This window comes from Epinephelus moara, chromosome 9, assembly GCF_006386435.1.
Source record: "Epinephelus moara isolate mb chromosome 9, YSFRI_EMoa_1.0, whole genome shotgun sequence".
NCBI classification, from domain to species: domain Eukaryota; kingdom Metazoa; phylum Chordata; class Actinopteri; order Perciformes; family Serranidae; genus Epinephelus; species Epinephelus moara.
Window position 1 is genome coordinate 29,694,573 of NC_065514.1, and position 144,179 is coordinate 29,838,751.

The 144,179-nt window shown below is 40.1% G+C and overlaps 4 protein-coding genes across 8 annotated transcripts; 2 read left to right on the forward strand and 2 right to left on the reverse strand.

The window, feature by feature from the left end:
* Nucleotides 1-16,677: 16,677 nt before the first annotated feature.
* arhgef28a (Rho guanine nucleotide exchange factor (GEF) 28a) lies at nucleotides 16,678-70,734 on the reverse strand. 4 transcript variants are annotated; one of them, XM_050053279.1, is made up of 36 exons: nucleotides 70,548-70,734; nucleotides 67,019-67,073; nucleotides 59,322-59,466; nucleotides 58,844-59,224; nucleotides 51,255-51,444; nucleotides 50,926-51,115; nucleotides 48,928-48,997; nucleotides 47,014-47,060; nucleotides 46,748-46,820; nucleotides 42,388-42,503; nucleotides 41,990-42,261; nucleotides 41,724-41,907; nucleotides 41,496-41,607; nucleotides 40,142-40,228; nucleotides 38,228-38,270; nucleotides 36,113-36,214; nucleotides 35,227-35,350; nucleotides 33,982-34,117; nucleotides 33,838-33,893; nucleotides 33,655-33,715; nucleotides 33,411-33,531; nucleotides 33,201-33,316; nucleotides 32,324-32,464; nucleotides 31,881-32,131; nucleotides 31,662-31,787; nucleotides 30,970-31,087; nucleotides 30,587-30,841; nucleotides 30,384-30,460; nucleotides 30,083-30,261; nucleotides 29,846-29,937; nucleotides 29,538-29,723; nucleotides 27,967-28,187; nucleotides 27,161-27,208; nucleotides 25,934-26,452; nucleotides 23,387-23,672; nucleotides 16,678-17,063 (listed from the first exon to the last, which is right to left on the reverse strand). In XM_050053279.1, the coding sequence occupies exons 2-36, from the start codon at nucleotides 67,049-67,051 to the stop codon at nucleotides 16,888-16,890; spliced, it is 5,334 nt and encodes a 1,777-aa protein (XP_049909236.1). In that variant the 5' UTR covers nucleotides 67,052-67,073; nucleotides 70,548-70,734; the 3' UTR covers nucleotides 16,678-16,887. The 4 variants fall into 4 exon arrangements, with proteins under 4 accessions (XP_049909236.1, XP_049909237.1, XP_049909238.1 ...); XM_050053280.1 differs by lacking the exon at nucleotides 40,142-40,228; XM_050053281.1 differs by lacking the exon at nucleotides 36,113-36,214.
* A 10,477-nt stretch (nucleotides 70,735-81,211) lies between these two features.
* On the forward strand, nucleotides 81,212-85,897 carry ankra2 (ankyrin repeat, family A (RFXANK-like), 2). The gene is made up of 9 exons (XM_050052921.1): nucleotides 81,212-81,317; nucleotides 81,584-81,921; nucleotides 82,048-82,206; nucleotides 82,304-82,369; nucleotides 82,556-82,653; nucleotides 82,758-82,883; nucleotides 83,582-83,648; nucleotides 83,807-83,887; nucleotides 85,103-85,897. Exons 2-9 carry the CDS (start codon nucleotides 81,639-81,641, stop codon nucleotides 85,156-85,158), a joined length of 936 nt encoding a protein of 311 aa, XP_049908878.1. The 5' UTR covers nucleotides 81,212-81,317; nucleotides 81,584-81,638; the 3' UTR covers nucleotides 85,159-85,897.
* A 1,501-nt stretch (nucleotides 85,898-87,398) lies between these two features.
* btf3 (basic transcription factor 3) lies at nucleotides 87,399-94,692 on the reverse strand. 2 transcript variants are annotated; one of them, XM_050052922.1, is made up of 6 exons: nucleotides 94,605-94,692; nucleotides 91,949-92,017; nucleotides 91,482-91,595; nucleotides 91,170-91,371; nucleotides 89,286-89,342; nucleotides 87,399-87,932 (listed from the first exon to the last, which is right to left on the reverse strand). In XM_050052922.1, exons 2-6 carry the CDS (start codon nucleotides 92,015-92,017, stop codon nucleotides 87,886-87,888), a joined length of 489 nt encoding a protein of 162 aa, XP_049908879.1. In that variant the 5' UTR covers nucleotides 94,605-94,692; the 3' UTR covers nucleotides 87,399-87,885. The 2 variants fall into 2 exon arrangements, with proteins under 2 accessions (XP_049908879.1, XP_049908880.1); XM_050052923.1 differs by having other exon boundaries at nucleotides 94,542-94,671.
* Nucleotides 94,693-101,117: 6,425 nt separating this feature from the next.
* foxd1 (forkhead box D1) lies at nucleotides 101,118-103,030 on the forward strand. Its single transcript, XM_050053048.1, has one exon. The coding sequence runs from the start codon at nucleotides 101,384-101,386 to the stop codon at nucleotides 102,398-102,400; it is 1,017 nt and encodes a 338-aa protein (XP_049909005.1). The 5' UTR covers nucleotides 101,118-101,383; the 3' UTR covers nucleotides 102,401-103,030.
* The last annotated feature ends 41,149 nt before the right edge of the window (nucleotides 103,031-144,179 follow it).

The window sequence follows — 144,179 nt, forward strand, 5'->3', positions numbered from 1 at the left end:
GCACAATTAAATGAAAATAACTGACAAATAAAAAGAGCTCTGGACACCGCGGTGGGTGAAACAAGCCTTATTAAGCCACATAAATTAAATAACCTGCCACTTCATTAACAGCAAAATAAAACATCACCAACGCAAACACAACACAGAGGTGCAGAAACAGTATAAACTCCACAGTGGCTGTGGTCACAACCACACATAGACAAGCCAGTGGTGGAAGAAGTACTCAGATCTTTTATGTAAAGGTCCAGCGTGAAGGATTTAGGGGCATCTATTGGCAGAAATTGTGTACAATAATAATAACTATGTTTTCATTGTTTCATAAATATCTATCTGTAAGAATCACTGTGTTCATGTTACTTTAGAATGAGCTGTTTATATCTACATACAGAGCAGGTCATCTTCATGGATGTATAAAGAGACCTGGATACAGCATTAGCAGCTAGCTCCTGTTCATTCCTATGAAAGTTGCTCAGTAGCACATGATGTGAAAAATCTCTATTTCTGCGGAATGAAATTACCCAGATGATCGGCGCTGCTTCGCATTATCAGGCCTATAGAGCAGGCGCACTAGAGATTTATGGCCACTGACCACAGCTGAGTGAGACCAAGCGGCTGACTTCCAGTTTAGCCCTCTGCTAACTTGAATGGGGATAAAGTAATTTAATGTTGCAGCTCTTTTAGACTTTTCAATTGTTATCTGACCAAATGGATTAAATCTAGGGATGCACCGAAATGAAAATTTGTGGCCGAAGCCGAATAAAATTAAACGCTTGGCCGAATACAGAGTACCGAATACCGAATACCGAATATCGTTGTTTAGTTTTTGCAGATGAACCCCCTCCAGATTAGTGTTGTCACGGTACCAAAATTGGATCCCACCGTACGATACCAATGAAAATATCATGGTTCTGAGTAGTATCACGATACCACAGCGAAACTGAGGCAGATGTGCCTTTTGTCATTTATAAAAAGATAAATCACTTTTCTATAATACATCACTGATACTTCAATGGAATAAATTACTTATTGACTTATTCATACTTCAAAAACAGCATCAATGAGTGACGAACATAGGGGGGATCGAAATAAAATAAATAAATAAAATAAGAATCAACCAGCCACCCTCCTCCCCTGACAGTCCCTTCATAAGTAAAGAACAGTCCCTAAAGTGCGGTGAGGTTTGTGGACTGTGAACGGCTCGTTTCTCCTCTGACANTTAGTCGCAAATGCGAGTGCAGTGAGGGACGGATCGCCACACTGCCGACATTTTACTCCGCGCATAACGGCACGCTGTTTGATTGCGTTATCAAAACAAGCCGCTATTATTCGGCCTTGCTTTTAACTTATTCCACCGAATACCTAATGTGTGTGTTTTTGCAATATTCGGCCGAATATATTCAGTTACCGAATATTAGGTGCATCCCTAATTAAATCTCAATAATGGAACATTGCAGTGTCATTTTGCGGTGGTTGTGACATTCAAAAAATGTTTCCAATGAACTATACACATCTCTTTTCCAGTCTTTTTGGGTCCAATAGCATCATGTGACGGACCTCAGAAATTGCAGTACCACTATTTGGCCGCTACAAAAATTGGCTGCAAAGCCCTGCGTACTTCCTGGGTGTCTGGTCATCTTCCACAGAGTCCACCATGGTTTTCTATAGTAGGCCAGAATAGCCAATCCAAATGCTGGCTCTAGATAGGGCCATTCTCATTTTTGCGTCAGCCATCGTAGTTCTCCAACATGAAGGAGAAGATTCAGTTCTGCCACCTCACCACCAGAAGCCACAAAATCCTACACACTGGACATTTAAGTAGCAATACCACTGTATAAAATTACTCTGTTACAAGTAAAAGTCCTGAATCAAAATCTCTACTTGACAAAAGTAGACAGGTAATGGCAAAATGTAGCCTATTTAAAGTATCATCGTACAAATACTCACTATGCAAAAAGGCCTCTTTCAAAGCGTTAAATTATGGAGCCTTCCACAATGTTTTTTTTTTGTGTATTTTATGGATACAAAATAATAACGTATTATTGTGTGCAATTGGATAAAGCTCTTATTTACAGGGTTCTTCACACAACTCCAACCTGAGGAGGTCTAATCAGCAAAAAAACAATTGAAAACACCTGTGAGGGTATGTGGGGCCTCTGGTCTACAGCAATGCATTGGATATAATACACATATTTGTATGTAAAATTTATGTAAACAGTAACTATAGATTAGTAGTTGAGAGGTTAAATGTAGGCTAAAATATATTCCTCTGGCATGTAATAAAGTAGAAAGTATTATTAAATGGATCACATTAAGTACCTCAAAAATCATACTTCAGTAGTCCCACACTGCTTGAGTAATTGTACTTAGTTACATTCCACCACTTTTTAAAGTCAATTTTTTGCACAACTTGTAGAACAGAAACACAAACAGCTATGTTACCTAAGAAAGTTGAGGTGCTGTCGTTGTACTCACCTGTCTGAAGGTCAGTCTGTGAATCTGCCAGCACCGTGAAGTCCTCCTCAACCTGCTCCAGGTTCAACTTCTTTGCTAGGTCATTATCAAAGCGGCTAACCGGTGCTCTTAGCCTCTCTGTCCACACCGTTTTAAACGTTTTTAGCTGAGTTAGGTTCAGCAGTCTCACCTCTGACAGACATTAACAGGTCAAAACCAACAGAAAAGACTCGCTTTACTTAAGGTAAAAGGTCTTCACTTAACACAAAGGTCCCCTGGATGCTGCACGCGAGCCGTTAGCGTTAGGCTTTCAAGTTAGGTAGACCCGTGCACGCGCTGATCACGCAAAACGTGGGTGTGTTTGATTTGTGTCACTTAGCGTACTGAATAAACCAGTGATTAATAAAGGTGGATGCAAGCCGTATTCTTCTTCTTGTTTTACCTTTGCTGAGGTACAATAAGGCCTAATGCGTCCCTTAACCCACATAGCATAATACTTTATTATACTGCATTGTTGTACTGGCCACAAACTTAACAAAATACGGCTTTGTTACAGTGATTAGAGTAAATAATCTGTTACTTTCCCCACTGTTTCTAAGCTATGCACAGCATCATATATGTGAAATGCAACAGGATGATCAGCACATCAGACCAGTGGTGTAATGGAGGATATATCCTCCCCTGATCCTCCCTGATGATGGAAACAAAGGGCACTATCCACAAGTGTGCTGAAATAAACATTTTGATTGATGATTTGATACATTCTGTACGTGTATAATCCCATAGTATCATATTGAAGTATGCAAACAAAGTGCTTAGGGTGTTATATGTACTAAAGCACCACTATATTTGAGATGAGGATCATGTATTTAAAGTGAAAAAAAAAAATCCTAAAACTAACATAGAAAAGTACTCTTCGGGTAATTGTACTACAATACACTTTAATGAAATGAATATCATAAGTTGGCGACACTAAATAACGACTATAAAGATTTGCAATTTAATATACTTTTTCAAAGAACACTGAAGTACATCTAAAACTGAACCAACATTAAGTGCACTGTTTGTAACTATACTTAAATACACTTCTAATGAAGTGAAATTAAAGTAGGCCTACACTTTAATCAAGTATACTAATAGGGCATTACAAAGGATTTGAAAAGAAGTGTACTTTTTATGAATAAACTAAAATAACCACTATAACTATTTGCAATGTTGTATACATTTTAAAAGTATACTGACTTACAATTTACAGTACACTTACAAGAACGTACGTATTAGTTCACTGAAATGCCACTTCAAGTATTGCAAATGTAGTATATTTATTTTGGGTGCACTGAAGTTGAACTTAATAATGTCTATTCCAAAGACAAGTATACGTTAAATATACTTTAAATTAGGATCAAAAAAGTTAAAGTATACTAAAAATAAAATGTCTAATACACTGATGTAAGCTACTTTTTGACCTTGGTTTATGCAGGTACACGGGGGAATACCCACCTCTTTTCCTGGCGGTTTTACAGTATACTCACCCTTCAGCTAAAAGCCATTAGAATATATAAGAGTATACCCACTTCCTCCTTAGTAACCACACTATCTACCTGGTAGTTCACTCGCCTCATCAACCACCACTACACCACTGAATGCATGCCGATGACAGATGATCACTACATAAATGTCTAAAGCTCTGACAGCCATTATTTCCGTCTGTCTCTTCTCAGCAGTGTCAAACTGAGGACAAGTTTCTTCTTCTGCCTGATGGCTCAAAGGAAATGCATGATGACCCATTTCAGCCACAGATGTCTAACCTGTTTAATCTGCTCTGGCCTAAATAGCTGTTGTACAGAGCATCACTAACTCCAGCCTGTTCAGCTGATCACAAAGCAGAGGCCGGGCTGCTATGCTTGTGACTAACAGCAAATGATCCCTGAAAGCTATAAATGCCAGTTTCTCTTTGTGCACGGGTGGATGGAGGTGTGGACTGACCTTGTTTTCACCTATTTTAATGACCAAGTGTTCATCTTGGAGGGCCAGCTATCTGTTAACTGCTGCTTCCTCTGATGTTGGGAAGGACATTATCAAAGGGAAGCAGACTGACATTAAAGAGCTCACGGTCCAATGAACAGAAAGAGATACTCATTAAGAGAAAGGAGAAACTGCACGTACACTTATGCATTCAGGTCTGATGCAGATGGGCCGACAACAGGAAGAATAACTTCAGCTTATTTCAGCCTGGGTCTTATTTTTGTAGTTTTTGCATGTACCGAGTTAATTACCAAGATCTGGGAACAGAGACATATTTAAATCATTAGGCAGATGATCACGCAGGTTTTAAACAGACCCACACATCAGCCAGACTTATTCAGAAGACAAATGAAGGCAAACAGTATAATTGTCTGTCTGTTGTAACCATCCATCACACTTTACAGACCAACAATGTGGGATTATTCACATTTTCAGTGCGTTCACTTTCAGTTCTGCTCCCCCCAAAATGTGCAAAACTGTTGGCTTATCGTCTAACCAATAGTTGCTTGCACCGCTACGTCACCATGTCACCTGCTCTCAGCATGAGGAGTATGTTATCATCACCAGTAAAAATAAGTAAATGAGAATTCTCAGTCTACGAGTGTTAAAGAGGTGAATGTCTTCAAGACTCTAAAGCGAGCCCACCTGCCTGTTAGAAAATAAGACCCAAATTGAAATAAATCAGGAATATCTTTTAACATGTAGACCAGGAATTTTGAGGTAGAGCAATAGGAGGATGTCAGTATATGAATCTTCTAATGGGATCAATGTTTTTGTGTGTCTGTGAGTGAAGTCACAGCTCTTTCTAATCCAAAAATCAAAAATGTGGTCATAAGGGACTGTTCATTATTTATAAGGGCGTAGGGGGTAGTGCAAAATGGGGGAGGCACGTCAAATAATTTTTTAAACATTGGAGAGGGAATTATGTTTTTTTTGGGGTTTTTTTTTTAACTTAACTTTAAATTGTTGTATTTTGTATTTGTTTAAAAAAAAAAAAAAACCCTCTGAATCTCTAATGTAGGGATGCATGATAATCAGCACGCCATTGGTATCGGACAATACTGACTTTAAAATTAACTGTCAGAATCGGCCAACATGCTGTTTCTTATTTTGCACCACACTTTAAATACTTGCCAAAATGACACCATCTATCATAGTCAAAAACTGTAAAACCAGGAATTTTTTTTGTGATTTTCACATTTCAGACGGTGCCTGAACACATCATGTGGGTCAAATGCTTTTGTCAGGAAAAACAACTAAACCTAAGCTTAAAATATTGATATTGATATTTCAAAATCAATTTATATATCACAAAAAATGGTTGCACCAACCAGATCCCATAAGGCTTTTTCTATTAACTCCAGGATTTCGTTTTCAATTTTTAGCTGCCGTGCCAAGTTACTGATATTATTCTGGCCGCTGCTGCCACTGCAGCAGCTGCTACATTTAGTGAGTGGAAAAAAATCAAGGAGGCTCAAGGGGAAATATTTGTAGCTCCAGGGAGGGTCAAGATAACACAATAAATAAATAAAGTCACACCCCAGTTAACCCCCTCCTCTGATAAATAAGGAACAGTCTCTAACTCAACCCTAGTTTTTTTTAAATATTCCAACACAGAACTACATTAGCTGAGTAGTGAAATCTTGTAGGTCTTACTGCATGTAGGAAGCATAGTGAGATCATGTTTGCTAAACTATCCAGTGACCACAGGTTAAGTTACATCAACTTATCCTATAGCTGAAAACCCACGCAACACCTCACCTATCCATTATCTATTACCTAATACTTACACTGCCTTGGTCTCACACGCACGACACATGGACACCTGAAAGTCCTCTATAATTTAGAGGGACAAAGACGGAAAATTAGGGTCCTTTTGAGAAGCAGGTGGGTGGGTTGAGCTAATGAGCAAGCCTATTGTTGAGGATTACCAAGCCGTCACGGTGCAGGATCACAGTGAACTGCTCATCCCGAGGCTCTCACGAACAGCATCAGATGCACGTCACACACCCCTCAAGTGCTGACAGGTACGAGCCTCTGAAGGCCTAGAGAACCACTCCCTTCCCTCCCATTGCAAAAGCACTAAGCCGGCAATTAAAGGAGGCATTTAAAAATGGCCACACTCTCAGGACACTCTCAAAAAAACTTTTTTTTTTTTTTTTTTTTTGGCTGCCTGTCTTCCTTTGTGAATTTTTTAAAAGCCCTGTGAGCTGCAGACAGCTGATGCTCTAATGTTACCATGCTTTCATGTCCAAACCACACACACATGATTAAACACATTTTTCTCCTTCACATACAAGCTAACACACATACACATGCTCCTGTGATGCTGTTGTGCCAACATCATCACAGGAACAACTGATGACACTGATGACAGGAAGAATGGAGCAGTGCTGACAGGACAGCGGGCGGTGGACACAAGTCGTGAAAAATGATCCACTGTTCATGGCAGCAGTACCTCTAACAGGTGGTGTGACAGATGCTGCATGTGTTCATATACTATCTTCAAACTAATTTTTCCCCTTAATTTAAATCATCCACATTTCAAAAAAGCTGCTGTATGTTGCCTGATCATAGTTGGCAAGCTTAATGCAAATAGATAAAAACAAGCGTAGAAGAGAGGAGGGAGAGAAGGATAGATGCAGCATAAATGCAGTGTTGATCGGATGGATATGGATCATTTTTGTATTGATTTGTGCTCACCCTCTGGCAGTGTGAGGTGTTTGGAGGCTATTAGAAGTCCATGGATTATCAATTCTGACTGCTTTTTGACACATCCAGTAACATCAATATGAAATATTTCTTCACCTATAGGCGAAATGTTTTGCCGGTGATTGGGTTTCACAATATATATATGTTTGTGTTTTATCTCCTTCCTCTGTGTCTTATCATCTTCTTCCAACTTCATCTGTAGCGACGCCTCCAACCTCAGTTTGGGAAAGTAGATTCAGATGTGGCAGATATTGTGCCTTGTCAGTATTTCTGTCAATGTCTCTTAATTATTACCATTACCATTCAGGGTTAGATGATGAATTCATATGTGTGTAGTTGTTTACTTGGAGCTCAGTGTGGTTCAAATCACTCACCAAGGAAAATTAGCTAAGTATCTGCTATTACATAGCGGATATGTTGAAACTTTACATTTCAACAAATCTGTGGTTTGGTTTAGGCACAAAAAAACACTTGTTGTGGTTAGGAAAAGATCATTTTTTTTGTAAAAAAAAAAAAACAGCTGCATTGGTGCGACCTCTAGTTTACCCGGTAGAGTGCGCACTCCATATGGGCTGAGTCCTTTGCAGCAGCACAGGTTTGATTCTGACCTGCTGCCCTTAGCTGCATGTCATATTCCTTTTCTCTAAAAAGATGGAGATAATATAAGATAAAGTGAATACACTCAAAAACATATCCCAGGGAAAAAAAAAAAAAAAGTGAGAATATCCTGCCTTCTAACTTCTTGTGACTCTATCCCAGTAAGAATCACAGTAATGTCTCTGTATAAGACAATATATGCAGCAATGTCTTGGTTAAAAATATGTTTTTTGTGGCACTATCCTGGCAGGAAACGCAGCAATGTCTTGGTAAAAAACAATTGCTTTTTGTGGCACTATTCCTACTGGAAACACAATGATGTCTCTGTACAAAGTAAACTGTTTCCATGGCACTATCCTGAAAAGAAAAACAGCAACAGGTTGCTAGAAAAACACACATTTGGTAGCTAAAAAGTCACTGATAACATGACAATGACTCACCACAAACAGTTGGTTTTGTTGTTTATTGGTCTTAAACTGTGGAATGCAGTGGTCCGCAGCTTGGCAGGCGTCTCACTCAGGTGTCACCCCATCCTGATGACAAAGTCAGCTCATACACTATATCACTGTAGAAACATTGATATAATATATATGAAATTTATAAATGTAACATATTTGTGGTTTGCAAAAACATACAGTGCCAACATTTTCTTCTGGCGCCTAAGCTGGTTGGTTTTAATAAAATAGGGCTGTACAGTATCATAACGGGGCTATGACAACCAACAACCCCAGTGTTACTAACCTAATGCTTTAGGTTTGATATTTAATATTTCTTTAGCATGAGAAAATGTGAGAAATGTTTTTTTGTGATCATGTTTTACAGTGAGGGAAAACACTGTATGTGTATTTGTGTTTTGTCTGTCTCTGTAGTATTATATCATCTTCTTAGAACTCCATCGCCTCCAAACCTCAGTCTAGGAAAGCAGAATCAGATGTACCTCAGATGTGGCAGATAAGTGCTTTGTCAGTATTTCTGATAATGTTTGAGATATTCATTGCCATCATCCTTCAGCTCAGATGATGAATATACGATATATATGTATGAAGCTGTTTACTTGGGAGTTCAGTAGAGGTCCTGGTAAAATGTGAAAAAAAAAAAAAGTAACAATGATAGTTAACTTTTATGTCCTGGGAGACTTATCAAGGCTACTAGAAATTTGCAAAGCAATCTCATAATAACAATGTTGGCAAGCCTATTAATGCTGCGCTCACGTCATACGGAAGGAACAAATTTGCCATTTTCCAGCTTATAAAACCAACATCCAAGTCGTAACTCTGACTGGCTGATGGATGTGTTTTTCCTAAAGCTGTGATATATCCAGCTTGGCTTTATGTATTATGGAAATGTCTGAAAGGAAACAAACACGGATGGCTTGCAAGTTAACCATTGCAAGGTAAACAAACTCTAATTTGAATCTTTTTTTTGTGGCTCATTTGTGGATGACTATCTTTTTTTTAGTCTCTTCAGACTGTCATACATTTATCTGCCTCTTGATGTTCAGACAACAGGGAAATCCAGCCAAAGTTTGTTGGCATTTCATTGAAGGATCCAGTTCATAATAAAATCTTAGGGCCAACTGGAAATGCAAAAATGGATTTAACTAACTCATCAGTAAATAAATTACAGGTTTGTTCTCCCAGGCTTAATGAAGGATGTCTAGAAATGGTGTAAGCTTTGCCACTGTAGCCTTCAATGACGTTATAAAACACTGCCGTATCTGACCTGCATACCAATCATTGCTTTGAGGCTCAGACCCGTGGTTGAGACGCTGAAGCTGTCTGAGGTGTAAGTGCTGTAATTAGCATTTATTTGGGGATAAACAGCATTGCACTTGGCTCTGACACGCCGCAGGAGATGGCCGTGACTTGAAAGGGGACGCGATGAGTGAGACCAATTAAATCCAGGGTCAAAAGTAAAGATCAGGGGATGTGTCACTTAAAATGTCACTTCAAAAGCAACCCTGCATTCTTTGCCACGACAGCTTCACTGACATGTTAAGGATGTTAAATGTGCACTGAAATATTAAGTTCCACAAAAAAAGAAGAAAAGAAGAAAACCTGACAGAGTACTGAAAGCCAAACAAATTTACAGTAAGTCATTGGAGCAGTCGAAGGTTTTCTCCTCCTACTGCGGTTGTGAGCAGTCTGTATATATATTGAGTCTAGCCTGTCACTATATTTTACCCCAAGAGAAATCTAATAACCTGTATATACGCTGTATATTGTTCAGGTTTCTCATAAAAGCATTCCTCTCTGGGATAAGCTTTAATGGCTGTTATTTATATTTGGGCCGGGCAGGTTTATTCTGTGCGCCTACAGAAATCATTACATTTCCCCTTGGGAAAAGCTTTAGCAACGTGTGTTTCACCCTGGCAGATGACTCAGCAATAATATATTTCCCCTTTATCGGTTTTCCTTTGGCGTTATTGGTTACCCTCCACAGGGGTCATTAAAAAACAACTAGGGGAGACAGACAGAGGCCACATACTGTACAGTACTGTTTTTTTAATATATAATGAGGAAGGAACTACTTGTGATTATTGAATTCACACAGACTAAAGCTGAGGGAGTGAACACTAAAGAGCTATTAAGTATTTAACATTATTTCAGTAGTAATGTGGGCCGTGTGTGAGTTACTGAAAGAAGAATTCACTTAAGGATATTTACACTTTTGGCTCCACTGTTGACAGACTGGGGAGAGATTGTAACTTTGTGGAGTTATCAGAAAATGGAAAGCCTTTGTAATGTTATCGGGGTATGATATCAGAGACTGTCAGCTGAAGTGGAAATACCCAGATGGTTGATTGGCAGTGACATCATAGTAGCGCCTGTATGGGCAATAAAACCTGTCAAACACAAAACAGAGTGTATATACAGAGACACATCTCCATGACATGCATACAAAAAGCTTGTGTTACAGTAAAATGTGCTCCTCCCGTCTCTTTCCACACCTCTCTGCTATCTCTCTTTGTCGCACACAAACACAAACATTCCCTCCGCAAACAGCTGTTTGGTGCCTTCCACAGGTTTGGCTATAGGGTCCATAAAATAATGCTAAAAGCGCCAGCTCACTGAGGCATACACAGTGTGTCAAAACTGATAAGGTAGGGGCTCAGAAAAAGATAATGGAGGAGAGTGTAATCATAACTTTAACAGCAAAGATGATGAGCATAATGGATCCCTGAAGGGCTACCAGAAGTACAAAGAGGATCCAACACAGGTCTGACCACATCTTTGCATGCTCTTCAGTGTTGAGGCAACAAAAAGTGCTTATATAAGGAATGCTAATGCTTAAACTGTTGTTGTTGTTTTAATGTTTAAACTTAAAAAAAAAAAGACAATGAAAAGCCACATAAAATTGATTAAAGAGACAGTTCGCTCCTAATTCAAAAGTACTTATAGTATTTCCCTATAGGGCTCATTGATGCTCAATGTTACGTTACGGACACAGATGGAGCCTTCTGTTAGCATTCTGCAGTCCTCTCATTTGTATTTTTGCACGCTTTCTGAAAGCGAATACGGAAAAAACAGAGCAGTACCATCTGAAATCACAGGGGCAGTGCAGTGTAGTTCAAGCAAGATATGAACATGGGAGACGATGAAGACATTTAAAAAATGCTGCAATGAATCAGTAATATAGTGAAAATAATTATCTGTTCACATGTCATGATGTATTTAATGGCCTCACAGACCACCATCATCTACAACACTGTCTCTGTGAAAAGGTACAACATTACAACCTCCCCCACCATCACCACATTTGTTGTTGTGCGAACTTTTGACTTTGGCCTTTAATACCAGGTATTGACTGTATCTATGCCATCATAAAGGACAAATATGAGGGCACTGATGTTTACAACATTTGAAACAGACATATCTCTTTTTGTACATGGAGGGAGTATGAATGAGCCCTTACCTGTGGTGCTGTTTATCAGTTTAGATTGTTTTGGTGTGAGTCGCTGAGTGTTGAAGGTATCGGCCGCAGAGATGTCTGTCTTTTCTCAAATAGTTCTCTAAAACTAGCTGACACTTGGCATGTGGTGCTCAAAGCACACACACACAAAAAAAGCTGAGTGCTTCCCAGTTGCATTACATTGGAGAGAATGCAGACATCTCTACAGAGAATCCAGGGGACAATCTAGATTGATATAAAGCACTACAGGTAAGAGGAAAAATATGAATTATTTATTTTGGGATGAACTGTCGCTTTAAGACTTAATTAAATTAGGTATGTATAAAATATAAATAGAATATTAGCTAAAGGAATTAAAGTTATAGTGTGGTTACAGAGCAAAAACAGCCACAAACTTAGCGGTAAAAAGAAAAACACTGCCTTAGAAGAGGTTAGATTTAAAGCAGACCTCAGATCTCCCAGAGGTTTGTTCCAGATTTGTGGTGCAGAGAAACTAACAACTGCTTTACTATATTTTGTTTTAACCCTTGGAAGCAAAGCAGTCCCAGATGACCTGAGAGGCCTGGGGGGTTGGTAAAACCGAAGCAGATCAGAGAGGTATTTTGGGCCTTGAGCATTTTAAAATCAATACTTCAAGATACAAAGCAGGAGAAAAACTCATGAGCAAACAACCAAGAAAGTATGAATAGCATCCTAGAAGATCCACAATGTTTGTTTACATATTTCACATAATCAAATTAAACAGACTGTGGGTGTGAGGGCCCTGTTACTTGGTAAGTAATATATCAGCAGCAATCTGAATGAGCTGGAGATGTCAGATTACCATAAAGACCTGGTAAATCATTACAGTAGTATGTCACAGACTCAGTGTTTTACATAATTTGAGGTAAAAAAGGAGAACAAGAAGAAAATGTTGGCACTGTATTTTTCTGAGGGGATAGTGAATGGTGTGTCACCTAAGTAAGGTGCCTACCAAGCTTCAGACCACTGTTTAAGACCAACAAACGCCAACAGGTTGTGATTAAGTGAGTCATTGCTTTGTTTCCAACAGCTTTTGAGGCACCAAATGTGTTTTTTCAGAACCTGTGGCTGTTTTTTCTAGCAGCTTTTCAGTTCCCAAACCTACTTTTTTTTTTTACCTGTGACTGCAGCTTTTAGCCCCCAAATTTGGTGCTGCTTCTCTAGCAGGGCTTGTGGCCCTAAACTGGGTATTTTAAACCAAAACATGATCTTTTCCGAATCATAATCAAGTTGTTTTTGTGTCTAAACCTAACCACACATTTGCCACAGCATTGTTGAAATATAAAATTTCAGTGTATCTGCTACATAATAACATGCAAATGTAACATATTCATGGTTTGCAGAAACATATAAGCTACCTGTTTTCTGGCGATTTAGTTGAGGAGTGCAATGAACTGAAGATGCCCCAAAACAGACCCCTGGGGGACTCCATATTTTGTTAACTCATATACACACTACACAACATGGTCTCTGTCCTGTAAAAAGTATTTGAATAGATTCATGTTGAGCTGCTTCAAATACTACTGCATTTGGAGTTATCAATATTATAATCTTCAAGAAATATAAAGTCAAATATAAATCCCGATAATAAACAGTAGTTATTCAAAGTTATCAGAAACAGTTGGAGCAACATTTTGGTGGCCTGTGGATGATTCACAGGAAGATTTAAATCAAAGAGAAAGATATGCAAAAGATGCATACTATACAAATGACATCTGCATGTACTAGTTCATTAGAAGGGCTTATCCACCTCTGATCTCATCACTCGCTGTAGACTCATTCATTAGACTGAAGTTAGGAGGGGCTGATTAAATAAGAATAAGCTCTATTAAGTTTGAGTTTAATTATTAAAATCATACATGGTAATTAAAGCATGAATTACACTGGATTTTCCTGCAAATGACATTTCATAAAGCCACATTTAATAAGCCAGAAAAAGGATTGAAGATTGAGGCTGACAAGGAATGGAGTGGGCGTTTGTATGCAGCACCTCTGTGAAATAATAAGGCGCATACTGGGGGTACAGCAGGGACCCTGTTGATCTCAGGCATCTGCTCTTCTGTCTAAAAGGGAAAGAGGAAGAGACACAGGTGGAGCATATGAAATACATTACTGCTGTCAGGGAAAACCAGGAAGCTCAAATTGAGGCATCTCTGTTTTTATTTTTAGCCTTTACTTCAGAGACAGGCTGTGATTGGTGGGGATCTTTCTACCTTTAAAAGTCTGTTCAAAGAATTTAATGACCCAGAAGTTTCTTGACGAGGCTGTTTGCCGCAGCAAAACAATATCGCGTTCATCCGATACTGATGTGGTTTTTGTGATTGCAATTCAGAGGTGCAGTCAAACAGGAAATCATTGACATTCATGCACCTGGTCTGCCACCTGCCACTGCTGGCAACTGAACACATCTGCTGACACTGTTGGAGATGCCTCACATTCAAACCAGGGCCATAAAACTGAAATGATGCTTGTACCCAAGCTGAGCACTGAGTTTGTGTTTCAACCAGTTTGCTGTTATTGTACTGACACCTTTGCCGAGCCCCATTTCATAGCCTAAAGAACAACAAAGCACTGTTTCAAGTTCAATAGAAGTTGTTTTATCAATACGGCCATGTCTGAGCACACAACACGAACAAACGAACACATCTGTTCACACAGGTACACTTCTATGTACAACACAACCCTTCACAAAGCGCTGTAAAACTCCTTTGTACTGCAATAAATAAATAAAAGCACAAACATATATACATGGTGCTAAAATCACATCAAAATACTGCCTCTGCCTTATTGTCCCATTGAGAAACTACAACAGTAATCAAAGCAATTCAATTTTTATAGCGTCTGTAAAACAAAAACATCAAGAGACACCTAAAGCATTGGCACAGGGAGCTCTTTACACATAAAAATGCCCATGAGAGATAATATGTAAATATACTACATGAATATTCAAGTGTAATAGTTGAGCGTTCGGCATGACAGTATCAATAAGGCAACTTATTGTTCTGGGTGCTTGCAGTGATAACTTTAGGCCAACATCTTCCATTCTTTACAGCCTGTATAAAGTAAAGATGGGGTTTTTATAAAGTAATGACATAAATGAAATAAAAAATAACAACACACTAAGGGTTCAGGTGTGAGGCAGACTAAGGCACAGTGGTGCTTTGAGCTAAATGCTAAAGTCAGTATGCTAACATGCAATTGCAATGCAATCATGCTAATGTGTAGCAGGTATGATTTACCATGATCACCATGTTACTTTAGGGTTTTAGCATGCTGACACTTGCTCATTAGCACTTAACACAAAGTAGAGCTGAGGCTGATGGTAATTAGGACTAGGTATTGTTTAAAACATTTTGTGACCTTTGCCAATACCAGTACCCCCAAAGTGATACCGATAACAATAGAGTACTTCATTTAATTTCCATAATGTGTAGTACGGCCATACTTTTGAATGTTTTTTTTGGCATCTGGGCACGCTGAACTGCCAACTCCCCACACCACAGACTGTTAAAGCTTGTTGGTTGTAGCTGCCATGTCAGTCACCAGCTAAACATCTACAGTGACAGGGCTAACTGTTAGCATCACACGGCTAATGTTACCTCATGCCATTAACCGATTTAACAACAGTGTTGAGCCGTTTCAATGTCAGCGTGTGTTTGTTGGGACAGTTTAACGGCTCCCTGCTGGTTGTAAGCCACTGCTGCTGTGTTAGCATGTGCTAATGGGGTCAGATGTTAAACTGAATGTTTGCCGGGCATGAGAGCGGCTACGGAGATGGCAGCAACAGAATGTTTGCTGATCGGATGCAGGTATCGTTTGACTGGAGAAATTTCTGTAGTACTTTGTTCCTACCTTGATACCTTACAGACCTAATGTTATCTTTTTTTTTTTTTTTGGTATTTGATAATGAACCAACTTATTGAACAAGTTAAAAGTTTGTCCTAAAGATGGCGCTAAATGGAAGTTTTCAGATCAATAAAGTATTATAATTTATCCTGAGGGAGACATGACTGACCAGACGTCATGACAATCCATCCAGTAGGTGGTGAAACATTTCATTAAAACCCACAAATGTTAAACATATCCTGGCGCTATAGGAAAATTAATGGAATCACTAAAATCATTTGTCATCTGGGGACCATGAATGTCTGCACAAAATTTCATGGCTATGGACCAAAGTGGTGGATTGACCGAGCAGCATTACTGTCCCTAGAGCCATGCTACTAGCGTGGCTAAAAGTGACAAATGTCGTCAGAAATCTGTGATGAGAACTGTTGTACAATAATAACATCAGTGCTTAAAATGGTTTGACCCAACATGTTTTCCTTCTGTCCATCCTCCTGCACCACAAAAAAATCTTTCACTTTTACAGGAACGGTTCAAAACTTGCTTTCTCTGGCTTTTGCGGCTGAATGTCTACACTCTGATAAAACTGACATATTAGCACAGCTGCAGCATCTCTCTTAAAACCACACCTGCGGTTATTTCTCTAAACAAGAAAAACATGCTTCAGATAAAACGAAATAAATGATACAGGCAGCGTGGGTCTGGAAAACGTGGGACTGACGTTGTCGCACCTCATCTCTCAATCCTAATGTTCTGTGCCTAACGTTATGCACGACTTGAACATAAACAAAGCCTGTCTGATAAATGAAAGAGGGGCAGTTTGCTCCATGGCAAGACAATCACCCGCTAGAGAGATGCAGCCTGACGTTTTGCTTATATTGGGTATGTGTTTTTTCTCGTCTTTTGTGGTAAATTTAATAAATATGGTGCTTGAGGGACAAGATGTGAGAAAGACCTGAAAAAAGCAAGGCAGTGAGGGAGGGACAGTAAGAGGCAGAGAAGGGGGGAAAAAGTGTAGCTGCAGGGACCCAGTCAATAAAGACACACACACAAAAAAATAAAGAGACATTGAACACCCAGTGGTGCCCCGAGCTAAGGTGCATGACACATGTGAGATTGAAACAACCTTATTTATCTGTTTCTCTCTCTGTGTATCCAGTAACTTTGAAAAAGACCACAAAAATAATCTTTCAAATAAGAAAAAAAAAAGCATGAGAGAAATGTTTTTCTGAAGCCACCCTGGAGCCGATCCTGATGCTTCATGAATGTCTTTATCCTTTTCCAAGTGCTGGGTTGGCTGTTCAGTCTGAAATGTATCAATATTCAGAGATACACAATGGTTTCCTCGCTGCCCTCCTCCCCGCCGCTGTCAGTCTCCAAGGAAACAAGTGCACTGAGGTCCAACTGAGGGTCACCAGGATGTGGGAGCGCTGGATACGGGTCAGCTCCGCTTGCTGTTGACGACCAGGTCTCCCCGATATAGCTGTGACTGTTGAGATCTGAGTGAGCACAAGAAAAAACACTACTATCACACTCTGCGTAGAAGAAATGCAGTTACTGATACTGATAATACTCTGGTCAAATCAATCATTCACTAACCACTGATACATAATCACCAGGATGGGACATGTAGCCACTTGTTTAATGAGCTCAGTCTAATTGTTCAGCCCACTCATCTAATCACTAAATGCACATAGATCAACCACAGCTGCTGCAGCTCAGACTGCTGCTCCTTCCTGCACCGGTGCATGGCACAGGGAATGAAAACAAAAAGACTTTCAAGCTATCCATCATCCCCCCTTCTACTCAGAGGTGTCACTTGTATCATTATCTTCGTCAACATAATCCATCGTCATGGTCGGGATTCGATGACACCCGCCTCCTCACTCTTGACGGTTAACAAGAAGAGATGAGGAAACGGGGGCCGGAAACGAGGAAGGATGAGCAAATATGTTAGCGAGAGCAGCCTTAAACCGGATAACAAGGATTTAAACCCTTGAGTCGGCAGACATGTGGCCTGCTGAAGTGTTTTTGAGCAACATATTGCATCCCCAGCTTCAGGGCCGCTCCCTTCAAGGATCAATCGCATTATTATTCAATTAAAGGTGATCTGAAAGAGAATGTGTTTTTGCGGCTGACATCTAGTTGAGAATGTGTGTTCTCTTACATTTGTGTGCATAGTGGGTGCTGTCTAGCATTAGGGCAGGTGTGCTGTCATGGTAACAGATGGCGTGAACTATAAATTGCCTCATTGTGTCCCTGTAGGAAAGTGTCTATTTGATTAATTATATAAGAGTCTGTTAGAGTAGCTCTGTTAGCCACCATATAGGCCCGGCCCCTGATAGATGAGACATCAGTGTGCAGCCAGATGATAAAAACACTCAATCTTTATCCATGAAGTGATACCATTTTAGCATTATTAATATGTGACAACACAGACAGCAAATGCCTGCTATTTAAAGAAAGCAACAGAAAAAAATAAATGAATTTGTCAAGAGCAGCAGAGCATTTGGAGAAAATCTCAGTCCAGTATGGTAACCCAACTGTGGCAAACAGAGAACAGTTGGCAAGGGTCGTTAGAACAACATGCAAAATTGTGGTTTGCCAACATAATTAGATGCTATGTAAAATACTGCTGTATACAGGAAAACACCACCACTCTAAATCTGGGTTAAAGCTTTGTGGACAATGCTATAGAACAAATCTGGTAAATAAAAAGATAAACAAGGGTTAGGGCTGTGGATTCTTTGTGCCAATATAATTTACAAACAGCACTAACATATCCACATCCTTTAATTCACTGAAGGGCAGCTCAATTTTTTTTAATGTTTTTATATAATTTTGTAGCTTTCCAAATTTTTGTTTGAAGAATGTATCTTTTTAGCATCAAAATGCTTTTTTTCCCCAAGCCCTTCTAAAACCTTTTCCCCCATGTGACCTGACACAGGTTTCTGCATGATGATGTTGTTACATATGATCCCATATACTGCTCTGGACACACGTTAGTTCGATTCCGAAGTCACACAATAACACAAACAAACTAAACAATCAAGGCAGCAGATAGACCACCAACTCCTGTGCCCTGTAAGGTGAAATTAATGCATTCTGTCAATGGAGTCTTGTGGCTTTATAGAGAGGGATATATCAGCTTCAGTTCCCCACCACAAAGGGGTGTATGATGACAAATTGAAGCGTAAAAATAATCTAAATATAGTGTTCGGGTTAACTGATCTAATTTTTTTTAGGTGTTCCTTTTTTTAGGAGGCTGGAATATTTTTTTTCTGCTGCTCTTGTCCACAGCCACCAAACTCCTTTTAAAGAAACAGTAATTTTAACCTGCAGAACACAAGGGACCCTATCTTACACCGGGTGGAAAGCGGCGCACAGCGCAGTGCAACTGCTATTGCTAGTTTCAGAATGATGCAGTTGTCATTTTTATGGCCAGTGCTCATGCTGCCTAAGTGGAAAATGCACTTGTGCACATCTGTGCACCCAAGGGTGTGTAGGTCTTAAAATGAGGTGTGATCAGGTGCATTGTTGGTGTATTGCTATTCTGAGGAAGCAGAAAGCGACTGCTCCATTAACCAACAACAAAACGAGTCTAAAGTCAGAATGCCGCAGTATTTTCCTGCTTTTTAAAGAGCACATTATACAGATAGAAAGACGGGCCTACAAAGAGGTTGCGGGTGGGTGAAATTATACATTATAAATATAGAAAATATTAATTACATTCTCTAAAATGTGAACGTAGCAGAGAGCAGAGCAGAGCCGCAGAGCTGCTTTCCAACCTCCATTAAGAGAGACAATGTGCACATTAACATTGTGCATTGATTATTTCAGAAGCTTCAAGTTTAGTTGTGTTTCCTCTGTCACGTTTATAACTACAGTTCTTAGTTTTGATGCTTGAATGTCCCATGATATTTGCTGCAGTGACATTATTGCTCTGACTGTATTATTATAAAATCACTTGCTTCTCCAATTTGCTGAATCTGCCATGGCAATAGCAGTGTGCCATGTGCAGGTCCACCTGAATTTTACAAGGAATGGGAGATGACACTCTGATTAGTTGAATTTATATGTTACACCCAAAACACACTTAAGATTAATAATTAACTAAATACAACTTCTTTGCCTTTTGCGCTTTACTTTGCGACCAGCTTACGCACTATTTCACTAGCAAAAGTGGATTTGGACACGCCCTAAATGCACTTAGACCACACACTTTAGACCATGTGCTACAGAACGTTTGATAATTAAGTAAGTTTGTTTGTGTTATTGTGTGACTTTCAGAACCAAACTTATTTGGCGCCCACAGCAGTAGGCTACATCGCATAGCTTCTGTGCCCTGGTACTGCTGTGTGCCTCTCCAAACTGGGAGCAAGCTGCCAACTACTGCAGGTGGTACACTGACTATGGATCTATAACTGTGTTTGTACAGTACAAACAAATGTAGTATTTTATTATAGTGACTCTCAGTGTGTCTTCACCTTGTTAAATAAAGATTTAATCTTCACCTCCAAGCTCAGATCTTTCTTCACCCTCCATGCTTGCACTGTCAGTGAACAGCGTCTGTGGGGGTGGGGTGTGTGTGTATTGCTCATTATTTATTTCATTTTTATTGTTTTTACTCTGTTTATTGTCTATTAGTCAAGACAAAGAGAATTTTCTGCTCTGGTGGGACTATTTTATTTTATATCCTAGTTGTGATCTCAATATTAAGCTTAAGAATCATTAGTATCATTTATTTAACAATTACTGTGCAGCCCGATACTTGGTTAGAAAGTCACCAATCAGGTTTGTGCACTATGCTGCATATGATACAAGGTGTGAATTAATCTATTTACTGTAAAGAGGACCAGTTTCATCTCTCTTTTCATCCTTGTCCAACTCATGATGCTCTCATCTTTTGTATGAAAAGGTGAGCAACAAAAACCTGACTCGACTCATCAGATGAGGCGTCATTCCATCCAACTGGTTCCCCGAGATTACATTGTGTGGGAACAAATTATGGAAATCCACTGAGTGAAAAAGGGTGTGTATTTGTGTGTGTGCATGAGAAGAAATGCTCAGGTGAGGATGAGAAGTGAGATCATGTTTCTATGTGACTGATGACACAATGGGTAATTTGCATTTAAAAGAGATTCCTTTTCTTTTCACATGATGAAGAGATACCAGGTTCCTCCACAGACCAGGCAGCATGTGATCCACTATGAGGAGGTATTCAAATCTGAGATAGCGCATAAAAATACGAAAATGACTCCTTACAGAGATATAAATCTAATGGGGAATTATGTGATGATTGGGCAATATTATTCAGAGTCTACGAGTATTTCATGGCAGGCCCTCATGGGATCCACTGAGGAATGCATTGTGGGTAGGTGGAATGCACCCTGCGTTGCAGACTGCAGCCAAGTATACACCCCAGGCTTGTTAACAAGTGACTCAGGTTTCACCGGGGCTTGTGTGCGCTCAATAACGAGGAAAGGTTAATAAGCTGATCAATGAGGACGTGATTGTGCTGCCTGCTGCGGCTGGTAAACAATACCAGAAACTCTGCATCAGCTGCACTTAACGCTGACCCCATTTTTTACATGGCTGAGGAACAAGACACGTGTAACCTGTAATTTTCTCCCCGCCTGCTGCGAATATTAGAACGAGCTTGAATGGATTAGGAATGGGGACGGGCAAGCGTGAGAATGTAGCTGACACCTCGCGAGTGAAACCCAGATTAATACGTGTCTGCATTTCTCACTCCCCACCTCGCACCTCCCCCCTTCTCCTGATGCGATGACAAGTCATGCTGTAATGAGTTTTGTAAAGATTTTTTTAGATCGATGTCCCAATCAGTCCGCCATCGCCTGTGAACTGTGATTCACATGCTGTTGTCTGCCCTGCCAGTCGATGGATAGAGGAACCATTGATTTTTCTTTTCCTTTGGCAGGCAGGGGCCCCCGGCTCGCTACTGGTGCAGGTGGAGGTGGTAGTGGTGGAAAGGTGGGGGTGGTTTCTTTGTCAGGAGACACTGATTAACTGAGAGGAAGGACAGACAAGGCCTCACCAGGGATAGAGCCTTGAGAGCAGAGAGAGTGTGTGTGTGTGTGTGTGTGTGTGTGTGTGTGTACAGTACGCTCTCACGTACATGGGTGAAACCAGTGCAGGCGCAGGGATTGTTTACATTCTCACAGGAAGCAGATTTCTCATTTAAGCTAAGCAGCAGAGACACTGTGATAACCGTTCACTGCTGTCCAATACGAGAGGCACTTGAGCTGTGTAATGTCACACCATTAGCACTATGATACAGGATATTAAACATAACCACTAATGAAAATTAGTAATTGAGATACTTGATGCATTCATTAGTGCATTTTTCCACACTACATTATGTCCATTCACAGATGGTACCTGAGTGCAAAAAAAAAAAAAAAAAAAAAAAAAAAAAGCTTGGAGGAAAAAAATCAGTTTTTCCTCATTAATATGGAAATTATTATAGTTACATGCTCAAAAACCTAATCTGCTCATTTAGTTTTTTGTTGCTCTAAAAGTGATTGTGTCACTAGAGCTACAACAATTAGTTAAACAACTGATTAATAATTAATAATCTTGATTATCGTTTAAGTATTTTTTTCTAGTTCCAACCTCTTATGTGATGATTTGTATTTTTGTATTTATTTCAGTGTTTCCAAACCCAGGGTGGAGACCGCTTAAATGGCTCACAGGTTTCAGGGACAGTTCAAACCAAAATCAAAAATACATGTTTTTCCTTTTACCTGTAATGTTATTTATGAATCTAGATTGTTTTGGTATGAGTTTTCAAGTGTTGGAAATATTGGTTGTGTAGATGTCTGCCTTCTTTCCAATATAATGGAACTAGATGGCACTCTGCTTGTGGTGCTCAACGCGCCAAAATACATTTGAAAAACTCAACAGCAATGTCTTTTTCTAGAAATCATGACTAACTCAACAGCAATGTCTTTTTCTAGAAATCATGACTCGGTTACTCAAGATAATCCACAGACCTTGTTGTGAGCAGTTTCATGTAGGAACTATTTTCTTTATACCAAACTGTATCTGCACAAAGAGATTGCTGCTGATTTTTTCAAAGGTATTTTTGGCACTCTGAGTGCCATGTAGTTCCATTATATTGGAACATCTCTACGGCCAATATCTGCAACACTTGGCAACTCACACCAAAACAATATAGAGTGATTAATAGCACTACAGGTAAGAGGAGAAATATATATTTTTGAATCTTGGGATGAACTGCCCCTTTAAATTTAAGGAGTTCCCAAAATACTTACTGTAATAGAAAACTTCTGCTCCACAGATTTAAATTCTTACTTTCAATCTTTGCTCTTGTGTGAAATATCTTATAGTTTCATCTCTTGGTGCCTAAAAAATGTATTCAGATCAGATAAAAATTCAGAGGTCAAAGCTTAACGTTACACCTGTGTGTGCAGGGGGACGCTGCTTTATTTAAGGAGTCAAAAGCTGAAAAGTTTGGGAGACAGTATTGGTGGAACTGCCTTGCAAAAAACTAGGTATCTAAGGATGTCACCTTGGGCTTCAACAAATTGTAACAGAGCAACTTAGCGAGAAAATAATTAGCAAAAGTGATAATGAGAATAATTGTTAGATAGAGCCTGAGTCCACACACCAGACAGGCCAACACATAGATAAAATCATCCCACACAGCATGTATAACAGTGCCAGGCGACAACAAAAAAAAGAAAATATAGGTCCAATGCGCCCCTCGTCGCCATTCGATTAGTGTTTTGTTTTAAACTCCCCCTCTATCACAGATGATAAAACATTAACTTCTTACCATTAGGTGTATGCTGCAGCTCAAGCCTTCCTGCAGGGCTGTAGAGGTACTCTGTCCCCATCATCCACCCCTGGGAGTCTGAGTGTGGACCGTGAGGAGTCTTAGCGATGGGGGGCTGTCTGCTGTTGGATCTTGCCAGCAGGGTGTTCAGACAATTGTGCGCGCTGGGGTCATTTCTTTTGTGGTGGACGTGGCGGTTGTTGACGCTGGTGCTGGCGAACGCAGCCTCGTTTACAAACACAGAGCCATTGCCGGCGTGCTCTCTGGACTGACTAGACGTCGAGTCCTGGGGGAGGGAGAGAGCAAAGATCATGGTCATGTTCAGCTACAGAGCTGAGACAGACATAAAGACCACTGTGAGCAGACATTAAGATGAAGACCAGATGACAACTTTTAAAGCTAGAATGGACGTTGATGAATGATTGCATTTACATGATGGATCAGAAAATTCAAATCACCGTGCAGAATTTATGAAAGTGCTCTTTTAGTAGGGTTTTAGATCAGTTTTGTCTAAGACTGTACTTAAAAAGACCCCGAATCTATTTTCTCATTTACCTCTAGTGGTATCTAGTATAATAGATAGATAAAATATATATAGAAACTTCTGGTTTTATTTGTCCAGGTTTTGACATGTTGCTCTGTGAGATTTCAGCCTCCAAACCGATACAATAGAAGTGAATGGACAACTAGAGTTAAAGGAACAGTGTGTATAATCTAGTGATGAGGACTGCAGATTGCAACCAGCTGAAACTCTTCCTGCTTAGAATTCCTTTCGTGTTCATCGTTCAGGTGGTTTTGACTGGGAGCCAAATTATCCACAGAGGTCTCCTCCTCTTCAAAATGAACTGACCAGGTGACTTAAACCAGTAAAAACATTGATTAAAGCACTTTTACAATAAAAACTGTTTCACCGACGCTCTTCGGCTCTGATGTGTGCTCACTTTTTTTCTCTGATAATCTAAGATCCAGACGTAAGGAGCTTTTAATCGTAAGCCAAATGATCTGCAAGAGGTCTCTTCCTCTCCAAAACAAATGGTCCCCGTGATTTAAACCAGTTAAAACACTGAGTAAAGCAGTTTCACGTTAAAAACTCAATGTTTCTAATGCTACTTGTCGCAGAGGGGCTGCTAATCACTGTGGCCGGTACATAAACGCGAATGGCCCTATATAGAGTCAGTGTTTGTTTTGTCAGTTCTGGGCTACTGTAGAAACATGGGGGTGCAACATAGCAGACTTTATGGACAAGCACCAGCTCTCTATGTAAATATAGACGACTCATTCTGAGATAACAGAATGGGGTGATTATACACTAAAGAAAACATACTTATTCTATTATATTCCATTTCTGCCAAAATATCCTCTTAAATCTTATACACTAACCTTTAAGTGAAAAAAATGTTGAGTCATTTGGGTGAACTGACTCTTTAATGTATGGTTAAAAAGTGTCACTGCTGCAGCTCCCTCCCCCTGTCCTCTCCTAACGCCCCCCTCTCTCTTGTCCTATCTTCACATCAACATGGCCTTCTTTCCTCTGTGGAGCGCAGGCAGCACAGCTAATTAGAAACGACCTGAGAGTGGGTGTGCGTGTGTGCCTCTGTGTATGTGTGTGCGAGAGTCATTCGATCTGTCTCTGACCCTGTGAACTGCTGCCTCTGGGTAAAACATTAGCAGGGGAACATTAGGACCTCCACTGCCTCCGCACGCCTTTGTCAGACCATTGCTGTTAATGCAGCCTCCACACTGACAAAAATAGGTGAATGGAAATAAATAAGTCTGTAAAAAGCCCACGGTGGCGTGTAAATTAATGAGGGAGCGAGGGAATATTGTAACACGAGTCTGCTCATTTGTCTGTCCATTCGAGTGCTCTCTGTGTGCGCCTTTTCAACAGTCACACCTGCTGAACTGAGCAGCACAAAGCAGCAGAGGCTCGCATAGATGTATGTGCTATATTAGTTTCACCACTGCTGCTTGTCTGTGTGAGGTACATTGAGTCTTAAAGGGCACGGAGAACAGTGCACCCTTTATCCTCCATGCCTTCCAGCTGCGGGGGACATTTCACTGTAGTGCTTTTCCAAACAAAGTGTCGATAATTTAAGTCCTTTCGGACACGATTGATTGGTTTCTCGGGCTGCGTGCCTCTGGTTTTAATTATTTTGTCGGAGCTTTTATTTGCAGCGGTTTAATTATCATCAATCATTAAGATGTTTATTGGTGAGTGGAGCTGCCAGAGCACTAAGACAAATGATGCTGAAATTGCTCTCATTATCGCAGGTCGTATATCAAGAGGGGATTGAGCTGCTGTGCGTAAATGAGTGAACCAGCGTAACTCAGGCTGATAGCTGTCTGAGAAAAGCTTCTCATTAATGACTTCAGCCAAGAAATACTCCATAAACACTGCATATCTACCTCACACTTGTGTCAGGGTCAAGAGCTTTGGTCGGGAGCAGAACTGAGCCCTCAATAAATGCCTCAGATTAAACATCAGAGGTTATTTTAAAATCCATAGACTGAAGAAACAGTTGTCAGTTGTGTGTCGGCCCCCCCTACCTGCTGCCCATCTAGAGGGATGACCATGTGAGGAATCACAGTGGGCAGACTCCTCTGCCGGCTGTGTCTCCAGGTCTGGAGCATCTTTTGCTGGTTCTCCAGACGCTCACGCTCCCTCTCCACACTCCTCTGGCCCTCCCTGAGCCGCTCCAGGCTCTGCTGGTACTCCTCCAGCTGCTCATCCAGCTCTTCCCTCTCGTGCCTCAGCCTCTCCATCTCCAGGTGGCACTGCCTCTCCCTCTCCTCCAGCCTACTCTCCTGCTCCCCCTGCTGGCTCTCCCTGGCTTGGCACTCTCTCTCCCAGCGCTCCCTCTCTTGGCGCAGTTGCTCCTGGAGCCGCTGAGCCGCCGCAACCTCCTCCTTCCGCTTCTCCAGGTTACGCTGCTTCTCCTGTTCCTGAAGGGTGTTGCCCCGGATGCTTGGAAGGTGCGGACGTTGGGTGCGAGGGGAAGGGCGCCCAGTCTCCTGCAGGAGGAGCCTCTGGACCTCATAGCAGGTGTCCTGGATGGTCACGGCGGCCTGGCACACATGGAAAGACACAGAGATGGCCCAACCACCACTTTAACCAAATGTGCATCTTCACAACAGGTGATTGTTGAGGTGATTTGAATGGCAAAATGTGATGGACATGATGATCGGGCTCTACTGGGTGCCCTGACTTTTTATGTGCTCAGGCAACAGAATCTCTTAACATGGTGAAATGATCCCACCGCCACTGGTAGAGCTGCGGTTTTCAGGTTCATATGCAAGACAGGATACACAGGAACTTTGAATATGAAAATAGCATTGAAATCAAAACCTCAAGCTCACACAGATGGGCAAGAGTATGCACACACATCCTCTCATGCAAATACACACATGCTCTCTCTGCACAAATTTACATTTTATACCAAACAGCAGTGTGTGTGTGTGTGTGTGTGTGTGTGTATATAGGGAAACAAAAGACTAGTATGTCTTTCAGCAGAAAAACGATCAGTAGGATTCTCACTCCTGTAGATCGCTCCCTTTGGCTTCAAACAGCTCAGCACAGTGTTAGTTCTCTGTTTCCTGAAGCTGGAGTGTGCAGGCATTTTAAAGCTTTTATCTTGGCCGAGCATGACACTAGCATGTAGATGTTCTCAGTGTGAACAGAGGAGATACTAAGTTGTTGATTGGATAATAATATAGATGAGGGCTGTGTGCAGGAGAAAAAGTAGCTGGTGGTTGCACACTGAGAAATGCACTCACCTGCAGACTGTAGAGTAACTGAGTCAGGCTTTGGACACTTTGAGTGACCTGTTAAAGGACAAAACCACACACAACATGAAGATTAACATGCTGTGTTTTTCATGCATGAATTTGAGGATTTTAAATGCCACATTTTTCTGCTAAATACAGAGTTATACTTCTACAATCTACTCAGGAAGAAGTCCTCTCATGTCAAGCCAATGGATAGCCATAACACATAAATGCATTCGTGCAACATTTGCGCCCCCCTGAGGTTGCAACCACACAGTTCAGGTTTGAATTAACACACGGCAGTCTATAATGAAATTATTCCCTTTTATCAGAGTCATTTACCTCACAGGTCACAAAAAGCTGCAAACGATAGCATAACTGTGGCACGGTAATTGGAATAAGTCTCCATATCCATTTTTAATAGCGCAATACCTTTGGGAACTAAATGGACTTCTTCCTTTATTATGAGCTTATCAATGATTCATCACATTAAGACTGAAATGTAATTCTAATAGACTGTACTGAATTATTAAAACAACTGTTGGCAATTTTGAGCCACACATCTGTGAAGAAATGGAAAGCGGTGAGGTTCAGATGCAGGCTGTAAGAGGCTATAATGACCCATAATACCTCCGCAGTACCACCATGCCTCCACCATCACAAGCACAGTAATGGGAAACACATTACATCATATTGCTGCATCAATATTTAACTGAAAAACACCTATTAAATTCACAATCTTTATTTATATCATGAGGTCATACAAGAATCACTGGGTGCTCGATACATTTTATATAACAGAAACTGTGCTGTACCTTGAAGTCGATGTCATTCACGTCTGTTTTTAAGAGAGTTGGGAGGACCTCGGTCCAACTTCCCTCACTGGCTTCTGGGTTTTCAGGTGAGGCCTCAGAGTCTGAGGGGGGCTCTACAAGTGTAGCAGGGCTGACAGGAAACACAGAGTCTGTGTCAGAGTCTGGGCTGTGACTCGGTGGAGAACAGGCCTTGGATGACAGCGTGGTTTTCAGGTGTTCAACTGGAAAAACAAAAACAAGTGTGATACTAAGTGAGCTGCTCAGTCAATTAAAATATGAGACTGAGAATTATGTTGGATGAACATGACACAATATTTTGTGGCTCAAGGGGGTCTCAGGGACAAAACAAACTGGAGGCAGTTTAGTAATAAAAATGGATGACTATATTTTCTGGTCTTGTCCCTTTAATATTTTATGTTGTCAAGAGACTGCTGAAGAGATAATGAAAATATTTGAAATATAAAGTGACTCCTTTTTGTCACATTCTACCTGAGCAAAATCTGGGATAAATGTATATCACAGGATTAATATACTATGGATCCCATTTCTGCCAGTATAATAATAAAAAAAAGGTCCTGGAAGTCATTTTAATTAGAATCTTTCTCAAAATAGTTAATATCTACAAACTTTTTCATAATGATTTACTTATCACAAAAAAAATTCTAATATCTTAAAATAATGACTTATAGTAATATCTTTCAAAAATAATTACTTACTTATCTCAAAATTCTAAGAAACTTTCTCAAGGTATTGACTTAGTATTTTTATTATTTTGAGATATTAAGTCAACATTTTGAGATAAGTAAGTCATTATTATAAGTTTCTCATTAGGTTTTGAGATACTAACTCTTCCATAAATATCTCTTTAAAACACCCTCAAACCAAAAACGACTAGACTGCAATTGTCAATTAAATAAACTGTATTGAGAAACTGACTTTCATCTCAAGATAATTACTCAAACAATGCATAAAAAACTGGGGAAAGAATCTACTGTGCACACATACACATGCCTATAAGATGTTTCCTGTTACATGTGTAATTTCCTTGTTCCTGTTTCTGTAGTATAATGTTGCCAAAAAGTCTGCATTTCTTTATGAAACAGAAAAATGTTTGGTTTTGCCTACGTATTGATTAGGCGCTTAATACCCCCCTATTTAGCATTTATAAGCAGCACATAAACATTTAATAAATGGTTTATAACACATTATAATGTAGTTGTGCTGTATGCATGTGTTTGTCCACAACTATTACTCCTCCTGTGGACATCATCAGTTAACACTGTATAAACAGATAATAAATAGCAATATAGTAAAACACAGTTACAATAACTGTTCTGTGCATTAATAAACACTTAAAATGTCCTCATATCTGCCTACAATTACTCTACAGTTAAAGCATGTATTATATGTTTATATATTGTCTGTAGATGCAAAAGGGGGGTTAAAGTAAAGTGTATTTAATATTTTTCTCGCTTTTGTTCTGTGTTGTCAAAAACCAAAACACAAACAAAGCTGCACTGTATTTCTGTGTTTGTTCCTGCAGGGGTACAGTACATGTAAAAATATGTCACCCTCTTTCAAAGCTGCAGCCAGCAACACAGCAGCCTGGGGTAGCTCCTCAGAGTGCGGCTGGATGAGCAGTCGGGGTTCAACCAACGAGGCGTCCGTCCTCCCACTCAGAGCGGAGAGCTCTGCGTAGACCTGCAGCTTCTCCTCCAGGCTGGAGCAGATCCGCTGGTCCTGGCTCATCAGACTCTCTGATACACAAGGTCATGGGGTTCATGGATGAAGTATTGTAAAACTTTTACTCGGGGGTAAAGAACGTGCAAGACTGCGAAGCCAAAAATAACAAATAAATGATGCCACTGGTTTCATATACCTTGTAACTTGTGGATCTTCTGGATACGAGCCTCAGCAGCTCGCTTCTCCTCTTCAGATTCACTGGTGTATTCTTCCTCTTCCTCTGGACAGCTAAGCAGAGAAAACAACAACTGAGGGTTAGACTTTTTACAAATGGGGAAATCTGAATATGTAGTTCTCAATATCCTTCTCAGTTTACACACACAGACAGACAGACAGACACACACACACACACGTAAAACAGGCTTCTACACACCTCTCTACAGCCTCTCTAATGAGCCTCATCCAGGTGTTTCTTTCCTCTTTAGATGATGTGTGGACCTCGTACATTTCTGGCCCGGCGGCTGATGCGCTAATCAAAAACATCCCTCTCTCTTCGTTTGCTACTTCTCGCACTATTAACTTCTGCAGTGCGATGACTGGAGGCTTCTGATCCTGATGCACATTAAAAGTTGGGAAGGAATATTGTTTCATGAACACGATGTGATAATGGCCCAAGATAAAATAACAGCTGGGTATTTGTCTCTTTGAGATCAAAGTGATTAATGTGTGCGTACCACAGTGGCAAACGTATACTTCTGGTCTTTTTCTTGCAGGAAGATGAGTGTGTCTGTGAGAAGGAGTGCCAGGACATCTGTGAAAGTGATAAGCAGAAAAAACATGTCACAAGCCGAATCATTAATTTACATTATGTACATACTATATGCATGTAAAAAAGATGCACAATTAGGATTAATCCAACAACAAACATCAGTCTCACCTTTAAGCCGACCAGTGGCGGTCTTCCACAGAAGCACGCCCTGGTGTTTGAGCGTCTGTCCTGGCCCCATCATGTCCTGCTTGCGGAAGGTATGGCCGTTCTTCAGCTTGGCTGAGCTGCGGTTCTCCATGCGGCTCCACACTTCCTGTAACCTCTGATGCCGCTCGTACTCACTGACGCTCAGGTCCACGGCTGCTATCACCTCTCGAATCTGAGCCAGTGCTTTGGAAAGGTCGGCATGCTCCTCTGTTTCCTCTAAAGGATCAGCAAGGAGGAATACACAATGATTGAGATATCTTGTTTTACCTTAACTGATGCACTGTATATTGTGCTGTAGCGGACCATACGATGATGTAGCCAGCAGAGGGCAGTAGATGACTGACCTTGAGTGTATTTTAGGATCCTCTCCAGCAGCACTGGGTACTTTGTTATCCGTTGCGTAACCAGCAAGATGCACTCTGGGATCTCTCTCCGTCTCACCAAAGAATTATTACCTTGTTGCTTAAAAAAATAACATCAAGAGTTTTACTACATCTCCCTGAGCAGAGTAGTCGTGGTGCTTTTATTTTAAAATTATTTGAACATAAGTTACATATATTCTGGGATGGTTAAAGGGACAGTTCACCCCAAAATCAAAAATACATATTTTTCCTCTTGAAGTGCTGTTAATTAAACCATGTTGTGAGCAGTGTGATGCAGGTGCTATTTTCTGTCTACCGAACTACATCCCCCTACAGCAGGCTTCCCTCTGCGTGGTGATGCTGTTGCTTCTCTGCTGTTCTCCTGACCATTCCCACCTCACACCTCAGCACCATGGGTGCCAGGGCTTTCAGCTGCACTGCCCACAGGCTCTGAAACTCCCTATCACCACACATCCGACAATCCGACAGCATAACATCCTACACATCCCATCTCAAAACCCACCTGCTCAAGATGGCTTATTCACTTTAACACTAACTGTACCTCTGTATGGCCGATATCTCCAACACTCTAAGGATCTAGATCAATAAATAGCACTACAGGTAAAGGAAAAACATGTATTTTTGATTTTGGGGTGAACTATCACTTTAAGTACCTTAATAAAGTTCTGGAATCTCTTGTTATGCTGCTGGAGGTCTTTGAAAAAGCTGACTGCTTCGTTGTGCCGACTGCAGAAGTCTCCATACACCTGCTTCATTTTCTCGCTGTTCTCATCTGAAAACTGCAGAGAAATAAACAAACCCAGTGATTCAAACCTTCAACAGTTTCCATCTATTACACCAAAAAGAAAACGTAGCTCCAGAAGACCAGCTACCTGTTGGAGCAAGATGTCTCCTATTCGCTGGATGAGGTAGTTCCTGTGTCCCTTGGGTTGAGCTGAGCTGAGTCGCCGCTCCTTCATGGCAGCAAAGAAGGCGTGGTGAAAGACCAGCAGCTGGTCCAGACAGGGGAAGACCCGCTCCACCGCGTCTGTATCTAACTGCACTTCCTCCTTCATGCCTCGCCGGAAAACCTCGGCCATGATGTGTAGCGTCTGTAGGTGGTGAAGCTCGGTCTGCATCAGCTCTGTGGTTCACATGTAGACATTCAATGTGTTTGTCACATAAAAACATGTATTATATTGTGCCAGAAATGCCAGAATTACTCAATTATATTAAACAATTACGTATGATTACAGCAATTTTATATGAAATACTGACACTGGCAGAAAATTACACATTCCAGTGGTTTTCTTTCACAACTCTGACATCTGCTTACCGTAGATTACATCCTGCCTCTTGACAGCTCGTTTGTCCTGCTTCTTGCAGAACTTGTGCTCCACAGAAAGACTCCACGACTCAGCCTCGTAATCCACAGCATCAGCCGAGATGTCACTGTGGATACACCCATCCACGCAGTCTACAGACAGATGAGGTACAAAATCACTTTTAATCTGAACTGCCAGGATTCTGTTTTATTTACCACTGTTCACAATATTTACTGGAAAGAGGCAGGCATACAACAATCCAACTCTTATTATTATATATTATAAATACATTTACCTGCATTTATTTACCTGCTGTGAAATTATTATTACCATTTTTTCACAGTCTAAGTTTATTTTTAATGCATTAATGTGAGTTTCAAAGTTGGAAAGGCATTTTTCTTGACACATACAAACGTTTTTCCCCATTTGATTAGACAATAATTAGTTACATATTTTTATTTACATTTACAATATTTTGGTATCTAATGGCTCACATTCCTAACATTCTAAATTATTCAAAAATCATGATACATATTTGTCTTTGTTTTTGTTTGCGGATCAAGAAACACACATTTGTCACCAGTATGCCAGTATCTTTCTCAAAAAAAATGTGCTTGCTTTTAATTTAAAAAATAATTTTAGAATTAAAAAAAATGGATGAAAACCTGACTTTAAAAAACTGTAACACAATCTGCATGAAAATGGCATTTTTAAAATAACCATTTTAGACGCAGCCACTTTGTTTTTAAACTATTTCCAGCAGGAAACACAACAACATTTGTGTGCCAAGGACATACATTTCAAGTAAAAACTGGAACCTATCTGCTACTTTATAGGTATATGGAAATCTGTAAGAACTAAAAATAACAATTCTTTATTATCTCTCACCTTCTACGAAGGATGATTCAGTGGAGGTTGACGACACTGGAGTCGGCAGGAGCTCTTCTGATCGACTGGTAACCTTGCAGGCATCAGACTCTGCCTCTGGACTCTCACTGAGCCGACTGTTACACAGAGAACACAGACAACCATTATTACCTACATTTTTTTTTACCAACATCAGATCTTCATATGATGAAATTCATAAGGCTTTATGACCTCTCACTGTTTGGGAAAGTCCCAGAAAGGGGGCACGGCGGGGTCGCAGTGTCTTTCATAAGAGGTAGAGAGTTAGAGATGGGGATCACACACTGAGTAGGACTGTCTCTCACTGTGAAGTCTGTGGGAAAAGCAAAGAGAATTAACAACAATCATCCGCAGTGCAACCATGGCAAAACGCTACAAACAGGAAATGTGACAGCAAAATTGTTGGTGACAGTCGACCCTTGTGTTGTAAACTCACTCTGTGGGAGGGATGCTGTCCTATTCTTCACCATGGTAACAGCATACTTATCTTGAAGTTTCTAAGTAATACAAATGACAGAGGCTGGTTACAGCACATAAACAATTGACACAAGGACAGGATCCAGTGGAGAGGAGTAGTTTAAACAAATTTTTTATTCTATTATTTCAAGACAATGCACACCTTCAAACATGGGGGGACAGATTCCTTACAGCCCTTATGGACGATAGTAGTGCAACCTGGGAAAGAAAGATATTTTTAAGTTCATTTATGTCAATTTTTTGCAAAAAATATATGCACACTTCTTGGAATTACGCCATTACTTACTGGCGCAATGCAGCAGGTCCTTTCCAGATGCCGGTTTCTCACACACCACACATACGGTGGGGCCCAAACAGGACCCTGTGTTAAACCGATGTCCATTCAGCTGCCTATCCTTGGCCTCTCTGTCCTTCCCCTTCCCCTTGGAGAACCATGCCGGAGACATGAGAGTAAACAAAGACTCCATGCAGAGACAAAACGTGACAGCTACAGCTAAAACCTCTGAGCCAAGCAGGCCTCAATTGATATTTCTAAAAACCAGGGTGAGCGTCAATTTGCAGAGTAATCTCTTCCACATGTATGTAGATAAATGAGCCTGGCAGGAGTCTCCGCCTTGTTTCCAAACCGTAAGAAAGTCAACCGACAAGGAAATGGAGCTTAGCATAAACAACAGAAGCAGGTCGGGGAGGGCTTCCAGTCTCTGTGCTGACTCAACAACAGGGGATTAATCATTAAAAGGAAAGAGGCTGGACACCCTGTTTGGTCTGTCACTCTGACCTTGAGTTATTCCCAGAAACATTTCCTGGTTGTCTCCCACAGAGTCACATATTCCACACCTAGGTCTAGACCTGGGATACTGGCCTTCACTGAAGTTTTTTAATTCAATCATTCAATTCCACACATACCTCTGTCAGAGTAAATAATGTCATCAGACAGTACATACACCTGCAGCTATTGATCACACACTTCAGTGGAAACATCATTTGTATTTTTAAAGAGACAGTTCACCCCAAAATCAAAAATACATATTTTTTTTCTTTTACCTGTAGCGCTATTTATCAATCTAGATTGTTTTGGTGTGAGTTGTCGAGTGTTCAGTGGGTGTAGTTCAGTAGAAAGAAAATAGTTTCTAAATGAAATTGCTCACAACAAGGTCTGTAGATTATTTTGAGTCATGGTTTCTGGAAAGACACAATGTTGTGGAGTTTTTCAAATATATTTTTTGGGCGCTTTGAGCCCCATAGATCTATCTTGTTCTGTTACATTGGAGATAATGCAGACATCTCTACAGCTGATATTTCCAACACTTGACAACTAACACCAAAACAATCTAGACTGATAAACAGCAGTAAAGGTAAGAAAAAAACTTGTATTTTTGATTTTGGAACTTTCCCTTTAAGATATTAACGAGGATCAGAGTGGATTTTAGCATGTTTAGCTGGCTTATAGGTTTTGTTCAGTTATTATTCTAGTTATAATTTCTGATGTGTGTAACAGCAGAGGCGTGGAGTGTTTGTAGTCTCCATTTACCTTGGTCTTGTTGCGTGTACTGGACATCCTGCTCTTGAGAAAACTGAAGGTGCGGATGACTTTATACTTCTCTGACTCCACCTTTGTAGGGATGTTGTACTTATCCAACTCCTCCTCTTCAATTCTGAGGGAAAATGAAAATAATGTAATGCAATTTGTTATCTTGCATTTGTGTTCTTTAATTTACACCAGCCAAAAAACATCATCATCAAATCATTGTTGTTTGCAGACATGTTAGCTGGGAAAGTAACGCCATCCTGATTTTCTTCTTGCTGAGTCTACAGGACAACAAAAGCAAGTATGATGGGTTAGTGTAGGTGCAGGCGGAGAGTCCATATGAGTGTGAAATGTTCAGCTGTATATTTTCATATGCTTATGGTACACAAGTATATAACTGGCTCATGACGCGGGTTGTGGTTAGTTCACACTGCAATGTCCTGCCATGAAATGACAAACCCTTGTTAGTCGCTAAAATCTGGAAAAAAATTGTGTTAGTTCTCTGCAACTCTGTGCTGTGAAAGTAAATTTAAATTAGTACAATTGTTAGGACTGGATACATGCAACATGACAAGACTTTGGGTGTATATTGTTAAAAGACAACAACAACTTAACTATATTTCTAGGAGCACGGAGAGGAAGGAAATGAGGGACAAGGTGTTGATGTTAGGAAACAAGAAGAGCGGATGAGAAGACAAGAGACGTGAGGAAACAAGGAGACGAGATGAAACGGGAGGGAAGAAGAAACAAGGAGAGGGGAGGTGAGGAGGTTGTGGTTTGTTGTCAGTTGGTCCATACATGCTATACGTTTTGGTAAGGGTTAGTTTACTTGAAGTGGATGGTTAAAGGGTGCTAGAACAGTCAAACAGGGGTCGACCCGCCCACATACTCTTTGAGGAACTCAGACAGAGTGAGGTGTTGGAGGGACTCTGCCAGTTCCATGCTGCTCTCATCTTCAGCAGACTGGGCTCTCTTACGGAACTTAATCTCCCTGTAAGGAACAGCGCACACACACACGGACACACACTGATATCTTAATACTAATGAGAGGCCACAAAGGCCAAGGAGACATGCCACAATTACATATTAAAGAAAAATATGGTTGCTAAAGCCTTTGATACCATCTTTTAGCCCTGATTATGTCTAGTATCTTCCACTGGGGGGAGCTACTGAGATGTTGGCAGTTCAATTAGGGTATTTATCCATGAAGAGGAAGGGGAAATATCAGTTAGCACTGGCAGTGAAAATAGGATGAGTGGAACAGGAAGAGTAAAGGATGTCCTTTTTATAATCAGCGCCACCCCTCTTAGAGCAGGCACAGACCACATAAAGTAGCACTGTACACTTGTCATCATTTAGTACCGTTTATACTGTGCATTTTAAAACACAGTGCATTCCTCATGCATTGTAACTTATATCTATGATGCAGCTTGTTGTATCTGGGGCAAGAAGACACAGTTGGAAGAAGCTCAGGGTCACACTGATATATGTACGTCACTACCTCTGTTGTCACTAGAAAAAAAAACCCAGACAGGATCAAAACACCAGCTCTGCTTGACAAGGACAAAAGAGCTTCATAAAAGATGGCAGCAAACTTCACAGAGTGCCCGCTGTCACCAAGCAACCTGGTTGTCACGGTTACCCACATATGTTGCTCCTGGCGCTGAGGATTACGTATTTGATGAAACGTACTGTCATTTTAATGATGAGCAAAAGCCCCTATGAGTGAGGCCACTGTGAGAGGACAGAGGAACACTAAAATTTAACAGACAGAAAAGAGAGGTATCTGGAATACAATGTAATCCAAAAAAGACTTAAAGCTGAGGTAGGCGGTTTAATTTTAGCATCATTGGGCAAAATATTATAATAACCTTTTAGCATATTGTAATTAAAGTGGACTGAAAAAAACAACAACTTCTGTGCCTCCTCTTGGCTCTGTTTTTTAGGCTTTAGAAAATCTAGACTATAACTGGAGACTTTGGCCAATCACAGGTCATTTCAGAGAAGTAAGTTCCTATTGACTGTACTACAAATGCAGATGTACGTGCATGTCCCTTCAGTAAAAGCCTGATTCAATGGCAGAGAACGACTGCCTACACTGCAAAGCAACCCAAAAAAGCCAGATGGACTTATCAAAATGACTTTAAAATGGAGTCTGACAATAAACAAAATAAAACACGTCAACATCGGCAAAGCTTTTCAGAAATCGTGGAAAAATGTTGCTAATAGTTTAGCCTTTTGCTAGCTGGAGCCAAAGGCTCATGGCTTCAGCTTCAAGTTCACGTGTATGAAACTAACGTAAGCTAGAGCCTCAAATCAGTGAGTCCTCCACCTCACTCTCCGTCGCTACAAACCATCTCACTGGGAGGAGAGCGGGCAGCAGCTCTGGAGACAGAACCCTGCAGCAGCTGCAGCAACACGCATCCAGCCAGCTTAAACCCCAGCTCCAAGGGGACCAGACGGCTGCAACTCCCCACTGGATCATTAAACTTTCTGTTGCTGCCATTACAGAAATTAGATCTGGTGCTGCTCCTGGCCACCAGTCCACTTTGACACCTGGCGCTGTGGAGTTTGGGCTGGCCAAATTTGAGCCGTTACAGCCTCTGACCGAAGGCCTGTCTCCGAGCTGCTACCTGCTCTCCTCACAGCGAAGCAGTCCACAGCAGCAGGGAGTGAGGCGGGTGGCTAGCTAGCTAATTCTTGTCTCATTTGTGGTCAGATAAAAAAAGAGGGAGAGAGAGTGTGGGCGAGGATGAGCTGAGCGAATGCACTGCACGCAGCTCTACAATGAAATAAGATGTATAGGAAACACTGGGTTACTGTGTGAAGCGCATGCATATGCCTGTGGTTGTCTAGTGGGAAGCGCTTAAGACAATAAACAGAGCTGCGGGAGGAGGGTGTATTTTCAAATTCTGCTGTTCTTTTAATCTTAATACTTTATCAGACACCTGCCTACTCCAGCTTTAATATGACATTAAGTAAATTAAAAGTAAATCATAATTACCTTTTTTCATGTGACTGCTCGGATATACTGGAGGCTCTTTGCTCTGTGGAGATAAAGACATGAAAATGTTGTTAATCTAATCGTTTACAAACCTGACAACACATTTAAATAACAGAAAACTCACATGTTGCACCAAAAATCCATTAAAAGAATCAAGAGATGACCCCCCTCTGAGATAAAGTCAGGCAGCAGAATACACAACATTCAATATGACTGGAGGAACAGAATTAGTAAGCTTTCTTCTAACTTCCTACTGTTACAGAGTGAACATTTGATAAAGCCTGTCATGTTTCATTTACATGCCAGAGGAGCTGCTTGTATAAAAGCATCTCAGTAAAATCACAATTGTTATGCAAAGTAACAGATGATCCACAAGCACTTCACCAAGACAGAACAATACATATGAAAGCTGTAGCACGGACAGACACAAAGTGCTGACCCCTCAGAGACACCTCATATCTCTCACCAGGCTCCAAGGCAATCAGCTGTCTTTTCATTTCATCACTGCAAATGTGATTACTTCTTGCACTCCCACTGCCATTCTGATTACAACACGGCTGCGTTATGATTAGGAAAGCCACACGCATACACACACGCACGCAAACACACTCCAAGGTTATTACAGTTCTATGAATCTAATTTAGTTTTTACTTAAATTATTGTTTTAATTCCCCTCTCTAATCAACCTTGTTTTTACTTGTAGTTAATTTTCTACAGTTTTGTATTTCACTATAACCTCTATGACACATAAATAGTCACAGATTTTATATTTAAGATGATTACAGCAGTTGGAGTCAAATTTTCATTTCATGTTCACCAGGGAACACCATTTGTATTTTCAAATAATGTTGGATAATAGCCCTAAAATAAGATAACAACTGGCAGTCATGATAGAAAATCCTGCTCTGTACACGCAGGATAAAACCAAAACTTCCTAATCATGTTTCTAAGATGGAAATGATATTTAAACCAGTTTAAGTTCACATGTACTGTCATTTTTAAAAACGCAAAAATAACTTGTAGTCGCTTGGGAGCAGCTGAAACATGCTGTTAACACAACAGTGACATATTATCAAATTGAAATGGTGAGCCTGCTTATTACTTATTGCTTACTTACACATTAAGGCAGATAAAGAGCAACATTAGGAGACATATTTTTGGCCACTCGATGAATCAAAGTCCAATATTCACTCTCATTTTTACCTTTGCTTCTGTCTCCACTAACCCCAGAAGAGAATATAATAGAATAATAATAGAATAATAGAAAACTTTATTGTCTGGAACCAAAAGGCAACAGAAAATTTGTCTTTGACAGGGCTCAACACCAGGTGTACACACACACAGAAGACATTTAAAACACATCCAAGACATTTACAGGATCTAAAAAAACACGCAAAAAAGGTACATGTACAAAACATTGACACTTAAAAGAAAAGAAAAGGACCAGCAGCAAGTCATGATCAAAGCACTGTAATTCCTCTGCTGTTGAGGGCTGTTATTGCATTGCATTGATATTTGGCTGAATGAACCAAAGAAGTAAAAGTCTAGGGCACAAAACCAAAACAATGAGCTTAAATGTGCTTCAAAGCTCTGTAGAGCTGAGGGGAACTGCAGTGTCAGTGGAATTCTCTGTGGGTTAGTCATGTGATCCATTGTTGATATAAAAGTATTGATTATAGCTGCTTTAAAATCATTTTTGTATCTTTGAATCAAGTCAAATGTTTTAACCTTTTATTTTTCAGCAGATCACTGTAAAATAACCGTCAATAACCTTGACTCCCGCACTCACACACACACATGCACAGACACATTTACACTCACAGACCCACACACATAAGCACTGGCACTGACAGCGGCATGCTGGCTATGCTCGGCCTTAGCGCAGTGTGACGGCTGCAGGTGTCCAGTACTTACTACCAGGGTGGAGAAGAGACAGAGATTTAGACAGAGAGAGGGCCTGAAGGAGAGATCGGCTGTGGCTGACACTGTGGAGCACGGCATCTACAGGGCACAGTGGACAGAAGGCTGCTCACACATCAACTATAGAGGGTGCAAACTGTCACCAAGTACAGTCAACTCCAGACTGAGAGTTCTTAAAGCATTATTCATTGCAGTGTTGTCGGCTCATTGTGAATATAACTACAATCATTTTCTGAAAACTGTTCAAGGAATAGTTTGACATTTTGAAAAATATTCTTATTTGCTTTGTTACCAAGAGTCTCATGTCTGTCAGGTATTGTTTTTGTGGCTCCAAACTAGCCTTGGTGTTGTTGTTTTTTTGTATAATTTAACAAAATATAACATGTTAATTAGTGCGCTTCAGAGGTGCTCAAAGGTGGATTTTGTTATCTCTGAATACTGCCAGGTTAGCTGTTCCCCCGTTTCCACTCTTTATGCTAAGATGAGCATACAAATAGAATACAAATAGGCGTGTTTCCCAACATTGAAAACTTTGTTTTAAGGGACAGTTCACCCCAAAATCAAAAACACACAATTTTTCCTCTTACCTGTAGAGCTTCTTATCAGTCTAAACTGTTTTAGTGTGAGTTACCGAGTGTTAGAGATATGAGTCATGGAGATGTCTGCCTTCTTTCCAGTATAATGGAACTAGATGGCACTCAGCCTGTGGTGCTCAAAGTACCAAAAAAGTACATTAAAAAAATTCAACAGCAGTATCTCTTTCCAGAAATCATGACCCTGCTGCTCAAGATATTTCACAGACCTTGTTGTGAGCAGTTTCATGTTGGAACTATTTTCTTTCTACTGAACTTCACCTGCTTACCATATCACTGTGCAGAAGGAAGGGTGCATACTATTAGCTCACCTAGCACCACTGAGCTAGCTAACATTGCTCAGCCAAGGAGAACGCCAATAATGTTTACATCATGCGCTGTCACAGGCACAAGCAGATTGTATTTGAGACAAGGCAAACATCTCTATGGCCAGTATTTCCAACACATAGCAACTCATACCAAAACAATCTGGATTAATATATAGCACTACAGGTAAGATATGTATTTTTGATTTTGTGATGAGCAGTTCCTTTAAGCTCATTCATTTTGGGGAGTTGACTGCACTTTATATCAGTAGTGAGACCATCTACAGTTGACAGCTGGTTTAAAATGAACGGAACATAAAAAGTGAGCTCTTGCACCAACCATTAGTGACGCACCAAACAAGTGAGGTTAGTTAATGAAAACTTTGTTAGTTAAGTGTTAGACTACATCTCTAACTATGTGACAGAATAAACTGTCCTGGTGTTACTGACCAGGACTGATGTCTGACGTGTGGTTGTCCCGGGCAAAACGAGCAGGCCGCAAGCTGATTTTGGGGGAGGAGTAAGAATATGAACGCAGTCGAATCCCCTGGTCCCCCAGTTCCTAGAACAGGAAAATAATAATAACTGAAAACAAAGACATAAGACTTCAAACTCATGATATTAGGAGAAGCGGAAAAATCTGCTGAGAGTGTGCAAGAGCCTGAGATGTTGTTTTACTTTTATGGTGGGTTCACATGCTGAGGAGGCAGACTGGCTGCGAGTGCATGTGAGGTCAGGGGAAGGACGGAAGCTTTCCCTTTTGTCTTCACTTTTCTCAACATCTGACGAGAGTGGAGAGAGCGGAGACTTTGGCTCGATACTGTCCTCTTCACTGTCTACTTCCAGAGCCACTAGACTGGGACTGGAGCAATAAAAGGCCAGTTACACATAGAGTCACCTGAAAACACTGCCTACTGAAGAAATCTTTCTACGATGTTTAATACCTGAGGTCGCAGGTGTCCATTGTTGGACTTTCGCTCTGATTGGTCGGCTCGGAGGAGAGGGGACGGTTCAGCCTAGCGAGGGCCTGGCCAGGGGGGGAGAGTGGGGGAGAGCAGGGTAGAGAGGGAGGGTAGGAATCTTCTGAATAGGGTGGAGGAGTGTCAGTGGCCAGCAGGAGATCTTCTGAGTCCACTGTGTCCCATAACCCACTGTCTGTCCCCGTGCTGTCCGTGGTCACTCCACTGACACTACACTTGATATCTATATCTTCTTCCTATGGTAAAAAACACGGGAGAAAAAAGTGCAAAAAAAAAAAAAGAAGCAATGTATTAAAAAAGCAGCAAAACACAAAAGATAAAATGATGAATGTGGGCTTAAAGAAGGGGGGTTGATGTATGACCTGAGTCCACTGTGTGATGGTCTGATCACTGCTGTTGATCACAGAGGGCAGAGGGTCTGCAGCACGCTGGGTGAACCTGCTCTCCTCTCCACTGGACTGAATGGGATGCCCATTTACTGTAATAAACAAAGAACAATCTCAGGATAGCTTCAGTATAGTTTACAATACTTCAAACAGACTACTTGTCTCCCTCCCTTTTCCCAGTAAAGATAAACTGCTCTACAGGAGCGTATTGTACTGTACAAGATGTCTACTAGGAATTTGTTTTTATCCTGCTGAATGATTTAAATGTCCTGTTGAATACAGAGAGCAGCTCTAAGAGTAGCGTAAGTTAACCAGATAGCCTAACCACACAACCAAAACTCATCAACAACCATGTACATGTCAACAACAAGCAGATATGCCAGAGCAGAGAAAATAAATTACCAAACATAACATTGGACTGTTAAGTCTTATTTACTTCAGTAAGCCTTCTGTCCTGCCTCCTCCTACTGATTTGGGATCATTTTGCTATAATTTATTGATCTTTCATCATTTAAATGTCAAGGCTTAGAGGGAAGAAAGGAAAATGTGATGAGACACTGCATACCTACTCCCTGTTTGACCTTTAAAGGTTTGTTTTCACAGAAAAATCCACATATCAACCTTACCGGCAGGCTGTCTCCTTTCTCGGAACAAAACTGGATTATTGACTTGAGTCATGCTCTCTTTTATTTACCACATCTGCTCAGTAATATTCATGTACACCCTCTCTTTGTGATATTCATAAATAGAATAAAAAGACCACGATTTTAACACCTGGGTTAGTTTTTAACTCTTTACAGCCAGCATTTATTACTATTACGGAATGCTACTTGATCCAGAATCTTCTTTACTTTTAGCCACACACTGGAAGTGAAGCTCTATGGATGGCATGCATACAGTAGCTCCATCATCAAATCAAAGGTCATTAAAATATGACCAAATTGCTGCAAAACAATGACAATCCCATTAGCTTCAACTGTACTTTCTGTTGTAGCGCTAACTAATGTTCATCCATCCATCTATCCATCCATTTTCGTAACCGCTTATCCTCTTGAGGGTCGCAGGGGGGCTGCAGCCTATCCCAGCTGACATTGGGCGAGAGGCGGAGTACACCCTGGACAGGACGCCAGACTATCGCAGGGCTGACACATAGAGACAGACAACCATTCACACTCACATTCACACCTATGGCCGATTTAGAGTCACCAATTAACCTGCATGTCTTTGGACTGTGGGAGGAAGCCGCAGTACCTGGAGAAAACCCACGCAGACACGGGGAGAACATGCAAACTCCGCACAGAAGGGCTCCCTCCTGGGATTGAACCAGGAACCCTCTTGCTGTGAAGTGACAGTGCTAACCACTACACCACCGTGCCGCCATGCTAACTAATGTTAGCATGCTAATATGCTAAACTTAGGTGGTGAACATGATAAACAGCAGACATGCTAAACATTAGTATGTCAGCATTGTCATTGTGGGCATGTTAGCATGCTGATGTTAGCATCTAGCTCAGCTCAAATCACTGCTGTGCCCAAGTACAGCCTCACAGATCTACTAGCATCCTTTAAACTCTTTGTCTTGTTACTTCATTAATTATTGAGAAATCTGAAAAGTATTGATATAGAGTGACAGAAGTTTTCATTAAATGTATTATTTAATATATACTTTTTTTGACATGATTACTTATGCATTAACATTTCAACATTTTATGTAGTGTTGGGTATTTTAAAGGGACAGTTCACTCCAAAATCAAGAATACATGTTTTTTTCTCTTACCCTGTAGTGCTATATATCAGTCTAGATTGTTTTGGTGAGAGTTGCAGAGTGTTGGAGATATCGGCCATAGAGATGTCTGCTCTCTTTCTAATATAAAAGAACTAGATGGCACTTAAATCCACAGCTCATCTATTTCTGGATGACAGGCTTGCGTTTGTGCCAGTGAGATGTCAACATTAATGGTGCCCTCCTGGCTTAACATTAGCTAGTTCAGTGGTGCTTGGTGAGCTAGCAGCAAATGCATGCTTCCTTCTCTGCAGTGATACGGTTGGAAGGTGACTTGAAACTGACATACATGAAATTGCTCACAACAAGGTATGTGGATTATCTTGAGTAACTGGTCATGATTTCCGAAAAGAGACATTGCTATTGAGTTTTTCAAGTGTATTTTTTGGCACTTTGAGCATCACAAACCAAGTGCCATCTAGTTCCATTATACTAGAGAGAAGGGAGACATTTCTATGGCCAATATCGCCAACACTCAGCAACTCACACCAAAACAATCTAGATTAATAACTAGCACTACAGGGAGGGAGAAAAATATGTATTTTTGATTTTTTTTTGTGAACTGTCCCTTTAAATAATGCAACGTAGATGATTATATGTTTTGTATATAAATCTTAATCTGTAACTAAAGCTATCAAATGTATATATGAAGTAGAAAGTACATTATTTCTGTCTGTAAAGCAGTGAAGTAGATGTACAAAGTAGCATCAAGTAAAGTTAAAGCACCTCCATAATGTAAGAAGAATAAAGCAAATGTGTACTGTTATGTACCACTGCTGACATGAGTACAAAAGCGGTGAATGGTATTTCTACCACAACAATGTGGAAAATTACCTCTCTTGATGAGAAGCCATTTTCATAGCTCTCTGTGCACTTTCCACCCACACTTTGAAGTCTGGACCAGCCATGCCTGCACTAATGTGAGGGAAATCCTGGGCATCACAGAGCCATTTCCTCTCTGCTGCTCTCCCACAGTGAAGACAGCAGCATGGAGTTCAAACATACAAGGCAGACCTCTCATATACATTCACTGTATTCTCTATTTTCTTTATGTCTTTCTGCTTGAAATCAAACTATTAGTGTGTATGCAGATTTACACACAGACACTACAATCTACTCTTTTTTTTATTTTAAGGATGGTGACAGATTGACGGAACACCGGTCTCAGCTGGTAGACTAATTGTCACACCAGCTCGCTCCAACAACAACTGACAGGGGTGAGTTATGTCAGTGAAAGCAAAGAAACCCTTACGATCATTTCAACAGATCTGGAAAAAAACAATAATTCTGGATGACAACTTTGCACCACAGCGACCTCGAGGCGCTGTCATCAACAACAAAAATATTCAGCTCCACAGTAAATTTGATGACTTGAGCAACACACAAGAATCTGCAGTCCTGCTTCAGGGGGAAACATTGGGATCAATGCTCCCTGTCACCACTTCACATCATAAACACACACTCACACACACACACACTTCAGTTTATGGTCACAAAGTTTATGGGCTCTCTAGAGTTTACAACAAACTCTTCATTCTTCCACAACAACACACAGGAAATTAGCATTCACAGTAACCGTGGCAACACCTGAAATATCTAAGCATCCTCCTCAAAGTTTTCACTAGCCAGTGAGTGTTTGCACTAGCGCAGCTTATACAACCTTGTCTGCACGCTCGTGTTTAAAGAGAATCCAAGGTTAATGTATGCGGCTCACCTAAAATGTCAGCTTTTGTAAACCTACCATATTTGAGCTTGTTAACATTCCTGTCTCAATTCGATACAGAGCTCCACTGTCCCATCCAGGGGAGTCGGGGGAGGGGATGGCAGGGTGACAGGCCAGAGGGGGGGCATCTCCCAACTCAGACAGAGTTTGAGTGGGGCACGCACGCCTGACCCCATTCCTGCCTTTGTCCCAATGACAGGGCAGATTCCTGGACTCTCAGACTGAGTCATTGTGGAAGACCCAACCTGCACTGCCTGAAGCCAGACTCCAGCAGGATAATACATCAGTTTAATCAAAGAAAACTGCTCATCAGCGTCAGACAGAAGTAAATCCCTGTCTGTGTCTGTGCAGCAGTTAGTGTATTGATTTCCTATGATGTGATTCAAAACAGAGCTCTGCGTATTGTACCAGCGCCATGAGAGAAAGGCTTCCAGTCAGGGCTTCTCAGTCAGCTTATTATGCATCGTTCCCACACCCTGCTGTTCAATACAGCCACAAATATGTTGTTGTGTTTTTGTTATGAATTACCCATTCATTATTTAAGCCACATGGAGCTCCTTTCTAATGCTTGTGCAAAATAAAAATATTTAACCAGAGGTTGATTCATGACACACTCACACCCTCCTCTCAGGAAGAGTAGCAGTAGCACATCAGGTCCTCTGGATATAACTCTGCTACTGAGCAATTGAAACCAGATGCCAGAGTATTATAGCCATAACATTAAAATGGAAACTGTGTTTTGGTTTCTTTTGTGTTTGCCAAAGAAATCTCTCATTTATCTTAAATCCTCGAGGTGGATTAATCAACAAAGAACAGCAGAGAAGAATTACCAGATAATGAGGATGGGTACTCTCCTTCATCGTCGTCATCATCCAAAGAAAGAACAAGCTGTTCTTCAAAAACCTTTAAACAAACCAAAAATCACACAGAGACAGTGTAGCTCTTAGGAAAAATTCAAGTACTGTTTACCTGAAAATAAGACAGATACAATCACAGTTGCATGCAAGAACCAGTAACAAACTTAAGAGAGCAAATCTATAAACGTTTACAGCACACAGCGCACCTCTGTCCCATGTAAATCTGCCTGTATACTCACATTGTCCACCAGCACATGCTCTTCTACTCGCTGCTCCTTGCAAACGCCTGTGCAAAAAATTAAAATATTTAGCCAGAAGTTGACACATGACACACTAACACATCCCTTCCCAACAAGCGCTGTGCAGGCGGCACGACATCAGCCCCTCTGGATGTTACTCTGCTATCCAGGAATGGAAAACAAACCAAGGAGATGTTGTGCTCGTGTGAAGCAGCAGGTCCAGAGGAAGAGCACATGCTCCCTACTGTTGGGTTGTTATTTTGAGAGGATTAATGGACAGCTGCTGAAGTCAGGACAGGGTTAAGGTCAATACTGCGGAACACTTCCTGCTTCCCTTTATGAGTCGATAGTGCCATGTGCCATCTCTATGGTTACCAAAAACAGTGGCCAACGGTTGAGTGAGAGCAACAAAATGTGTGTGTGTGTGTGTGTGTGTGTGTGTGTGTGTGTGTGTGTGAGCGAGACGGACAGAAAACAAAACAGGTAGTCGCAGCACGGACAATCTGCAAGGGTCTCCTACTGTGTGTGCCTGCATGCCAGCCTGAGCACATCACCTCAGGGACAAAAACAATCTGCCCCCTAAGTTTTCTCTGTACCCTCTGAGGAAGAGCAAACACATGTGTAAAGGAGAGTGCCTTTCATGGTCTCTGCTGGAAGTGTTTTCTTAGTCTCTTTAGGTTGGAAGTGATGGATGTCTGACCATACAAATGTTTGCTCAACTGAATCTGTGGCGGTTTGTTTTGCACGGTTTGCAAGTTTCTGTACTTGCATGCCGCCAGTACACAGACAGACAGCAAATAAGTGCTGTCTGTGCAAGCAGAGACCACTGTGAAGACAAAACTAATGATTATTTTTTAATTAAATAATCATTCAATCTCCAAAATGTAAGAAAAGAGTAAAAATGGCCATCATAATTTCCCAGAGCCACAGGTTACATCTTCAACACTGCAAAAACAATCCAAACATATTTAATCAATAATGTCATAAAACAAAGAAATTAATTAATCGACTAAAACTTACAGCACTAGACACAACTACATCTGTGAGTCTCATGTAATTGTGTGTGTGCGTGTCTGGCTCTGTGTGTGACGTTTGTTTTTTAGAGCTCATGTTACACAGCTGATGCATCCATGTGACAGCTAGCGTGTGGCACATTTAGGAGAACGCAGAGAACAAAGGGGTTTGGATTGAGGTGTGTCTCATGTAGAATTGTCACGGGTAAACACACACTTGATTACAAGTGATTACAAGTCCTTACTTACAATTAGTGTAATCAGGTGCTGATTCAAGGACTTTTTATTCCAAAAATCAGTCATTCTACTCAGAAATTCATGTAGTGTTGCACTTTGACTACTTTTTCATGCAGGTGGATAATGGTGATACATCTCTTGAGTCCCTGATAACCAGATCTCATTGTGAGATGCAATTAAGTGTCCACTGTAAACAACAACTCAATAGTTGATACAGCACAGAGTTTAATAAACCCTAACCCTAACCCTAACCCTTTACCTTACTTACACATGGCTTTCTCAGCCCAAACAGCACTGGCACCTGGGTTTGTTGAAGGTGGCAGTGCTGTTTGGGCTGAGAAAGCCATGTGTAAGAAAGGTAAAGGAGGCTGAGGGTCGGTGCGGGGAACTGGCATTAGGGGAGTGTAGGGGAGTGTTTCTGGGAAGCCAGAGATCACTGTCTAGCCTCCTGGAGGCGTCGAGGGACCAACTAGACGAAACACTGTTGAAACGAGGTTCCCAAAGACGTGTTAGTTACGTGTTAGTTATCACTGCTCATTGGTCTGTATAGTTAAGCCTTGCCATAATAACTTATCATAGGGCTTAGGAGGTTATTCACTGAGCGCTGATCCTTTATCTAGAGCACAAACTTCTTGTGTTTATTTGAACGAATATTTCATCTTACCTTTATCACTAGGAAGGATTTCCTCTTTGCCTCTCTTGTCTTCCTCATTATCAGCTTTGAGCACACTGATCTGGAACACAAACGGATCTCATGTGAACACAGTCGTAATGCACCCTGATCTAACTTTTTCAGTCCCAATGGGCTTTGGGCATCTGCCGATACTAAGTACTGATCCAAGGCCAGTGTTAGTTAATAACCTGTACTGTATGCTTCACTGTGAGGAGCTGACTTTCTTATGTGCAAGTCAACATTAGGCTTAGCAATAGCAATAGCAAGTTTATTTCTACAGAGTGGTGAATAACTGAGTCCTAACACCAGGATATGAGTCAGCATTTCAGCACTCCCGGTTCTCTTGTCTCAAAGTCTGTGTTTTTTTTTTTAAATGGGTTTTTTGGTTAGATGCCTGAAATAATGTCTTAAAGCTTAGGAAAATGTCATGTTTTTTTCTACGACATAAAATACATCAGTAAACACCCCCCTTGTGAATTTTGAAGCTTTTACGCTAAATGAGTCTACAGAATGTCACTACACCGAACATGGTTTTACAGCCTTGTTGTTGAGGCGCCGCTAAGTCATGCAACTGTAGTATAGTTCATTATAGCCTATTGTTAGCTTGCTACTGCTGTTGATTGCATTAACGTAACGTTTTTGGCTTCATGCACCACTGAGCAACTTTCTTTGGAAAGAATGAGGTTCTGCCTCCAATGCTGTATCTAGTTCTCTTTATACATCCATGCAGAGAGCCAGTGAAAGATGAGCACTGAAAAAATGGAGGGAAGTTTTCCAATGTTCATTTTGATATACTACCCACATTGTTATGACACAAAGCAGGTTGAAAATCAGCCAAGTATTCCTTTAGGTATTTAAGTAAAAAAAAATAAAAGTTCCTGATAATACATGATACATTATCTCCAAAATCATAAAAGTGGTGTTCATTTGTGAAGATTATCTTGCTAAACAAAACGTGAAAGTATCAAAAATGTTTGTTTTTTATGAGCTTATTTTTCTGCAATAATCCAAAATCCAATGGAAAAATCCCACAGGTTTTTGATGAGGGAACCAGAGACATGCTAACGTCTGCATCTGCATGCATAAAAAAAAGTCATCACCGCAGAAATCTGTTTCAAATTGTGTACACAGGGTAAAGTCAGTGTGCATCACATAAATAAAAGCAAGCGTGTCAACATATAAATATAATAAAACTGACTTTAACATTGCTTCCTAACCTTGTAAAACAAAATATGAAAAAAAAAATACACAAACATCTGAATTGTTGATCATTAATTAAATAAGAAATCATGCACCAGAAACTTGATGCAAAATCTTCAAAATTACAATTAAAAACTTACAAAGGAATAAAATATACAGCATAAAACATCTGAATTGAATAGATCCATTATCACTGAATTGTGATCCAGCTACTTGAGACAGTATCAGCTAATATCCAATATCAGTATCGGATCTTTGCATCTGCAGTAAATTATACAAAGAAATCACCACATAACAGCTCAAAGATTAGGATATTATCAGGTAATATGGGCATATTGTCTAAGATTGACAAAGACAGCTGTAGAATTGTAAAAGCAAAACCCTGCAGATTAACTTATGTGATCAAATATTCCATAATAACATCAAGTAAGTTTATTTTGCACAATGTAAGATCACTGCATCCTGAACTGTCTGCCCTTTTCACATTACTGCCTCATGTCCTTTGATTTACTAGCTGCAATAGCTGTAGTGTTTTGTTCACTGTTACTTGCTCAACTCTTATCAAAATGTCTGATTGCATGTTAAAGTGTGTGGGAGTCGAGGGCTTTTTTGTTTACATTAGCTTGAACAAAACCTGAACAAATGGCCTTATCTCGACAGCAACGACACATTACATCATGCATGGAGACGCATGGGAATATTTATCAGCCATTCCTGTCTTATATTATGTGATAGATGGGTTTGCGATAAGGTTTTCAAATAAAGGTGTTCCCAGTGGTTTGCTCTCACCATTTTTAGGATGCTGTGGTCTCCTACTTTGTTTCTTAAGGTCGTGATGCCATCCTGAGGGGAGCTTCCCGGTGTTTGCCGCACAGTGAGTGTCAGGGAGTCCATCCCTGGACAAAACCTCAGCATGCAGGAGCTGTCGGACCACACACACCACACACCTGGAACAGGGCCGACTACAGGACCTGGAGGACTGATGAGGAAAAGGACAGATTATATGAAATGAGGTTAACAGAACAGAAAGGAGCCTCCCCTATGAATCAGCCTTTTCAGAAGTCTTCATTAGTCATCATGCGTCAAAAATAACACATCAGATAAAATCACAGCCTTACGCTGCCAGCACTCTGAACATGGCATGCTGTCCGTCCTTCTGAGCCAGCTGGAGAGGTGTGTCTCCCTCCTGATTGGGTAAGGTCAACACCCTTTGACCCCTTGGCTGGTGGATTAAGAAACGGGAGAGATGGACCAAACCCAAGCGCACTGCAAGATGAAGGAGGGTTTCTTTGGGTTGAAGCTCAGCAGCTTGAGAAAGAGACAAAGAATGAAGAGGGAATGATGTGCAGGCATAGACACAAACGTATACTACATTTTTACCTGACATGAATTGAGCGATCAAGTAGAATCACATTAGACTTTCGGCAGTTATATAAGGCTTTTGCACATCTTAAAATGAATGAACAGACAGGGGTTCAGCATCTTGGCATTCTGTCCGGCTGAGCTGTAAAGGTAGCTAGCTCAGTGTAACTAGGTGAGCTAGCAGTAGATGCATGCTTCCTTTTGCCAGTGATTTGGTTGGTGGGTGTAGTTTGGTAGAATGAAAATAGTTACTTTATGAAACTGCTAACAGCAAGGTCTGTGGATTATCTTGAGTAACTGGGTCATGATGTTTGGAAAGAGACACTGCAGTTGAGTTTTTCAAATGTATTTTTGGGGAGCTTTGAACACCACAAGCCTAGTGCCATCTGGTTCCGTTATATTCAAGAGAAGCCAGATATCTCTGGCCAAAATCTCCAACACTCAGCAACAAAACAATCTAGAATGATAAATAGCACTACAGGTAAGAGGAAGGCTATGTAGTTTTGATCTGGGGGTAAACTGTCCCTTTAATAAGCATACTTTAGTTAAAAATGTCCATACTAGGACCATACTAGTCTATACTGTAGGTCTTCAAAACTATACTATATACTATACTATACTTTACAGGCTGTTGTTCATCTTAAAGAAGGTTTTCAATGCTGGAAAGATGGTCCTTTTATAAAACTAGGCTGTCTATGCAGGAGAAATACAAATACTTACGAAACTGGTGCTACATGACTATAAAAAAAACTTTTGTTTAACAGGTGGAATACCTACAACTACCAGAATGCACTGCATAACAGTGGACCACTTAACGCTCCTGCTGGTGGAATGAAAGCTTGGATGCATTTCCACAGCAAACAATATGGCATCTAGTTGGTAACAAACAATCTCAAATTACAGTTAAACAGGAAGTTAAAATATGATTCTGAAAACATCTGAGGCGAGAAGTAGGCAAAGCAGTAACAGAATCTTGGTTCATATTTGGTCAGTACTGCTTAGTTTTAACATTGGATCGGAGTTAAGTCTAAATTTGAGAGAGGGAGAGGCAAATTTGTGTTTCCCAGGATAGCAAAGTCATGACCTGCCCTACTTTGCCTTTAAATGGTTTACCCTGACATTCTTACCCTAACCCTAATCAATCTCACTCTTCTTGCCTAAACCCAAACAGTTCAACCAATGACGGTAACCAGTAATAGGCACACAGAGGGAGAGTAGGGCTGGTCATGCCTTTGCTATCCTAGGAAACACAAATTTGTATGGTAGAGGCGGCAGGTCTCTCTCTTGATCTCCATCTATACTCCTTGTGTCCGTGGTGAGGAAGTATAATCTGTTGTTTGAGCAACATCCCAAGAGTCCCCAGGAAGTGTGCCTAGCTTTGAATCAAATTTTTGCAGTGGCTAAACAGTGGAATTACAACTTCCAAGCCAATCATTTAATACCATTGGGCTAGAACTTAGATTCTCTGCCTGAGCCCGAGCCCAACCCGGAATTTCCCACCACTATCCTCGAGTTCGGACAGGTTGGGCTCCTCATAATAGACCTAGGCTATGGAACCAACAACTTACCACACCTGGGGGGGAGGGGTCGCGCACATGTGAGTTGTCGACGGTGACAATGTGTGTGTCAGCTTCGTCGAGTGTATTAAGTACAGCACGATGCTGGTATATGACAGCAAAAAGACAGGGACCTCGAAACTTATGAGGCACATGACGAAGGCTTGCCATGGAAAGAAAGACAAGAGTCAGCCTTCACTGTCCACGTTCGTATCCTTAAATAAAAAATGTCGGGTTTAAACCGGGCTCGGGCTCGGGCTCGGGCTCGTAATTACAGTTTAAGGGATGGGACGGGCCGGGCTTGGACAGAACATGCACGGGCTGGGGTTGGGTTGGGCTGGATTTTTTGGGCCTGATCTAAGCTCTACATTGGGCCCAAAAATACTTTTCCCATAGACTTACATTTTGAAAGAGTTGTCTGTAAACCAGTGGATTTTTTTGAGCATCACAACTGCTGCAAAATGATTTGTTTCAATATCAGTATTTGATCTATTCTGTCCGATAACATTTAGAAAGTCTAGAAGAGCCGCATGATTAAATCATTTTATCCCCATTCAAGGTAGCAGAACGCTAAACTGGAAGTTGTTGGCTCGGCCAGCATCAGTCTCCAGTGCACTTGTTCCAAATGATGCAGAAGAAGCACTGATCATCTGGGTAATTTTATATGCTGCAATTGAACGTTTTTGGGTTCATGCACCACTGAGCAACTTTCATAGGAATGACAGGGCTCTGCCTCCGATGCTGTATCCAGTTCTCCTATCCATACCGAGAACCAGTGAAAGATGAGCACGGAGATCTGGGCATTGGAAAGATGGAGGAAAGCTGTAGGAGCTGTATTTAAGTTTATTTGGATTCACATAATGAAGGTGGTGAGGACACTGAGCTTTAATTTGGTGGAGAGAAGGCAGGTGACAGCAGATGCCGTCATTGACCTCCGCCTTAGCATCACTACAGCCATAAGCTCCGCAGGTAAATGGAAACTGCAAACACTACAGTTTAAATCTAAGGACACTGAAATCACTGCATCATGTTATGTGTTTTTTTGGCAGTAAGATATAAGCCACAGTGAATGCTAAACGCCCTCTGAAATATTATTGGAATGAAGGCTGCAAGTGTGACACAGTGCACCTGTACTCCCCATGTGGTAAGAACAAGAAATTGGAACAGGGGTCAAAGAAAACCCAATCCAATCTTATTTTGCCACTACAGAAGTTTTCCACTGTTCATTTTCATAAACTACGCACATTGTTATGATACAAAGCGGGTTGAATAAGGCAAAGTATCCCTTTAGGTGTTTAAGTTAAAAAAAAGGTTATCAGCTGATATATTGTTATCTCAAACTCACAAATATCAATTGTCAAAACAGCATCAATCAGGCTATACCATACATCTGTTAATTAGACCTTTTTAATCAACCTTCAAACTGATCAAAGTGTATTATTCTATACATGCTCTCTTAACTCTGCAGGTGTACCGATCATCTACTGCATATGTGTGGAATGTATGGCAGTCATAAACCGTTCAGGTACAGGAATGAACGGCTCTTGGTTACGAAAGGTCTGCAGTATATCAATAATACTATTACCTAGAAAAACTGGATGTGTTACCGAGCTGACACCTGCTCTAACAGTTGCTGCCTTTTGAAGTGTGTGCAGCGGAGCATAAAAGAGTATAAGGGTATATAAACAATTCTGAATCATTCTGAATGAAGCCCTCACATGCACTCTCTAGGCTAATATCATGCAGAAGCAGAGGGTGGCAACAGCTTTCTGCTGATCACTGCTCCGCACAAATCCTGCGTGTACACTCTTGTTGTTTTGTAAGCACAGGATGAAAGAGTGTTTGTAGAGAGGACCAGAGGTACTTTATCTTTGGGCCTTCCCTGTAAGTGTGTGTGAGAGCTGACGGTTGCCATGGTGCTATCTTACGAACCCAGAAACAATGTGCAGAAGAATTCAACTCTTATTTTCTCTTTTCCCTCCAATCTGTCGCCTGAGCCCTGAGATGAACTGAAACTCCCTGTCACCTCCACAATAGCGCCGTTAATTGTGACCCAGATTCGACCGACTGAGAGGAGTAAATGCTGAACATGCTCTTCATGCAAAGTTCAACAAACAAGAATGTCATTGTCAAACCGACCAGTCAATAGTGCACTGAGGAACTAGGGGCCGACAGTTGCTTTGCATTTGCACCTCACCCGTGTTTTGCATGGACACTTGCTTTGTCTAAGCAAGCAATGCACATACTGTATACTACACTGCTGAGGGCCAAACATGATATGGGCATTTGTTAAGGGATCCAATTTAGTTTCTTAATTTTTCTTCCCAACAATCTGGAAATTCAAGAAGGGAATAAACTATCTGTACCAATTCAATCACCTCTGCATATTTTTCCATACTAAGGCATGTAATCTCTTGAAATGCACCCATGTCCAATATATAGTAATACCTTGGGATGCTGTGAGTGTTTTGCCCTCATTTCCTAAAAAATGAGGTGAGACTTTGCTGCTTTGAAATAATGAAACATCATAAATAACAAAGTCTGAGGCCAGATGCCAGAAACAACTCTGACACGCCTGTGGTGTAAAGGAGAGGGAGTGCAACGCAGAGGAGGATTGTGGGAGTTGATTTAATAGACGCAGAGGTCTGCAAGACAACTCTAATCCGGCTGAAGAGGAATAATGGCAGTAATTGCTCCGTCTTTGGAGCACACTGGCCTCTACCCGGCTGGCTGGCTGGTCCTGCACATCATGTGATAAAAGACTTGGGCTGCACACAGTCAGATCTCATGTTGGGTTGCAAACCTACTAAACACTAGAACACCACTGCAATGATATTAACCTGAGTGACTAATAGTTTGTTCATTTAAGGGGCAGTTCCAAAAAAACCACAACTCCTTTGGTGGCATTAGACTATGATGACAGTTTTATTTTGCCAAGGATTTGAGATATCTGAGGTTGTGAGATTTTCAGTGTTTGACAGTAACACACTACAATAATGATAAGTAGTGTAAAGCTATAGCTTGGAAGATGGAAACGCTTACTTTTAACAGCTGGAAATATTCACATTATTTGATAGGAAATGTAAATTATATGCATTTATTAGGAGCTTACTTAAGATTCTTTCCACTATGAAAAACATGACCTCAACCCTCCTGAAATACCTACTACGGCAGCACAACAATGTAAAGCTGCAGAGGATGGCTGTAGCCCTACAATGGCTAAACAACCAAAACTGGATTTTAATTATGGACAGCTTCAGGGTACAAGCAACAAAGTACTAATGAAGCCTGTGGCTAGATATGTAGTGGATGAAATGTTGCCTATCTCCACAACTGAATCTTTGTTTTTCAGGCAGATCCTTGGGAAAATACCAGTCACAGGCAACAGATGACCCCAGGTAAGAAATCATTTGCAAGCTATCTAAGCAAAGAATAAGTTACCAATTTTGTGGGATGTAACGGAAAAGAAACATAACATGTATTGTTACAAATAACTTTCGGAAGGGAGTAGCAAGAAAGTAATAATATTACTTTTGAAAAGAGTAACAAGTAACAAGTATACATTTTGTGAGTAGCAAGTCACACAGTCAACACATTTCCTTATACATATTAGGGATGTTCCTGGCAACTAATTTCCCTGTTGACTAAACGGAAATTTTAATTAAGACTAGTTGACTTGTCTAAAAAAGGGAAAACACTCAGAAAACAATCCAAATTTAGCACAATTAATTGTTAAGTATTTGAAAGATTGTCCCCAAATAATATTGTGTGCATTAAAAGCCTTTTGAAGCCTTTAATTCCAATCTTCAACAACCATGTTGGATTCTAAATGTCTCTGAAGTACGAGACACTTTGCGCCATGCAGTATGAATGTGAACGTGATGGCAACTCAGTCTAAAGTTCACCACTAAGATAACTACTACTACTACTACTACTAACTTTAAAACTCCAGTCTAGTCGAGCATTAACGTTAGCAGGGGGACTGCTGTCTGATGGCTCTGTAGCACCCACTAGTGGCAGGCGGCTGCATGACAGTTAAGTAGCTTTGTACATGAATAAAACACTAATTGGTTTAACCGACTAATATTTCTGGCACCGACTAGTGAGGTGGCGGACGTTTAATCGTTAAGATGTCTAATCGGCCGCATCCCTAATATATATATATATATATATATATATATATATATATACACTATACATATATATTATTTATGTCTGTCTGGTGTGGTAGACCCCCATATGGCATAGTGTACAGGAACATCTGCACTAAGTATGGGCTGGAAGTCCCAAGGTCACAATGGAAGACACCTCCTAAGGTGGTTGAGAATGACTGAGCTAAGATCCTGTGGGACTTCAAGCTCCAGACTGACAAACTGTTGATAGCTAACCAATGGGAAGTCGTGTGGACAAACAACAGAAGAAGGCAGCGGTGATAGATGTGGCAAATTCCGAGCGACAGTAACATCAGGAAGAAGGAACACCAGAAGCTCATAAAATACCAAGGGCTGAGAGAGGAGCTAGAAAAGATGTGGGGAGTAAAGGCAACAGTGGTGCCAGTGGTAATCGAAACACTTGAGGCTGTGAGTGGCTCCAACTGATTCCAGGTACAACATCTGAGGTCACTGTCCAGATGAGTGCAGTCCTAGGAACAGGCTAAGAAGCGATTTTTATATATATATGATAAATTGATGATAAAAATAATTGTATGAAAATCAGGTAATTTGTTCAAACAAAAATATGAAAACTCATTCATTAATTATCTATAACCGCTTATCCTGTTCAGGGTCGCGGCGGGGCTTAAGCTTATCCCAACTGACATTGGGTGCAAAGTGGGGTACACCCTGGACAGGTCAGTTGACCATTGGAGGGCTGACACAAAGAGACAAACAACCATTTTCGCTCACAATCTCACCTACGGGCAATTTAAGGTCCCCAATTAACCTAACCTGCATGTCTTTGGACTGTGGAAGGAAGCCAGAGAGCCTGGGGAAAACCCACGCTGACGTGGGAAGAACATAGCACCCCATACAAAAGAGCCCCAGCCAGCCGGTGGGTTCGAACCCAGAACCCGCTGGCTATGAGGTCACAGTGCTAACCACTGCAGCACCATGCCGCCAAAATATGAAGATGTGTTTTTATTATTAACAAAACTACTGATTTATTTTTGACCCACTTGTGGAAGAGTATAGTGTACGTTTAAAAAAAATCAATAATGTCTTTCCAGAGTGAGTGTCCCCTTTATTCGGGATAATCCTCTACCTGATCAGTTAGCTCCTTTCTACTGCAGAAATAGTGTCTATGAATATAAGATGGATACCTAAAAACCTGTGCAAATGAGACAACACATAGAGTTAAGTCATAAAATATGTCTCTGACCTTGAGTGAACCAGCCCTTAGGAAGATCTCCAGGATGTGCATAACAGCAACAACAGCAAAAAATGTACAAAACAAAACAGAACAAAAAAATCCTTTGGAAGTTTAACCATTGAGAGCCTTTATATCTGCTGAACAGAGGGGAATCCCTGATATTTGACCTCTGTAAATGACCCAGGAAGTAGCAGAGCACAAACTAGGACATGAGTGGACAAGATCTCTAGGCTTTGCGGCGAAACTTTTTTAAGTTTAAATAATTAATACAGCACAATATGCAGACCCATCTGTGCTTTAGAGCTGTCAGAAAACACCAATAACATGCAATGAGGCTGAAGTGGCAGCAAAATTACCTCTGGCAAATAAAAACCTACAAGATCACAGCTCATCACTTACACTCCTACTTCCTATGTCATTACCTTCTCTTGGCTGACTGTCAGTATTCTTCCACTGCTGAGGGTAATCCATGTTGGCTATAGCCTGTGTGATCTTCTCATCCAGCTGCCTGATACATCCAGCTTCATCACCTAAACTTTCTCTGAGCTGCACATCCTCCTCTTTGCAGTCTATTCCCACAGCTAAGAGCTCTTCATCAGCTGCCTGCGCCAATGTGGAAAACCTCTTCAGGACTTCTAGGTAGCTCTGGGGGCCAAGCTGGTCCCTGTTTGCACTCAGGTAGTCTGCTGCCTCCTGAGCAACGTCCCTGAGGTATTCAAGAGACGCTTCACCTGCGTACGATTTGACTTGGTCCTCTGCATGAAAGTAGGATGTGACAGAGGCAATTTCCACAAGGTCATGGCCTGTGGGAGATAAAGGAAGATCATGACAGGAGGTGGTGAGACAATGGCAGGCAGAGAGAGAACTCTTTGTGTTGTTAGAGGCTGAATAAGGACATACCGGGAACTGTGAAGCGAAGAGTAAGTCCATCATCTCCTCTCTTTGCTGCAGTCACATGTGTAAGTCTAGAGCCTTGTACAACAACGTAAAACTCTGCATCCTCAGGAGTGCTATCTTGCAACTGTATGTGGGCCTCCACCTGTCCCTGAGATGAAAAAAAAAAGAAAATTCAATTAATTGTATTTACAACAATCATCATGTATTTACAACAATTATCACCCTGCTGACACTTTCTGATAACCTTAGGCCAGTTTTACAAAGTTCACAGACCTTTTTAAACTGGAAGAAAGGAGCAAAAATGGGGCAGCAAAGAAAAAAGAAAAGAAAGTAGAGACACCACTCATTCTCTCACAATGGGAGTGAGCTGCACCCCACTGAGTGTCTACTTCATGATCCACCTTCACAATGAGATTCATTATTTCTGTTACATCATTGACCTTGTTTATTGACCTAATCTGAACTCTGCTTTTTTCCTGCATCACCATAAAGACACTAACCAACCCTCCTAAAATTGTACCATCTACAAGACATGAAGGGCAAGAGACGCAGATAGATTTCACTGAGTAGAAGCTCATATTGTGTGCCCACATCTACAAATCCAAACACAGACAAAGACTTCCTCTATTGCTCATTATTCATTGCAGCTGATATGTTTCCACAGCATATGAGCGGCAGTAGCTCAGTCCATAGGGACTTGGGTTGGGAACCGGAGGGTCGCCTGTTCAAGTCCCCGTCCGGACCATAAATGTGGAGCGTGGACTGGTAGCTGGAGAGGTGCCAGTTCACCTCCTGGGCACTGCCGAGGTGCCCCTGAGCAAGGCATCAAACCCCCCAACTGCTCTGAGCGCCTGTGATGGGCAGCCCACTCTGACATCTCTCCATTTAGTGCATGTATAGGTCCAGTTTGTGCATGTGTGTTTGGACCTGTGTGTGGTTGACAACAGAGTGTAAAATTGAATTTCCCCTCGGGGATTAATAAAGTATATAAAATTAAAAATTAAATTAAAAAATATAACCACTGATGCAGTGATGCCAAGCATTAGGTTACCAAAACAAGGCGAACGTGAAATGTTTTTGTCCTCATAATCAATTTAGATTACCAAACATGGAAACCACAAGATTTACTTTACCATTTCTGTATAAATTTTCCCCCAGGGAAAGAGGGTTAGCTCAGAGTGTATCGTTCAAGTTCAAGAGGGATTGCATACTTGGAGTTCCATGTTTGTGCAATATCCTTATCTTTTGTTTTCTTGTGCTCAGCTCAGGGTTTTATCTTGTGATTAATGGTGTCATCCTTAGTTTATCATTATTGTTAATACATTAGGCTAACGCATCCATTATGTTAAATATATTTTTAGGGTCTGCACCAGCTAAACTTTATGTAAAGAGTCATTTTTTCTCAGGCTACCCAATACTGCATTTTGCTTCCTGATGCAGTCCTGCATCTTAACTCTTGTAACATTTTAGGGGGAGAGCAGCTTAATAGATAAACCAAAGTAGAACGCCCCCCTTAGGAACAGCCCTAGGGGACATCTTGCCTCCCAAGGAATTTTTATCTATATAAACATTTTGCATTGCTATTGCTTTAACTACAACATTATACATAACACATACAGAAATGATTTTTGATCGATTTAAACGATTTGATTACGGAATTGATGAGCTTCAGACAAATTACAATTGGTGAGATTTGTTTAAGAAACGCACACACACACACACACACACACAGGCTATAATTTCTTACATTATTAGGAATGGCTGGCCTACAATAGTGAAAAAGTTGAGGTATGGTCACAGCAACAACGGTTAACATTGCTATTGCTAGCTGAAAATAGCCCCCCAGCAGTATTTGCTTGCAATATTACCTTGCTTTAGCACTACTAGGGCTGTCTTCCCTCAAAAATCCTATTCGTACACTTAAATGGATCACCCTTCATATAATTCTCATATTAACAATAAAAAAGTCTGTATATCCTTTATTTAAAAAAAGCCGCAGTGGCTTATTTTGTGCTGTCAAAGTATTACATTAAATTCCATTAGCCTAAAAGTCTTATCTCAAAACCACTTTTGATTTCCTCTTACCGGTAAAACGAGATAAGCAAGGCCACTACCATTCCACAAAAATGCTGAAATGTAAACTGCCTCCATTTAGTGGTCAGTCACTACAAGGAACTGAAGCTTACACAGTTGGCAATTATAGTTCAGACTGTGTTCCATTGATTAATCTGCATCAATATCTTTAAACAAAACTAAGAGTCTTGAGCAGCTGTGGGCAGTGTTTTGCATCTTACAAATTTAAGGTGAAATACTTCTCTGCACAACCTCATAAGGAAAGACCATCATGCCCCTGGCTAACCAGTCAATGTTTCACTGAGCTTCAAACTTACATCAGTGTCCCTTTTATTTGCTTTGCCCTGAGACTCTTGGAGCTTTCCAGACTTGAATCCAGTTCATATTGTTTCAGAGGTATAAATGACACTGACCTCGTGTTAGCAGGCTGGTGGTTTGGACTGATAACAGAGGTCTGACATAGGCTGCAGTTTCTCAGCTTGCTGTATGCACTAAGTGGTTGGCTGCAGTACCACTTAGCGCACACTTACCGCTGTTAATGTTATCGCTGATTGTTTTTCCACCTAACAGATAAGATGTCAGCCCTTGGTTTGTGCAGCCTTCCTGATTTCTTACAAGGCTAGTGAGTCACGGGGCATCACTGATTATTTTACATTTTGTTCATTATGAAAGTAGAATTTTATTAATCTTATGAAAATGTGACAGACTATCTTTGTGTTTTTAAAGTAACCATTAAATTTTACTAAACTTTTGCACTGGCGGGACTTCCCTCTGCTGAATTTTGGACAAAGATCATAATCTCACAATAATTCTACCTTAACCTAACAAGTCATACTCTGATATATCATAATAACATCAAGGAGATCTATTTATTCTCTGTCTGTGCTGTTTTATCTTTACGCAATTGTCCTCCAGCTAAATAGATTTAAATGTCTATGAAAGACAAAAAAAACCTACATGCTTTTTTTTCCAATAACCTTTGATTTTGTTTTCACTCCTTCAAGGAAGCTGTAGGTCCCACTTCATTGTCCCAACAATCAGCAGCAGCCTCACATAATATTGGTTTAGACAGGTAGAATTTGATCAGACAAAATTTGCTTGATCCTAACTGTATCTCCTTTGCCTTGGGGAAAGAGGAAGGAGGAAGGCTGGCTGGTGATAAGACGTCAGACTGGTGTGATCTATGGCCTTCTCTCCTGGGCTTTATCATGACACAACCTGATCCAGTAACAATGAAATATTCAACACCTTGTGCTTTTACCTCATGCCTTCTATATGGGCAGCTCTCAGGTCAGCCCAAATGTGTTAATTATGGAACATGAGGAGGTCTATCACATATGCAATAGCAGCTTGGTACAAATCTAAAAGCGAATAATGTGTCTGATTGCCTTAATATGACATAATAACTGGTGCATATAAATATTTGTTTTCAATAGAACAAGCACACACCAGTGACATGCTTTTATAATCTCATGTTGTTGTCCATTCAGTGGGGAAAAATAACGTCAGATCTGCTGCCTGTGGTCACCAGGAAACCAGCAGTCATCAGCTTTAGAGCTCTTTGCTATGATCTCTTGAGTGCAACACGTAGGTGACGTCAGGGGAGCAAGATCACTGCCACTGCAACAACAAAAACAGCTCCAATAACAGTCAGTTCCCTTGGTGAGAAGACAGCCTGACGTCAGTGGGGACAGACAATATTTTGTTTTAAATATTAACAGTTTTTCACAGTATACTGTTTCAGTTTGGCAACCAACACAGATGACATTTTGTCTCGTTAAGACAAGTTCGACTAAAAAATGAAGTGTGCTGAAATCCTCACACAGTCACTATAAATCATTATTACTTAATGGTTGGCTTTGATCAAAAACCAACAGAGGGCAGAGAAAAGGGACATGCTACCCACGTCCATATGCTCAATTTTATAAACATTAAAGCAAGCTAACAAAGTCTTTTCAAACTCCTATGAATGTTTGAAAGTGAAAGTATTTTAAATATTTCCAAGTCACTCATTACCAACAGTGACGCGTACTGTAGAGTGCGTACATCTGAGCTAAAAGAAACTCAATAGAACAGAATCTCATTTAAGTCTTGAGTGTGACAGCTAGAACTGTGCTGTCTGCCTTTTCTCATCCTCTGCTGAGACACATACCTCTGATTTAATCTGCTGTGCAAATGAGATACTAATGAGATACTCTACATGTCAGAAAATGCTGTCAGTAAGCCTGGCATGGTGCCGCAAACATATCATTTCAAAGAAGAGGGTTCCCAGGTCTAGACTCCTTGTTACATAAGAATACCAAGAAGCAAAGTGTTAACTGACATTAATAATTATTAAAACTATTATAGTTCTAACTGCAATAGTTGGGAAAACAGCTGTAATAACACCACATGTCTATTTATTCTAGTAAAAGCATTTTTTTTTCTCCTTTTATGACTGGCTTATCAAACGTCAATTAACCACTGGCAGGGTGAGGTTTTGTTTGTTTGGCATGTGAAAAGCATGGCAAACACAATCACCACAGCACTTAAAGGGAAAACAAAATCATAATCCATAACGCAGCACACCCACTAGCTCAAAGAGCAATGTGATAACTATCACTATCACACCATACAGGCAACTGAACAAACGTGGTACTCTACAACAAGGATGTAGCTAATCCATCTCCATCTGTGAACATGCAGTTGTGTTGTGTGAGATGATAGCTGTTATAAAGAAACGAATTCAGAGGTAGTACCCCTGTAGCCTGTTTTTCAACCTGGACGCTCCAATGTTTTTGTGTCTCTGTGACTAATGGAGACAACTATTTTTGAAATTAGTCCAGTATTGACTGAGACTGCTGCAGCCAGCAGCTGCAAAAAAGGGTTCAACGTAATCCAACTTCTCAGGGCATTTCTGAATTTACATCCACTAAAAGTGCTTGTTTTTGCCATTGACATGCTCACAGTGTTAGTCTAAGTGTCTGACATTATGGAAAGGATTACTACAGAGATAGACTCCTTTGTTTAAGAGAAAGATCCTTCTTGTCTAACCAGAAACAGCCCCAAAATCACCATTGCCGAACCCACAAGATTCCATTTAAATTAATAGTAATTTAAGCATGTATAGAACCAGCATATTTTCACATCTAACTGGGTGAATTAAATGTTTATTTCAATCAAACCAGAGTTGGTGATTGTTGGAACAGTGGAAAAATGAACCAAAATGGTTTTTGTGAGTTATATTTTGTTTCTGTTGACTTAAAATGAAGTGTGTTTTATAGTGATAAAATGAATAAAGTCTGGTGGGTTTAGCGACAGTTATTTTAGGGCTGTTTCTTGTTAAACAAAAAGGATCTCGCTATTAACAAAAAAGTCTGTCTCTGTAGGGATCCTTTTCATAATGTTGTCAGACATTAAAAATAAAAATCCGAGAATGTCAGTGGCAAAAACAAACACTTTCAAAGGATATAACTGATGGTGTTTAATTGCCATTTAACGTTAGGCTACATTGTAGCCTGTTTTGCCGCTGCAGGCTGCAGCAGTTTCACTCAATACTGGACCACTTTCAAAAACCGTTGTCTCCATTAGTCACATAGACATAAAAAGATAAGAAAAAGAGTCCAGGTTGAAAAATACCAAAATAACCCTTAAGGGTTGACAGCCATGCTAGAAGCTAGCAGGTCTGTGAGACTGTATTTAGGCACAGCAGTGGTTTGGCGTGATGCTAACATCAACATGCTAACAATCACAGTGCCAACATGTTGATGTGTCTTAGTTTAGTATGCTAACGTGCTACATTTGGTCACCGACATGGGTCATCCCTATGTTCCCAGGGTTCTATGTTTCCCAGGTTCTATGTTCCCCACTTAACTCTTCAAAAAAGGTTCTATGTTCCCTGCTTGGTTGAGCGGGAAACATAGAACCCGAGAAACATAGAACCTTTTTTGTGTAAGCGGGGAACATAGAACCTTTTTTGCAGGGTTAAGTGGGGAACATAGAACCCGGGAAACATAGATACGCTCCCACTGACACACAGTGCGACTGATTGAATGTCAATAGTTTTGCAGGTATTTGGTTATAAACCAAAGTATTGGACAAAGAAACATTTTAAAAATTTAGGGGATCACCAAAGTAATTACTGCTCATCCTTTGGGTAACATAAATTAATGGACAAAAAAATTGTATCTATTCATCCAGGTATTGCAGTGGTATCTTCCTCATAACTGGAATTGTCAACCTTGTGGTGGCACTTAAGGAAAAGTCAGGAGAGTGGTGGAACGACCCCAACAGGTTAGACAGACTGTCATTGCCATCCCTAGAGCTACGCTGCTAGAGATGGATAAGTAATTGAGAAACTTTTGTTTTGTTTTGTTTTGTATTTTTCTCTCACACACCAGATGTGTACTTATCACATTACAGCTCACCAGCATTAGTTCAGTTTTTTTGCAGGGAGATTGCTTTTACTCTCACACACACACACATGTGGACGAACAAAATCACTTTGTCCTGCACTGCAGCTCAATAAAACCTCCTCAAACACAGGAACTCCCACACTTTCTGCCTGCAATTCAATGCAACCATTTATCCATTGATCTAGCTGGACAGTATCTGCTATGGGCCTGACACTATGTTGTATGTGTGGAAGGCGCACCATAACACTTTACTAAGGGTGTTACAATAACAGCCTTTATAGCACAGCAGTGTGCCGTGGCTCGCCTGCACAAAGCCTGGCATTGAAATCTGGATCTCATTCAGCGGTGAGAGTTGCTCCTGTTGAGCTGTGACCTTAGAGGGTGGAGACGCCACTTCCTCTTAATGGAGAGGTGTATGTGTGAGTGGTAGAGCCCGTAATGATTCACATGCTTGGATTTCAGACTGGTCCTCAATCAGCCTCTATGAGTGAGTGGAGGAGAAGGATTTGGAGCGAGCCCCCCCCTCCCCACTCTGAAACTGGTGACACAGCAAAACAAGCAGACACTCTGCTTACCAGAAATCTGGCAACGCTTCAGTAACTGGCCCACCCAGGCTTCCACACACACACACAGGAGAATAAGGGCGAGAGAGAGATGGCGGATATGGGGGATTGAAGGGGAAAAGGAAGACAGATGGAAGAAATGAAAGTAGCAGAGAGAAAGTGAGTTCTACTATGTCAAAAAAACATAATTCAAACACACCTGCACACCCTGTACACCATGCTTCCATATGGAAAATTTGTATTTATTCACTTAATACACTGGTGTATTCCTTACAGCAAAAAAACAAGAAACAAATAGGTATATTCTCTCATTCTGGCTCCTATGTTCACCATGCTTTCAGAGGGCCTTGTCATTTGGTGAGCAGGCTGTGTAAGGCCTGGCTTCCCCAGGGACTGAAACCCTCCTGGCTTGAGTTTCACCTGCGACACAAGGCTTGCCAGTCAACCACTGCACAGAGGGAGAGTCAGGCCTGAGAGACGGCTGGAGGGAAAGACTAGAGCGCTCTAATTCTAGTAGGAAAACACAGAATTGCTTCTAAATATGGGAGACTGCTCCTCAGAGTTCATGTTTTTACCCAACCACACCCAAAAAATACACAATCAGACCCCTCTGCGAGACCACCGCTACATCAGACACTTACAAACTGGAGCAAAACATGTAGGCACTTACATATAGAGGCACCTCTCTTGTGTTCAGCTCCATTTTCTCTCCATCCACCAGATGCCTAGGGAGCAAATACTCATGTTACAACAATGGCAAGATAAAAACAACTGAAATTCTTTGACCTTTAGCTTTTTTTGTCCAAAGCTGTCTTTTGTTTTGTAGTCAATACAGTATCGAGTGCTTTATCATTTAATCATGCATTGAATTGACCTCATTGAAACTCAAACAAGAGGAAAAACGTATGGTGCAGTCAGTAAACTGAGATGCTCACGTGAGAACTGATCGCGATTTTAAAACAGTGAATAGAACAACACCTGAGGCCATTTTCTGAAGAAAGATGTTTACACTTTATATGAGGCTCTGCTATATATCAGCCTTCAGGTGACCGAGAGAACCACCTGTATGGAAGACGTTACACTACAGTGCAGTGTCCGACTCTTCAGGCGGGATGCAGCAGCAGAGGAAAGGATAACTGTATCATCAGCACACACTGGATCCGCTCATTCTCGGCTGTGAATAGTGCATGACTTCAAAGCTGCACAGTGGTGTCAGCTCTGCAGGCTGCATTTGTCTAGACACTCGGTTGCATGAGCTTTTGCCCCTCAGACAAGCCGTGACAGTTTTAATTCTTCGGCTAAGAGGAAGATTATATTTGTTTGGTCTGTGGGGAGTTTCTGACAAATAGTTGTCTCTTCTCTTTCAGGTCCCCATTAGACGTGTAAATAATTGTTCTTTTCATTGTCGATTAATGTAACAATGGTTTTCTCGATTAATCATTTGGTTCCCATCAAATGTTCCCATAGCCCAGAGTGACAGTCTTTAAAGCTACAGTTGGTGACTTTCATTGAAAAAAACTTTGGCATATTTTCTGAAGTAATCACTATATCCCGACAGTAGAGTGTGAGACAGATAGTCTATGAAAAAAATTATGTTCCTCCTATTGCAACTGAAGAAAAACAACCATTCAGAGCCAAGGAGTCATGTCAATCACTGCTGGTGAACTGCGTTAAAACTGTTAAACTAGTCAGCACTGTCAAATATAAATAAAGATTCTGTTAATGCATTGCCTATCCTCACCTCAAACGTTTCCAGAAACATATTTTAGTGTACTGTTTAGCCGTAAAATGAGAAAGTTTAGGGTGCCCACTTGCTTGCCTAGTACAGCGGACGCCCCATGTACAAAGGCTTTGCCCTTGCCGCAGCAGCCGCAGGTCGAACTCCAACCTATGGCCCTTTGCTGCATGTCTTCCTTCCTAACACTCCCCACTCCACACTTTGAATCTGTCCCGTCATAATAAAGGCAAAAAAAAAGAGAGAAAGTTTGTGAACCAGCCTGGACGCAGTGCTTCATTTTGGCTCGACTGTTTCCAACATGGCGGCTGGGTCACAAACTTTTTCATCTTACAGCTAAACAGTACACTAAAATATGTTTCTGAAAACATTTGAGGCGAGAAATATGCCATGCAGAAACAAAACCTTAATTAATATTTGATCAGCTCCGCCTAGTTTGACAGTTCGAGCACAGTTCACAAGCAGTTATTGAATGACACGGTGGTCAATTGGTTGCTTTTGTGTGTTTTTTTAAAAATATTTCTTATAAAAGTTACCAACTACAGCCTTAAATTGGTTGTTCTGGCAGACTAGCAATGTGTCTATATCATAATACATTATATTTACCTTTATCTTCTACAGAAAAAAAGCAAAAATTCTCACATTGGAGTAGCTGTCTGATAGGCTATTTCTGTGAGAAAAGTTGCTTAAATGGATAATCAATTATCAGAACGGTTTCTGATTAATTTTAAGTCAATCAACTGATCATTTCGGCTCTAATCTCAATATTCTTATTCAACAAATACAATAAAATAATACATTTAACAAGTTTTCATGTTGACACTTTCTACATGTAGTAAGTAGAGTAGCCCAATTAACTCTAGCAGCAGGTTGCTTTATCCTCTGTATGTGGGTTAAACTTAATGTTATTTTATGAAAACGAAACTGTAAACTGACACAGAACAGTATGCAGTGTCTTAACAACAGGTCAAGTCACATTATACTGTAATACACTGACTGCTGTCCTTAGGGATTATCTAACAATAATATCACTATCACTATAATACTGTGTCCAAATGACATCTTATCAATAGAAGTGTAATGCCACAGGCCTGGGCGTCTATCACTTGTTCTTAATCCTACTCATATCAACAGAGCTACACTATTGTAATGTGGAACTAGAGAAGGTTTACGTGTCATATTGTAGAATAACATTGTCCTAGGTTGGAAGGCTGCGCCCCATAACGTCAACAAAACGTGAATATTCTGGTATGCTTGTGTTTATGCAAGGTTTAAAGACATATGAACCCACATGTAGAAAAGGATTAACATCCATCTTGATTTGAGCTTCTTCTTAAGTTCAATAAAAGCTCTTGAGCAAAAGCGAGACACAGCACTTGTGGGAGTGAATCTTAAATCAAGACGTCCAGTATTTCAAACCTGCACAGAATTTGTGTCAGTCATTGTCCTCAGCCTGACTTCAGCCTCTGACATGTTCAGTGTGAATAAGAAACCTGACCTGGCTGGTGGCCATGCACTCCAGAGCAGAGCGTGAGAAAAGAGATTACACATAACAAGAGAGTGCACACTGTCACAAAGCATCGAGGAAACTCATTTTGACATCTTTATATGAAGTGCAAATATTTTCAGACGTGAGCAAGTTGATCCTGTTGTCCTTAACATTTTTGCAGAGGATGCATGATTGAATAATTCCTCTCACATGACAAGCTGCAATTAGTTATAGGCTGTATGAAAAGGTGAGCTTTTCTGCTCTCAGCTCTTTGGTAACTGCACTTTAATGTGCTGTGTGTTATCATTTGGTGCATGTGGATAAATTTGGTTCTAGTGTCGGACATTACTTCTTAGAAAAGGATGCTCGATGCAATGATGAAACCACCACAGATGCCACAATAAGCATCATACCCACTCAACGTAGTCATTGTAACCATGTGTGAAAAAAAGGTGTCAAAACTTTCTTTATCAGTTGTCACGTATGAAGCTACCTTGGAAAAAAGGTTTGTGACTAAGCCATGGTGTCAACAATAAACTTCAGCCACCTCTTTATAGCCCTATAATAAGAAACTAAGGTGAAGAACCTCCCTGCTTAGCCACTGAATGGACTGGTCGATGAACTCTCACACAAAGACGTGAAAACATACTTTAGATAATTACTATACATATAGGAACAATAAATAACATATACAGTACTGCTTTCACCGGGAAGTGAAACTCCTGCAGTTATATACAGCCAGTAAACGCATCACAGTAAGACCACAACAGGGACACATAAGGAACAGTGAGTGCAGGCATGGAAGTCACCACGCTTTTTTGTTTCACCGTTGCATTTGATCGTCTGTAAATGGATAAAACGACACATGCCCCAAAAGTACAACCATCCCGGTAATCTCACTGCGCAGTCTTTGTTTCATCAAACACGATTTGAAGCAGAAGTTTTTCAGCTGCAGATGAATGAGCTTGCCATTACCTGCTGTCGTCTCTCTCAGCTTTCGGTCCGATCTCGACTCAAAACGCACGACTTGTTATCTTAGAATAAAGTTTCTCTCTTGCTCTTTTCTCCGCTTAATAAACACGTTTTATTCCCTTATTCCGCATTTGTGTTGCTCTCTGCTTCATCCGCCTCTTCGCTCCGGGAGAGAGTCGGTTGGGAGTTTGTTTGCAGGTGTTGCCAGAGTTGTGCCTCCTCTCTGCAGGCGTGTCCTCTAGTCCAGCCCCCTCACACACACACACACACACACACACACACACACACACACACACACACACACACACACACACACACTGGGCTGCAGGAGTGAAGCCTGTCATCAAGGACACACAAACATTCCCATCAATATATTATGTCATACTTCATATCTGGTATTTCGATTTGGGCTACTGCATTGCACTTTAGAGTTTAGACTTTAAAGTCAGCTATAGTTTCAATTTCCTCCAATCAGAGACAAGCTGGAGTGATGATGTCACTTTCACCTATGCTCAGTTGTAGTTTATTGGCTGTGATTGTACACAAAGAAGCAACACATTTTTGTAGTGGTGGAAAGTAACCAAGTAAAGTACTGTGCTTAGGTACAAATTTGAGCTACTTTACTTGAATCTTTTCCATTTTGTAACTTAATATATTTTAGCGGTAAATACTGAACTCCCCTAAATTTATTTTAAGCCCCCACAGCTTTAGGTAGGCCTACTATTTCACTCACACAGCATCTGATTAAGAAAGAAAGTGTAATGCATGGCATGAAAAGCAACATCAAAACACTGCTTGCACATAAATTTATCAATAACAACAATGTAATTATACAGTTTGTGTTCTTTTTGTCTACTTTAAATTCATTTTGCTCATATTTCTGCACTTTTACGTAAGCAGAATTTTTATTTCAGGATTTATACATACTTGTAAGTATTGTTACAGCATGATATGAACACTTATACTTGAGCAACATATCCGAGTACCTCTTCCATCACTGCATTTTTGGTGTATCTGACTCAGGGAATGTCAGACTCTGAGATAATGTCATACATGAGGAATGTATTGGGTATTCTTAAATGCAGTTGTGATTACTTTCTCCTGTGATTTTGTGCTGTCTCAGTATTTGTCACAGTAAACAGATGGATTTAGTGTTTACTTACTGGGCTACAGCATTTGCTTGTGTCAAAGATGTTGTGTTTATTAAAAAGGATATATATCAGAAATTTAGTATTGATCAGTATGAGAGACATTTTATTATGATTATTATTTTAGCAGAGGTTGTGATCCTGACTTTTACTCTTTAGAATGGGTCAAGCTCCAGAAGTGCTGGATCCTAGATTTCCCACAATGCAGCTCAAGTATTACTTTTGTAAGACCTACTGTCTTCTAATGACTTTAGTTGTTCTTTTATCTCAGACATGTTAGGATGTTACGTCAGATCAGCTGATAAAGACGCGTCACAACCACCACCAAGTGACACTTCTGAGGAAGGTGGAAGTTTCCGCCGAAACACGTCAAGGTATGTAACATCCTAACATGTCTGAGATAAAAGAACAACTAAAGTCATTATCAGAAACTAAAGACATAATGAACACCATTGAACCTACTGTCTTCTGAATACCCATTTCTTTAAAGTCCTACATCTCCAGTTTGTAACAGTCTTTCTGTTAAAAAAATCTCAAGTCTAACTAAGCCGACATAACCCTGATGACAAAACACTGGAGAACTCCTCGTGACTAATTAACTGAACGTCATGTGAAATCAGCAGTGTCCCTTTAAAGGAGCTATATGATGATCAGAGCATCAATGTGTTGTAATTGAGCTTCTCTGTTCGTTGTTGTGGTAGACGGTCTGGCCACATGTGCATGTTAGTGCATGTGAGTCTCATCTGTGTATCCCACTGGCTACTCATCACCTCTGCTCTGCACCTTACTCATATGGCGCTTATCGCTAATATCAAGATGGCAGCATTGCTGAAGGTAAGTGTCCCTCGAGGTTCACACTTTTAGCTCTGTTAGCACTGTTGCTGTTGTTGCCACAGTAAAAATGGAACGCACCAGCAAATACTCTCTTAATATGTTAGATAGCTCTTTTAAGGTTTGGGACTAGTGGTCAGTGGCTGTGCAAAATAACCCAACACTGAAGGAACACCGAGTGCATACAGTAATATTGCCTAATTTTGATATCAAACAATGTTGATTTCACAGCAGTTCTGTCTTTACAAGTATGAGCTTCCAACTGACTTTTTCTACGAGAAATTGTAAAACATGAAACACAATACCCAAGACTATGTATCCAACTATTTTAACGTGAGAATATGTCACTATGAATGAAGACACAACACATTCTTTCCTTTACAATGGAGCAGTTAAAGTCATTAGTAATAAAATGTACTTTGATCAGTTCAGTGCACTCAAAGGTTTTGCTGCAACAGACTTACTTGGTCTGGTATGACCAGTTTATGAATGTGTTTTAGCATTTACCATTATCCTATTGGCTCACTTTAACTGTGTTACTACATAACTATTACTGACTGTATACCTGTGATGTATATGTGACTAGTAAGCAATGAAATTCAGCAGCAGTCAATAGTGACCTTATAGTATTAGGAATTTTCATAAGTATATGATATCACTGCATCAGTAAGCTTGAGATTTGTGTAACCCATAATATATACAAATTATTTCAGGATTACAGATGTTTTGTTTTACTAAACTGAAAGTTTTTAATTCAGTCAACTATACATAACTTGTGCATTGAGGAGAGAAGACAGCGCTGTTCCATATCAGTGTATAAATTTGCATGAAACACTTCACTTCCTAATGCTCTTCTGTTGGATAGAGATCTTCCAGGTCCCAGTTGGATTGTAACCATAATCACACACAGACGTCCACACAGACAAATGACAGTAACAGGAAGCCAGAGGAAGACTTTCCCACCCTTCCTGCTCCTGGACTTATCCCACTGACTGATAATGAGCAACAGATTAAATGTGTGTAATGAGGTCACAGCTGACAGTCTACAACAATATGGTCTTTTTAACACAGTCGGCAGAGTAAATCTGACAGTTTCTCCTGTACAGTGTTGTCTTGCTTAACTGGAGAGATGGATTATAGGCCATGTGGGAGAGGAACAAAGCCCATCATACTTGTAGCACTGAAAGTGAGACTGTGGTGCCATCTGTTGGCAAAAGTTTATCAGTGGTTTAAAAACTAAATGGAGTTACAATACTGCCATCATGTGGAAGTTTTCCAGATAACATTCCACATGCAACATTTGTAATCTCAGAATTGTTTTTCTACATGAATTGTTAAAGGTAAGCTAAAATGATGTCCACAGGACTATCTGATGTATTTTCTGCTCATCTTGTTTTCAGTGCATGTGACCCAGGTGTCCTGTAGATGGCGAGAGCAGCACACTGAGGAATTCATCACATGCTGTTAAAAGAAAGCAGCTGAAATCAGAGTTGTGTGTGATCTTGGATATCCACAGAATGAGGCAGCTTCTTCAGTGCAACTGATGCTTTTAATTCCAAAGACCCCCTGGTGTCATCGCAGCGACATGCATGGACCATGACCCCTGACCCTCCTCACCAGAGGCTTAACAAACACACAAATAATCAGCAATAACTGCCTCTTTTTGTGCATGATGATGGGATTCAATCCAAAATATTGCAAAAGACTTTACCTTCAGCTGCAGTGGGGCAGTTGGTAAATGGCAAAGGCCTTGTTGGAACAAAATACTTTTCCCATGTTGACATTGTGGTACCTGCTTCTTCTACTGCAGATGAAGCCACTCAGCCATGTTTCATGCCTCCACTCTCCCAGAAACCCTTAAAATAAAGACTACAGTCAGGTGGAGGCATGGTTAGATGAACCTGCAGGGACACTGTGGAGCAAATAAAAGCATCACAGGTTAAGAGAAGACACATTCACTCAGTGAAAACACTAAAATGCTCCTTAGATAGAAAGCAGCAATGAAATGCCATGATGTATAAATTGAGGCTGAATTAATGATTCAGTCTTGTCATGATGAAAGAATATACTGAGTCACATTTAGTGTCTGTGGATATTGCTGTTCATTATTCTGTATTTAAAAATAAAACAACAATAAAAACAAATGATGTTAACATGGTTCATTCTTAGTTTGACCTCTGGGTCAAGATGGTGTGACCTGCAGTGACCTGGCTGTGTGTGTTCATCATTACAGTGATACATCAGGTGTTTCTGAAGCTCTGTGTTCATCATTACAGTGATACATCAGGTGTTTCTGAAGCTCATACACATCACCTAATTATGGAAACACCTACAGTAGCCTATATAATTTCTCATTCACTCACGCACACGCATGCACGTGCGTCAGTAAAAGTGATGGAAAGAGAACGGTGGCATTCTACCGAGGTCATATAAAAGCTGCACGCATCTCCGAAATCTCCCCTTTGCACTGAGACTTGACACAAGTTGACCTGCGAGCCTTACAAAACCCTCAAGAAAACACTGAGAGATAACTCCAGCTGTACCTACCTGCTGAAAGATGGCGTCCGGACCCCCCGCGATGGAGCACCTGCTGGCCCGAGTCAGGCGGTGGATCACTTCCTTTGCCGGAAAGACATCTTTTAATGTCCTGTCAAATTTAGCCTTTTTATTAATGTTGCTTAAATCATTGAAAGAGAATTTTAGTACAAAATTTGCATTTAATTATTGTAAATTGTTATTATTACTCTTATTATTACTATTGTTGTTGTTAGCCTGATATTATTATATCATTGTGTGTGTAACGGTCAATGTAATATTAGTCGGCCTTAGTCAGTAATATTAGTCCGGTGTGGAAGGTGTTAATAATTGTGTAGTGATTTGAAAACACTGTTAATATTGTTTGAGGAGATTGAATTGTCCATATTTTGTCGGAGGTAAAGATGGCGACCGGGCCAATTTTTGAACGATGCCAAAAATGAGTTTATCTTGTGCGCCATGGAGACGATGGAACGTTTAGGAGCAAACGTTTGCACGTCAGCACGTGCAGGTGTAAACAAACCAGGGCCCGCTCCTCTGTGTGGATACTTGAGGTTGCTGCTTGAAATGTATCCGGAGATGTTGTCGGGTCCTCTTAAATAAAAAAAATTGATCACATTAGTGAACTAATTTTCACAAATTCCTCAAAATGCGTGCGTCATTGCGCACACAGGTCTGTGCGCTCAAACATTTTGGCGATGTATGATGCAACACGAAAAAACTGTGGCCTGTTCTGACTCCTGTTATACTAGTTTTATTGTGGTTTATAGAAACAACATGTGTTTCAGAGGCAAAGCTAGGAACACTTTATTTGGACAGTTTGTCTACAGATAGTTTATAGAGTATTTGTAACATTTCTTATTAGTTAAAGTTCAACGATTCATCTGTTTTGCTTATCTAAAGAATAAATGTGACAATTTACTACATACTGTCAGAGTAATTTAGTTGAACTTGAACTATTCAATCAACCCATGCTGCACAGGTTGAGTGAAAACAAAGTTATTCTGACAGTATGTGGGTATGTTCATGAATTGTCACATATATGTCACAGATGTCACACAATACAGGGTCACATGTAAACTATGAAGGAGTGTCTATACTGATTATATTCCAGTGCTTGTGAATGTTTCAGTCTGTTTTATGAAGTGGAGAATGTAACGTTTTTTAAAATATTTTTTTCTTTCTTCAGTTGGCTCCCTGTGGCCTCTGAGCAGCGTGCGCCCTGTTGCTGAGAGCCCCCCCGATGACCCAGTCCCTGTCGGGGTGGATGTCGTGGACAGGCTTCAGGAGGCTGAGCCTCAGAGAGGTAACGTAGAGGGTGAGCAGCACCTCCCACCTTTCCCTGCATACTACCCTGCTCCCTACCCTGTTCCCTATTCTGTTTATTATGCTTATCCCTATGCTCCTTACCCCTACCTCTATGCTCCTCCTGCTTTCCCTGGTGCTGCTCCCCATCCTTTTGCTGCTCCTTATGCTTTGCCTCCTGCTTTCCCTGGTGCTACTCCCCATCCTTTTGCTGCTCCCCATGCTTTTCCTCCTGCTTTCCCTCACGCTGACCCTCCTGCTGATCCTCATCCTTTGGCTGCTTCTGCTGATGCTGCTCCTGCTGTCCCTCCTGCTGAGCCTCATCTTAATCGCTATGGTGAACCCATTGATGATGTTGTTGAGGCTATTCTTGCTAGGAACAGGTACGTGGAACCTGAAGAGGACGAGGAGTCTGACATTGACGTCGTTGGACTCGAGGACGAGGTCGAGGTTCCTGGCATCGGCTCCTCCAGGAAGAGGACCAGAGAAGACAGCGACGGGGAGGAGTCTGATGCGAAGAGGCGGAGGTGAGCTGAAGAGAGCGACTCAGATTGACTCCACAATGAATGAGCTGAATATCATTCTTGACCCATCGGAGCAATCACACATCTGCCCTTCATATCTTCCACATCACCCCCCCTGGCAGCCTTTCCATGGCAGCCTTTGCATCTGGCAGGGCGGCCAACACCCCAGGTAGTGTCTTGCACCGGGGTTTTTTTAGAGTATCTCCTCGTTCTTTGCACGGTGGATTGGTCGACTTTTCTTACATCCTGAGGGCCGGCCTTTGCGTCTGGCAAGGCCGGTGATGCCCCAGGTAGCCCTCGCGTCTGGCAGGACTGTCGACAACACTGCGCATAGTAGCCTTTGCGTCTGGCAGGGCTGAGGAAGACAAAGCTGCCTCTGCGTCTGGCAGGGCGGTCAACATCCCAGGTAGCGTCTTGCACCGGGGCTTTTTTAGAGTATCTCTTTGTTCTTTGCACAGTAGATCGGTCGACTTTTCTTTCACCGGCCTTTGTGTCTGGCAAGGCCGGTGAGGTGAGGGCTGTCAACAACACTGTGCATAGTAGCCTTTGTGTCTGGCAGGGCTGAGGAAGACCAGGTAGCCTTTGCATCTGGCAGGGCTGAGGAAGACCAGGTAGCCTTTGCATCTGGCAGGGCTGAGGAAGACAACGCTGCCTCTGCGTCTGGCAGGGCAGTCAACACCCCAGGTAGCGTCTTGCACTGGGAATATTTGGAGAATCTCCTCATTTATTGCATGGTAGATTGATCAACGTTTCTTCCATCCTGAGGGCGGGCCTTTGCGTCTGGCGAGGTCGGCGACGCCCCAGAAAGCTCTCGCATCTGGCAGCCTTTGAGTCTGGCAGGGCGAAGAACCTTCAGCTTTGTCAGCATTCTAATGAAAACTACACTCCTTCTCACAGCAGCAGTGGGTCGTACTGATCAGTCTCCACCTAAAGAAACCCCAAAACAGAACATCCGACATTAGCAAACCTCATGGAAACATGGAAACACCAAAGCCCTCCAAAACAGTTTAGTTAAAGACTGACTAAAATTAAACATTCCTAACATTATACTTCCTAAGCATCTTCTCCCAGGAACCAAAATTGCCTCAATATGGCCACAAAAGGTAAAGTATAAAATACATTACATTCATAATATTCAATAATTCAAAGACTTATTGTCTCACTAACCTTTTTTTTGTCTTCCTAAAGTCTGATCTCACTCCACCACCTGAGCACATAGATAGCAATGAATTTTATTGTGAACCTATTTATCAGTTGATTACTTATTCATCAAAGATTGTTTTTCTGCCCTACTAACCATTTTTTTATATTCTCTCTCATTCCTCATGCCAAAAAAAGTGAGTATGAGCTTTTGACTTATTTTGTAAAGCTGGTTTTCCATGTTAACATAATTTATTTAATAAAAAAAAATTGAATTTGTCTCACAAACCATTATTTCTCTTTCTCCACCACCTGAGCTGCTGCTGTTCACTGTGGACTAAAAGGTGAGTTTGAGCTTCTGACTTATAGAAACATAAATAAAGTGATGTATGTTATTGTGTAAACTGGCCACATATGAAGCTGTTTATCTTTATATTATCACTTATTTTATCTGTTTTACTGTCAGTCTGCAGGATTATGCGCAGCTCCAACGTTCACACAGGAAGCAGCAAAGAAGGAAGACCCAGACTCAGTGTTCCTGCAGCACATTCAGTGTTACCTCAACGTGACTGCTGGAGAGAAGTGGTCGTCTGTGTTTCAGTCCACTAAGTAAGTATCTTAACATTACACAAATACCAATACAACCACAGATGCTGATGATATTTCTTATAGCTAATTTGTTGACATATATTGTATTATAGTCAGTGTGACAGATGAAGCCTGTGAATGTTTACTACACTAAAATAACCTGTTACAGATTAATAATGTTACATTAGAGATGATTCAGTCTGCAGGCCCACACTTAACAGTCCATCAGTACAACAGGATGTTAAATAACCTTGATGCTGACAGCAGACATTGTATTATATTTCCTTCATATATAACACAAAGATGTGTTTCTTGTTTCAGGGCAGACTCCTCTTGTGTCCAGGGGCTCCTGAGAGTGGATGTGAACCAAACCACACAAAGCCGCCATGCCAGCCGTCCACTGAGCACTCTGTCACACTCATTTCTAAACTTCACTGGTTTACTGTTGAATTGAATAAAATCAACTCTCAGACATATAAAGTGACACTATGTATTGTGAGGTTTATTTTAACTTCAGTGATGCTGAGTTCATGTGAAGCTTTTTAAATAGTGAATCAGTTGCAGGTGTCATTAAATGTATTAGTGGCTAAAATGCTGCTAAAACAGCTTCACCACCAGGAGTCTCTTTAAACAAGCAGCTACACTGAGTCATCTGGATTACTTTGTCATTTTAAAGCATTGACACATTCAAAAGTTCTGAGAAACTGTCAAAGATCAGGAAGAAGGAAGATGAACATATTGGACATTCAGAAAGGGGAGCAGAAGCAAATGGAGGCATTCAGCCACTGCAGAAAATCACACACACACACACACACACACACACACACACACCTTTATAACAACACAATTCTGCTGCCATGTTTATAATATAAATAACAGTTGACAGTTTTGAGTAATGTAAGTATCTAAGCGTTACTTTGAGTGTGTAAGACAAACATAAATGATTCTTCCTCCACATGAGACTAAAAGTCTGTATCCATGCTGTGAGGATGTAGTGATCATTCCACACAAAAATACCAGAAGGATGAAAAGAAGAGGAAAAAAACCCAACATGGGTTTATTAAACCTGAGGGTGGCATCAGAGGTACGGCTGCCGCATGGTTTATCCCCTGTAGGTGGCAATTCAGCTCCTGCTTAACTCCTAACAGGATGCTCCCAACATTCACCAGTCTAGTCCAGTCTCAGTTTGCCACAGTTTCAAATAATATTTAACATTTGTACAACAGTACTTCCTCCTGCAGTTCTGAGTGTGTGGGCCCTAAGCAGTCTTAAACTGACAAAGAACAACACACCAGGTTATAGAAACGGCAGGAAGTAATTGCACCTTCCTACACACACTTATCTGTTCCAAAAAGCTCTGGAGCCTTTGCATTTTTACAACTATACTCATGTCTGCACTACCTCACCAAATTCCACGCATCAGTGGTCTGCACATCTAATAGAGGATGCACTTCTTCCCCCAGCTGCTGATCCAGCTTTACATTGCAACAGTCCAGTCTGTTCTCTGCAAGTCCACCACTGTATGGTTTGGATCAGCCACCAAACAGGACAGGAACAGACTACAACGGATATTCAAAAACAAAAACACACAGAGTTAAACTTAAGGTTGTTTTTTCTTTTTAAATAAATTTAAACATTAATTGACCACCACATTTTTTGCTAAAAGTCTATAGACTGAGTATTAAACCTGCTTTTCTGTGGGGCATTAATATATTAGCCTATTAGGCATTAATACAACTATAACTTCTAAATACTTAATAATTCAATTTTCAGTTCAAATGTATTTTTTTTTAAAACGTTATGGGTTTTGTGTGTAAGTAAATAAAGACTAATACTCATCAATAATTATACTGTGTTTTGTGATATACTGTTAATTAATGTTGGATTAACGTGAAATTTCTTGAAAAGTGTAAAATGTAGGCTGTTCATTTGCGCATTGTTACATTTTTGACACAGCTGATATAATCAGCACACTATATTAGAGGGGTGTTTTTGTTTTTATAAACTTTGATAAAGTATCATGATAAATCAAATGTAATAAGACGACCTAAAGACAACAATGCACACAGTTTGGGACGGTATTATCTAATGTTATGGTACATGATAAAAGGAAAAATACACCAGCAGCAATGGAAACAATAAGCAGAGGCAGATCAAAAATTGCATCTGTTCTGTTTGAAATACATTTTCGACTGTAAGCCACATCCGTATTAGCTGAGGTGACTGTTAAAAGCTCAGAGCAGAATATTAACTACCATACTATCAAGTATTTTATCAGTCAATGAATCAATGTATCAATCAATTTATTTGTCTCATGAAATCATAAGAATATAGTAAATGAAATGCAACCCGTTCGCTCCATCAATTTGTGCATCAATCCCGTTGGTGCGACTAACGGAAGGTTACGCTAACAATAGCTAGCATGCTAACTGATAGCTAACAGACACTTTATTAGGTATTTATTTTGTGTTCACTTCGGATCATGTCTAAAACCTTAGTAAATGTGAAGACGTTCCTCCTTTCCCAGCAAAAGCACACTATCCGAGGGTAAAACCGACACCGGAACGAAAAAGAGGGAGGGTAATATTGGATGCACACTCTTGTTGACGCGATCCTCTTGCGCATGCGTACACACATCAAAACATCGAGTGAAGAGGGGTGACCGCGATTGGGGATAATTTAATAAAACAATGCCTTATCGGGTGAGAAATGTCTTTATTTTTTCGAAACCCGTGCTTTATGTGTTTCTTTGTACAAATTAGTTCCCCACGTTTCGTTTGTGCGACTAACGGGAGGTATAGGATAACAATAGCTAGCATGCTAACTGATAGCTAACATGCTGTTTACTGGGCATTTAATATTAGAACCTGCTGCATTTAGATTACATCATCAGCCAAAGTTAGGTAATGTTATTGTAAACTGTAAGAAAATACTGGTTTGTGTCTTTAATTTGTTCCCTTGGTTTCAGGCGTGCGGTGTATTCAGTTTAATCTCAGTGTGACAGCTCGGTGAGTGATCAGAGGATGGACAACGTTACCGTGTCAGCCTCAGGTGGGACAGCAGAGGATATGGAGGGGATCTGTGTAATGCCAGATTTGAGTGCCATCAAGACTGAGCAGTCGATGGGTGCAAGCCCAGATGACACAGGCACCCAGAATGTTGCCATGGGCATCAAGTTCATCCTCCCCAACCGCTTTGACATGAATGTTTGCTCAAGGTTTGTCAAATCGCTAAACGAGGAGGACAGCAAGAACATCCAGGACCAGGTCAACTCTGATCTGGAGGTGGCTTCTGTTTTATTTAAAGGTAAGAGCCCCGTTCATGTGTCTCTAAAGTGAACTTATAGTGTTTACATATTGTCACAATGTCCAATATAAGAGGCTGTAACTTACATGAGCTCACTTATCTGACCATATTTTCCTTCTCTTTCAGCTGAGTGCAACATCCAGACCTCACCTTCCCCAGGTATACAAGTGCGCCATGTTTACACGCCCTCCACCACCAAACATTTCTCCCCCATCAAACAGTCCACAACCCTCACCAATAAACACCGTGGCAACGAGGTTTCTTCCACACCTCTTTTGGTGCATTGTAAGTATCACAGTTTTTTTTAACTCCATTTATTTTAACGTTTCTATCAGAAATCAAATCAAAATGTTAATCTGTACATGCCTGTTTTTCCTCTCAGCTTTGTCCATTCATCAGCTTGCAGCCCAGGGTGAAATGGTGTTCCTGGCCAGCAGGATTGAACAAGGTAGGCAGCATATCTGGGGTGGCTGGTTGTGTTTTTTTAACACACACATACAATATTTTGAAGACAGTGATAACCAAATAAATAACTGTGAGTCTCCATCTTTGTGATCCTGCAAAGCATAAGCAGGTATGGTGATAAACTGTGTGTATTGATGGTGTTATTTGTCCTTTTATATCATTTTAATAGAAACTGTAATCAACCTCCAAGATGAGGAAGGCTTTACCCCCCTGATGTGGGCAGCTGCACACGGACAAATTGCTGTTGTTGAGTTTCTCCTCCAAAATGTATGGAAAACTGAACTTGAAGTATCATTCAGATCTTGTGGGTTTTTTATATCAGAGCATCCTGTCTCCGTTTATTTACTGGTCTGTATCATTCTTTGCTGTAGGGTGCTGACCCCAACCTCCTGGCCAAAGGGAGAGAAAGTGCATTGTCTTTGGCCTGCAGCAAGGGATACACAGATATTGTGAAGATGCTTATTGACTGTGGTGTAGATGTCAATGAATATGACTGGGTAAGAATGCAAAGCTTTTATCAGATCTTCACTAGAACTGGTTTTGTAGAAATTGATGTATGAATATAAGTGAGATCCTTTTCTCACTTTGTGCTGGGCATTCTAAGGGACAGTTCACCCCCACATCAAAAATAGATATTTTTCCTCTTACCTGTAGTCCTGTTTATCAGTCCAGATTGTCTTGTTGTGAGTTGTCGATATCAGCCGTAGTGATGTCTGCCTTCTCTCCAGTATAATGGAACTACATGGCACTCAGCTTGTGATGCTCAAAGCGCCAAAAAATACTTTAGAAAAACTCAACAGCAATGTCTTTCTTTCCAGAAATCATGACACGGTTACTCAAGATAATCCACAGACCTTGTAATGAACATGGCTGGTGAGTGTAGTTCAGTAGAAAGAAAATAGTCCCTACATGAAACTACTCACATCAAGGTCTGTGGATTCTCTTCAGTAATCAGGTCATTATGTCTGCAAAGAGACATCGCTTTGAGCATCACAAGCCGAGTGCCACCTTGTTCCATTTTATTAGAAGGCAGACATCTCTACAGCCGACACTCTGCAGCTCACATCAAAACAAATAGTAAAGAGCATTACAGGTAAGAGGAAAATTAGGTGTTTTTGACTTTGGGGGTGAACTGTCTTTAATGTTGGTCTTACTATCAAATATAATTCTGTGTGGCGTGTTTGTTGGGTTTCAGAATGGAGGAGCCCCTCTGCTATATGCTGTCCATGGGAACCATGTGCGCTGTGTTGAAATTTTGTTAGGTGAGGACACATCTTTCACTGAAAGAAGCACCTGTGGTCAGACATCCATCTGTGTTCATAGTTCTTAAAGGATAAGCATAGAAATTCTTATGTGTTCAGGAAATGTTAAGTGTCTAAGATATATCTGTACAATAACAAAGTTTTTGTATGTCCTCTAGAGAGTGGTGCTGACCCCACTATTGAGTCAGATTCTGGATTCAATGCAATGGACATGGCTGTGGCTATGGGCCACCGGAATGGTATGTGTAAATTAAACACACAGAGTAAACCTACATCTACGTTTTTTTTTTAAACAAATGCCTCCATATTGATACTGTGACGATATTGTTGGGCTAACTATTGATGCTTTTACACAAATATTTACACAATGAGATTTTTGATGATAAACATTTCTATTTTCTGGATATAAAGGCTAAAAGTGAGTAAAGGCAAATAAAAGAACAGCTAGAACAGTCTGATAAGTTCAGAAAATTACATGACCTTCCGTAATACAGCCTTTAAAACCAGGAAAAGACAACACTTATGATATTATGATATCCAAAATCTGAGATGGCATCTAGTCTCATATCATGATTTTGATAAAATGTCAATATGTCTCCCATAATTTCTGACATTGTTTAAATAAATTGTACAATTTAAAAAAAAAAAAAAATTAAAAATCACTAAAATATTTCTCGTTTCCTACTCATTACTTTCACAATCCTGTCAAAGATTACCCTTCATCCTCCTCATGAACCCCAAAGTGAGAAGCACTGATTAAAAGGAGGCAAATTGGATTTCCTCCATATGTACAAATATTTAAGGTTCACACGGTCATGGAAAACCTGGAAACGTCATGGAATTTCACAATTACATTTTCCAGGCCTGAGAAAATCATGAAAGTTTTGGAAAACTCATGGAAATTTTGTAGTGTGTAATAAAATGATTACAGTAATCTTTCGTGGAGAACCTTCCACGTAATGTAACATAATGGCACATTTATTTTCTGTGGCTGTCAACATATTGTAGCTCCAATGTGTCAATTTGTGACGTATTGTTTACCATCACGTACGTTTCTCCATTTTCCTGCCATGCTCTGTCTCTCCCTTCATGTTTGCCAGCTACCTGAAATTGTGTTTGAATAGTTTGAATCTGATATGTTTAAAAAACAACAGCAAGCAGGACAAGAAAAAAATGTTACTTTGTGTCCTTGAAAAGTCATTGAAATGTTTTGAAATTTTGTCCATGAGAATGTATCTGCTGATTGTACTTCGATCTGAACAGGAAACAAGTTGTTGACAATGTGGCTGCTTCCAAGAATGTAAATGCCTTTTCAGAAAAACAATCACTTTTCCTGCCAAATCCTGTCTCCTATCTAGGAGTGACAGGTGGCCATCTCCTAAAGTTTGATTAGTGTTAACTTTGAAATGACACACAGCTCTGTTCAGTAAAATACTGTTTGTTCCTCTGCTCAGTTCAACAGGTGATGGAGGCACATCTACTGAAGTTACTGATGGGAATCAGAGAGTGAACTGTGACACTTGAGGAAAACAAATACGGAAGGGACGACGCTGGGCTCTGGACAATCATGTAGCACGCCCAGGCTGCCTGCCAACAGTAATATATTAGTTCATTAAGTGACATTGCAACATCATGTCAACAGCGTCTTGTTGGCACGATGCACGTGACATTTATATGCTACGAATTTACAATTTTAACCATCTTTCAAAAACTGTTTTACATTACGTTTCATATTGAATGCGGAGTTGCAAATCTGATCCGGAGACACTGAAAGATTTTCATGCTGCCAAATGGAGTGCAGTGTAAGATTGATTTTGGTTTAACCGAGCATGGAGGTTTTGAGTCTTTTAATATTGTATATTACATTACATGCCATCAGTGGCCATTCCATACTTTTCCCATCATGGCAAGTGTTTTTTAAATATAACTTATTAACCTTGATGAAAAAACTGATTTTAAAAGTAAAGGAATATTCGTGTAATACAAATTGCCTCATGTTCATACTGTCAGGTCTTCACAGTGAGGACATTTCTGAGTCTCATTTTGCTCTCATGAGGACCACTGCACAGTGGGTGGACTGAAAATAGGCTTGTATAGACTGGAATGCACACGGTTACAGACTGTGTTTTTATAACGCTGCCATATTGTTTGTTGATCCTGAAGATCTTTGTGTTGGTTGTTCCGAGTTTATTTATTTGAATACTTTAGACGTTGTGTTGTAATGTGATAAAACTCTCATATTGATGTAAGTCTGTTTTGTTTCTGTGTATTTATGATACTGATGTTCACTGATGTGTTGTGAATTTTAAAAGACCTCACACCTCATTTTAATGTCCCGCGAGGTTACTGTGGTGCTGTTTGCCACTGTGTAAGGGTGCTTGTGTTTTATATCAGACATAAGTGGTGTTTCAAGAAATAACTTGTCCTGACCTCAGTATCACTCATTATGCTGTACAGATATTTATCTGATCACAAGTCAAAAAGGTAAAACCACTGTTTATAGTTGCAGAAATTAAGCTGTTATTTAATTAAAAGATCTTTTTAAACTGCAAACAGAGTCACAGTCATGGGGAGAGTACACTTTAGTTGCTGTTGAGTGCTGCACATAGAAGCAGGGGAGGGGTCTGTCAGTGAATGTAAAACTAAAGGACTATTATAAGCCAAGAATCTAATAACATGCTACTAGCGCTAGACATGTTTATTTCACAGTTGTGTGCTTATAGATTTTGTCTGCCTATTCACGATTATGTCACGTCGTCTTTATGTGTATCAACATCAATATACTGTACTGGAAAATACTTTTACAGGTTAGCTCTGTACATTATAGGGATAGCTCAGATCTTTTGAAGTGGGGCTGTATGAGGTACTTATCCATAGTCAGTGTATTATATCCAGTATATGTTAAGTCTGCATGCCCCCAGTTTGGAGGAGCAGGCAGGAGTACCACCATGAAAGGTAAGTGATGTACTGTTGTGGATGGGGGGCAGCAGCAAAACATATTAGCCACTTAAAAAAAAAGAATCTAACAGTTTAAAGCAGGGGTCTTCAATGGTTTTCAGGCCGAGGACCACTTAGCAGGGACTCGCTGCTACATACATTGTATTAAACTGTGGGCTCACTGGTTAACCCCGCTGTTACAGACAGGTGCTGCACAGTGATTTAACGCTAGCTAGCTCACATGACTGCACTGCCGAGTATTTTCACTGACTTTACCTTGCTGTCAGACAGTGATTTCCTACAGGGAACTGAAGCAGTCACATCGCTCTCCTCAAAGCCAGACTCCATTGAGAAAAACATTAATTTAATGTAGCTGTGCACAGGAGCTGCTGGTCTACGGCTGCCTCCATCAGTTAGTTTGTTTTTGTTATTGTGTGACTTTGGCATTATTCTGGATTCACCAAAGTCACACAATAACACTAACTGATGGAAACAGCTGTAGACCAGCAGCTCTCATATTCAGTGAGCTAGTTCTATAAACTGGGGGTCGTGCCGACTGACATCTTCTGTATACAATACACTGACTATGGATAAGTACCTCATACAACCCCACTTCAAAAGATCAAAACTATTACTATAAGCAAAATCCATGATTCCAAATATATATATATTTTTTTTAATTTCACATCTACTTAATTTTTTTGGTGAGGTGCTCCTTTAACAATAATGCTGACCAATTTACATATGGCATAATAGTATTTCAGCTCTGGAAATCATACTTGAGGGATTAAAAAAAAACATAAACGTCGGCTATTTATTGACAGTAGCAAAGGTTTATTCCAGATATGGTGGTTTGAGAGAGGCCACAAAGAATTATGGTTCAGTAACATGGAGGAAAAAGATGTACACTACAGCAGGAGCATTAAACATCACATTTTACACACAGTCTCTCACTCTAACTGGACATACAGAGCACAACAAGCATTTGGAGAGTCTGGTAGAGAAGAAATGGAATGAGTACTAAAATACCTTACGCTTAAATACTGCTACCCCCCTTGGTATTTAATACTTTAGAGTACTATTCTAGAAAATTACTCCAAAATAATTCACTTAAATGTATTCAAGCACTTTGTTCAGGTGTTGCACATTTTACAGAATGCTCACAGCCAGAAGTTGACAGATTATCCATCTTCTCAGGTACTTTAACTATCAGCTTTCCACCCCTCGAAATAGACAGAAAAACATCTTGTGCCTCACATGGTCCTGTCAAGTATTGACACTTAAGGGAGTCCCATTTCCTCTAGTTAGCCTCATCCTTGGATGCTTCATCAAAGTTCTCCACCAGATCTGAAACAACAAAAGATTTGATGGTAAATTGATGGGAGTCGGGGAGAATGGCATGTCCATCTGCACAAATGACTCTCAGAGGTGCCGCAGCATAATTCAGGAAAAGCATGTTTATCTGAAACGTGATATGAGGTGGAACTCAATCCAAATTATTTGCTCATCTTTCCCCACTACTGCATAGACTGCAATGTGCTCAACATATGAGGCCCTCACAACTACTGAAAGCAGCTGTAAAAATTATGGCGTAAAAGCATCAAAAGGTTGGCTTCAATTACTCCATGAAATGTGAGAAATCTGCTTTTCAGAGTTTTGGCTCAAAGGGTCGCGGGTTAAAATGGAAACAATTCAAAAGGTCTAAGTAAACATGTTCCTTCAGTGAGAGAACAAAAAAGAAACTTAACTCCAATAACAGCGTGATGGCGATGGCTGTTAACCCCTGCGCCATCAGGCTCTGACTGCTCCCATTGCTGAGTACATGTGTAATCGTTTGTTACATTAGTGAGAACTAGAGCTACAGGGAGAGAAGTCCTGGGAAAAGCTGAGATTATTGTAATGGCAACCTCATGTGTTTGGCCTATTTTCCTCACAAAGAAAAGCAAACTGGATCTTAAGATCGTCTAAACAATGAACACGAGATTCAAACATTGCACCATCATTCTAAAGTCATTGATGAATCCCCTTCATATGACCCCTTTCACAAGCCAAAGGAAAACAAACCTGCCATGGTTATTTAACTGAGAGAAAGAGAAGAAAAAACCTTGTCCCATAATGGACAAGTGTGAAGGAGTATTTCCAAATAAGACTGCAAAGGAGTTTGACGCAGGACGAAATTTTATGTGAGACATTTTTGAAGAAATGTTTCATCTTGAATGTTTGTACAGACGGCTGTACATGGACAGTTGAGTGTAATGCAAAATCAGACATTTAAAAATATTATGTGTAATCTTTCCGCATTAAAATGTCTAAAAATGACTAGGCCAATGTTATGTAATTTGTTGAGCTGTGTAATTACATTATCCTCAATATTTCCAACAACGTTCAAACCCAGAGGGAACATGTATCAGGGTTGTGGTTGTCTGCCAGACACTGTCACAAATTGACTTTTGCAATACTTTTTTTGATCTTGGTAGTTTTTAACTATATGTTTTAACCAGAGGAAGGACTTGTATCATCAGATGTTTGGATCTTAAGATATCAGATAAACAAGTTAGTGGCAACTGTGCCAACGAACGCTGAAGGAATCCTGACCGAGAGAAACTGACTCTGTGACGGCGCTGCTTCGTCTTTTGTCATTGTTTTGAGTGAAGGGCCCCTAGTGGCATAAAATTACATACTGTACATTTAAGCACTCACCTGGAACATCATCATCTTCTTCTTCTACTGTTGCAATCGGCGCTTTTCCATCTGCAGCTGCAAGAAAAGTAAAGATATGTGAGAAGCTTGAAGAGCAGCTTAAAGGGTCAAGTTGCCACAAAACAATCAATGTTAAATTCTGAGGCCGCACGACATCTCTTTTACAAGTTTGACTAAACAGAAAATACTAGGGGTGTAACGATACAGAAAATCACGCTTTGGTTCATACCCCGGTTTAAAAGTCACAGTTTGACAAATAACAGATGCATGAGGGGACTGCTGGGGCATTTTACTCACTGGCAACTTTGGGAAACTACTTACATTATAAAAATAATGACAATTTCAATTTTGTATAACACTGAACAATGAACACTTTCCCCACAGGCAACAGGTCACAACAGGGTATAAAAGGAAAAGCATCTCTTATGCTATGAAACTGAAAATACCAAAATATACAGAGCAGAATACAACATAAAACGTGTGCATTAGGAGAAGTGTTGCAGTTAGTTCTACCTCGGCTACATTTGAATATTCAAAGCACCTAAACATTTATCATCCCAATTATCAGCACATCTGAGTGATGCCATCGAATGCGCTTTAGCATGTAGGGTGTGTCTCTATTCACAGACACTACACAGTGGTGGATCAATGCGCACACACACGTCCCTCATCTTATACAAAACTCTTCCTCCGTTGCTGTTGTAGCCAACTGAGAACCTGCAGGAGAGTCTTCCAGCTCCACTGTTTCACTAGCACCAAAGTGTGACTGACTCACACACCTATCAGCTCACAGCCTTTTGCTTATGTCATTCAGATAAAAGTTTCTGGTGCAGGTTCGAATACACCAACTGTTACAGCCCCAGAAAACACAGTTCTGAATCTTTAGTGTCATTTATGTTCTACTATGATTTTATTCAACATGTTAGTATAAGCTGTAGTATGATGGGTTACTAGTCTGGCTCACAGGATGTACACTGTGGGTATAAAGCCTGTCATTGGCTGCCTATCTCAGATAGTTCCTACATGTTCCTGTTGTCAAAATCCTTGTCACTACGCCAAACCAGTCTTCAAACTTCTGTTTTCACACAACAACCTCCGAGATAGCAACCTACATGGTAAAATGTCTTTTGATGTTTTATGAGGCATTTTCCTTTGTGGAGATTTAGCTATTTCGATGCCAGCACTTGCCTCTCCAAAAAAACAAGTTCTATATCAGCACTATTTTGCAAGGACACTGTCTTACATCCTGGACGACCAACAGAAGAACTAGTGGTTCGTTTTTGCACTACTTTTTACAAATAAATCACTTAGACAAAAAAATAAATATTGATAAATTCATTTAGAAGGCATGAACGTGGAGTGTACATGTTACAGCGTGAGCTGGAGGTGAGTAAATTCTGCATTAAATCCCATATGACAATGCATTATAATCCTCTGAGCCCTGCAGGACTGCCGGTGATCCTCAGGGTTCCTCTCTCACAACTGGGTATCAGATCATAAATATTAAACCTTTTGAGTATTTGCAATTTGAAATCAGTGCTGCCAGGATGGTCTTCCCAGCAGATCTGGGAATGTAGAAAACATTCTTAACATTCCTCACACCACAGGAAAATCTGGCCAGATAACCTTTAGAATCATCACAAATCTGGGGCTTAGCTGACAAATGTCAGGAGGGGAGAATTAGGCCCAAAATCAACTTGATTCTCATGTAGTGTGAACCCTGCACTGGTGCAAACCAAGATGACTGGATTAGTTTAAAGAAATACAAACAACCCAGAACACTTATTCCCTTAGTGCAAAATTATGGTGGATTCAGCCAGATCTTTCTGCAGCACTGGTACAGCACGAGACGACCTGGCTTTGCGGGACTAACAGGTTACTGACCCTGTTTGGGCAGAGCCTCAGCGAGTCTCCTGAGGCTTGTCAGGCTGTCGGCTCCCAGCTGGTTCAGGATGCCTGGCAGCATCTCGGTCAGCTGCTTGGTCTCAGCGTGGCCAGTGATGGTGAAGGTGTTGGCTGCGAGGGAGGCCTGCACTTTGGGATTGTTAAAGTGGATGACTGTTCCTTGATTTGTAAACATGTTAACCTGTAACAGACCAAAGTTTCATACTGTTAACAACAAAACACCAGGTGATACTGAAACAGAGTCGCCTAAAATCCCACTGGAACCAGACAGAGATGAAATTTTATGCCTACCTCTTCAATACCAGAGATGTTGTTGACGCCAAGTTTCTTTAAAGAGAACTGCAGCTTCTTGTCATCTGCAGTTGCTGTTCTGTGTACAACCTTCTTCTTTCTGCGTGCACTCCCCTGTGGGGACATTCATACAAACAGATTAATGATCTATTAATGAATCCTCTACTGTATTCATTATAACCTGTACGCTGGATTACAGCCGTTTTTAGTCTTTTTATTTCAGGTCACTCTCTGGCCCACAGTACACTGTTGCCTAATATTAATGCTGCTACATGACACAAACTATAAATATAATTGTTGGGTATCATGAAAACTACCTTCAAAAACTTGATCAGACCTAAAGATGTATTTACCGACACTGCCTGACACATCTTAAAGCATTAGGAATCAGCAAAAAAGGTCAAGTGCTTTGCACAAAACTGAGCAATTCATGAAACCTCTAATAATATGTTTATTTTGTCACTCACCTTCCCGCCGATGCGGACTTGTTCCTGCAATTTGGCAAGTTTTTCTTGATTCATAGTTGCTTCTTTCATCTGAAAAATTAAGTACATTACATGCAATTATGTTTGTGTATATTTACACTGACAGCATCCATGTTTAACACAATTCACATACATTTTAGACATTTAACATTTAACTCATGTAACACTGAAATATTATATAGCTCACAAACTTAAACTTATGATAAAATAAATTGAAATATGACACTGTCAGGACATAAAAAGACATGTTAGAGGGAATACACTAAATTTAATATGGTTGCTGAAGATACAGCACAAAGCAGGCAACAAGACTTGAAGCACACCATGCAGATAAGGAGATATTCAGTCAGCAACACTTCTTGGTATCTTGGTAATCTGACATCAAGTAACAACTCAAGGTTGTACATTTAGTGACTAGCGCTTGGGGTGATCTAGTTCAGTTGTGTTGACTTAAGGTTCTGATTTCACTGAGCACTGAAAACACAATATATGCTGTTGAAAAATCTAACCCATAAACAAACATTATGGTTTAAACGTATGGGGTGTAAAGGATAATGGAAAGAGAAAATGGATGGTGAATGATCTATGGCATTTTCTTGAGGGCTATATCATGATTACATCGCAGTGTATCTGATCCCACCCTTCTGACAACATGAATGTTAGGAGCAGAAACACACTAGGTGTAATTGAAATGTGACATGCTGACTCTGTGTTATTATTAACGAAGAACTGATTTTGTTGTCTTCATTATTCATTGCACTGCCTCGCTGGTAAATCACAAACTTCAGCAATTATCAGTAATATGGATATAATGACTAAGTGGGTAAAAACAAATAATAGAACAGCTAGAACCCTCTGGTAAGTGCAGAAAATTACATAACTTTACTGTAACACAGCATTTAAAGTCAAAGTCAACTTAAATGTCAATAATGCCACATGTATAGGACATAGACAGAATTGAAATGCTGTTTCTCCCCAACCCTTGGTTTAAACATACAAGCACACAAACAAAAGAATAGAAAAAAAGTATAAAAATTTTAGTAAGTACTAAATGTACTGTAAATGTAAGTAATAAAATTACAGCTAAAGAAAGACATGAAAAACACAAAAGCAGCAAGTAGGGATGGGAATCACCAAAGGCTCCATGATATATTATCACAATATTTAGGTCACTATACAATATTATTGAGACTTTAAATGTGTTGCAATATGCTGAGTATTGCAATAAAATATGTGCCATATCTTGCAATTTATTACCCTTTTTCAACTTTAAATTATGTCTTTGAGGGAAAACTCTGTCAACATCCATTTTATTTAATAAGATAAAGTTTTCAGTCTGCTCATCTTACTTCGGCCATTTTTTTTGCGGCAGAAAAATGAGTGTGGGGGACTAAAAAAATAACTGATTACATTATTCAAGTAGGCTACCTAAAGTTTAATTTGTATTTGTGATATTAATAATTTACATAAATAAAAAAAAAAAAAAAAAATTGATACTTGGCACTGTGTGACAATACAATATTGATACACAAATATTGTGATATTATGCTGTCTCAATTTTGTCCACCACCCCTATTAGCAAGGAACCAAGAAACTATAAAATATATGGATTTTTTAAAAATATATATGTACCTTTTTAAGATGATATTTTGTCCCATATCACAAAATAGATATAATATCAATATATTACGCAGCCCTACTTCTGCTACTGAAGTCATGCACATGTGGGTAGAGTATGTACATACAAACAGGTTTTACTGGCAGAACTCTGACCTAGGGCATGATTATATTAATTCAATTCAAATAAGGTATACATACTATAACACCATTTTATTATATTATATACTGGTATGAACAGCCATGATAAACATATCGTTGCAGCTTTTTCATAAAAAGTAATAAAGAAGAAAGAAAATCTGTCATTGTGAGCTCTCAAATATCTACATAAAGACATGCACACGATCTGGACACACATTGTCAGAGTGTAACTTAGTTAATACCTCGCATTCCTAATGGTAATCAAGGTGTAAGCATGTGATAAGATGTTAGAGACCCTACTACAACGACACTCATGTTAACACACTCCAGCAGGGAGCTAAGGATTTGGTGTGGGTGTGGTACCGTTAACATTAGTCGGCGGTGAAACCGTTTTCAACTCCATGCTAAAACCCACTAAGAGCGGTCAGTGTCACAGTCAAATGCACTATTTGGTTAATTAGCCGCCGGAAGCTAACGGTTCCCCTTTTATTTAGACTGTATTGTAGACAACAAGCGAGGACAGCCACAAAACAAAATGCTGTGCTGGGCCAAACAGAATAAGTCAAAGCACCGCAGGTAGCGTCAGGTAGATTTAAGCTAACGTTTGCTGACTAATTCAGCCAACCCTTGTACCGAAACAAGGTGTGGTTTAGCTTTTGTGCCAGAACTTGTCGGCTAACTTTAACTAGCTTCTTAGCTAGCTGGGAGCTTGTGGAGTGGACGGCCTGTCACTTACAGCCAACACAACACCGTCAGTAACGTTAGCTTCAAACCCCGGCAGATTTCAGCCATCTAGTCAGAAAAGGCTTTCGTTTACCTCTTTCCGTCGGATCGGGGGGAAACAGTGCAGAGAAGAAGGTATTTAAAGCTCCTCACTGACCTGTAAACTAACAGCAGACACATGCGGGGAGCAAGATGGAAGCGAGAGAGGAAGGAGGAAGTGACGTACGGCCAAAAGCGCAGAGCTGTGGTGGGTTTTTCGTGCCCCGAGTTTGGCTTTGCAGGCAACACTGTCACCACCGGTCACCACGCCAAGCTTGTGTCAATAAGTTCTGACTGGGGAGTTAAAATAGTTTAGCTTCAGAGCTGGCCCAGTTATGCAATATTTATTTAAGATATATAAATATATTGTTATATTATATATCTTAAATAGATTTTAAATTTACATGCATATTAAAAAAAAGATAATGCTTAATAGAGGCTACAACTTCATTGGATGCTACACAGACTCCCAGCTGGAATAAACTGTGTAGCATGATGAAATCATTTTTTGCCTTTATTTCACTTTATAAATACAACAATAGGCTAATATGATACACAGCCATTATGTATCAATATGCATAATTTTTAATGACAAGTGAAATTTTAATTAAAAGTGCTGACCTGATTAGACTAACATTTAACAAGCATACCAGGCTCCCTCAAGTACATCTGTATACTGTTAATGGCATCTTCTTCAAACTGATTTACTATAAAAGCCCTCCATTGGTGTTTCCTTACTTTATTCATAGCTTTTGTCATTTTCAAGAATGGAAGGATTTTACTTTGGAGCACGTGCAGGTGCACACAGTGTCTGGGGATGTTTTAGAGAGTTTGAAAAGTGAATTGATTGCTCACTGAAGTAAATCTTGTATTCCTGCATTTCCAGTGTTTTTTTGTCAGGGCATTGAATTGGACAGGAAAAAGATGAGGGATTATGATCCAATGCCAACTCATGGCAACAAGATCCCCTGTTCTCCTCAGGATTATTTGCAACCTGCAGAATTCTAAATGGGAGGGGTCCTTGGAGGAGATATACCTCAGAGTGAGAGGTGCCAATAGGACACCTCCATGCAGGATTGCCAGACAGCCTCTGAGGGGTGCACCCAGTAAAAAACAAAGTGGAAAAATATGACACCTTGGTTTATTCAGAAATACAATCACACATATAAGATATAAATAATTCTGCAGCTGGGATGGTTATCACTGGATCAGCACTCCACCCTTTGTTAAATGCATTTTATGGCCATTATTTTGTTTAACTCTCCTCAAGTCTGTAAGCATGCCTCAAAGGTGGATCAATTCAAAATCAAACCACTAAGAAACCTTACCACTCTTTCTACCTTTTCAACATCTGATGTAACACACCAAAAGAGGCTCAGGTTGCAGCTGCAGTGCTTCCTTCAGATGGATCTAGGTTACAGAGTCACTAGCTGGGTGGCCATAAGACATGGACATATTCGGCACCTGTGGAAAGAGTACAAGGAATGTTAATGACCATTACCCTATTAAGTGTGCTGATAATAAATTTGCATATCACAGTGCACTGTTGGCATGTTGTTTGTTTTTGCATGATAATGACAGTGAGACAATTGTTTTATGATTAACACCAGTTACATTGGTGTGATTAGATTACATTTAATGTAATTGTTGTCATTTATCAGGAATATTTGGCACGTTATTAGAATCTTATTCTACATCAAATTTGAAAATACAAAAACACCATGCATGGTGGTAATGTGATGTGGTTTATGTATCTTCTTTCCCCAAATTGCTCTTTGATTTGGTCATTGGAGTATTTCATGTCAGCTTCACTCGTGTTTCATGATGACAAATAACTCAAGACCATAAATGATCCTTTTGTTCTATTCTCTGTAAACCTCATAAGCACATAAAGGCAAATTATGTCCATCATATCCAACATGTGCACATGGCCACTGGAAAATCTGACAAGTGGATCTTACAAATCAACTGATTGCCTGGAGGAAATATGTATTAGTCTTTATGAGTAAACACCACTATTAGTAAGTAACCATATCTTAAGACTAATGGTTATGTTTACTTACAGGTCATCGCGTTCCTGGATTTTTTTTTAAACAAGATCAACATGTCAGATTTTACAGTCACTGGTCCTCCCATCGAGGAACTTTCCCCTGTAACCATTTCTACTCTCATCATTCAGTCTAAGCTGCTGTTTGCTGCAGTGAAAGAGAAAAAAAAAGTAGGGAAAAAAAAGCCAAATGGGGATATGATATCAATTTGTGGACTTTCTATGAATTCAAAGGATATTTCACCTCAGATCAGATCAGCTTTACTCCGGTAGACCCAGTAGTGTGTGTGTGGTGTGGTTGTCTTGTGAGTGAGTGTATTGCATTCTGGTCTACTGAGGGTGCTGTATAAGTTAAAAAAAACTAGTGTATCTCTGAACATTTCTTTCTGTGTGATGTTGAATATTGAAGCATAAAACAGTAAATTTGTAAAGAAGCATTTTCACTGTGATTCTGATGGACTGTCACTAAAACTTATCAGTGATGTTACTGCCTGTATATGGTATCACCCTCAGAGGGATTTTACATAGAAGTGTTTAATTAATTAAAATGATACACATTTGGGTTGTGCATAGATTATATCCCAAATCAAACTACATAAAAAACAAGCAAAATGAATAATTAATAAATTATCACAACACTTCGCTTACATGCCATATCCATAACAACAGTGATGATGGTTTTCCTTTTTCATCTGGTATTTAATTTAAATATTTTTCTTTTGTGTGTTAACACAAACTTGCATATGAAGCAAATATATGCAGCACCTACACTCCACCTTTCACCCTATGACACTGATGCACAGCCAAAAAAATAAATAAACATAAAAGCATGTTCTCTTGAAGACAGGAAAAAACCTTTAGGGACAGCCCCAGGTACAATGTCCTATATGTAAGCCAATAAAAACAACATATACAATAGCACTTATATTTATTCCTAAATAGAATATATATATATTATAGCCTTATAACATGCATAACGTGCATCCCCATGATAATGTCTTCTCCCAGCTGACTGATCGGGGACCTGACCTGAGGCTGCATCAAGGACCTTCGGTGCAGTTTAAGGAACTTTTGGGGGGCTTTAGAAAATGTTTCTTGTCTTTGGCTCTAATTAGTGTGTGATAATTACCCCCATGTAAAAGTAAAGCGTGTAAATTTAAGCTGAATTCATTAATGCATGTAAAATAGGTGCGATGAGAAGTTCACAGGGATTACAAAAAATAATGTAGGTTATAAATTTGGGGAAAATCTGGAGACAGTCAGAATCAGCTAAGTTTGGTTCAGTAATGTGACAGGGGACATTTGAAAAGAGGCGTCAATGATCGACAGCACAAAATTTAAGATCATAGTGGTGCTATGAGAAACGGCAACAGGTATAAAGCCCTTTCAGAGCCATATTTTGGAGACATTGGGATACCCGAAGAAAATGGGTGTTTGATCCCTTCAGGTGCAATACAACAAAGTGCAACCCATTTTAATGTATATTCTAAATATTTCAATTGACATTTAATGCAGTTGAAATATTTCAAATGTAACAGAGACTTTTTTTGGATGCGGTGTTCTTCATGTATATAGGCCCACAGGCTAATTTCCTTTGCTCCAGTCCACCTCACGCACAGTATCTCTGTTGGTATGGCGCTTTGTCTCGCCTCTCCTACATGTGATACACATTAATCACATGCCCCACAGACCCCTCTCAGACGGCCCGTTTTTTGGTGACACTCAGGGGTTTTGTCAGAGCAGGAGGCAGGCAGGCAGGGATTGCGTTTAACCAGCTAAGTGCTTTCTTGGTACCCCGTGGCACGGAAACACCCTCGGATCGCAGAGGGGGAATTTAGAAACACTTTAGAGGCGGTTTACCACACATGCGAGAGCTGCTGTTCGAAGTGTCGGCTCAAGAAGAGGAAAAAAAATCACCTGGTCTTCATTCATTTAATGCGGACTTGTTGCCCCCTGACAGTGTTAGTCAGTGCATTCACATACGTCTTGTGTTTAAATGGGATCATTTTGGCTCTGCAGTCCCCGCCTTATTAAACTGAAATGTAATGTTGAACATATGCATTTAAAACAAACCAATCAACAATTAATTAACTTGCTGCATGAAAACTAATCTTTGATGTTGCATTCTGGTTTCGTGCATGCTGGTCTCAATGACGATCTGAGGAATAAGATAAAGAGAGTTAATGTAGGCTTGCATGTAACTGTTTAATGCGCACGAGTCCGTAGCGTGCTGACTAGAAACAGGCACATCACCTTCTTTTCACTGGAGACTGAAGGTGAATTTGATAAATCCACGATAGAGTGTTTTAGCCTGCTATCATTCCTGATGGAGGACAACACATCTGAAATCATCGCACAATCCATATGCATTGGTTATTGATTATTAGGATAACATCAATGCCAATAGCTTATGGAAACTGATCGGCCAGAACTGTTCGATTAAAACAGCATCATGTCTTGTTGCAACATTGCTGCAATAATTCATTCAGTTTATTTGCAATAGTAACTCATGAAACACTTTTATTTTATTAATCAATTCATATAAAGTGTGGGTAGAGAGTGTGTGACTAACTTTTCCTGTTGAGGTTTCTCATCAGATTATATTTTGTCCATAAGTTAAATTACAATAATCAATATAAGGTATATGAGTTTATTATAAGGTGATGGTGCAGAATACTCTGTCATGGTGAGACATAGTCTAATAAATTAAATACAGCCTTCAATCAGTTTTAATCGAGGCAAATCACAATCACTTTTTATTTATTTATTTATTTATTTATCTATTTATTTTTTATTATAGGCTAATGATTCTATTCTATTTTAGAAATTACAGAAAATAAGTGTAATTTTCCCTTAAAACTAAACCTTAAATAAGTGACACTTATTGTGCATGAAAATAAGTTATGAGTGCAGTATTATATAGTGTGGAACTTTATTTCAAGGGTGACAAGTTAGAAAAAGTCAATACTTATACTTTTATATACACCTAAATCAATACTAAAAACGATTAGTTCAAGAGAAGTTAATCAGTCGCTGGTTGTGACACAGCTGCAACAGTTTTTTAACTTTTATAGGCCTCCAGTGTTTTAACTGTGAAACAAGTTCGTCGCTAGATGGCGCTGCTCAAATGGGAACCTCTGAAAAAGTTTCTGAAGGGCCACAAACCATCTATCATTTAAAAATAAAGTAATGAGAAACCACTTTATATAGAGATTTTTGTTAGAAGTATAGATGTGTTTTTATGCCAACTGCGTTTAGGAAAACTGGCTTCTCTTTTTTAGAACAGATAAGGTGAGAAATAAAGTTTGGGAAAGTTGTTTTTTCTTTAATAATTTAATTAAACTGCATTATTTTTTGGTACATGTGCTTGCTTTGTTTGAATTGCTTTTGCTCGAAAGAAAAAAAGAGCATGTCTGCTGTTTTCTCTGACAAAAAAAAAATAAAGAAAAGAAAAAAACAAACAAAGAACTTAAAAAATAATGTTCAGGCAACCATATCAGTAACAGTCCCATATGAACGGCAGCGAGGTGGTCCGTCAAAATTAAATCACAATAAAACATAATTCATACTGTATTACTTCACTCTCACGCATCTATATTCTAATAACAAGTGTAGGAAGTGAACCGCGACGAATAATAATAAATTCAACAAACTTGGGCACGTGTTTTATTTAGGTTCCATGTGAATATACAGTCTAGACAATTAGGCTATATATATTATTTATTATCATACTTTTTAAAGGGCCTTCACACAATGTACAATGTTCACTAACTGACACTCTGTTGCTTCTATATGAATTACCTACAACTTAAAAAAAATATTTTAGACACCTATTCATAATATTTATTCCATCATCGTAACTCCATAAAATAAAATAAGATTAATAAAAATGTCCATGCACCACACACACTAGCACCATGCTCCAGACGCACGGCAGAGGCCTTATATCTGGGGCTTGCATGCTCTGCGTGACCCGTGACTGATTCGAGTTAACAGCTGACTCTTTTCCATTACAAATGGCTCGCGGATAATCTAGATAACTACCGGATCACGCAAACTGAGCTGCCTGGATATGATGCACCACTCTCCGGCACTGTTTCACAACGCATTCATATTAAATATCTTCTTCCATATTAAAATTTTATATCATAGCAGCAACCTATATTTTAATCCCAAGTATTTGGAGGTATTAATTCTGCACATTAAAAAATGAACATGTGTGCACTTCTTGTTAATGAAAGCCTGAATAAATAATCAAGATATCCTCGTCGATCTTAGCAATGGCTGTACCAGTGATTAGACTTTCCTTAAGATTTTTTTTTCATTCTAACATCTATTTTTGCGCAAAACATTGTGGTGGAATAAAAGCTTCAGATTGATGCGCGCTATAGGCCACCGTGCATGACCACTAAAAGGATGTAGGCCACACCAAACTTTAAAAAAACCCACTCACAGTTAATTTTCAAAGACCTTTTGTGTTATTTAATTTTTTCTCTCTCTTTTCATTTGTCTCGGTGACGTTTCCTCCCCATGTGATCAGGGCGCTGGTATAAATAACGGGAGAAGATCCGCCCCCTCTGTGATTCAGGTTTGACCCGTTTGCAGGTTTCCCTGCACATTTTCCCCGCTTGGCATCGACGGGACTGCTCGTTAGTCGGCTATTTAAAAAGAAAACCCTGAAAACATATGGAAATAGCGAGAAAACAGGGGGACATCTCTCAGCGACGGCGACACGTGCTCCTCTCCTCTCCCCCTCCTCATATGAGTTTTTGAAGAGGGAGGGCAGGGCAGCTTGTGCATCTCATCGTCTTCCTCATCTGGCGTCGGAGGGGCACAGCCGTGTGTGAGCCATGACTCTGAGCTCAGAGATGTCGGATGCCTCCATCCTTTCGGAAGAGACCGACATAGACGTGGTCGGCGAAGGGGAGGATGGAGACAACCAGACGCGCTCCTACGTGGACGAGGTGGCACAGATGCACGACGGCATCCTCCTGGCTGGCTCTCCTCCTCCGTGCCTGGACAGCTCCACCTCCTCAAGGGATACCTACAAGCCGGCGGGCAAGAACACCCTGGTGAAGCCCCCTTACTCCTACATCGCCTTAATCACCATGGCCATCCTGCAGAGTCCCAAAAAGAGGCTGACTCTCAGCGAGATCTGCGACTTCATCAGCAACCGCTTCCCGTACTACAGGGAGAAGTTCCCGGCCTGGCAGAACTCCATCAGACACAACTTGTCCCTAAATGACTGCTTCGTGAAGATACCGAGGGAGCCCGGGAACCCTGGGAAGGGCAACTACTGGACCTTGGACCCGGAGTCGGCTGATATGTTTGACAACGGGAGCTTTCTGAGGCGGAGGAAGCGCTTCAAGCGGCAGCAGGCGCAGGACCTGCTGCGGGAACACAACAGTTTTATCCCCGCCGCTGCTGCGTATGGGTACGGACCGTACGGCTGCGGAGGATACGGCATCCAGCTCCAGTCCTACCACACACACTCTGCACTTTTTGCGTTCCAACAGCAGCAGCAGCAGCAACAACAGCAGCACTCCAGGCATTCACACGCACACACGGGAACCATTATCCCTGCACCGTCTTTGATGCCCACCACCACGGACTTAGCCAGGAGTAGGTTTTACCCTCAGCTCAGCTCCAGTCTGGGATCAGCCAGCGTGCAGGCTGCAGCCCCGGTGCAGAAGTCCAGCTCTCCGGTGCAGCGGTCTCCCTTCTCCATAGAGAGTATCATCGGGGGGTCCCTGAGCCCCTCCAGGACTTCTCCGGCAGTTATCCCGGTCTTACCGTCCTCTCTGGGGCCCTCAGCGGCCGGTCAGCCGCAGACCGTCCATCCCGGAGCTGTTTTACACCCGGTATAAAACTTTCCAAACAGAGCTGTCAGCGGCATAGCGACTGTTAAATGTCTTAACAACAAACTTTTCAAGAAACTAAAAAAAGAAAGCAACAAAAACAAAAAACGCCCCTCTTTGAAGGTAGGATTATTTTTGTATGTTTGTTTGATAGCACGCAGCTGAATGATGGACATAAAGAAACACTATTTGTGCCTATATTCATGCTGTTTAAAAAGATATATTTATGTTCATTTTTCTCGGTGTGAATCAGACTGTTGACCACGAACTTTTCCTTGTATTTTCCATGAAGTAATTCATTTCAGTCACTGTTTTAGGGCGTCTCAGGACTTAATGGACAGGTTATAAATGATCACATGTTTTTAAAATAGGCTAATAATGTATTTGTGTCAAACACATCCATGTTTTCTTTTTATTAGTTTGGCAAATCAAAACTTTTTTTAATGGTTTTGATTTGAAGTTTGTATTAAAAAAAACACAGAGAGCCAAGTCATACATTTATAATAATAATAATATGCAGTGTGTGTTTATTTCAGTAATAAAACATTGTACATTTTTTGGGCAAGTATTGTGTAATTGAAGTGTGATATTTTTACACAGTTTGTTTTTCAACAAGAATAAATTTCGTTTTGCAAAAAAGTAATTTGTTTGGAAATAAATTTATTAAATAACGTCCAGCATCCTGGGCCTGTAGTGCCACTATAAACCCGGGGTTTATACTTAATTAGGCTAACTAATGTTGCCATAAAACTAAAGTTGGAAGTGTTATTGATTTAAAAGGGTCTCTACATTGGGATTATGGTAATCAATCAGAGGATACAGTAACAACAACCCAAATACAGTAGAATAACAGCTGTATGGCTTTGGGTGGAGAGTGTTTCAATTTCAGAAAGCGTGTGTAAGCCACACACACACACACACACACACACACACACACACACACACACACACACACACACACACACCACACACACACACACACACACACACACACACACACACAAACATTTCTGTATGTTGTTTATGAGATCAAACAGTTTGTTCAGATGTTGCACACTCTCTAATGTCAGTGCTTTGGAACATGCGCACACGAGGCCCTGCGTGTCCATCTGACCTCTCTCACACTCATCCTCGTAATTACGGTGAGCGGACAGGAAGGTGTCAGCGGGGTGAGACAGGGGCTGTATTTTGCCTGCTTCAGGTCGGTGATTATACCGGTGCTGATGTCGACAGCTGGTCAGCTCTTGAGAAAACACTCCTGGTGTAATATTTCATTATCTGCTCTTATTTGACACAGTTTGTTCCCAGAGAAAATGAAATGTTTGCTCCTGGAGTCTCGCTCTGGCGCGCCACGGGGCCAACAGGGCTCATGGACGGATGTGTAGTGGAGGTTAAAACCATCTTAATCCACTCACCATTATTTTGTGTTAGCTCACCTTCACTTTGCCCCAATATAGGAAAGAGCATGTGGTTTGACACAAAAAGCCAAAGTGTGCCATTTTTACGCAGAAGCGCAGAAATTTGGAGATAATTACGCACCATAAGGAGATATTATAAAGAAAGACCTGGAAGTGGATTACTTAATATTTATTATATTTTAATCATCAAAAAAACACTTCTAAGTCTGAAGCAGGTGCTGAAGCTGCAGGGCTGCAACTCCTGTGTGATGCTGCTTGTGTCAGACCTCTGCTTTGTGAATATTTCACGAGCTCTGCTGTATGCAGCCTTTACTGTACAGCAGCGCTGCTTCCGTGACTGGATGTGTGCGCCCGTCGACTGCGTGTGTCTGCATCCCCTGATTCAAAGCAACGTGTGTGTAGTAGATAGCTAAATTGGTGCAGCGCTTAGAGCCAGTTCACTAGGCCACGGGAGGACAGCTATTGCGTGATGATGTAACACGCAACGAGAGACAGACAGGCACATACACACACACGTTGAAGGGAGAGGGAGAGCAGGAGCAGGGAAGCAGGTCAGTTGTACTGTATGGACTTGTTTACAAAAACAGAAGGTTAAACAGGGAAGAGGCCAGATTAATTAATAAGACGAGACACATTATAATAACGTCAATACCCGCGCGGGATTTTTCCAGTTGCTGTACTTTCACAATAAAAGTATGTGGGCATTGTATATGTGGTTAATTGAAATTTATGGGATTTTTTATGGGAATTTTCAATATATAATGTAAGTATATTCCAGATACACTAATAGTGTGTGTTACCTATTAGAGGTATTCTATAGTGAAAACTATGACCCTCTCACGGTGTTTTATCGCATGTGGTATATCTCAAATATTTAAATAATATTTCTGTTCGGTTTGTTATGGCTAAAATGTAGCCTATGCAGACTCATCCTGGGCTTGGAATAATTTATACACTTCCTCTGGAAACACTGCTTTCCCCAAGCATCCAAACGCCATATTGAAAACACGTTTCATGAAGAGTGAATGAAGTCAAACTCTCCTTTACGCCTCTCAGGGCCTGTGTTATTGTGATATATTGAACTATGGCAACACTGTAAATTATATTTTTATGTGATTCTGGCGCTTCCATGACGCAGCTCAAGAGACTTCAGGGTGAAATGAAAAAAAAAAGGCTCAGTGAAAAAATAAAGTCATAAATAACAATAACATAACGTGCGCGTGGCTGACGGTCGATCACGGCGATATCTATCTATCCATCTGTCTATCTAAGCCAGTGGGCTACATACACTAGTGAGGTTGATTAAAATGGTGTAGTTGTATATCACATCACCAAAAATGGTTCCACATTTTTGTTCCACAATTTTTGTACTGAGAAAAATATGGGACTCCAGGAAAAAATCACTCCAGGAGCAAACATTTCATTATAAATGAGTGGGCCCATACATAGGCCCACTCATTTATAATAATAATAATTATTATTATTGTTATTATTAGGAGTAGCAGTAGTAGCACTCTGTAATAGAACTTATAGATAATTAAACAGACTGATTAAACAGTGTAGCGCCTAATATTTAAATAAAAATGAAAGGAAGTCAGTAGGAGTGTTTAAAATGGAGCAGGCTATGTTTAAGGTTAATGAGTTCACTCACCAATAAGCAAAAGTAAAATATTAAACCTCATATTAAAACCAGAATCAGCTTCTTTTTCCAAGTATGTAAACATATAGGGAATCTGACGGCGGAATTTCGTTTCTCTTGGACTTACACACAGTTCCAAATGCGGTTTCCAGAAAGATAGATAGATATAAATAGACAGATCGTTGAGGACAAGGACAGCAAAGCTGAACACAGATCGGTAAAGATATACTATCTGTGCATACAGGTGACAAAATGTCTGCAATGATCTACTAAGAATTTGGGTCGTTATTCACTAACAACAGCAACAAATAGGTAGGTAAAGTCCTGCAGTTAAAAAAGGCTCTTTTCATGAAATGTCATGGATCATGTGGGCATCAGCCGTCTTGAGCATGACTGAAGCTCAGTTAGCAGTTTATCCTGCTGGGTCACAGGTCATGAGGAGAGGGGATAAAGCACCACACTCAGCCCATAAAAGACTTTGGGCTTTGGGTAAATGTGTTGGGACATTCAAGGCTGTGAGAATAATCTATATTTCAAAGGAAGCAGTAAAGACTTTTAGCTACTTTAGTTAAAAACTTGCAGGGCCGGTAAACAGGTCATTTTGGGCTGCCTTTGGACACCTTTATGGTCCTGCTGAATAAGTAAGTCTCACACTGACCTCATCAGCTTTTGTCCTCACTTCACAAATGTGTTGTAAAGACAGAAAACTGGCAGCAAATGAGAATACACTACTTGGATTCAAACTGTAAAATAAGTTTTATAAATGTCTCCTGGCTTTAAATGTGTTGAGCTATGAAATAAAAAAACAGTACTGTACAGTATAACCGTACAGTTATATTAATATTCATTGGTGTGTTGCTTTAATGAGCTATCATTTTTGTACATCTTAGCCTATTAATGACTCCACGCTGTAAAATTTTGTACTAATATTTGTTTTTCCTCCAATTAGAAATATTTGAAGGTTAATAAAATAAGCCTACAAGCACTATGATATAAAAACGCCAACAACTACACTTTTATAACCCTTCACTAATAAATAAGAAATGCAAGTTGACCTGTACATTCATTTAATTTATCTCACTAAAAACAGTTGGCAAAAGAGTTAAATAGTGAACATGTCATGTTTCTGGCCTCATTATGCCTCTATAAAATGTTTAATTATTTACAGCCCCAGGTGCACTGCATTAGGTGTAACCGGAAGTCCTCAGTGAGGATTATTTATGTGATTTTTAAAAATTTGTTTGATATTATACTTTCTAAAAAAATCACCATTATCATAATAATCTTAATTTATAGCACAAATAGTGGAAATTAATTCAAAACAGCATTTTTTGTCTGAGAACATAAATGCAATGTAAATGTTTATTTATTCATTTTTTTTTTTTAATTTCAAAGGATTTTAAATTCAAAGTAAGACATTTTAAAGGAAGGATGCAGCTAAAAGATCCTACATAATGCATATTAGAAATTATGTGTTTCCACGTTTTTGTATATCTTGGCACAAGTTTAAAATATATTTAGTATTTTAAAGTTTCCTTTTCATAGTGAGGTCAGGAATTAATTTTGTATTAATTCCTGTTTGATCCATAAAAAATAAATTTGTAAAAAAAAGTAGTTTTGAGGCAAACCTATGCATATGTTAATGCACATTGCACTGTTAATGTGCCAGAGTTGACTGAAGGACTACATTTCAATTGTTTTCCCTCGGATCAGTTAATTTAAATTAGAAGCAAGAATAATGTGTGTAAACTCTGAGAACATCTGTTGATGTGAAATGTGTCGAGAAATATGAAGAAAAAGAGAGCAATAGGAAAAGAGGGTGAGTACAGGGAATGAAATGTAAAAAAAAAAAATAAAAAGAGTAAAAAGAGTGAATACCTCCCAGGGAGGTGCAGAATCTCTCCATCTGCTATTCAGTGTATGGAACAGTCGCTACACTTATCCCCTCTCTCTAAAAGGAGCTCCGCTTTCCACCCCATTAAAAAGTTTGGGAACTAATGCCACCCCTGAATACTACCCTAATTAGAGGCTGCTCAGAATTGCAAGGACCTGCTACACAAGAGTGGCTTTGGGATACATTCTGCTTTTCCCCTTTTGTAATGCCATCGTTTTTGCTCTTTCTTTTTCTGACCCATTACATCTTTCTTTCTTTCTTTCTTTCTTTCTTTCTTTCTTTCTTTCTTTTTGTGTCCTCACATCAGAGCTTGCTAACAAAAAGGAGAACAAAGCTTTCATCATGTTTTTAGCACTTTTGCTCCCCTACAGAGACAGAGTGATGGTGGAAGTACAGTGCCTGAGCGTGCAGCAGTGATGAGTACACATGATGAGACTCCCAGTTACAGTAACAGCTGTAGAGATGCATGAAGTGCTGTTTGACAGAGGAATTAAAGACTCTGGCTCCAGGCCACCTCGCTCCAGACAGGCCGGGGAGAAACACCGAGCTTTCACCACTTCATGAAGTGCAAGCTTACGCGTCCTTGCACATAATTTATTTAGCTGAAGACTTTCAGAGGTGTTTTTATTTGTTCTACATCTTGCCTGTCTCACCCCGGTGTGAACTCGCAGATCCGGGATCTGCTGCAGAATTATGTTGCTGCCTCTCACTGCATTTTTCACTTTTTTAGCCCTGCACGTGTTTGCTTTGGCATGCTATCCGCTCATACAAACAACTGGGGGCCCGTAGCTTATCCATCACGCTTGTGCAGAATGTGATGATAAAATAACAGGCGGCTTGAAACAAACCATTTGTTACAGCAGAATTTATTATTCTGTCCACTTGAAACAAAGTACAGAGGTTACCTAGACATCTCCTACTTAGGTTACAACAATAAATAGAACAAAAAGAAATCGACTGCACATACAGCCACAGTTGGAAAGTCCCAAATTGTGGTCACTCCAAAGGCTTCTGACTCCAGCAGCTGTGTGATGTCACCGCAGCATCCGCTGACCGTTTGCATCCTACACATCATTAAGCATCATCGCCTTACCGTTCAGTAGGGCTCTGCCAAAGAAGCTCTACCAGCTTCAGGCCTGATTAGTTACATGCAACAACGCCTTTCGGTCGTAAACACTTCATCGAGCTCCTGCAGCCCGTTCATCATCGTGACACCCACAGGTAATCCACACCAATGGCTGCAGCTGACACAAGGCAGAACCCAAACATTTCCTCTGAGCTTCTAAACACAGACTGCCAGCAATCTAACACACAACGGTACACTCAGTAAATATAGGATATATTCAAAACCAGTAAACCAGACAGGCGAAAAACGCTTGCCTTTGTGTATACATATGTGGTGCATTTATGCTTGTGTAGATGCATGGGTGTAGATTTTGGGGGGGTGCAGGGGACACATACCCCTTAATATTTAGAACATATATATGTGCATTTGTCCAAAAAAGTGTCAGAATTAATTATAATTAATGACATCACCATGAATTGATGCAGAATATGCACAAATTTTCACAAAAGTGTCCAAAGTGTCAGCATCCCCTCCCTAGCTTTCACCTGCAAAATGTCAGTCAAATTAACAGGTATTGATCAGGCAGGGACTCAAAATTACAACAAAGAGACACAAAATGACTGCAAACAGATACAAATGACCAAGAAATACACAAAATTACTTCAAAGAGACTCAAAGTGATCTCAAAGAAACAAAATGACAAGAACAGGACACAAAATGACTACAAAGAGACATAAATGACCAACATTTTTTTACCAAAAGATACACAAAATGACCTCATCAAAACAAAACAACAACAACAGACACAAAACAACCACAAGGAGACACAAAATGACTGCACATAAAATTATCAAAGAGATACAAAACTGTAAAAAATTCATATTAACTACGAAGAGATGCTGAACACACACACAACAAAAAAAAAGAAATAAAAAGTTGACTGTATGTCTTGCAGGTCTGTAGGAGAGTTGGTGTGGCCCTTTGCATATGCATGTCCAGGGGCCGACTGTCTCATAATTTGCCCATGCGTATGTGTCCCCCCCAATGTTGAAACAAAAACTATGCCCTTGTGTAGATGGGTGGAGGGGTGGTGTGGGGGGGTAGTTCAAACTCTGGCTTCCTCAAACAGCTTCCAAGTTTAAATTTCAGTCTGCATCCTCTGCGTTATGTCATCGACTCCTCAATGACGATGGCCTTGTCACTCAAAAGGGAAAAACGTCAACACTGGAAGCCACCCATGTAGGCCCATTCACTCCTCACTTTTCCTTTCCTAAATATCCTTCCCCTCTCCTCCCCCGAACATTCCCTCCTGTTTGTATATGTCTTCCCCCCCCATCCTCCTCTTTCTCCAGCTCTCCGCCTCATTGACTCGACCACAAAGTGTCTATGGCAGATGACTCCGATCTCTGAAAGGAGCAGGGAGACGCTGGAGCTGAGCATTTAAGTGGTGGGGATTGAGCCGCCCCACCTCTTTCTGTGTCGCTTGTGTCTTCTCAGGCTTTTGGAAGTTTGCCCGAATCTGTCTCAATATTTGACATACGTGCTCTTCACACAGCAACAGATCGACCCACAATTAGATCCAGAGATTTTAGGACACACTCACAAGCACCCCGACTCTTGGATGTAGCCAGAATGTGAGCCACATAAAAGACAAAACCATGACCCTCTGCAACATATTAGGGATCTGAGCTTTGATTTTGTGATCACACACTGCATGGTTATGTATGACATTGTCGAGGTGAGGAAAATGCCTCAGAAAGACACGTTCTTAAATTGTCAACTGCCCTCTGAGTCATGACTGGGTAATGCCTGGAAAAAGAACACTTACTGGGGGGGAAGGAATGAGAGGAAATACAGTATATGTGAGTATTTAAGTGTTCATTTCCCAACATTTACTGCATGTGTGCATGTACAGCTCACAGTGGCCTGCAGTCACTAATGTCTTACGCCCTCTAACATCTAAAAGCAATGTGAGTTTTTAGTCACAGACAGTAATATTTTGCAAAGATTAAGGGGATCTTGCAGAGTCAATAGCTCCCTTTACACTGCCTGTTCAAAGTGGAAATTTTTCACCATTATTTGGCCTCACTGCCTCACATACAATCGCAGAATGGGGGACAGAGTTGTCTCACCTTTGAGGTGGCAGCGGAACTAGTAACAGTGCCAAATGGAACGGGATGGGCATAATGTTTTGATGATTTGTTATGTGTGTGACCCACCACTAGGAGATTTAAAAGCAGCTAGAAGCAGTTAGCAGCTAACTCAAAAAAGTAGAACAGAACCTGAAACTGCCTGAAAATTGGGTAAACAATGAGGTTTGGGAGCTTGTTACCCTCCAAGCAGAGGACGAGATCAGCTGCCATGTGACAGGGACAGTAAATAACTCTTATTGCCATGTTATGCCATTGTTATTGTTTATAAAGAATCGCCGATGCATATGTTAAATGTCACACTAGAAGCCAAAACCGTTGTGTTACATGTCACGCTTGTCATGTCTCTTTTACTTCTGGTATACCAGCATGCTGGCAGTCACATGTCAACAGTATTCTTGTCAATTTGGCATCAGTATAATCCATAAACTGTATTTGTGTACAAACTTTACATTTTGGATTTTGTCACCTTAAATCACTAAAAGGCTCTGTTGGTTAGCTGTGCTATTTTCGTGGGAGGAGACTGGGAGGATGAGAGGCAAACTGTTCAGAAAATTAAGATTTCTCACTAAAATACATTCTAGTACGCCCGAGTTCACTCCACAACTCCACCAGTTTCTAGCAAAGAGAATGAGAAAGACTTGTTCATGTTCTTGCGCCACACTGAGGTCCCCTCCATGTTTGCTGTCTACTCCTCTTGCTGTTTCTTGTTTGGTGCTGGAGAGAGAGCACCAGTTGGCAGAGGCTGAACCAAGTCATTGTTTTGTAAGTAACAAATAAGTCCAAAGTCTTTGCACTCAAATCCCAAGTCAAGACTGACAAGTCCCAAGACAAGTCTTTAATTATAAACTTTGAGTTTTGAGTCCTAAACGAGTCCTTATGGGTCTTCGTCAAATGTGATTCTGTTTTAACAACAGCATAAAATATTAAATTTGAATTTCTGTTGAGACAGGTTTCTTGGAAGTTGCTGCATCTCCCTTTGTAATTTTCAACCTGCATGTTTTGCGTATTGCAATTTATTTTTTGGTGACCACCATAGTTTTTGTAAGTGAACAAAATGATCTTGGTATTCTTGGATCTCTGCTACAACTTGATTGGATGCTGTAAGATTGGTTCAGACAAAATAGATCTGGGGAATTACATATCAACTTTCTGGGAATGAATAGTGTTAATGTCAGTTGATTCAGGAAATGAAATGATTGATGGCACATTTTTAAATAACATACTTTTTAATATTTGTGCTTGGGAGAAGACAAAAGGCTCATGAAGTCCAGAGTCATTGGCGTTTAAGTCCAAGTTAAGTTGCAAATCATCTTTGAATTTGTCAAGTCGAGTCTAAAGCAATCAAATTTATGACTTCAGTCTAGACTGAGTCCAAGTCATTTGACTCGAACCTATATGTGGTGACAATGTTCATGTCAAGTGTATTTGCATGAGCCAAAACAAAAAAAGTAATATCAAACAGGTTTGGTTAAATGAAACGTCAAGACAAGAAAAAGACAGCTTGGACTGACCTTTATGACCAACTAGCACCAAAAAATCGAGATCACGGGCGCGTGCACCAGCTTAGGTAAAACTTCTGTTTTTCACTCCAACATTGAAAATTTGTCTGCGACAGTGAAATCACTTTAAAGTTGATTGGTTTAAGGCCAGTAGAGAAACTTTCTGGAGATTGATGCTGGCTTTTTTTTTTACCAAACCCTTCTCCATTCCCTTCTGTCCCCCCCACAGGTTTGGTAAAATAATGACAGAAAACATACACCTAGTGTGCAACAACAATGTTGACTCTCTCAAAGGGAGGAAAAAAACTGTAAAAACACTGTATATTCTAGCGAGGTCCTGCTAAAAGTCCCCTTTTGTGTGGCGCGCCAGTGCTAAAACTTGCTATAGAAAATATCTAACTGGCAAGATCTCACCGAAGTGGAAAAAAAGATGCTGTTCTATTTGATATTTCCTCCCAAGGCAGTAAGCACTTCCTGTTCCCCGTCACAACATTTTCAGGGGCCTCTATCAAAGTATAACTTCACCAAGGGGGGTGTCCAGCAGCCCCTGTGCTTCAGGGTGGCCAGGCCCGCCAATTCTGAACGGAACTCTGTTGGATATGTGAAGTGGCTCCACTGGCAGGTAACTGGATACATATTCAGGACGTAGCAGGGTGCAGCAGACCTGCTGAAATGTAGCCTAACTCTAGTGTTAGCACAGGCTAAATTTACAGGCTGAATTTTAATGTATCTCCTCTGCTTTTACAAGCTAAATATACCTGATCAGGACCCAAAAAGCTGCTCTCCTACTCAATTCACACAAATTGCAACAGTTCACGGAGCAGTAAAGAGGTCCATCTTGTGTGTTTACTGAAGTTCCATAATGTGAACTCGCTTCATGTATCCCAGTTGAATCTACAATCACTCTGCTTAGGGTTTTTTCCACATGTTTTATCTCCAATGTTCAGAGTGCCTCACTTATGCTTCCATTTTGCCCTCTCGTACACGGCAAAGCTGCAAAAGTGGCTTTTACACACCCACATACCATCAGTGCACACACACTCTTAAATGTGAACACCAAGACTAATTACCGCCATCCAATAGTGGTAATTCAGTGTGATCATTATGCAAGCAGCCTTCTCCAAACAGCAACATATCTGTTTTACTATGAAACTGTGCTGTTACTCTGACTCTATGATACTGATGATGTGGCCACTGAGGAGCTGCCAGCTATCAAAGTGCTTATTTCATTTCATATTTACAGTGTTGAGGTTAATAATTCAATGAGCAATTTAGGAGTTTTAACAAACTGACTGAGTTTACACATTACACCTCAAAATAGACACAGTGAGTTGTGAAGGATGATTATGATAATTGTTAGACTAAATACATTTTCTGATTTTATTTTTTAATATATTACACATGAGGTCACAACTAATTAAAATTCTAATCAAATACGATTTTTACCAGAAAAATGTATAGCATAAATTCACCTTTTCACATATGGATCATTTTCTCACATATTTGTGGTATGTGACTATATATAACTCATGGGTGGATTACCGAATGGGCATACGAGGCACAGGCCCAGGGCCCCAAAGTACCATGGGCCCCCTTGGCTTTCACCTGCAAAATGTCACTCAAATGAACAAGTACCAACCATGAAGAAACTCAAAATGACCACAAAGAGATGCAAAGGAACTGCAAAGACACACAAAATTACTACAGAAAGGGGTTGTGAAACCAAATCACTGTGGTGACACATGGGTTGTGTGTCTTGCTCTTAATTAGGAGAGGTGGTGGGGCTTTTTGCATATCTGTGCCCAGTGGCCCACCGTTGCATAATTTGCTTGAAGGCTGTGAAGGCTAAGCAGTTATTAAAAAAAAAAAAAAAAAGAATTCAAATGTGGTAGATCCCTATGTTAAAACGCCCAACTTTACAGCAGAGATGAAGATGTTTACAGCCTGGTACAAAAAACGGTTTTCGTCTGTATTAATAATTTTACCTTTTTATGACAACTGTACAGGGAGTGAATTTTTATATAACTCACCTGTTGACAGTTTAGGCCTAAAGTTACACATAATTGAGGAAAGCTGCTTTCAGTGACAAGCAAGGCATCTGCAAGGCATCAGTCTATGAGTTAGATACACCCCTCGCTCATCCATAGCTCCACCCTCTCATCCAAATATGGTCACTTGTGCTCCGAACATCCAAGATGGTGATGACTGATATGCTCTATGCAGGTGTCCACAAACCAGTGGGTGATGTCGCAGTGGCTACATCCAATATTTCATACAGTCTGTAGTTGGCACTGGGGAAATTTGTTTTTTTACTTTAGTATTCATACGGCCATGATTTAGTCTCTTATAATTAGTTTGGTATCGTTATAGAGACTAAGCACCTGAGATACATAAGTAAAATGAAAGATAATGACAGTAAGTCCAGAGGTCAGCTCTGGCCTTTTGCGTGCAGTGTTTGATCAGGTATTTCCCATGGGCTCTTGCGCATGCAGCTCTCTACTGTATCTGTATCTTCACTATTTACTTTCCAATTAAGCAACCAAACAAAAAAATGCCAAATGAATGACAACAACTTGAACTCTGACGATAAAACATTGTGACATGTTTTCATGTTCCTCTGCAGGATTATCGTGGGTTATGCTGACCATATGCAGTGCTTTACTAATTGAGATCTGCTGTATGTGAGGCCTAAGATAACAATATCAAAATTTGTTTAAAGACTGTATTTGTTTCTTTAGCCGTGGACGTTTCTCAAACGATGCCCTGGATGGTCTTCAGTGGCTGTTTATTCTTTACTGATTCATGTACAGGGCTGCAGGCCGATGCAGCCAACTCAAACATGATGGAATAATACATTTGGAAACTTTCAACAAAGCTGGATTACAGAGTGAGTTCTTGTTTTAAAACCAAAGCTATTAGGTGCCAGAAAAACATAGTTGAGAATTTTGACAATATTAATAATTTGCTTAAAAAAGAGCCTGGTATGTTTCCTGAAAGCCATCTGAATGAACCCACCATGTGTTTGTTAATGAGAGATAAGTTGAAGGGAATTTTATGTATTCCTGAAACCCATTCCTGAATTCCAGCTAGAGAATGACTTGTTTAACTACTAAAACTTACAAAACAAACTTAACAACAAATCCAAGAAGAGGTTGTCTGAAGCCGCATGCAGACAGGATGCAGACAGCAGCAACAACTCTGACAGCTGGGACTTCTCCACCCGCCTGTGCAGCTTGTTGTTTTTACAGTAGCTTAATTGATTCACTGGCCGCACTGGTCTCCTCTTCTTGATCTCTCCATCCTCTCCCGTCACTCTGCACTCAGGTGGAACGAAGCGGTAGGGGGTCCAGGACATGGTCTCAGTCCAGTCTGAGCACATATGCTACACAGATCAGCGTGTTTCCATTTCTCTGCCCGACACCAGAGGGGATAGGGTTACCATGTGCCGGTGAGGGAAGAGGGGTGAAATGCAGTGCTGGTTGGATGGTGCTAGGATATCACAGAGCGAGCACATAAATCTGTGCATCTGAATGCTGATCATTTGTTAGCTGTGGAACTTTTCCTCCCACATGTACCTCATTCTACTCTAACCCTCCTCCTACTGTTGCAACTAGAGCGTATGTGAGTTTTAGATGGAAACTTTTACACTCTTTTACTTAGAGTAAAACAAATTTGTCGCCTCCCTTTCTATGGCTCTAAAACTACAGTACAATAAAGATTAGTTTATAGATGTCTATGAAATCAAGAGGCAGCTCTCATGAATAAATAAGGACATGCACCAGTAAACCTCTCAAAAATGTAATAGCTGCTATAACTTAACGTCAGAGAAGAAATAAAAAGCAGGTCCAATTAGCACACACAGCCACGATGAACAGCTAAAGTATTTGAAAGTAATATAGGTTGGAAGTGAAGTTTGAAAATGAAATCTGTCTGGAAAAGGAAGTTTCCTACCAACATATTACAAATCTGTCTACTAATTTCCAAATGGAAACACTGTTTTATTGGACATCATGGTGGTGCAAAGTTGTAGTACAGCAAGGTACTTGAATCCATCTGCTCTTAAACTAGTAGTATGAAACTTCAGGAAATACGGCCATTTTTCTTGGTTGCCTGGAGTTATATGAGAAGATTGATATCACTTTCATGTTTGTTTGGTAAGTATGCAGCCAGAGCCAGTAGGTAGTTAGCTTACCTTACCCAAAGTTTGCAGGTCTTGCAAATCAGCCCAGTCCCCAGAGGAAAATGTTGGCATTGTACATTTCTGCGAACCACAAATACAGTACGTTTGTACGATTCATACTTATCATATCAATGTTTCTAAAGTGACAAAGTATATGAGTTGAACTCATCTGGGGTTGGAGGGGGTGGTGGATGATGCGACACCTGAGATGACGCCTGAGATGTGAGATGTCTGTGAAGCTGCAGACCATTGCAGACCATTGTTGGAGACCAACAAACAACAAAACCGGTTGTGTTTTAGCGACCTGTTGTAGTTTTTCTAAGCCAAATCTTTTCTGAACTAAGTGGCTTTTGTGCCTAAATATAACCACACAGTCACCACAGCATTATTGGATGTTAAGTTTTCATGTATTTGCTACATAATTACGTACAAACATATCTGTGGTCTGCAGAAATGTACAATGCCAACACTCTTCTGGTGATTAAGTTGTGTGTATTACTGTTACATTTGAGTTACAGTGCTAACCATGGGCTGCAATCTCTGAAAACCCCAAAAAGATTGTTACGTACTTACCCTATTCTGAAAGTATCTCCAGAATCCCTAATGACTCTTCAGGCCATCTGGATGAAAAAATATTCAATATTAATCAGTTTTACCCCCCTCCAAAACATTTAACTTGTTTCTCAAGTTGTGACTGTATTTCCTAACCCTGGTAGCCAATATGACATAGGCCTTGTATAGACTGCCAGCCCAAATATGCTTTCTGACATATCCAGATTGGTTTTAGAAAGTCTTGACAGCAAAAAACCCACATGAAATGTGATTTTGCAAATCAGCTCCAAACCACATTTGGAGGTGGTTTGAAGTGCGATTCCAATCAGATTTCTAGTGATGTGTTGCAGTTCAGACGCTCTGGCCACTAAAATGGATTTCAAAGTGTCTGTGTCTGTACAACAACAGCATTAAATCCAAGTGACGGAAGAACTGAGCAGAATCCATGCTGCTACTAGCAGAGCACTATGGAGGACAACGTGGAAAACAATAGTCCATGGACAGACAGCAAAATAGGTTTAATTAAATGACCATGACCAGATTGTTTGGAGGGTGAAATTATGGACCCATGGATGTATAAAGAGAAGGTTACGAAATTTGAGGCAAGGCCCAGTTTATTCCTATGAAAGTTGCTCAGTGCATGATGGCAAAAAAACTTCGGTTTCCATATAAAATTACCAACATCATCTGCATTTTTGGGCCCATAGAGCAAGTGCACGAGACACTTACGGCAGCAGAGTGGCTATCTTCCATCAGCCGAGCGACTAACTTCCGGTTTAGCCCTTTGCTAACTGAATTGGAATAAAATGATTTAATCAGGTGACTTTGCTAAACTTTCGAAAAGTTTCTCATGCTTTTGCGTTGGAAGGCAGCATTACCAGTGAAGATAAGTAGTGACTGATGCCTATGTCATTATCACAGCAACCCACACAGATTGCTTGGTGATGTCTGGACACACAAATCTGATCTGATCACTTGCAAATAATAGTGCAGACAGTGTTTCCTAAAGATCTGTTTTGCTTGCAGTCTGATTATTGCCATTATGTCCTTGGTCTTTCTGATAAACTTAGGAAACGGGTCAAAAAGATTTTTAATCATGCATTGGATAAAAGAATTTTCATCCAGATGAAGTCTTTAATACTTTCGGAACATCTTGAGGCACAAACTGGAGCTAAGTTTAGCTTAGCATAAGAACCAGAGGCAGGGGAAACCAGCTTGACTATGCCCAAAGGTTCAAACAAATCCCTTATCAGCACCTTTTAAAAGCTCATGACTGAATCACAATGTTTATTACAATAACTTCCAGGTAGAAAACCCCTGCGTCATGCACATAAAATGAATTGGCACTGAGCAAATGCTACCATTGGCTAGTTTTTAGCCACCTAAAAAGGCACAACTAAAAGAAAAATCTGAATTATTTTAAGAGTACACTATATTTAGAATATTTTCACTGCTTTACCTTTCTGTCAGACGGCCCTCTCTGACAGTGAACTTAAGCTGCTATCTCAAAGCCACCAGACTCCACTGAAAAAAAACAGTCATTTTACTTTGCAGAACTCTGGAGCTGCTGGTCTACTGCTGCCTTGATTGGTTAGTTTGTAAGGTTAAGTATAAAAAAATATTCCAAATATAGTGTACACTTGAACTGATACTGATTATTCTTTGGTGGAACTTTTTAGGTAGCTAAAAAGCAGTACCTTGCTTAGCTCCCACACCTTTAGATTTGGCTTGACAACACCAGCAAAGCAACACAGTATATAAAATAAACATCAGATAAATTGGGCCACTCTCTTTAACCATCTCTGCATTGAAAGATGTCTATTTAAGGTGTTTACCAGGTGTCTGCCCAGCAGTGATTCTTGTTAGCATGACGCCATGTTGATTTGGTCTGATCTGTCCTCTCAGTGTCACTTTTCTTTTAGGCACCATGTAGCACACAAACCTGACTTTGTGGTTCCATTCAAGATGAACCAGGAAGGAAGAAAGCATCATCTTTGGTAAAGTAGACCAAATAAGTCTACAAGCTTAGCTGTAATACACATTCATCATCAGCCACATTTTGATCATGTCTTGTGTTGACATTACCAGTTTATTACTGTACGTGTCCTTTAGCTCAGGATACACCTATAAAAGTTCTTTCCACTGTTGTTACCTGATTTCCAGTTCAGAGTAGTTTAAGCTGACAGTTAAACAGCCTGACAGATTGATACTCTCTCGTTAATGCTTAATGACTTTCCCAGTCTAAACAAATAATCAGTCTCTCAGTAGCAGAGCAGAGGGATTCATGGGGCTATCAATTCACTCTTTAGGGATGTAGAAGAATGAGGGATGGAGGGAACACGGGCTGATGGCAGTGGAGGAGTGGAGAAGGGGTTTACCAAAGAATTTATCCTCCTTGTCTTTGGCTGTTATGAGGGCGGTCAGTGTGGCGACCTCTCCACGGCAGGAGGGGGTCCACCGGTGACCCCTGTATTCCCCTGCATCCCCTTCGAGCCCCGGCTCAATGCAGGCCATTCATGAGTGTGTGTTTATCCTAGTGATGCTCCGCAGGGACGGCCTGCTATCCACTGCCATTTTATGGAGCCTGAGGGGCAGAAGGAGAGAGAAAGGGAGAGCAATGGAAGCGTTTAACTCCTTTACTCACACTTACTCACAATAACATTTCTATTCACCCCTGTACTACCTGTTTGTTTTTCTTCTCCTTGCTCTAAAATGGCGCTACACTTGATTCCTGATATTCTTTCTTTCAACCGGACACCTTTTGGCTGCATAAATGTAGAAGGATTGATATGCACTGAAGAATAACACAAACTTTCACTCTCTCACACTGCCTTAGACAAACATACAGTGGAGGCGCACCCACCTAGAGTGAGAGGGAGAGAGTGAAGGAAGTGTTGAAATATGTCTTACGGCGCTTAACCAAGTGAACCTTGAAGTTATTTAGCTTCCTTCAAACCAAGCATCTGGGTTCCCCCAAAAACCTGACTCCCGCGAACTCCCCCTCGCCAACGCCGGCCTCCAGGGACCTGCCGTAGGACAGGGCGCGGAGGAGGAGATGAGTACGCTCTCTGTTTTTACAGCTGAGGTCATTAAAGTTGTACGTGCAGGATTAGACAAAGAGCAGGACGAGGTTGGTGATGTCTTGAAGACAGATTCTAATTCATAGGAAAGAATTTGCCGACTCATGACACATGGGAACAAGCGACCTGCATCATGTTGTGAGTAATCTACAGCATGTGTGTGATTGCTTACATGCTTTGCGCAGCATGTTTTGTCCCATCACTTTTCAAAGGAAGTGCAGTGAATGTTAGTCTGGCTGAGGTGTGGTGTACAGATCGACCACCCACACTCCCAACACTCCCATCAGATGAATGTCTCTCAGAACATCTATCATGTACACCAGTGCAGGTGATTTAATGTTTAATTAATCCTCGACATGTGCTCCAGCTCATCATGTTTCACATCTCTGACCATACTGATTTAGCCTGTGTGTGTGCATGTGTTCAGAATTTAAGCTTGAGCAATTCACCTTTACAAATACCACACCATCAGCAGTGAGATATGGGTCAGAATTTATTATTTGAGGATATATATTTCCTGTGATGAATGAGGTCGTCATGGGGGTACCATAAGTACACTACAAGATTTATAGTATTGGATTTTTTAAGTTCCCGATAAGTTGGTGTTGTATCATATTAAAGAGGAAATGCGCCAGTTTTACTCATTGTAGTCTGTTCTATGTTAAACGAGAATTATTGCCTCATGGTTGTATGCCTCTGCCAACCTGTCATGTTTCAGTTAACATCCATGTCTGTCCAGACTTACAGAGTTTATGTAATAAAGACTTCGAGGGAATTTAATAGAACTGATTAAGTGTATATTTTGGTGACATTTTCAACCGGACAGCTCAGAAGATCTATACAATCAGCACAGTTTCGAGGTGGACACCCAAGATTAGTGTCACTACTTCAGCATCTGACCCATTGCCTTCCCTTTTGTTTCTGATGGCCTTGAGTAATGATAAAAAAAAAGAAAAAAAAAAAAAGAAGTGATTTTGCAGAACACTATGATGTCACAGTGAAGTTGAACTTTGACCTTTTGGATTTAGAATGTCGTCACTTAATCATTTTAGACATTTGTGTCAAATTTGATCAAAATTAGCATATGAATTCTTGAGTTATGGCCAAAAACATGTTTTGTGAGGTCACAAGGCCTTTAACCACCAAAATATGATGAGTTTATTGTTGAGTCCAAGCGGACGTTTCTGCCAAATCTGAAAAAATTCCCTAAAAACATCACTCTCGGGTTCACAAGAATAGTGCATATCTACTGTATGTACATACGAACAACCCGAAAACGTTATGCCCTAGCTACAACTGTTGCCAGCACAGAGGCATAAAAAAGCTGTATAAAATTATAACGCTGTGTCCACACTACGAAGAACACAGCAGAAGGCTACAATTGATTTTCAATAAATGGTGATTGTCTAAAGAATTCATAGTGAGTGATTCGACGTGTTATGTACTTGTACGTGTAATGAGTTTTTATTGCAGTTTGTATAATATCCTATTTTTTCCTCTAAAAGCTAACGTCTAGCTCTCACCTGACAGATCGTACACCCCACTTAGATTTGATTCCAACCCAAGATGTACTCACTTATAACTACATCGTCACATGCACATGATGGCTGCCTCGTGTATCTTGTATCCATTTAGAGCGTTAGCTGTGCATGCACTTAGAAATGAATGCTACATGTCTGCAAGATACCATATGTACATGTACATGGCAGTGTGGTATAGTGCACTGGCAGAATGAGAGAAACATACTTACCATTGTCATAACGTGTTTGATAGATACCATCTATGATGGCGCCACTGTCATTTTTTTTGCTGTGATCTCAGAATTAATAATATCATAACCTTCTCGTGTGTCGCCATGTTTATTGTTAACCTAATGCAAATCCATAAGTTCTATTCAGTCTGAGTTCTCTGGTGTGCCCTTTAGTGGAATCCTCCAGTAATATGCAAAGTACATTGGCAAGCATGTAAACAATTCCATTCACAATGCAGCTGGTTGTCCATGTGAATGTGTGGTTAAAAAGCAAGCATATCACCATCATGTTATAGCCTTGTTTTATTTTTCTTTTAATAAAGTATTTTAATTGTATGCCCTCATGTCAATTTTCTCCGATGTATCAAAAATGGTATCTAGTGTCAATATTTTTCAAGGTACTGTACCGAAGTGAAAAATTCCAGTATCATCACAATGCTACTGTAGACACAAAAAGATTTAGGATGAGAACATTTCCTGATACACTCATTAAACTGTCACATTTACAGTAGACTGCAAAGTATTGTAATAGTGGTTGTCACTATTTTAAAAGTCTGAGGTCATCTCTCACGTGTTGCAATTTAATCATGCTTCATTTGAAGGCTACAATACTGACCATAAATTTTGTCCTTGTGCAATAATAAATTCTGCTCTCTAGTGTGTCAAAATAGATTTTACAGCTGTATATATCAGTATAAACAAATAGTATCACTAAACAAGTTTTCACATACCACTGACTTATTGGCAGGTGTGTAGGACCTTATATCTGATGCACTGATTTTTTTCCCTGATGGTCTGAGGACTAAAATGTCAAAAACACTGATTATTTCTTTAGTTTTGTCATGTCCTATTGTCCCATGATATTGTTAAACTACATTTTGTTCAACTTATGGTTGTAGGTATTCATTTCTTAACGCATCTCTGAAGCAAATGAATAGTTCTCAACAATTACAGAACAGGGAGACAGCTGTATTTAGCTTTCTCTGTGTATTTCAACTGTTGCGATTACTTATCACTACCGCAGAGCTTGAGTTGATATCCATAATGACAGCTGGTAACTGCAGACTTTACTACAGAGTGGAACATAATGCAAACACTGTAGGTAAAAACAGGAAAGCCAGTCATAAAAAACACCTTTGTTTACTAATGACAATGCCATCATTATGATTACATTTCCTCCGTGGCCCCCACTGTGCTGCACTGCTTGATGTAACTTCAGTTTGACAGGAACACTGCCGTCCAACACACACACCCACACAGAGTAAACACAAACTAATTAAAACATATCTACTTCAGCTGTAATCGCTGAAAAACTCTAAATAGCTTGAATTGATCAAGTGCTGTTTTTTCCATTCCCAGTCAAGCTCATGCCAGTAACTGGCTGTAGACAGGTCCATTACAGTGTGAGTGTTATTGTGCTGAAAGGACATGCTGTAATTGCTTTTTTGGGCTCATCTCTGTTGGAGGTTGTTTGTCCTGTGTGTGTGCTGGAGAGCAGCGCTTACAATGAACAGAAGACTTCTAACAAACACCAAAACAGCCTGCTCACATTACTCAGTCTCATTATACTGGCTCCCACTTCGCATTAAAATCCATTTTTGAATTATTTTAATTACCATTTCTCAGCAAGGCCCCAGAGTACATTTTGTCTGTGGTCACCTGACTAAAGTCTCCAAACTGTCTCACCAGCTCAGCCTCTGCAGTTTCGACCCACGAACTCGGAAACAGCTTTTCTTGTTAAAATTCTGTTGATTTTCAATCTAATTTCAGATGTCATTTATAGTATAGAGTGGCCATTTTGCTGCATTTTGCCACCTACTTCATTACATCACATATTATGTCTTTTCTTTTTTTCAATTCAGCTTGTGTTTTATTGTTCTGTACCTTTGATCTTTCAAGCTTTCTGTATTCTTTCTATCTGTATTCTCTTTTTTACACCTTCTATTAACACCTTTGTTCTGAAACACTTTGATATAAATAGTTATAAAGATCTTGTATTAAAAGTTTGATATTATCATTCTGATTAAGATTCTTTTTCCCCATTAGTAGTATTTGTTGTTGTTGTTGTAGGCGTGTTGCCATGTCGTTACTGCTGCATAAAAAACCTTGTTCCAAATTTACCACCCAGCGGTAGGTCAGCTCTGTGGGAGTCATCGTGTCACACAACTGATGAGTCACAGTCTTCCTCACAGCTGAGGAGAAACATGTGTATTTCTATTGTTGTTAAGATACAGTATGAGGTGAACTCAAAATATATAGTTGTTTTTTACTGTCATCCAAAACTGGCAGTAAAGGACTACATCCAGGGGCGTAATTTAAGGGGGCGGGGGGACCCTTTTACTTTTTACAGCCTGGAAACTAATCTTATATATATATATATATATATAATATATACAGCATCAGTTTATAACGCCATTGGATGACGTCACCTTGAAATGCTGTGGGACAATAACATGACTTTCACCCAGAAGACCAGTGTTCGCTTTCCATATGAATTTTGAGCCACACCAAAATGTCTTTTTTTTAATAAACTTAACATGTGTTTGTTGCACAATACAATAAATATGAGGTTTTAAGTTTATTTTGAAAAAGACTGTATGCAACTAATGAGCAGAAACTGTTCATTTCCTGTGAAAATGGAGGTGTGTTTTTAAAAAGACACGATGTAAGTAAAAGGTATAAATTGACAGAACGTCATCAACAGACACAATAGGATACTACGTAGCGCATCATATGTGGATGTCAAAGTCCACCGACCAAGTGGCAATATCTGATGATTTGGGAGTAAGAATATTTTGGTTTGTATCTTTTAAGTTATAGAAAATTATGTTTTTAATGTAATTTTTTAACGCTGGGTTTTAACCTATCCTAATACAACGGTTCATATGATATCCTACGAATTGGCACCCCACGAATGCTGTTACATCCTTAATGTAAAGTTACTGTGGTTAGGTTTAGGAAAACAAACATTGCGAGGACGTACCTTAAAATGACTTAGTGTTCAGTCTAAGTTCACATGGATCTGAACACCAGCCTCCTGGGGAAAGTCCTTTGCCCTAATGTGCCTCCTAAGTGCACTGATCGGACCACTTCCCTCTCTACTCTCGACAGTTCATTGGTTACATGATGGTAGCCTTCCAAAATATGTGGGTTATGCATGAATTACAGGTTCATCATTATGTGGGATATGTACGAAATTTGGTACATTACTTTTACGCATTATGCAGGAAAAAATATGGATGGTGCATGGGAGCAAGAGTTGTAAGAGATACATTTTGAAATCTTGAGCTTCATAGATTTTAATAGAGTTTTTAACAAGCAAGTTATTTTTTATTCTTACATAACATGAAAAAAAATGCATTTTACACTTTTTGCTTAATTGCACCACCTGTAAGTTTCATAGTCAATATGCAGCCTGAACTGTGCTGACAAACTGTCTTTAACAACTTTGTATGTAAAAGTCTCTATAGGCTCTAGTTTTTATAATGAATACGTATTTTGTATGTTTATTGCTGTGAGTTGTAGGACACATTTAGGGCAGATATTAATTATATTAATGCAAATTTGAACAGATGAGATCAAGTAGGTGTGCCCCATCTCCAGAGTGGGTTTATTATGCACCTTTTTGGGTGAGTCATTATACTGATCAGTTTCAACACTTTTTGCTGTTTTGCTGTTTAAAATATTTTTGTCACAACCATCCATTGCATGAAGGAGACATGTCAAAATTATATTTAAAAAAATACATGGATGTGTTTTGTCCTATCTCCAGTAGGGGTATCTGAAAAACTGAAGCCCTGTTGAGGATTTCTGCCTGTAAATCCCACCCCTGACTGCATCCCATGTGTTGAGAGGGTCTGCTCCATATGAAGGTACTGTGGTTAAAATGATGCCCCAGGACGTTTGTTTTAGGAGCCCCATAAGTGAAGCTATTGGACAAAGAACCACAAGCAAAGCAAAGGAAGCTGCACTTTGAGGATGTTAAAAACCAGATGCAAACACAACTTCCCAACATCATACGCAGCTATCATAACTAAACCGAGTGTAAAGTTTGGAATTTTCTTGTAACTTCTTACACCAATTGGAGAACAGTGATGATTTTTTCCTCCACTTTGGTGTTTTCGACTCGCTGCCGTCCTCACAATATAAACTTTATGCCACACCACAACCATTTTGCAAGATCACATAATTAGAAGGCGGACGGCCGTGATTGTAAAAACAATGAAACAGACCTGATATTTTAGGTACCTATCTGAACAAACTTTAACATACAAGGCACTATGTGTGTAAGTACTTGTAGCACACAAGCCTTTATGTGTACTTTACAGCCCTGCTATCTTTAGTTCCTTTGGGAATATCACAAGAATGCCGAAACTGGCCACTTCCATAAAACTCCTGCTATAGTCCTCCCACTTTGAGGTTTCTGGCTTTAACATGCTCTGACATACTTCAGTAAATATAATTTACTTTATTTTTTATGATTATTTCTATACCAAGCCATGCTCTTCAAAAGGTTTAAATCTTTTTTGCTAACCCCTTTTTAGTTGTTGAGTTCATTGCCAGGGAGCCATGACCTCATGCTATAATTTTAGTCTAATTCCATTTGGGAGGGGGGACTCAACTGAGCAGGCCCTTGATTCAAGACCAAAAAGGTTAAGAAAGTACCACTGGCTAATAGCAGAGGTAGGGATGCTTAAGAAAATAAAGATCACTTTTTGACCTTCTTTACTTCCTCTTTCAATTGGGGCTCTCAATCATTTTTCCCTCTAAAAGGGCCGGCTGCATATGTTTTCATTTATGAGAGATTATTATAAGGTAGATTCTGCTGCTACTCAGTCACTGTGAAGAGAATTTTACTTTTTTTTGGTCCATCTCCACAATATACACCTTAAAGGAACAGTTTCACAATTTGGGAAATTTCTTGCTTTCCTGCTGAGCATTAGATGAGAAGACTGATACCACTCACATTTCTATGCGGTAAATATGTAGCTACCACCAGCAGCCGGCTAACTTCGTTTACCACATTAGCTTAGCACAACACTGGAAACAGGAAAGAGCTAGCCTGTTTGTCCAAATCTGTAACAAAACCCACTTACCAGCACAACCTGGTGTAACTTCTGACTTGCCTGGTTGCTGACAATTGGTCAGTGGCCCATTGGCGTCAGACACCAATGTACAGAGGCGGTATGAGACGACTTGGGCGATGGCATTTGTTGACACACCGGGCAACTTCCACAGTATAAGGAGCGACAAAGTCTGCACAGGGTGGGTGGGAGGGGAGGTGGATGCAAACTCTGGACTATGACCCAGGAGCCCGCTGTTTGTGTCCAAGATGAAACCAAAACTCAGTCAAGCTAACAGCATAGTGTACTAGTATATTTAGCAAACTATTCTAGTGACATGTCACATGACTTTATGTTACGTTAGTAACAAGGGTTCTTATTTTAAGCCAAACCATGATGTCCACCTGCTTATGTTGCTTAAACCTAATGACGTAAACCTAAAAATGTTTTTTTTACTCATGTCCTAAGTTTATTTAGAAAAAGACTGTACTAGGACTGTATTTCCTTTGAAAATGGAAAGTTGAAAAGAGAGGATTCCTGAACGTCCAAACTAACAATGGAGGAGTAGCTAGTGCGTCATATTTTGACATGATGGGCCACAGACCAAATACCACAATTTGACGAACTGTTAGTGAGAATGTGTTGTCCAGCAGCACAAAAGTATAAAAATAGCAATTCACAGTTTGGAGGATACTGCTTTCTTGTCTGTAGTATATAGGCCTATGAAGCTACCACCAGCACAACCAGAACTTAGCTTAGCATAAATACTGAAAACGGGGGCACAGCTAACTTATCTCTGTCCAAAGGTAACAAAATCTGCCTATCAGTAACACTAAAGCTAAAAATCTAACACAATTTATTTTTGCTTAGGAAAATTATTGGTCCCAGCCATGGAATAGTCTGCTACACAACCTTCTGTAAAACTGCAGCTTGATGTTTTTACACTTCAGAACAGTCCTGAGAGTAATATCAATCTTATAATCAAACACTTTGCAAGAAAGCTAATAACCATATTTCCCAAAATGTCAAACTATCAGTTAAATAGCAGATGGATTTGAATAGTAGTTTTAGAGAATTTTACTGCATGGTGCATTTCCTTACTTATTGATTAGAACTGCTTCTTGATCTTACAGATATCCATTACCACCTTTTGTTAAACTGCATGAAGACTCATAGAAATGACTCTGGATCAGAAGATAATAATGCTGACTATGCCTGTTCCCACCAAATCGGCAGAATAAATGTTGACATTGTACATTTTTGCAAACCAGAAATATGTTACTTTTGTTCGTTACATACATTGAAACCTTAAGTTCGTTAACGTTTCATCAGGGAGGAAAGAAAGCCAATAAATGTATTTCCCAAGATGTCAGTTTACCTTTAACACAATGCACAGATCAGTAACATCATCCTACAAAAATGGTGCAATCAGGTGGAAATTAACCTATAAGTATTACTCAGGGTGGATAAAGTGCAAACAACCTAAGAGGACTTTTAGGTGTGTTTTTCCTGCTTCAGAGGTCACAGGACTGTAAGCCAGCTGCATCACAAAAGAGGAGGTCTCAAACCATCTTGGCACAGAAGAGGAGGGCGGTCTTGTCAGAGCTGTGAGGTGTACGGGTTGAAGTCTGGGTGTCAGTCTGCTGTAACTGATTCAGTGGTAATGAACCCGCTGCTTGGGCAAAGTGCCAGTGTGAGCACAGAGCCACCAGCAAATCATTCACTCTGAACCTCCCAAACTGTCGTCACAATGGGCCAAAAAGGACACATGTTCGTATTTTCAAGACACTTTCTCTACTGAATGTTTCTGTTCTTCATCTCTTCAGGAATCTGTTGACTATGATGATGGACATCCACCGCTCCCCTCTGAGCGTTGTTGTTGCCCTGGTGTGAGACTCCTCCAGGGTTAGATTGAGAACTCCGGAGTCATCGCTCCCCCTCTCCTCTCCTTTCCTCTCGCTCCAAGACAGCCAGATCCTCTAACCTCCCTTTAGACCAAAATCACATCCGTAATCCCATAATGTGTCTGCTTGTCTATTTCCATCTCAAAGACACACACACACACACACACACACACACACAAATGTCCATGCATGACACAGCCCTCCTCCCTCTGCTTTTCAGACAGCAAGTCCTCTTCTCCCAATTCCATTCATCTCAATCCTTTGTCACTGTTATTTCTCATGCTGTCTATCCCCTCATCCAACACATCAGGTGCTATTTCAAGGCTTTGAATAAAGGAAAATCCCTTCAAATGAGCAAATGTATCTATTTTAATGGATATCATACAGCAGGTCTAACTTTAAGCTGCCAAGACTGTGATGTAAAATGCTATCCTGAGAGCTGTGGAGGAGGAATATTACTGCTGCGTGTGCGTACAGTCTGTTTATTTGTCTCTGTGGTCATACAGTGAGTCCTATACGAACCATCTCGTGCATAGAGCACTCGGGGACACTAAAGCCACACGCAGCGTTTGTGAGAGATTATTAGAGCGAAAGATATCGAGTCTGTCGCTCTGGGAGGAGGTTCCTCGAAAGATTGAACCAATGAATGGAGATGGAGCCAGCATGTGTATGTGCACCATAGGGTTGAAGCGTGTGCGTACGTATGTGTGTGTTTATATAGTGTGTGTGGGGGGGGAGGGGCTCGAGTAATAGTATTACTGGCATTCAGATATATAACAGTAACAACACACATGTTTCCATTGTGACAATATTATGGCAGTGATAGATTCAGTGCCATTATACTATATAAACACTCAGCTGATGCACTAATAAATCATTTAAGAGCAGAGCGGCGTCTGCTCAGCTTCATTCTTGAAATCCATCAGAGTACAGAATTTAATTGCTGGGTTTAAAACTTTTTCACATTACTCAAAGGCTAAAATTTGGTTTTAAGAAATGAAGTAACAAAATAATGAATATAGGCCCAGACACATAAACTAAAACAGCTTATGGAAAATGTCATGCATGCAGTTATCATGAGGTGTTTAAAAAATGTTTAGTTTTTTAAGTGCAGGGGGGCAGGGCTGTAGCTGGGATTTACTGAAAATATGAAAGTATTTGGATTTTCCATAACTTATTTATTTAGCTTAATGTTCAAGGAAACATCCTGTGTATTTTAAGGTGAAGCTTTAAATCTCAAAAAGTCCTAGGGATACAACTTTAGGAAAGAAATATTGTGTGTGCAAAGTTTGACACTAGAAGACTTTTATACAAATGTATTTGCTGATGGTGCTCACCATAAATCTTTAATTTATTTTTTAATACATCCGGAGGGGATCTTTAAATATATAGACTCCAAAAATGTTGGTATCAGTCAGAGGAATACCTGCTTTTTGTCATGTTCCTGTGTTGTTATCCTTTTGTCTAGTTTCTTTTTTTTTTTTTTTTTTGTAGGCTGTAACCTTACCCTAATTACACTGTTCAGAATCCATTTATGTTATAACCACAAAAACATTATTGTAATTTCTACTCTAAATACACTCAAGAATTATTTGCACAAAATATTTTTGATTAAGATACTTTATTATGTGTTATTTTTTCTGTCCATGCCAAAGGATAAACAAAAATCATGAGTTTGTTCATTTTTCATAAACTCATATCAATGAATGAAGAGATGCTTTAAAACACATTGCATACTTACTTTGTATTGAATTTGTTCTCACTACTCAAAATATCCTCAATTTCTGAAGCATCTCCATAAAACAATATTGAAAATCTCCTGAGATGAATATTCTGTGTACATTTTCAATAGGATCTATTATAAGCAGATTGTATCATTAGGAAATCAAGTCAGAATGTAGAAAAGTTGCGCCTATTGAATGGACAGGCGATGTGAAAAGGTTAAAAGTACTTGTTATGCAGAGCAGCCTCTGACAATGCTCTAATATTACATATTGTACTATTGGATAAACATCAGTGATGAATTGATGTGTAAGCAGTATTTTGATGTGGAGTTGGAGCTGATTTTAACTACTTTATTTACTGTCGGGTAGTTTAATCCAGTGGTTCCCAATCTCGGGGTTGACAAAGTGCACACTGCTTCATTTCAAGGATCAGCAAGCCAAAAAGAGTGGGGATCACTGGTGTAATCTACAGCATTTTTTTGTATTTTATATGTTTATATTTATCTGGGTTTTATATGTGAAATATAAATCTGCAAAGTTTACTTGCAACTGCTGTTAGCTAAATAAATGTGTTAGGGCAAAAAGTGCAATATTTGCCTGTGATATTTAGTGGAGTGCATAGGTGTAGATTTTGGGGGAGGACACAGGGAACACGTCCCTCTGCATTTGTCCCCCTCAAAGTTTTACACCATAAATTGATGCAGAAAAAGTATGAAAAGAGTGCATTAAAAATAACCACAATGCAAGAAGTCAAGCTCAAACCCCTGTTTCTGGAGGTAAAAGTACATCCAAACGTACTAAGACCACTTTTTGGGTAAATACTTCTATGCAGTGTTTTAATACCTGCGTGACTGTGGTGAAGACCAGCCACTGTCAGACTTTTAATAATAAAAAAAGGGCTCAGCAGTCAGTTGTTACTCCAGCTGGGAGACTGAAAAAGCAACACTGGCAAGACCGAGGGAAAAGTACATCAATAACACAGCTAAACATACAAAAAACAGCCTTTCTCTCTCTCTCACGCACACACAAACACACACACTGACTATGACAGCACATACTGTCAGCACTGTTCTACATCTGTTCATGTAAACCTGCTAAATGTTTGTTTCTCTTGTTATTGGACTGGAGCAGGAAATGCAACTTAAAAGACAGCTAAATTAAAAAAGGGGGAAACTCAGGCAAGATAAAGTTGGAGGAGGGGATGGAGGTAGATGGGTGGGGTTACATGAGTGAAGGTAAATGACATTGGAAAGCCCAGTCTGATTCCAAGTGCCCCTGCTTTGAAAGTTTGCGTGAGGCAGCTTAACGGAACGTCGGGTTGTTTTTCCGCTCCACTGCTTTCTGGACTGAACTATAAACTAAAGACGACATCCTCTCATTAGTCTGCCCTCTGTAGCAAAGCCAGGCCATTTAGTGTACCCAAAATCCCATTGTTTAATTGTGCGGGTCAAGTCAAAGGTCAACCAAAATATTGATGAACTTTTTTAAGGAAGGAGGGGGGAGCAGTGAGGCTTGAAGCGGCGGGGAGGCAGGCGAGGGCAGAGGTGCAAGGGCCACAAACACAGCTGTACTGAAGCACACACAGAACCAGAGCTGTGCACTGGGAAAACACGACGACCACGTTTCACACTCACACTGAAGTTATAACGCAGGTGTGTGGCTTACAGGGGAATCACAAGGAGCACACCTTCACAGATGCATACTCCCATTTAAAGTCAATGTTCCTTCACAGTGAAATTACAGTGAAAACTCACTCCTGCTGCCAAAGGACAATAAAGTCTGTGAGACAAATCACCCCACTCAAAGCAAAGCAGTCACAACAGCAGCAGGGCTCATAACCTGAATGAGATGGTGTGCAACGGCTGAGTGTTATGGATTACACTGTTTGTTTAAATCCATGTTAGGTGGATTATGCTCCTTCACTAGAGAGGGCTGATGGGGTCAAAGGCCAGTGAGGCAAAGGCTGCTAAGAAGGTCCTCAAAACACAGCTTTCTCTCTGACCTGAGGGAATTCCTTTTATACTCGTGACCCAAGTTTGCTACAAGTTAAACTGGTGTACAAGAGGTGTGTGATTGTACCAAGATAATATAAGGCGGAAAGAAAAAATCATGTTCACAGTTCAGGGTTTATTAAAAATCTGCTGCTGGTTTGAAGAAGTCAAGAAGTGGTCCTGCACAAAAAGTAATACAAAAGACCTGAGAACATAAACATACAATAAAAAAAGAAGAGTAGGATTTGGACTATCCTTTCATAGGTGCAGATTTTGAAGGGGATGGAGGGGACATGTCCCCCTCAGTATATAGGACATGCATTCATCCCCTAAAATAAAATTATAGTAGATGAGAGTTATTTACATGGTTAAGCAGTAGATAAGTATGCCTTTCATTTTTTTTTTTTCCTGGTGTGTCACGTTCAATGTCACAGACTGGCCAGAGAACAGGTTAGTAAACAGTAGAAAGCAGCATGGAGGCCTGTGAAAATGTTACTTCTTTTTATATCTCTAACTTATTCAGTCTCTCTCTCAATCTTGGTACAGATTGAACAATGTTCAAGCACAACTTAGACAGAGATGGACAGTATTTTGTGCCAACAAAGGGGCTACAATTAGTGCATACACCTGGGTGTCGTGTTTCCATCACTGCCAGTTGGAGCTGATCGGAGCTGGTGCCAAGAAATACTACTACGGCTACTACAGAGCCAGGGTGTAAATGCTGATTTTAATCTTTCCCATCAAATACAAAAGCCAGATGTTAGCCTAGTTAGTGATTTTTTTTTTTGTCCAGTGTGAGTGAGGCTACAGAGGACTTTTATTTTGATTAACTTAAAGACATTTCCACTTAGAGCTGATGCAGAAAAGGCATACAATTGTGCAGAAAAAATTACCAATATGCATGAGAATTAATTGTTTGATGCTGGGCCCCCAAACCCTATTTCATATGTGTCCCCCCAAACTTTGAAACAAAACCTACACCTTGCATTCTTTACAGACAGCTTTCCTCTGAAACATCAAAATCTAATTCAGTAACCTGGAACAAATGAAATCTCTCTCTGCATGTTGCATTATTATCTTAAATCTTGTGATTCTCACAGCGTTCTTAGGTTTTAATCATAATAATTTAACGCACTTTGGGCTAAAGGGAAAATAAAAGACAATATTTGCCTTTTGGGGTCAAAGTTCAAATCATTTGGTTTTATGTGCAAACTAAATAAAAGCATTTTGATGTTATAAATTCATTAAATAATAGGGGGGGAAAACTATCAGAGATAAAACGAAATACAATTTTATATAAGAACAATTAATGGCATTTTATTTAAAGTTAAAAAAAGAAGCTTTCTACAGACTTTGGTTTGACCCCTGGTTCTCCTATGATATCACAGTCGCTGTAACTGAGAGGGATTTAAGCACACAAAACAAAAACAAAGTGGTCACTTTATGCCCCGGGCGCGTTCCTGGTGACATTTAACAGCAAGGAAAGCTATTTCCTTTACCATTCAAAGCCAAACGCTCTTAATTGCTCAAGAAGTCTGCTGCAGTTTGGAAAACACTTTGTGATATTCCCCGAGCTTGATCTTTGCGGTTCACTTGAGTCTGTGTTTATTCCTGTGTGGAGAAAATTGGTTTACTCGAGTTGTAATTTTGATATGACACTAAAATATTCCCTTGAACGCGCACCATTTGGAAACCTTTGTAGTTCTAATGGCCATTCATTATGGTTTTCAAGATAAGTTTATGTTGTCATTAAATCTGACTAAACACAGAAACAAACATTTCCCAAACGCACCTTATCTTTTCAGTCGAGTAGCCGGCAACGATGCTATTTGGCTGCAAGAACGTATCAGATGGACTGAAGTCATCTGTTAACCGGGACTGCATCGACTGGGTCATTTCACCGATTAAAATCTTGGGAACGTTTCTTCTTGCAAACTACAGCAGATCGCTCCTGTGAGCGGGCACCCGTGGGCTCCCACAGGGAGAAAAGGAATTTCCCTCGCGCTTTGTCACAGCCTTCAAACCCAACATCACCGTGCACGCACTGTTTGTGTCACTGTGAGCGCAGGAAAAAAAGCGCTCACTTTACAAACCTCTTACCCACTTCTAAAAACTTTTTTTCCAATACAAAGAACAAATCCAAGTGATCGTTACTGATGTCATTTTATGTGTTTCAGAAATTAGAAACAAGTGTCAAATACAAATGACACCTCACTGCCTTCTGTCAGGAAACACCTGGTGACACTTGAAATGAAAACTCTTAAAACTACTACACCGTGTTTTCCGATTCACCAACCATACAATTAAAAGACAAATATTTAAACTCCTTTTTTTCAAATCAAACTGCCACAAAGATGAATATTTTAAGGAAAACACGCAGGTTTTATTCTATATTTAACAACTAAATAATATTAATTTCTGCAGCAACATATAGGCTACAAGTGGAGCTAAACTTTAAGAAATTAAGATTTATTTACAGATTTTTTACAACTTAGAATTAATAAGATGTTGGGTCATAGTTAAGATATTAGCCTGTTAGTCATTTTAAAAAAGTCATAGGTCTATTTTTACACACATTTATCAGTCTTTTACAACATCGCAAAACATCAGAAACCTGTTGTTATCTAAACTTCAGCCATTTAAAATGATCTTTACGAGTTATGCGTGTGTAGTTTCATTATAATCATTTATTGAATAGTCTCCAGAGGCGGGGAACAATCACACTACTGGACCCACAAGCTCTTTTAGTTCAACTGAGGTAAACCTGCTGACTGGAGGATTTCCAGTTCAAACTCTGCAAACTGGCCTGATTAGAAGGAGTTTAGCAGTTAGGCTATTAAGTGAGTGGAGGCCAACAAAGTTGTGATGCTCTTTTCCTGGACGGATCCTGCACGGAGGATGTAGACCATTATTTTGAAAATCCCCTATACTTGTAAATTTACTTTAAAGGCCTCAGAGAGCAAGTATAAATTTAGACTTTTTTGAATGCATGTTCGTTGTTATGTCCTTTAAATAAAACTTCTTAAAATACGAATCAATCAGTACGTTTCTTTTATCTATAAATATTTAATTCTAAGGTAGAAAATTCTTTCCAATGAACCCATGACTACAGCAGCCTGTCTGTTATGATACGATGAACATGTATAACAAAGTCTTATGATAAGTGATGGAATGTAACTGAGTACATTTACTCAAGTGCAAATTAGTGGTAGTCTGCTTGTACCATACTTGAGTTATTATTTTATCCCACTGTAACTCAGGGAGATTTTTTTTTTAAACTGCATTACATAAAGCTGTAGTTACTTTATCAAAGTCTATCTTATAAAAGATATGATGACAACATTATGCAATGCTTTAGAATAACCAACAGCATAGTAAAACTGCGCGCAGCCTCACAAGAGTAAAGCACATTTGGTTGATAACACTTTTGGCAGTCTTTTTACAGTCTGGTATTTCTACTGTTACTTAACTAAAGACTCTGAACTCCTCACATTATGGCCATATAGTCAAAAAAAGCTTTTTCCGGGGAAGCACCAGATCAGGAACCAGTTAACGTCGCCCATGCGCGACCGGTGTATATTAATTATTGATCGCTCACAGCTGCTTATGGTTTATGGTTTGGCATTAGGCACAAGCGCCTCAGCGCAGAGCAGGTCTTTTCCTGGTGTCCCCTTAAGCAGGATTGTGTGTTTGGCCTCTAATTATTCATAATGCCCTGTGGAGGAAAAAAAAGAAACAATGCTTTCCGTGCAAAGGGATTGGCAAAATGTTGCAATTTAATAAATTGACGAAACTCGCCACCTAGAGTGACTGAAGAGATTTATGCAGGCTCGTCTGGTCAGGAGCAAACATCTGACTCATTGCTCTAAACTGTGTTGCTTGGCTTTACCATCACAAGTAAAATATTAATGCAGAACAGTCAAGTTGATGAAAAATCTGTTTAAAAATGGATGTTTTGTTTTCCCATGAACTGAACTAAATATGTTTCGGGGGGGAAACTCCATGTGGGGCTGAGTCGTGGTGGGAGGTAGGCTAATTGATGAAAGAGACGAGTGTGTTTTGCCCCAAAGGAAGCTGTTCCCCTTTCTTTCACCGCCAAACACACTATGTGCGACTCGCATTTTTACATCAGATCAAAGCCTCACACACGGCTCGAGAACACACACAATATAGAGCTGCAGGTCTGCAGGGTTTTACAGGCAGAACTTGTTTGAGTTCTTTTTAACACGGGCAAAGATTATCATCAGGGTCATTTCGAGAAGTCTCCAGCCGTGTAATTTGTTTTAATAGTAATATTTTAGCAATACATTGGAAGTTATGGGAAAAAGTATCTAGATTTGTTTAGCTATTATGTAATTATTAAATCATTTTTAATACGTTTGTTTGATTAGGTGGGGAAAACATTGTCTGGTAAGTCTACTTAACAAACTCTCCAGTGCAGTGCTTCAAGGAGACCTACAGCTACTGACTGCCAAGTGCAACAGTTAAATAACTTCTAATGTTGCCCAAATTTACGCGACAGTTGCAGGTAGGGTTAAGGTTGGATTTTTTTTTCTTTAATTAAAACTTTGTTTAATCAGGAATACTTCTTGTGACTGGGATGTCTTTTTATAGAGAAACGTCTTTTGCGGCATTTGCCACCAGTAAATCCAGTAAAGGCTGACTGGTGCCTCTTGTGATGCAGCCTACAGCTACTGTCTTGTCTTTCCTCAGTAATGGGTCCCCCATATAATAATAATTCGTCAAACGAGGACCAAAAAAAAGAAAGAACAAGTACCAAGTCCAAACATCACAGTGGAGAGTGTAAATAGAGACTCAGTTTATTCATTTATTTATTTATTTGACACGAAAAGAACAAACTCAGTCAAAGCATCAGGTGAAAGGGAACAAAAATATAGCTACACTTAAATAAATAAGATTTTTTTTTTTTAAAGAAAATGTACAAATAATTCATCAGGAAATAATTGAAACTCATGGGAACTTAATGAGTATAAAAACGTGTGTTGCTTCAGTTGGAAAATGACGCACGTGCAGAGTTTGACATCATGACTCAACTTTTAAAATAAAATAAAAATATATATTCAGAGATTGTAGATTTTCCAATAATGGAAAAGGAGTAAATGCAATTTGAGAAATTAACTGAACTTTTTTTTTTCTTCAGAGAAACCATAGCCTATTAGACACGAATTATTATTCAAGGTATACCTAATAAAGTATTCTTAATAGACTATTTGTGATGGTGATTCGCAGGATGTGGATTGAGCTTACGGCGGAAAATTAACCAAAATGTTATTGTCAAAGTTATTTTTTTTCTTCCAAACGTCTTGTTTAGATGTGTGGGGGCCTAATAAACTCATAGAGAGTAGTCAGGTGAAAGTGACTGCATTAAAATAAATAGCGAGCAATATTAGGTGAAATTAAAACCTAACAAACGGTAATAAAGCGTTATAAATATATCTAAAGTAACGCGTAATGAACCAGTGATGGCCAGAGTAATCCCGCGTGCAGGCTATAGGCTCTGTCACGCGTGCGTGGATGTGTTTATTGGCTCAAAGCTGCGGGACTGCACGCGATGATTGTGTTTGGTTGCAGCTAGTTTTTGTTTTCTCTCCTAATTGACTGGTCAGGTTCATATAGCTCGGTGTCCGCAGGGAGGCTGTGAATGTGGGCCACAAGTTCCCCGAGGGGGGGAGGGGTGTGGAGGGGAGAGACCGAGAGGCAGAGCCGAGAAAAGTTGGAAGACTCTTAACAATTCAATAATGACACAAGTGTAAAAATACAACGACCCACACTGAGACTCATGTCAGGTTATTGGATGTGAAAGATGATAAATACTCCAAACTTTAAGGTTATAAACTCCGAATTTTATGACTCCAACTTCACTTCTTTTTTTTTTTTTTTTTAATTTGAAGCAACTGTTCTCTTTAAGGACAAATCCCGCATATTATTTAAATTCCGTCACATCTCGCGATAAATCAATCACATTAAGTCTTGATAATTATTCACCTAATCAATAAATACACAACAGTTTCGACGCTCAATAAGACTTTGGCTTTAAAGAAGGAAGCTGGCGCTGAGTCATTAGAGTAATGTGGGAACCTGTGTGTTCAATGGATTTAATAGCAGATGGATGTGTACTTATCTGAAGTCAAATCGCATTTACAATAATCCACATGCATTTCTTGTTGCCTACCATTATTAATGGAAGGCTGCTAATCCTCTGCAGTCTCTTCAGTACACTGTCAGTACTTTATGCTGGGAAGAATGTAAGAGCTTTTCACACCTTTCACTCAAGTGACTTTAAAATGTTAGCAAGTGGATGAAAATCAAGTTTATATGTGAAATCACACAGCTACTCCAAACCAAAAGGTGTATTACACTATGTTTTTTCCAAGTTTTACAGTCAAATGCACCAGCAGCATCACTGTAGATTAAAATGTTGTAATCAAATTCTCTGGGCACTAAACAAAAAAAGAAGGGAAAATGGTGCTTTAACCTCCTGAATGAAGGTTGGAAACATGATGTCAGACTTCTCCACATCCAAATTAACCTCCAGCCGTGGGCATTGACTTGCAAATCGCTGCCGTATAAACCTCCAGTGACTCCTCGTGCTATTCAGTGCATCTAAGTTCAACAAGCGCTGGCGCTCACCTGCTACTGCTTTGACTGCTGCCAGCTGCCAATTAACACCTATGGCATGTTAATTAGGCCGCAGAGTCTACCACTTCAGGAGACTTTTCAGACCCTTCACCACAAGTGCCTTTATTTTCACAAGAGCTCATGTGCAATCTGCATATGCATCTTGCATGGGGAATCAGGAGGAAGCCAAAGTGGGATTCAAAGCTGCAGTCATGTCGCTGCAACATGTCAATGGACTGAAAGCATTTGGAGATCATGTGTAGTTCAAACTATTTGGGGCCAATTAGACTGTTGTGGGCTATAGGTTCATGTTAGCGGCACTAGTGAGAGGGTAACTGAGTTCAATAAGTCTGAAAAGAGACTTAATTAGTAATACTCCCTGACTGAGATGTCTTGGAATTGTGTCCAAATCATAATTAAATCAAAATATGAAGCAAAAACACTGGACTAACACATCTGATCAGTCATAGATCTTTCAACATGCAGGTCAAACTTGATGTATAATACAATAAAAAAAATCAAAGACCTGTGTTTATCCTCTAATATTAACAAGGGAATTTATACAATATACACATACTGTTCAGATTCTGCTGCTGCCTCACACACACAAGCACACATGGATGAGTAAGACAAACAAACCTCGAAACAAATGAACAAACGGCTGGCTCTTCTCACGCACAACCTATCGTGATCCGTCTTCCAGAAAATCTGGAATCAGTCAGCTCCCAGTATAACGTACAGAACCTGCTGGAGCAACTTCAGAAAATTAGACAAATGCACAACATGGCATCATTAGTGCCAAAAGGGATACTGGAGGTGAAGTGGGTGTTTTGGGAGGGGGAGGAGAGAGAGACGGGGAGTGTGTGTGTGTGTCTGTGTGTCTGTGTGTCTGTGTGTGTGTGTGTCTCTTGGATGGGGCGGGGGTTCATGAAACGTTACTCAGAAAAGAAGAAAACCACCTAAAAGGCTCGAGAAACACAATGACACATCAAAAGGAAAAACCTGAAAACCGTGGTATAATAAGACTCATGAATAAGCTCAGATCCCAAAGGAACAATGTGTGTTTAAGTGTGTGTGAGAGAGCGAAAGAGAAGGAGTGTGTGTGTCGGGGTCTGAAGCTGTTCATGCATCTCTTTTTTTTTTTTTTTTACATAAAAGGCCTCAATTCCCCATACAAAATTAAATGTGTGTGTGTGTGTGTGTGTGCGCGCATGTGAGCACAATCCCAGAATTACTCTAAAATCACAGCAGGAGGAACATCCATTCGCCACATTAATGTTTTCATTACTTCACATAATCATTTCAGCTCTTGTCTCTGGTCGCAGTTCAGAGATGAGAAACGTTTTATCTCTTTGATGCACAAAAACTGAGCGAGAACACGTTGAACTCTGCTAATAACAAAGGGAAAAAATGTAATTTGCCTTTTTTTTTAAAGGGGCTAAAAGTTTGCAGTGCACTTTAAAGTGCCGACTTAGTGAATTTAAACATCAAATTATTCAAACAACTGACCACACAGGTTTTAATGTCAAATAATTTACAGTTTAACCAACAGCTGATAACAATAGAAACACAATCTGACTACTATAAAAAAACACACACCTTAGCTGGTCACTTTATTAAAGCATGCTGTAACCACATATGGCAGTTAACATATGTAACTTCTATACTATAACTTCTCACTGTCCACATTTGACCTTTGTGCAACTCCTACTGTCAATTTTCAGACACTTTAGCGACGTGGCTCCAGGAAAATATCGACAACTATTGGATAGATTGCCATGACATTTTGTACAGATGTATATGGTCCCCATAGGATGAATCCTAATGATCCCAATACTAAATCCCCTCAGGATGAATTACTATAACTTTGGTGATCACTTAACCTTTTGTCTTGGTCCCCTGGTCATCACTTGGTGATGGCACTAGAGTTTAAGTCCGACAATCACCAAAGCTTGCGATGCATCCTGAGAGGGACATGAATGTCTGAACTGGATTTCATTGCAATCCATCCCATAGTTGTTCAGAAATTTGAATCAAAACCACAAATGTAAACGTTATGGTAGTGCTAGAGAAAAAGTCAAAGGATTACAAAAGTCATTAGGACTCATCCTCTGGAAACCATGAAAATTTAAAAGCTTCAGTTTGTCCAGCCTGGTTTCACTCCGAAGTTATCGAAATCTGCAGTGACTTGCAGCATCAGAAACCATAAAAAAAAGGCGTCCTTTAATGTCGACATAATGCGTGGTTGGTTGCAGTTATAGTTTAAAGGGCACCCAGCGGCGTCAGGGGGAAATGTGGTGGGACAAGGACGAAAGTTAATATGGTAAAAGTCTGAGTGGGGTGGGCAGGAGGGGTGGTGAATGGGTCCAACAAACATCGACTTTCACCCGAAAGTCAGTGTTCGCGTTCTGTATCATTCTAAAGCCAAACCTTGTTATTTTTTCCTAAACCTAACCACGTACTTTTGTTTCCTAAACCCAATCAAGCGTGTTTGTTATCGTCAATTGTTGTACCAATGTACTGCATTTATTTTGAAAGAGACTGTATGTAAATGTTAAATTTCCTGTGTAAACGGAAGTGTGTTTTGAAAGAAGACAATGCATGTAACAGGCAGAACTTGACACGGTGTCCCTGAACGTCAACAACAACCAAGGGTACCTTGCCCATTGTATGTGGACGTGGAAAGTCAGTGACCAAAACATCAATATGTGACGAGGTTGGGGTGAGTGTGTTGGTTTGTCCATGACTTTGATTTATGACCCAGTAGGCTACCTTAAATTATATATTTACAGTGGCTTCAGATGTATTTAGTATTCAGTGCTAATCAGCAATAACCTGGAATAGCCAGACCAAATTAAAAATGCAGCGACTGAAGATCAATGCTTCTCCACACAACTGGATAGGACTGCAACCAATATGAGCAACAAAACGCGACATAGTACTGAGCAAGGGAAGAATGTAAATAGACTGCAGCATGCAGAGATGAGCTGTGATGATGTAGCCTCAATATGCCTGTGAACCAGTGTTGCCATCAAAATTTGAAAGTAGTACTTCAACAGAAAGTTCCACATCAGCTGCAGCCATCGTGGTTGTTTCGGGAAAATGCTTCAGTGGCATTCCCCTTTACTAAGATAGGTTTGTGATCGCCGTTATGTCCCTGGAGTCAAGGTGCGCGAGCCAAAAAAGATGTCTTCACATATTTTGCATTAAGCAAGAAGTCTTCGCAAGTTTTCAGTTATCATCTGAAACTTTTTTTTTTTTACTTTATTTTTTCCATCATGTGAGATACCACTGTGACATGACACTAACAACACACCAAGCAAAACGAATAACAAAAGCACAAATAAAGGAAAAACAAAACAAAAACACTCATACACAAACCCTCAACAAAGTAATAAATATCATATCAGAAATAATAAAAAGTGACCAAATACAAACATATACATATATACTATCTAAACCCCTGCACCCTTAAATCCATACCATAAATCCATGTATACTTTTAAGTTCATATTATTCACATTGTCCCCCATTTTCGATGTGACTCTCCCATTTGGCCCACAATGTGCATTCTATTCTAAGATTTCCTCTGATTTTATATGTTAACTGCTCCATGTCTTTTACTTGTTACACAAGGCCCCTCCATTTCTCTACACTCGGGCTTGGTTTCTGGAGCCAGTTTTTGTTAAGACTTTAAGAGCAGTTATTCTCAGTATTCTAATTAGGTATTTATCTTCAAATCCAACCATCCCCATTGGCACTTTTCCAACAGAACAAACATTTTTATTTTCCATACAAATATATTTCCAGTAGGTATTTAAAACCTGACAAGACCAAACGATGTGACTAATAAGCATCGTTTTCTGCATAGTCTCTCCAGCAATTTGGTGTTATTGATTGTTGGAGTTTGGCGTGTTGAACAGGTGTTACAAAATATCTCATTTGTAATTTCCATGCATACTCTTGCCAGAACTGAGATCCTATTGTCTGAAATTTGATGCTTAACACCCCCGCATTTTTATATCGCTATTCTCAATGTATCTTCTGACTTGTAAATACCTAAAAAAAGGAGAATGTGGCAAATTATATGCTCACTGTAATGATCCAAACTGCACAATTCATTTTTTGTCGATAAACTGTTCAAATATTTCAACCCTTTCTGATTCCAGATTTTAAAGGTGCCTTCCCCTTTGTTTGGGATAAAGTTGGGGTCTGCTTTTATTTGTCTCAATACCAGAGGTTCATTATGAATGTTAAGATCCCTACTGACTTTATTCCACACTCTAAGAGTATTTTGAAACCATTTGTTATCTTTTCTTGTTCTAACATTTTCTCAAGGAAAGGCAGGAGTTTCTCCATGCCTTTGTATTGGGCCAGCTCTATTGACTTCCATTTTGCCTGTATATCGTCCATTAGCCATGTTCGTAATATTTGTACTTGGGCTGCCTCAGTGCCAACATTCAAACTGGCTAAAATAAATGGAGGTTTGGCTCTTTTTAATTAGCAGAATTATCATCTGAAACTTGCCCCATTTTAGATAAACGGTTGTGACCCAGTCGAGGTGGGCTGAATATCTGTTTGAACTGGAGGGGGACCAGACATATCTGCCACATCTGTTTGGTTCTCAGGCTACCAGCAAATGTTTACATGCGAAACAGAGATGTGGATGAGATACCTGCTAAATATTCACCTTAGCATTGTCTCTGTGAGCATGTTAGCTTGTTAACGAAAGCATTGCTATGCTTGGGTACATCCTGATAGAGCTGCTAGCATGACTGTAGACCTTACCTTGTTCCAGTCCAACCTCTTACATAAGCTCCATAAATCTGTAGCAGTAACTCCTGATGTCAAGTATAAATGTTTTAAAACATTTTTTTTCCACAACAGTGTCACACAGAATATTGAATAAAGATGATGCACAACATCCTTTGTTTATTTTATAAATGTTTGGAACTGAATGACATCACTGTAGATCTTCTTAAACTTTATTAGTGAAAGCACTGTTAAGAAGTGAACATTTTTCTCCACAGGATAATATTAATATAAGTGTCTGTATCCCGAATAAACACTTTTGATTGAACTTTGGCGTACCGGATGCTATTGAGAAGAAACCGCAAAGCAAAACAGCACAAACCTGGAAGAGAAGCAGAGTCATCTGCGTTCTGTACACTCACACAGCACTGTGACTCATTAGCTGTGTGCTTCATTGTTTTTTGGAGGAAGCACATTTCTGCAC

Excerpts from the sequence above, each read along its gene's own strand:
- arhgef28a (XM_050053279.1), bottom strand. The coding sequence starts at position 67,051 with ATGGAGCTGAACACAAGAGAGGTGCCTCTATAT. Across the intron at positions 35,351-36,112 it reads CTGTCTGAGTTCCTCAAAGA|AATTGAAGAGGAGGAGTTGG; the intron begins GTATGTGGGCGG and ends ATTTTCCCTCAG. Across the intron at positions 30,842-30,969 it reads GATCCTAAAATACACTCAAG|AGGAAACAGAGGAGCATGCC; the intron begins GTCAGTCATCTA and ends CTGATCCTTTAG.
- ankra2 (XM_050052921.1), top strand. The coding sequence starts at position 81,639 with ATGGACAACGTTACCGTGTCAGCCTCAGGTGGGACAGCAGAGGATATG. Across the intron at positions 82,207-82,303 it reads CACACCTCTTTTGGTGCATT|CTTTGTCCATTCATCAGCTT; the intron begins GTAAGTATCACA and ends TTTTCCTCTCAG. Across the intron at positions 82,884-83,581 it reads ATGTCAATGAATATGACTGG|AATGGAGGAGCCCCTCTGCT; the intron begins GTAAGAATGCAA and ends GTTGGGTTTCAG.
- btf3 (XM_050052922.1), bottom strand. The coding sequence starts at position 92,017 with ATGAAAGAAGCAACTATGAATCAAGAAAAACTTGCCAAATTGCAGGAA. Across the intron at positions 91,596-91,948 it reads AAGTCCGCATCGGCGGGAAG|GGGAGTGCACGCAGAAAGAA; the intron begins GTGAGTGACAAA and ends ATGTCCCCACAG. Across the intron at positions 87,933-89,285 it reads AGAAGATGATGATGTTCCAG|ATCTGGTGGAGAACTTTGAT; the intron begins GTGAGTGCTTAA and ends TTGTTGTTTCAG.
- foxd1 (XM_050053048.1), top strand. The coding sequence starts at position 101,384 with ATGACTCTGAGCTCAGAGATGTCGGATGCCTCCATCCTTTCGGAAGAG.